The sequence below is a fragment of the Malania oleifera genome, chromosome 4 (genome assembly GCF_029873635.1).
Source record: "Malania oleifera isolate guangnan ecotype guangnan chromosome 4, ASM2987363v1, whole genome shotgun sequence".
NCBI classification, from domain to species: Eukaryota; Viridiplantae; Streptophyta; class Magnoliopsida; order Santalales; family Ximeniaceae; genus Malania; species Malania oleifera.
In genome coordinates this window covers 124590974-124735152 of record NC_080420.1, presented here as the reverse complement: position 1 = coordinate 124735152, position 144179 = coordinate 124590974, and the positions used below count along the sequence as shown (strand labels likewise).

At 36.2% G+C, this 144179-nt stretch overlaps 1 protein-coding gene across 7 annotated transcripts; it reads left to right on the top strand.

The window, feature by feature from the left end:
- The first annotated feature begins 55665 nt into the window (after positions 1-55665).
- On the top strand, positions 55666-115525 carry LOC131154049 (membrane-bound O-acyltransferase gup1). Of its 7 annotated transcripts, XM_058106536.1 has the most exons (19): positions 55681-55921; positions 56018-56073; positions 56875-57056; positions 57144-57192; positions 58412-58515; positions 58636-58700; positions 60087-60157; positions 70336-70395; positions 70511-70624; positions 71391-71515; positions 71615-71666; positions 103624-103686; positions 103870-103979; positions 104063-104155; positions 104241-104322; positions 113392-113469; positions 114703-114778; positions 114866-114915; positions 114998-115525. In XM_058106536.1, the coding sequence occupies exons 1-19, from the start codon at positions 55822-55824 to the stop codon at positions 115034-115036; spliced, it is 1569 nt and encodes a 522-aa protein (XP_057962519.1). In that variant the 5' UTR covers positions 55681-55821; the 3' UTR covers positions 115037-115525. The 7 variants fall into 7 exon arrangements, with proteins under 7 accessions (XP_057962515.1, XP_057962519.1, XP_057962521.1 ...); XM_058106538.1 differs by lacking the exon at positions 70511-70624; XM_058106533.1 differs by having other exon boundaries at positions 114866-115525.
- The last annotated feature ends 28654 nt before the right edge of the window (positions 115526-144179 follow it).

Sequence of the window (144179 nt, the reverse complement as noted above, 5' to 3'; positions counted from 1 at the left end):
CACCTTTACTTTACAAATTATCTTTTTAAGAAATCCTAGGGATTGGGTCTAGTAGGTTAGAGGAGTCGGGCTAGTAGTTTAAATTTATGTAGGTGGTGTGTATGTTCAAATATTTTATTTTTATATAGTTTTATGGGATGTAATTATGTGAAAATGGAGATATTTGTGTATAAAAATAGTTAGAACTCTGGTAATGTAATTTGAGGATTTTGTATTTTATTTCCATTGTGTATATGTATTTCATATATAATGAATAAGGTATCAGGTACATAGACGTCACTAAAGTAGTACCCCGGGCCCCACGTGGCTGGTCAGGGCGTTACAGTTGTTGTTTTGGATTATATGCTTCAAGCATTTTAAATCCTTTGAGGATTTTCATATATATGTCATTATCCAATAAGCCATACATGAAGTTGTTACTATGTTCATGAGGTGAATGTTAAGTCCTTTAGAAACCATTAAACTAATCAGAAATATGAAAGTAACTGCATCCATAACAGGGGAATAGGTCTCATTATAATCTATACCAGGCCTTGGGGAGAAACCTTGTGCTACAAGACGCGCCTTATATCTCACAATTTCATTTCATTTCATTTCTTTTACGCACAAAAACCCATTTATACCCAATAGGTTTGACATTCTTAGGTGCTTGGACTACTGGTCCAAATACCTTATGTTTGGCTAATAAGTCTAGCTCAGCTTGTATTGCTTCTTTCCATTTTGGCCAATCATTTTGATATCAACATTCTTCTACAGTTTGAGACTCGGGCTCACTATCATTAATAATTTCTTAAACAATCGTATATACAAACACATTGTCAACAACAACTTCATTTCTTCTCTGCATATTTCCAAATTTTAATGAGATATCATAACTTTTCGGTACCGGAAACACTTCTGGTATTGCTTCTGTGTAAATATGTGGAAATATGGGATTGTTGATCTATATTTCTTTTAACCTCTTCTTGAGTGTTAATGACCTCTTTTGGAGTGTCACTTTTATTCATTTCCTTTTTCTTTCAAGGAACGGTATCCTTTGCACCAATTGGTATACCACGCTTCTGGTGCACTTTAAATTCATTAGCTACTATTCTCATTGGGTGTTCTTCAAGAACAATCAATTTGAAAGGAATATTTGTAGCCGGAACATGTGATAGAGTGACCCTTTTGGTGTCTGTAAAAACATCTAGCAATTGATTTGCAGCATTCTGCAAATGAATTATTCTTTAAACTTCAAGTTCACATTGATTTGTGCTTGTATCAAGATTAGACAAAGTTGGTGTGTTCCAACAAATTTCTTATGTTTTTAATCCTTTACATTTTCCTTCTCCTAATGACGGGAAAACTGATTCATCAAATTGACAATCTAGAAATCTTACTCTAAAAAGATCACCTATTAGTGGTTCAAGATATCTAATGATAGAAGGAGAATCAAAACCAACATAAATACCAAGTTGACAATGTGGTCCCATCTTACTTCATTGTGCAGGTGCAATAGGAACATATACAGTGCAACCAAAAATTCTAAGATAAGATATATTAAGTTGGTGGTTAAACACAAGCTGTGAAGGTGAAAACTTGTGATATGCAGTTGGTCTAATTTTAATCAAAGACGCAGCATGCACTATAGCATGACCCCAAGCAGATGCAAAAAGCTTTGATCACATAAGCATAGGTCTAGCAATAAATTGTAAACGCTTAATGAAGGATTCCGCTAAACCATTTTGTGTATGAACATGTGCAATAGATCTTCAACACTTATTCCTATTGACATGCAATAGTCATAAAATTCTTTTGAAGAAAATTCACCTGCGTTATCTAAATGGACAGTCTGAATGTGATGATCAGGAAAACTTAATTTTAACTTTATTATTTGAGCAAGAAATTTAGCAAAAGCAACATTACGAGTTGAAAGTAGACAAACATGTGATCATCGAGTGGAAGCATTAATTAAAACCATAAAATATCGAAATGGTCCACAAGATGGATGGATTCGGTGACAAATATCTCCTTATATTCTTAGCAGAAAAGATAGAGACTCTAAAGATAATTTGGATGGAGAAGGTGCAACAAGTAGTTTTCTTTGAGCACAAGAAGTACAAAAATAATCACTAGGTAAAAGAACTTTCTGATCCTTTAATGGATGTCCATGTGTATTTTCAATGATTCGCCGCATCATAGTTGAACCAGGATGGCCACGACGATCATGCCAAAGTATAAAACTTCTAGGCTCGAAGCACTTCCGGTGCATAAAATTTGATTCAACTATCCTTATTTTTGTGAAATATAGACTAGATGAAAAACTTGAAATTTTTTCTAATATGATCATCTGGTTTAAAACTATAGATGTAATAAAAAGATATTCCATATCGTCTTCATTTTTTATATCCATTGCAACGAATATCTTTAAAACTTAGTAGATTTCTTCAGGATCTACTAGAATACAACGCATCATCAATATACAATTTTATCCCATTTGAAAACATAATATGAACTCTTCTAAAGCCCTTTATTACATTTACAGAGCCAAATACTGTATTAACATTAATTTCAGCTAATGTCAATTGCAAGAAATATTTTTTAACACAAAGAATTGTGTGAGTCGTGCCACTGTCTACCAAACACATGTCATCCTCCATTTTATCAAGTTTATTTTGTATGATCTAGTAAATGAAAGGTAAAATTTAAGAATTAGGAAAGATAACAAAATATTTCCAAACATATTATATATAAAATTTTAATTAAAAAAATTACATAAGTTAATTTTTTTCAAAATAACATAAACATGAAAATAATTTAATAGTAGACATTTTCATCCCTAATCAAATGATCAATTTTGCCACTAGGATGCTAAAAAAAAATCAGAAACATCAAAATCAACATCCAAAGGAGACTCATACTTAGCATCAATGGTTTCATACAAATTCACTTCAACATTTTTCTCTTTTCCTTTTAATGATGCCTTGTAAAGATCAACTAGGTGTTCAGGAGTGCGACATATTCAAGACCAATGACCTTTTGTTCTACACCTATAGCAAATATTGTCATTATTTTGCACTTTGTTATTTTGCTCAGAGCGTTCTTTATTATTTTCTCATTTCCTTGGAGTCTTTTCAACATCTTTGCTTTCAAACTTTGAAGGATGATCATCACAGGTCCAACAATTTTTTCTACTACGACCCCTTTTACCACCACGATCTCATTCATGACCTTGAGAAAAAATCACATTCACTTCAAGGAATGGTGTTGAGCCAGTTGGACGAGATTGATGATTTTTCAACAAAAGCTCATTCTTTTGTTCAGCCACTAGTAAATAAGAAATTAGCTCAGAATATTTTGTAAATCTACGCTCTCGATATTGCTGTTGCAGGAGCACATTCGAGACATGAAAAGTAGAATATGTTTTTTCTAACATATCATTATCAATAATTGTTTCTCTACATAACTTCAATTCAGAGCTAATTTTAAATAAGGCTAAATTATATTTACGTATAGTTTTAAAATCTTGCAGTCGCAAGTGTATCCAATCATATTGAGCTTTTAGAAGAATTACCATTTTTTTTTTTTTTTTTTTTTTGTGTTCAGATCTGTCCTTTAAGCTGTTCTAAAGGACTAATGGATCCTTATTAGTAAGGTACTCAATTTTCAATTTTTCATGTAAATGGTGTCAAAGGAAAATCATTGCATTTGCGTGATCCTGCAGAGATACTTGATTTCCTTCTTCAATTATACTTCTAAGATTCATAGCATTAAGGCGAATCTCAGCATCAAGTACCCATGACAGATAATTTCTTCCAGAAATATCAAGAGTAACAAATTCAAGCTTTGTGAGGTTTGACATCATAAAGTCACTTTGAAAACAAATAAAAATTCAAAGTTAGGTAAATATTAAATGGAAATGTTATTCTCACATATATCCCAACATAAAAATATTTAAGAACACGTACTTAAGATAAGAGATCTAGTTAACATATAAATATAGTTAGACGAAAAACTAAAGTTATATAGATAACAAATGTTAAAGGAAACAAGATTCTCACCTTAGAATAATAACAACGAAACTTGCTATACCATTAGAGACTTAATCGTGTTGATAACGTGCTGTAAATGAAATAAAAAGAGAAAAAAAATTTTAGAGTTATAGAAATTCAACAGTCTAATTCTTCAGGAACTAGATATTGCTAATCATCTTATTATGTCATTTTGTTGTAAAATATATCCTTATATAAGCAAATACATTGGCATCTCAAAGGTTAACCACATAATGAACCATTATGTGAGCATACCAAATGTTGTAACCTATTATCTAGATAGTCATCCACATAAATATACATGTTTTACAACATATATATATATATATATTGTAACGACCTAGGAATTTAAATAATTAGAAAATATAATAAATAAAATGGATTAATGAATAATGAAGGAAAAAGGAAATAAATTAGAAGGAAAAGCAGGCCTCGTCGACAAATGTCCTGTATTCGTCGACGAGTGTCCTTCTAAGCACGTCAACGAAGTCTACTTCTCGTCGACAAAGAAATCCTGAAAGAGAATTTTGGAAACCCTAAATTTCATCGACGAAGGTATCTTCTCGTCGACGAAGCCTCTATAGTGCCTCATCGACGAAGCCCTGCCTATAAATAGGTTGTTCTTCGTTTTTAGCGTGAAATCTCACGAACTCTCTCTCTCTCTAAAACGAAGCTCCAACCTTCTCTCTTCGATTTTGGGCCGATTTTGACCTAATTTGACGATCCGGAACCGCACGAGGTTCTTGGGATCATTTTCTTCAAGGCTGTGGGAGCTGATCGTTGGGTTGTGAGGTTTGGGAAACATCTCAAAATCAAGATAAGTTAGTTATTTTGGGATTTTCTTAAGGAATGTTGTTATATGGAGCCTAGGAAGTAGTAAATAAGTATTTTCTTAAGATTTAAGTTAATTAGAATTTATTTTAATTAAGTTAGGATTTTTGGATTCAGGGTCCAGGTGAACGCCGTGTGGGTATCTGTTCAGGGATCCTACAGGGGTAGTTGAAAGTCAGGTAAGGGGGAAATTATATATTAAATCAAGTTTTTCATGAATTCAAATGGATTATGTATTATTTATGTATATATGTTTATATGTGGGTTTAAAATGCCAGCCACAAAATTTATGTTTTCTGAGCCTAGAATTGTTTATATAGTTATGTATATATGAAAATAAATGAATGAAAGTGAAAAGGTATTTTTCTAAGGAAGTAAGTAAGGAATGAAATGTATTTTCAGTATATCAATGTTAATTATGGGTTGGCTTATTTTGTAAGAAATGTATATGAAATTTTACTGCTAAAACTGTGTGGCATGAGATTCTGTACAAATATATGTTAGATATATGAGATGTAGGCTAAGTAAGTAAAATTTTATAAATAAAATATGATATGGACAATGTTGCTTGTGTATGTTAAATGCAACCATGTAAACGTAAGACAGCTGAAAGACAGTCATGTTAGCAGATCTAGCACACTTCTGTGTAGACTAACTGATGACAGCTAAAAGGAGTTGTAGACTAACTAATGATGGCTAAAGACCAGTTGTAGTATGAAGGAATAAAATGAAAATGTTATGCAATGGAATGACAATGCAATGAAATAAAATGTGAAATGTGAAACATAAACGATATGAATGGGAAAGAGTCACTTAAAGTGAAACGAAATGCAAAGTTAAGCTATGAACATAAATGAATATGTATGAATGTATAATGACAGAAAGAAATGATGTATTGCGATATTAGAAGTATGTATGTATGTAGAACATGTTACAATTGGGCAAGGCGAACTTTTCGCCTGAGGGCTTTCTGAGAAAGGCGAGTGCACTAATAACTTCAGATGTGGCAGTAGATGCATAACGTACTAGGGCAGAGGGAACCTATTTGTATGGGAGGGTAGATTTCCCTATCCTTAAGGTCTTTGATAGTAAACTATTGTTGAATGTGTGAGTACGAGATCAAGTTAACACTTGAGGGCTTACTGAGTAAGATAAGTGTCCTGGTATGCTTTAGTTATGACCTTAGGGTTACCTATGTATCAGAGCAGAGGGATGCTACTTGTATGAGCGGGTAATCACCCTTATTCTTGAGTAATCTCATGAGTTAAATTTTTTCATGTGATTGTTTAGGTTCAGAAAATGATTTCAATGTTACCTAATGATTTGCAAATGAAATTAAAATGATGTCTATTTACCTCATGTTAGTCACACGCTGTTTTAATATGTATGTTTCTTTCCTTACTGAGATGTGTCTTACCCGAATATGAATATTTCTTTTTCAGGACATCCTCGAGGTCAAACTTAGGAGCTCGAGGGTATTTTTAGCATTTTTGAGGACAATATAAGAAATGGGGTATATGTTGATACTATTTTGGAGATGTAAATATTTATGTTCTATGTTATAAGTCTTTATGTTTTAAGTCTGTGGAGAAAAGAATGTTTGTGGATATACTAAAATGTTTTAGGGGATATGTATATATAAATACAAGTATTGGATGGTTTTTTTGGATTTATAGATAGGTTATAGCAAACTCTGCTATTATGGGATGTTGGTATTGTAGAACTATATTTATGGAGATTATGGTTATATTTTCCGCTGTGTATGTATATTATGGATTAACAGGATAATATCAGATATAACGCACCGGACCCAGGTTTATGGGTTCGGGGCATTACATATATAAAAATAAATTACTTTTTCATATAAATATGTGTGTGTGTGTGTGTGCGTGTGTGTGTGTGTATGCTTTTTAAAAAAAAACCAATGGTGTTCGAGATCAAAATTTTTCTTCCTATATTTCTTTCCTTTCTTTTCCCCTATCAAAATTTTTAGTCCCTTAAAATGAAGGAAAATTACATCAAGCTAGCTAATTAACATTGAAATGGAGACATGCGGACGAAGTCATTTATGAAATGCATATGTTGTAGTAATTTTAATTAGTAGTTGTGGTTGTGGAGTGGCAGGGGCCCAACTTCACAGAGGAATTTTGCTACCAGCTTGCAGTTAGAAGATTGGGACCAACCAACCAATTTGTGTTATATAACTAATAAGTCTCCATTCTGGTCTCTATGTACATATACAGTATACATGCATGATCAGGGCCGGCTCTTCACAATATAGGGCCCTAGGCGAATAGTTTAATCAAGAACCCTTAATATTTTGTTTAATTTTTATTTTTATTTAAAATTAATTTTTCTAACTTTTTGAGATGCAAAATCACTAATTAAAGTTTTATATTCAAGATTTTCAAGTATTTATTTTTCTATTCATAACATAGCCAATCCATTTAATCTTTCTTGTGACATAGTTGATCGCAAATAATTTTTTATAAGTTTAAGTTTTGAAAAACTTCTTTTTGCAGAAGCTACTGTCACAGGTATCGTTAATAAAATTCTATAAGTAATAAATGTATTTGGAAAACAATCTATCTTTTTTATAAAATTCAATGTTTCAATTGGTGTACTCGTTTCTTCCAAACTTTCTTTTAAAATTCTCAATTCTAAAAATAATCAAAACCATTAATATCTGAATGTGTTCCACATTTTAAAATATTCTCAAGTGTCAAACATTTTTGTTTCAAATTATTCTCATCTAATGATTTTAATATTTTTAAATCATATAAAAAACCAAAAATATTCTCATATGTTTGAAATTATTCAAATCTACTCTCAAATGAAATAATAGCTTGATCTATTATGTATAAGAAAAAATTAATCCTAAAAGATTCTTCAGCTGAATGTGTTGTATCATCATTAGCATTCTCATCAAATTATTTTTTCCTATTAATTACACGTTTTTTAGGAAATATAGGTTCAATATTCATTTCAAGTGCAATCACTTTTGCTGAAATCATAGAAGATATAAATTCATTCTCCCTATCTTTTGGAAAAACAATAAGACCTTTTAATTGATTAATGGCGACATCAATACACATATCTTTTTATTGTAAATTTTTACTAACACAATTAACAACAAATAGTATGTCATACCAAATAATCATTCCTAGTAAGAATTCAAAATTTTCCATTTCATAAGTTGCTATACAATATGATTCACTCTTTGTTTTTAGATCATCACTAGTTTTTTCTAATTGAAGTAAAACATCTCTAATTTGAGAAGCTTGAAACCTTATTGCCTTAACACTCTCTATTCGACTTTCCCAACGTGTTTGTGATAATGATTTTACAATTAAATTTGGTACATATTTGGTTAAAATTTTCCATCGTTTCGTAGAAGAAGAAAATATTGTATATATTCGTTGTACTACTCCAAAAAAAGTTATAACTTTAGAACAACAATTAACCATATCACAAAGTATTAGATTAAGACTATGACAACCACACGGAATATAAAATGCTCTAAGATTTATATCTAATAGTTTCTTTTGTATACCTTGTTGTTTTCCTTTCATATTAGATCCATTATCATATCCTTGCCCTCTTTTTTTTTTTAATACCAAGTTCAAATTTTTGTATGACATTTATTAATTCATTAAATAGTCCTTCTCCTGACGTATCATCTACTTTTAGAAATTTTATAAAATGTTCTTCTATTTTAATTGGACTTGTAGAAAGATTCAAATATCGTATTACTAAAGACATTTGTTCTTGATAACTTACATCCGGAGTGCAATCGAGTATGATTGAATAATATTTTGTTTAATTGATTTGCTTTATAATTTTCTTTTTAATATTAAGAGTTAATAAATTTATCAATTTATTTTGCATATTATGACCAAGATAATGATTATGAATTTCACCATGTTGAAAACGTCGAATATGTTCTTTCATTATTGGATCAAATTCTGCTATCATTTCAATTAAACTTAAAAAAAATTTCATTATTCTCTTGATAAATTCGTTCATTTTTCCCACGAAATGCCAAATTATTTTTAGCAAGAGTTTTCACAACAGAAATAATTCTCAATAATACTTTTTTCCAGTGTTCTTTTTCTTTGTTAATTTGTTCTTCTATATTTTTATCAATTGTTGTATTTTTTAACAATCTTAATACTAAATCAGCCCATTTACTCATATTGAAAATATGTTCTTCACAAATTTCGTGACTTTTAAGCTTAGTACTAAGATTTTTCCAATCTTTACACCCTTCATTAGTTAGTTGTTAGTTGTTTACTTTTTGACCAAATAACTTACAACAAAAACAAAATACTCTATCTAAATCTTTAGAATATATAAGCCATTTTCTATCATGTTTCTCTCCATTTGATAATTTTCGAATATAATATATATTTGAAAAATGTCTTGAATTTTCATCTTTTGGAAAAATTAAATCATTATCCCTAATAGGACCTTTTTCAACTAGTAAATTTCGTAATTTGGTATCTATATTTTCCCAATATTTTGGATCATAAATATTATCATCATTATTTATTTAAATTTCATCTATATTGTTAAAATGTCTTTCCAAAGAAATATCATTAGTGAACATTTCTTATATATCAATGTTATCTTTATTATTATTATTATTATTATTATTATTATTATTATTATTATCTATATATATATATTAGATTCTAATTCCATCTTTGGAAATTATTGCTTGTTTCTTGAAGGATTTTCATCTTGCTCATTTATATTTTGCTTAGAACTAAAAAAAAATTTATCAAGAGCTCCCTTTTGAGATGACACTAATTCTTCTATTTTTTTTTCTTTATTCGTTTTTCATATTCGGATTCATATTTTCTCGTAAACATAATTAAATTTCAAAATTAATACTATAAATTGACAAATTAGGTAAACAAATAAAAATAAATTTAATAAATCTATAGAAATAATAGATTGAAACAATATAACCTGATTATTATTATTATTGCAAATCGATTGGCGAGCGAGACTTAGAGATATTGGATTCTTTCCGAATACAACTCGGGGTGGCAAAACGGGCCGGGGGGGCCGGGTCCGGGCGGGTCACCAACGGGCCGGGGGGGCCGGGTCCGGGCGGGTCACCAACGGGCCGGGTCATAAACGGGCCGGGTTATAAACGGGTTGATGTTAAATGGGTCACACACATGCCAACCCTAACCCGCCCGTCTAATAAACGGGCGGGTAACGGGTCACCCGTTTAAAAAATATAATTTATTTATTTTAAAATTTTTCAAAAAAATCCATATAAAATGACTTTTTTTATTAAAAAAAAAATGCTGCATTATATTTATTAATGCAGGACTGTGGAAGTTGGAGGTGTGGACTCGAGACTGTGGAAGCTGGAGGTGTGGACTGTGGAGGCTGGAGGTGTGGCTTGATCCGGGACCATGAGGGGATCGTTCGCGGCACCGGAACCACAACACGTAGCAGGGCACCAAAGGAAAGCCGGAGAGGAGAGGGTTGAGAGAGTGAGAGCTGAGAGGAGAGTCGTGGGTCGTAGCGTAGCAGCGCACCAAAGATCCAGAAGCTAGACCCCTATACAAAAACCCTAAAAAAAAACCACGTTGTAGCAGCTAAATCCTACGAAAAAGTGGCCATGTTGCCTTCTTCTCCAGGAATCAGATTGCCATTAAGAACATCAGAAAGAACTCCAGAACACACAGAAACAGAGCTCAAATTGGAAGCACACTGTTTCTCCCTCTAACCAAAAGCCCTAGAAAAACCCAGATGAAATCCCCAGGAAATGGACGCACAAAACCCAAAAATCCAATGTTTTAGGAGATGAGTTTTGCTCCAACGGAATAAAAAAGAAATTATCTCAGAAAGAAAAGTTACCCAATAAGGGCATCAAGGACGCGAAGTGGAGATAGAGAATCCAACAGTAGGAGCAGATATGAAAGAGGAAGGGATTGTTTATAGTGCGTGGCGAGGCGGTCACGAGGAGCAGAAGATAAAAGGGAAAGATCCATCAAGAGCTCTCCTCAGAAGTAGCAGTGACCCTCTCTGCCTCTCACCCCTCTACGCTCTCTCTGGAACGGGGTAAGAAACTGAACAAGTGTGACTGTGCGAGTGAATGACAGTAGAACGGAGGATGAGACAAGGCTGGTTTCAGCAGTTCAGGCTGTGGACCACTGTGGAATCGCCAAGAGTCTTCTATTTGAAGAGTGAAGAGAGGAATCCAGCAGTAGGAGCAGATATGAAAGAGGAAGGGATTGTTTATGGTGCATGGCGAGGCGGTCACGAGGAGCAGAAGATAAAAGGGAAAGATCCATCAAGAGCTCTCCTCAGAAATAGCAGTGACCCTCTCTGCCTCTCACCCCTCTACGCTCTCTCTGGAACGGGGTAAGAAACTGAACAAGTGTGACCGTGCGAGTGAATGACAGTAGAACGGAGGATGAGACAAGGCTGGTTTCAGCAGTTCAGGCTGTGGACCACTGTGGAATCGCCGAGAGTCTTCTATTTGAAGAGTGAAGAGGGGCTGAACTAAAAAAAAATATATATATATATATATATATATATATATATATAAAGGATCCAAATTAACGGGTCAACCCGTGACCCCCCCCCCCCCAAATTATTAAACGGGCTAACTTCTTTAAACCCAAACCCGTTTTAAACGGGCGGGTCCAGATAACCCGACAGGTCATGACCCGTTTTGCCAGGCCTAGATACAACGCTCTAACCTCAAAAACTTCCAAAATCTAAGAAAAAATAGAAAAAAAAAATTTCGGAGTGAAAATAATAGAAAAATAATATACAAACATTGAAATCAAAATTAGAGTTGATGAAAATTATAGGGAATTGGAGGCCCGAAGATGATGAACACAATAATTGGAATAAAAATCATAGAGAGACCAAGAGATGAGAGTGAGAGAGTGTGAGAGATGAAAAAAAAATTTTAGAGAGACTAAGAGGGAGAGATGGGAGTAATAGATAATTTAGAATACAATAAAGGTGTTAGTTGGGAAGTATAAAATTTGAAAAAAAAAAAGAATTAAATTGTATTTATTTTATATTTTAAAATATAATTTAATTTATTTATTAGTTGGGAAGTCAATTATGGGAATAGAACATAATAAATAATATTAATATTATTTAATTAAAAAAATTTGTGGGATCCAAAAATTATATTATTATATTAAGAAAATATTAAGCAGCCCCAAAAATTTGGGCCCTAGGCGGGTGCCTCAATTGCCTAAAGGCAGAGCCGCCCCTGTGCATAATCCACCATTCTTTATGGGATATCAAGCTTAATGTTAATTTGCTAATAATAGAAATTAGTAATCTCAGGGTGTCCCTAAGAATGCCCAAGAAACCTAATTTCATCTAATTAATCGAAAATGTAAATCATGTAAGAATTTAATCTAATATTCTGCTATAATTTATTAAAATAAGGGGATGTTTAATTATCATGATCTTCACACAAACACACACACACACATATATCCTTTATATATTACCTTTCATGCGGAAAAACGAAAAAAATAAAGAAACCATAATTTCACATACCGGGATTGTTCATGATATATACATATCAATCGAGAATAGCACCCGAAGAAATCGTTTTTCTGGCTACACCCCCGATCTCTTTCTATACTTCACCAGATTTTATGGGAGTAGGGCTGATGATAAGAGAGCTAAGGTTGAGAGAGGACAATTCCTATATTCCTTACTTCCATTGCCATTTAGATTACTATTCAGCTACTCCCCATAACAGTAGCTATATAGAAAAACCTTTCAACTTCCAGTTATTAAATCTCATATTATTTTTAAAGCTAATATCTTTAGTTAATCCATAGATATGACCTTTCATTACCCTTATCAAATGTCATTAGCCTTATCATATTAGACATATGTCATTCATGTGGGCCATATACTTACATTCTCCCACTTGGCCCATATGAATGACATTAATTTGGATTAACAAGATAACCATAATATGAGCATAACATTAGCTTATTCATACTTTTAGTGAGATTACCATAATATCATAATTAAATAACTCACTAATACAAGTCATGGCGGTAAATATCAATAAAACGACATCTTTCTTTCCATCTACTACAATAATAGCAAATCACTTAACTATAACCCATAATAGGAAGTTGTAATGACCCCAAAAATTTTATACATGGAAATGTAAAAAAATAAAAAATAAAATAAAATTTAAATTTAAATTTAAATTTAAATTTAAATTTAAATTAATTAATTAAATTATTATTAATATTAATTATATAATATAATATATTAATAAAATATAATATAATATTATAATATATATGTTATAACTTCTTGAAGCTTACCTTTAGGAAAAAGAAATCAAATTCAACAGAGAGGCCGCCCACCTTGTATGTTGGCCGTCCGTCTCCCTCATCGTCTTCTCTCTCACTCTCCTCAATCTCTTCTTCAATATTCGGCCGATTGGAAATCCAAAAATACTGTTGGGTTCTTATCTCCACCACCAACAATCCTACTGGAACGGATTTGTCGTGGAAGCAGCGTAAGCATATCTCCTAGGGTAAGGTTAATTCTCACACTTATCTCAATTTTTCTTAAATCTTAAGCCCAATTAACAAACGAAGATTGCCAAGATATTTTTGGGGAGATTCTCTACAATCTAATTGAAGCGGATTTTCGAGTTGGAGCTCTGGGGCACCAACCCTAAATCAAGGGTAAGTTTAATAATTTAGGCTTTTATAGGCTATTTAGGGTATTCAGAACCTAAGAAGATTTTAGGAAAAGTTACTCTGGGTATTATGATGAATAATGTGGTAAAGTTTGAATTTCAGGGTTTCAGGAGTTTTGAACGTCGTGAGCGTAGGTCGGTGTTTTCCTGGGCTTTTTAGGAATCAAGTAAGGGGATTAAGTTAAGTCAGCAATTTTATGGAAATTGAATCAATTTAATTGTTATGTTTAAATACATTTATTTATTTATTTATTTATTTAAAGATTTAAAGGTTATTTTGAAAATCAACCGTTCGAAATTGATTTTACAAACTTAGGATATATGGTATGGTATTTTTGAATAAAATGAACGCTGGAAAGTTTGTTTGTGTATATGATTATGTTAAAATGTGGAAATCATGTGGCAGATGATTTAATTAGTATGGATTATTGTATATCTGGATTTGGGATTTTGAAATACTGAACTGTTTGTGAAATACTGAAATTGTTCGTGAAATAATGCAGGGATTTGATATGACGGCCGAGGGCCGGGGTTTTGTTTAAATGGTTGTGAGCCGGATTGTATTTGTGGCTAGGAGCTAGGTTTTTGGAATAACAGGAAATATATGTGAATTGATGTTTTAAATGGTGATTTCTATTATCTAAATTCCATAATATGCTTTAGGAACCCTGGGGACCAGTGTATTGTGAGCACGATACCGTTGTTAGGGATTTGTTATGTGGTCGTGTGCGCCCACACCTGTGCTGAGAGGTGTAGGGTGGCCTTGTTCGATTGCCTACATGAGGTGAATGTAACCCCCTTGGGTGAGGGCAATTGAAACAGAAGTTGGAGCTGCATAGACCCACGGAGTATGTTAGCAGAGAGTATAGATGACTATTGTTTGGGTGGATCCCCCAGGACAATAGTCCAACGTTCGGGTCGCACAACCCGTGCCATGGGGGAAGTAAATGGCGTGTTTGTCATAGGGAGTGTCTTGTATGCATATCTATGAATTTATGTGAATGCGGATAATTAATAAGATAACTTCGAAAGCTTGCTGAGAAAGGTGAGTGTCCTAGTAACAGTAATGGTATTAGAGCAGAGGGAAGCTACTTGTATGGGCAGGTAATCTTCCCTATCCTCGGCTAATTGTGTGTGTGAGTGTAAAGTAAGAATGATTTCATAAATGTATTTATCTACTTAGTGGACTGGTTATTTTCTGTACACTAAATGCATGCTGGCCATACACTGACATTAGCTTAGTCTTTCCCTTACTGAGCTATGCCTCACCCCTACTTTACAAACTATCTTTTTAGGAAATCCTAAGAATCGAGTCTAACAGGCTAAAGGAGCCGGGCTAGTGGTTTAAATTTATATGGGTGGTATGTATGGACAGAGATTTTATTTTTGTATTGTTTTATGGGGTGTAATTATGTGAAAATGGATATATTTGTGTATAAAGATAGTTAGAACTCTAGTAATATAATTTGAGAATTTTGTATTTTATTTTCGCTGTGTATATGTGTTTCTTATATGAGGAATAAGATATTAGGTACACAGACGTCACTAAAGTAGCACCCCGGACCCAGGTGGCGAGTATGGGCATTACAGGTGGTATCAGAGCCTAGGTTTGCTAGGTTCTGCAAACTTTGATGGTTGATAATTACCAGAATATGGGTTAAGATAGGATAAGGATAAGAGTGGGTAGATTAGCTTGGGTTTGGTCTGGAAGCATAAAGGCGGAGTTCCTTTGACGATTTTCTGTGTTTTTCCTGCAATGACGATTTCACGAAAATCATGATAAATCCATCGATATTTTTGTTTCTGGGTTGAAATACTGGAGCTCGGAAATTTAGGTTGGGACGTTAGGGCAGTCGAGTACGTGTGTGGAGTCAGTGTTATGTTGGAGATTGATATTGTAAAGCCCCGACCCCCTACGTGGGCCTGGAGTGCTATGAATCCCTTCATTTACCTGGTAATCCACATTCTAACATCATGTACGCAGCGGAAAATATAAATATAATCTCCCAAAAATATAATACCAGAGTTTTCTAAATCTATCTACCAACCATAATAAATTAATCACCCACCTGTATTCAAATATATATATATATATCTCTGAAAACATAACCTACACTTCCAGTATTCAAAATACCAGTATGCTTCACAATAATTCATAAAATCTAGAAGACTTAAAACATAAAACATAAAATATTTGCATTCCCAAAAACATCATTAAAATGTTTATACCCTTTTTTTTTTCTTATATGTCCCAAAAATTCTATAAAACCTCGAGTTCTCTAAGCTCGATCTCAAGGAGGTCCTGAAAAAAAAAATACATTTATATTCGAGTGAGACACATCTCAGTAAGGGAAGAAACAATATATTAAAACAGCGTGTGGCTGATATGAGGTATATAAATATCATTTTAATAACATTTTTCAAATCATTAACATAACACTAAAATCATTCTCTGAACCTAATCAATCACATGCAGAAATTTAACCCACGAGATTACCTAAGGATAGGGGTAATTACCCGCCCATACAAGTAGCACCCCTCTACTCTGATATTTAGGTAACCCTAAGGTCACTACTAAAGCATACCAGGGCACTCACCTTACTCAGTAACCATCAAGTGATAAATTGATCTCGTACTTACATAGTTCATACAAAAGTTTATCGACGAAAGCTTCCAAAAATAAGGAAATCTACCCTCCCATACAAGTAGTTTCCCTCTGCCCTAGCACGTTATGCAGCCTACTGCTACACCTGATATAACCAGGGCACTCGCCTTTCTCAGCAAGCTCTCAAACGAAGAGTTTGTCTTGCCCAAACGTAATATGTTCTATTAGCATAAATACGGCTAATATCATAATACATTATTCTTTCTGTCATTATTCAACCATTCACATATGTTCATATTCATAGCTTTAACATTTCAATTCATTTCACTTTACATGACTCTTTCCCATTTTACATTGTTCACATTTTACACTTCATTTTCATTTCATTCATTTTCATTTTCATTTCATTTCATTACATACCCAGCATCTTTCAGCTGTTTTACCCAGCATCTTTTAGTTGTTTTACCTAACATTTTTCAGTTGTTATACATTTACCCAACATCTTTCAGCTATTTTAGCTAGCATCTTTCAGTTGTTTTACCAGCATTTTCAGTTGTTTTACCCAACATCTTTCAGTTATCATACATTTACTCAGTATCTTTCAGTTGGTTACATAGTTGCATTAACACACACAAGCAGCATAATTCATATCATATTTCATTCTCAATCTATTTCTTACTTAACCTGCATTTCATACATTTAACATATATTTGTATAGAATCTTATGTTACACAGTTTAGCAATAAAATTCATACATTATCTGTAAAATAAGCTAACCAACATTTAACGTTTATATACCGAAAATACCTTTCATTCCTTACATAATTACCCTAAAAATATTTTTCCATTTTCATCAATTCATTTTCGCATATATATATCTAATAAACAGTCCTAAACTTGAAAAAATATAATTTAAATAGTTGGCATTTTACCCATACCGAAACATATACACGTACATATAACATAATTTATTTTCCATTAAATTCATAAAAATTCTGATTTAATATATATTTTTTCCCTTACCTGATTTCTTAAATTACACCGATAGGGACTCTGAAAAAATACCTGTGGTGCTTACTTGAACCATGAATCAAAAATTCTAGTTCCATGTAATTAATCCTGAATAAAATATTATTTTAATATTTCCTAAACCCATAAATTCTAAATAAATAGATATACCCTTAAATATAGTCAAATTACCAAATTTTTCAAATCTCACTCTCACTTTGGAGTGAGGCCTAGAAAATCCCAATTAAAAAATTACCTATGCCAAAATGACGACAATCGTGACTAGGACCACGTGATGGTGCCTGATCGTCGATTTAACAGCAAATTTAACGAAAAATTGAGAAATTATGAGAAAGTTGTCTTACCCTAGGAATGGTACCTACACTGCTCCCACGACAAATCCGCTCCAGTTGAAATATCGGTGGTGGAGTTAGAAATTGAACGGTACCTTCTGTTTCCCAATCGGTTGAATATCCATTGAAAAATGAGAGAAGAGAGAGAGGTGGAGACGGAGAAGCGACGGAGAGCGCAGAGCTCTCTTACTTTCTCTGCGTAGGAAGCTCAGCTTCCTTATCTTTTTTCTTTTTTTTTTTCCTTTACTTACTTTATATATATTATAACATATCATATTATATTATATACTTATATATATATATATATATATATATATGTATATATAATCACCATTTTACCTAACTAAAAAAAATTCAATTTAATAATATTTAATTAATCAATTAATTAATTACTAATTACTCTTAACTCTTTTTTTTATACTATTTCTTTTTACTTGTTTATTTAATACATTAATTTAATAATATTTAACTAATTAATTAATTAAATTTTTAATTAATTATTTTTTAAAAAAAATTCGGGTTATTACATTCTTCCCTCCTTTAAAGAATTTTGTCCTCAAAATTTTGCTAGCTAATCAATCATTTCCTCATTCGGAGGATTCATAACTCAACACATCTCCCGATAGGATAACCTCTGAAATCAACTAGCGAACCTCATATTACACATTTCTATATACTCCAATTTAAATATCAAACACCCAACTTGACCCCAAACCATTAAACCACATCGTTTAAATTATTCTCCTTCAAAGATTTTTCTCCCTAAATCAACCAACCTAACCTTCGAGTTCAAATCCCAAGTTCGAATTTCTCTACTCGGAACCATCACCATCAATGGATTTACCATGATTTTTTGAAACTAACTACTTCTTCAGAAAAACACAGAAGACCATCAAGGGATTTTTGCCCCCAAACTTAGGAAACACGACTCAGAATTCCTATCGGTATCTTAATCTACCAATTCCTATCCTTATTGCAACTCAATCCTATACTCTGGTATAAATCATTTTGAACCTAATACTCTAACATTTCCATATTCAGGTGATGTGAAATTAATCACACTTCTGATTGGACATTGCTCTGATACCATCTGTAACGCCCTGACCCCCTACGTGGGCCCAGAGTGCTACTAATCCTTTCATTTACTTGGTAATCCACATTCTAACATCATGTATACAGCGGAAAATATAAATATAATCTCCTAAAAAATATAATACCAGAGTTTTTTAAATCTATCTACCAATCATAATAAATTAATTATCCACCTGTATTCAAATATATACATATCTTCAAAAACATAACCTACACTTCTAGTATTCACAACACCAGTATGTTTCACAACCATTCACAAAATCTAGAAGATTTAAAACATATTTTACCACGAACCCTTAAACCCAGGTCTTGTGCGTTATACCTAATAAAATCCCTTATAATCCATAATCAACATATACACAGCGGAAACATAAATATAATCTCCATACATATAATACCATAATACCAGAGTCTACTAATTCCTATCTATAATCCATAGTAATCATCCATCACCTACATTTCCATAAATCTACATAACTCTCAAAATATTTCAGTATTTTCACAATCATTCCTTACTCAACAACCTTAAAACATAAAGACACAAAACATAAATTTTATACATCCCAAAATTAAAATAGAAATATACCTTTTTTCTTTTTTTGTTTCCTAATAATGCTATAAAAACCTCGAGCTCTCTAAGCTCGATCTCAAGGAGGTCCTGAAAAAAAAATACATTTATATTCTGGTGAGACACATTTCAGTAAGGGAAGAAACAATATATTAAAACAACGTGTGGCTAATATGAGGTATATAAATATCATTTTAATAACATTTTTCAAATCATTAACATAACACTGAAATCATTCTCTGAACCTAATCAATCACATGTAAAAATTTAACCCACGAGATTACCCAAGGATAGGGGTGATTACCCGCCTATACAAGTAGCACCCCTCTACTCTGATATTTAGGTAACCCTAAGGTCACTACTAAAACATACCAGGGCACTCACCTTACTCAGTAAGCCCTCAAGTGATAAATTGATCTCGTACTCACATAGTTCATATAAAAGTTTACCGGCGAAGGCTCCCAAGAATAGGGAAATCTACCCGTCCATATAAGTAGTTTCCCTCTGCCCTAGCACGTTATGCAGCCTACTGCTACACCTGATACAACCACGGACTCGCCTTTCTCAGCAAGCCCCCGGACGAAGAGTTTGCCTCGCCCAAACGTAACATGTTCTACTAGCATAAATACTTCAAATATCATAATACATTATTCTTTCTGTCATTATTCAACCATTCACATATGTTCATGTTCATAGTTTTAACATTTCATTTCATTTCATTTTACGTGACTCTTTCCCATTTTACATTGTTCACATTTCACACTTCATTTTCGTTTCGTTCATTTCCATTTTCATTTCATTTCATTACATACCCAACATCTTTCAGCTGTTTTACCCAGCATCTTTCAGCTGTTTTACCCAACATTTTTTAATTGTCATACATTTACCCAGTATCTTTCAGTTGTTTTACCCAACATCTTTCAACTGTTTTATCCAACATCTATCAGCTATCATACATTTACCCAACATCTTTCAGTTATTTACATGGTTGCATTAACACACACAAGCAACATAATTCATATCATATTTCATTCTCAATGTATTTCTTACTTAACCTGCATCTCATACATTTAACATATATTTGCACAAAATCTCATGCCACATAGTTTAGCAATAAAATTCATACATTGCCTATAAAATAAGTCAACCAACATTTAACGTTTATATACCGAAAATACCTTTCATTCCTTACATAATTACCCTAAAAATATTTTTCCACTTTCATCGGTTCATTTTTGCATATACATATCTAATAAATAGCCTTAAACTCGAAAAAATATAATTTAAACAGTTGGCATTTTACCCATACCGAAACATATACACGTACATATAATACAATTTATTTTTCATTAAATTCTTAAAAATTCTGATTTAATATATATTTTTCCTGTCACGCCCTGAACCTTGAAATGGGACCCAAGGGTGAAAATGTAACCAAACATGTCCTTGTATCATACAAATCATCCACAAATACAGTACAAAGGATGAGGGTCCGACCCCGTGGGGTTCCCATGCACCCTAAACACATCCAAACACAATCATATACGTAGCGGAAAAGGTCATTCTATATATACATATGCAGTACCATACCAGAGTCTATACAAGAGCAAAGACAGACTCTATCATACAACGTACAACTGGGTGCCAAACACATCCCAAAATGGCAACCCCCATCAAAACACAGTCTTAGCACTTACCCAAGCGCTAACCGCTGTACATTGGCCACTTCGCTCCCTACACCAGGACGCTAGTTTCGATTACTTGAAGGACTTGTAAAAATGTACGTACAGTAGGGGTGAGACACCTCTCAGTATGGAAGAACACAGGTTATATCGGTGTGTGGCATTTAAGTGTTATCATGACATACTAACATGCATAGTTCAATAATCAAAACAATCAAAACTAGTTCCAATATTTTCACAAAACAAGCAATACAAATCTGGTGTTGTCACACCCTTCGGCTTGAAGCCGGACTGTCTGGTGGTATTTCACACCCTTCTGTAAAAACCAGCAATCTGGTGATATTTCAAACCCTTTGGCCAACGCCGGCAGTCTGGTGATATTTCACACCCTTCGGAAAACGCCAGTGCCCTGGGTAACCTGGCATAGCATCAGCATTGAACCAGTGTAGATCTAGTGTTCGCACACCCTTCGGCTCGAAAGCCACCCAATCTAGTGGTATTGTGCACTCTTTGGCAAAAGCTGAATTTTCAAACATGGAACACTTCGGAACCCCGTTCCTATTTCACCAAGATACAACATATGCATGCTCATATAATCAAACAACCCACACCCATTTGGTAATCTAAAATCACGGTTTTCCAAACACATACAGTTTAAACAAGTCAAGGCACGGCCATCCCTTTAACATAGTATAAATCAACCTATACGTTTGGTTTTCAACAAAACCAGGAATGTAGCCCGTCGCCCCCTTTTTCCCAAAACTATAATCATTAAAAACCGATAGTTTTCCCCATTAGATCCCCCGAAATGAGTAGCCAAAACACACATAGGACTGTGAACCACAGTTCTACCGAGTCTGATTTAAAAAATAACCGATATAAACACAATTCCCTTACCTTTTCCCCGAATAGCCAATCCCGAACTCTAAGGTCCCTAAACAGTGAACTAAGTTCCAAAACCTACAATCAACTAGTATAGAATATACTCACAACATTGTTCCCTAAAAAACTACCGGATCAGAATTGAAAACTGAGCCTTACCTCGATTTTATGCCAAAACTTGAAAATCTCTGAAACGGGATTCTAATTCGTAGAACTTGTAGAGAATCCTTCCACGATCCTTATGGTAACTTCAGATTCACGATCCTTGCTACGATCAGTGAAGAAATCTAGAGAGAGGAAGTGTAGGGAGAGTTCTAGAGAGAGAGAGAGAGATATTTAGGTTTTCTTAGTTGAGAAGTAAAGAAATTCCTATTTATAGCCCCTTTTACCTGGGCAAACTCGTCGACGAGATGGTTTCCTCATCAACGAGGCTCTATAGTCCTCTCGTCGACAAGACGGAAGATTCGTCGACGAATCCTGATATTACCAATTCTCAAAACTCCTCGGCTTCTCCTCGTCAACGAGCCTCTAAACTTCGTCGATAAGAGATGCATGGTCTTCGTCGACGAATTATGGCTTCGTCGACGAAGCCTGTTCAAATACCAATTTTACCCCTCTCTTAAGTATTTAAACCTATCTATCATGGTTCGGGTTCTTACAATCTCCCCTCCTTACAAAAATTTCGTCCTCAAAATTTGCCATCTCTCATTTACGAATTCATACCACTGAATACACGTACAACATTCTAGGAAGAAAACTGGCGACTACTACAGCGTAGGCCCCCCCCCCCCAATACACATACACATATATACTCTCACTTATGGCGGAAGAATACCGTGGTTACATACACAACTATTTCAGGAGTTCACAATACACACACTCCCGACGACTAACCACCTATCCCAACCCAAAGTAGGATAACATACAAATACTCAAAACAACTGTGGACACTTCCAGCGCATTTCCGTTTCCAGTTCCCAAGAAGCTTCCTCGACCTCGTGGTTCCACCACAATACCTTCACTAACAGTATTTCCTTAGTACGAAGCTTCTGAACTTTACGATCCAGAATCTGAACAGGTATCTCCTCATACGCGAAAGTATCCCCAATTTCCAACTCCTCATAACTGATAACATGTGAGGGATCCAGGACGTATCTCCTCAACATGGATACGTGAAACATATCGTGGACCCTCGAAAGTGTTAGAGGTAATGCAATCCTGTAGGCTACTGGACCCACTCGCTCGATAACCTCGAATGGTTTGATATACCTCGAGCTCAACTTGCCCTTCCTCCCAAATCTCATCACCCCTTTCATTGGAGCAATACAAAAAAATACCTTACCCCCCACCTCGAACTCTAAATCACGGTGATGAACATCTGCATAACTCTTCAGCCGGCTCTGAGCTGATTTAATCCTCTCCCAGATCAAACCCACCTTCTTAGACACCTGCTGCACGAGTTCAGGTCCTAACACCTGACATTCACCAACCTCATCCCAACACAAAGGAGATCGACACCTTCGACCATACAAAGCCTCGAACGGTGTCATCTCGATAGTAGTTTGGAAGCTATTATTATAAGTGAACTCTACAAGTGGCATAAACTGTATCCAGCTACCACCGAAGTCTAACACACAAGCTCGCAACATATCTTCCAAGATCTGTATCGTCCTCTCCGACTGTCCATCAGTCTGGGGGTGGAACGTTGTACTGAAAGTAAGCTTCATCCCCAGTGCCTCCTGCAAGCCCATCCAAAATCGAGAAGTAAACCTCGGGTCTCGATCTGACACAATACCCCGTGCATTCTCACAATCTCATACACATACAACTTCGCCAGCCTACTTAAAGGATAGCCAACTTTCATCGGAATAAAATGGGCAGATTTCGCCAATCTATCCATGATCACCCAAATAGCATTCTACCCATGAAGTGTTGGCGGCAATCCGGTCACAAAATCCATTGAAATATGCTCCCATTTCCACACTAGAATAGGAAAAGGCTACAATGGCCCTACCAGCCTCTGATGTTCAACTTTCACCTGCTGACACGTCAAACACTGTTTTACGAACTGAGCAATCTACCTCTTCATACCAGACCACTAGAAGATCTCGTGCAAGTCCCGATACATCTTTGTACTACCAGGATGTACCATATACAAAGAGCGATGCGCTTCCTCCAGAATCGTCCTTCTGATCTCATCATCGTTCAGAACACATAACCTGGTCCCAAACCTGAGCATACCTCCCTCAGAGATGTCAAACTCTGTAGCCACTCCCTGCTGTACCTTTTCCATAACCTCTGCCAACTCTGTATCACTAGCCTGTGCGACCCTTATACGTTCAAACAAAGTCGGTTGGATCACCAAGCTAGCAAAGAAAGCCTGATGATCACCAATCACTAACTCCACACCAAGGCTTCCCAGGTTTCGTCTGATATGATGCTGAGCTACAACCGTAGATACAACCGCAGGTCCCGACTTCCGACTCAACTCATCAGCCACCACATTAGCCTTCCCCGGGTGATAACTGATCGTGCAATTGTAGTCCTTAATCAACTCTAGCCACCGCCTCTGCCTTATGTTCAACTCCTTCTTTGTGAAGAAATACCTGAGACTCTTATGGTCAGTGAAGATCTCACACTACACCCCGTATAGATAGTGTTCCCAGATCTTCAGTGCATATACAACAGCAGCCAATTGGAGATCATGCATAGGGTAATTCTTCTCGTACTCTTTCAATTGCCGAAAAGCATAAGCTACTACCTTACCCTACTGCATAAGCACACATCACAAGCCTTTCAAAGACGCGTCGCTATAAATCACAAACCCACCATCCCCTGAAGGAATGGTCAACACTGGAGTAGTAACCAGGCGGTGCTTTAACTCCTGAAAACACTGCTTGTAATCACTAGTCCACTCAAACTAGACTCCCTTCCTGGTCAATCGAGTCAGAGGTCCAGATAGTTTAGAGAACCCCTCCACGAACTGACGATAATAACCCGCCAGTCCTAGAAAACTCTGAACGTCCTGCACATTCTTCGGCCTCACCTAGTCGACCACTGCTTCAATCTTGCTAGGATCAACTGATATACCATCACCAGTTACCACATAGCCTACCACATAGCCTAAGAATGCAATCTGACTCAACCAGAATTCACATTTTTTTAGCTTAGCATACAGCTTCTTCTTCTGCAGAATTTGTAATACTAACCTTAAATGATCCTCATGCTCTTCCGAACTCCTCGAGTATACCAGAATGTCATTAATGAACACAACAATGAACCAATCCAGGTACTCATGGAAAACCCTGTTCATCAAATCCATAAACACAACCGGAGCATTCGTTAACCCAAAAAGCATGACCAAAAACTCGTAGTGGCCATATCTGATTCGGAAAGCCTTCTTCGCTACATCCTCAGTTTTAACCCTCACCTGATGATATCCTGACCGCAAGTCAATCTTCGAAAAGACCTGCGTTCCCTGCAATTGGTCAAAGAGATCATCTATATGAGGTAAAGGATAGCGATTTTTCACAGTCACCTTGTTAATCTCACGGTAATCAATGCACATCTGCATTGACCCATCCTTCTTCTTCACAAAGAATACTGGAGCTCCCTAGGGTGAAACACTAGGTCGAATGAATCCCCTATCCAGTAATTCCTGCAACTGCTCCTTCAACTCTCGAAGTTCTGCTAGAGCCATCCAGTACGGAGCTTTAGAGATCGATGCCTTACCAGGCAGCAACTCTATCGCAAACTCCACCTCACGATCTGGAGGTAAACCGGGTAAATCATCCGGAAACACATCCAGAAACTCGCTGATTACCCAAATATCCTCAAGTCTCAACTCATCCCGCGGTGGTTCCTCCACACAAGCTAGGTACCCTTGACACCCGTCCAAAAGTAACCTCCTCACTTGTAGTGCCGACAGAATGTGTGGCGCTGGACACACACACGATCCCATAAATTCATACCCCTGCTCCCCAGGAGGTTCGAAAACTACCACCTTCCTACGACAGTCGATCACAGCATAACTGGAGAACAACCAATCCATCCCCAGTATGACATCGAACCCTCACATGTCGTATACCACAAGATTTACCGGTAGCAGCTTCCCCTGAATTTCCACCGGGTAGTCTACCAACATCTTCCTATAGAAAGATACACTCTCAGATGGTGTAGTAACAAATAACACCTCATTCATGTCTCGAGTCTCAACCCCACATTGTCCCACAAAATTCACAGATACGTAGGAATGGGTTGCACCCAAATCAAACAAAACAGAAGCTTTATTTGAAAGTAACAATAAGGTACATGTCACCATGTTCCCTGCATATTCAGCTTCCGCTAGAGTAAGAGAGTATACTCTGGCCGGAGATGTATTCGTCTGAACGATTCCCCGAGGTATCTGATTGCTCCCTCGATTCACACTAGATGTAGGCATGTCTCACCTCAATGCATGACAATCACGAAACATGTTACCTGACTGGCCACAGTTGTAGGAGTTACCTCCAAACGACCGACACTCACCCTCGTACCATTTGTGGCATCTAGTACAACGTCAACAAGTCTGGCCCATAAAAGAATCCTAGCGCTTGGTATTCTGATGGTAACCCGAGCCCTTGTCCCTCTTCTTCCATGATCCCTAATGAGACCCTGTTTGAGAACCAAAAGGTACTGTCCTCTTCCTCGATTCCTGATCCACCTCGTCCTCTCGGATACCTGTCTCAATCACCGTGGCTTTATCCACCAACACCGAGAACTCATGGATCTGAAGCATACTTACCAATCTGTGGATATCCTTCCTTAGGCCCTTCTCAAACCTTTGAGCCTTCTCATACTCGTTTGAGATCAAACATGGTGCAAAGCAGGACAGCTCTATGTACCGAGCTGCATACCCCTGCACCGTCAAACTCCCCTGAGTCAAAGCAAAAAACTCATCCACCTTCGCATCACATACTGAAGCTGGTAAGTATCTATCAAAGAACACTTCCTTGAAACGAATCCATGTCATCTCCTCAGGACCACCCCTCTGCTTCTCCAGCAGATTCACTGCAGTCCACCATCGACCCGCCTCCCCAAATAGCTGGAAGGTGGCATAGAGGACTCACTGCCTATCCGTGCAATGCAGAACTTCCAGAATCCTCTCAGTCTTCTCCACCCAATCTTCTGCTACCATCGGGTCAGGTCCTCTAGAGAACGTCAGAGGATGCATGCGTGTGAAACTCTCAATGGTACATCCCGCAGTAGTAGGAGAGCACTCGCGTCTCCTTACACTCCTCCCCATCTCCTGTAACACCTGCCTCATCAAACCTCGAGGCACAGAAGGAGACTCATCACTCATAGTCTCCTCGGAGCCACTTCCCAAGTCATTATCCTTGGGCTCCATTATGTAACACAATATAAATCTATCAGTATCCCTACAACTCGTACAGTTAACACAACGATCTACACTAATCGTGTTAACTATTCCCTGCTAGGTTTGAGTCTTTCCTATCATACCGACATGAAAGTCATCAATGATCTGCCCTGCTTTTACTAGAATCGTCATTTCAGGAAAAACATGGAATACCGTCGACAAATCCCGATCTAGCAACTGAATAACCCTCAACCAACTCTACTCATATCCAACATCCTATACTCTAGTATGTACTCACAGGTAAGCCTAACCAAGTCTACAAGACCTAACAACCTGGTCAGCTCTGATACCAAACTGTCACACCCCGAACCTTGAAATGGGACCCAGGAGTGAAAATGTAACCTAACCTGTCCCTATATCATACAAATCATCCACAGATACAGTACAAAGGATGAGGGTCCAACCCCATGGGATACCCAGGAACCCTAAACACATCCAAACACAATCATATACGCAGCGAAAAAGGTCATTCTATATATACTTATGCAGTACCATACCAAAGTCTATACAAGAGCAAAGACAGGCTCTATGATACAACGTACAACTGGGTGCCAAACACATCCCAAAATGGCAACCCATCAAAACACAGTCCTAGCACTTACCCAAGCGCTAACTGCAGTACACTGACCACTATGCTCCCTACACCAGGATGCTAGTTCTGGTTACTCAAAGGACCTGTAAAAATGTACGTACAATAGGGGTGATACACCTCTCAGTAAGGAAGAATACAGGTTATATCGGTGTGTGACATTTAAGTGTTATCATGACATACTAACATGCATAGTTCAATAATCAAAACAATCAAAACCAGTTCCAGTATTTTCACAAAACAAGCAATACAAATCTGGTGTTGTCACACCCTTTGACTCGAAGCCGGACTATCTAGTGGTATTTCACCCCCTTTGGTAAAAATTGGCAATATGGTGATATTTCACACCCTTCAGCCAACGCTGGCAGTCTGGTGATATTTCACACCCTTCGACAAACGCTGGTGCCCCGGTAACCTGGCATGCCATCAGCATTGAACCGGTGCAGATCTGGTGTTCACACACCCTTCGGTTCGAAAGCTGGCCAATCTAGTGGTATTGCGCACTCTTTGGCAAAAGTCAGATTTTCAAACGTGGAACAATTCGGAACCCCGTTCCTATTTCACCAAGATACAACATATGCATGCTCATATAACCAAACAAACCAAACCCATTTGGTAATCTAAAATCACGATTTTCCCAACACATATAGTTTAAACAAGTCAAGGCACGACCATCACTATAACACAGTACAAATCAACATATACGTTTGGTTTTCAACAAAACCAGGGATGCAACCCGTCGCCCCATTTTTCCCAAAACTGTAATCATGAAAAACCCATAGTTTTCCCCGTTAGATCCCCCCAAATGAGTAGCCAAAACACACATAGGACCGTGAACCATAGTTCTACCTAGTTTGATTTCAAAAATAACCAATATAAACACAATTCCCCTTACCTTTTCCCAGAATAGCCAATCCCGAACTCAAATTTCCCTAAACAGTGAACTAAGTTCCAAAACCTACAATCAACAGTACAGAATATACTCACAACACTGTTCCCTACAAAACTACCGGATCAGAATTGAAAACCAAGCCTTACCTCGACTTTATGCCAAAACTCAAAAATCTCCAAAACGGGATTCCAATCCATAGAACTTGTAGAGAATATTTCCACAATCCTCCTGGTAACTTCAGATTCACGATCCTCGCGACGATTGGCAAAGAAATCTAGAGAGAGGAAGTGTAGGAAGAGTTCTAGAGAGAGAGAGAGAGAGAGAGAGATATTTGAGTTTTCTTAGTTGAGAAGTAAAGAAATTCCTATTTATAGCCCCTTTTACCCGGGCAAACTCATCGAACAAATGGTGTGCTCGTCGACGAAGCTCTATAGTCCTCTCGTCGACGAGACGGAGGATTCGTCGATGAATCCTGATATCACCAGTTCCCGAAACTCCTTGGCTTCTCCTCGTCGATGAGCCTCTGAACTTCACCGACGAGAGATGCATGGCCTTCGTCAACGAATTATGGCTTCTTCGACGAAGCCTGTTCAAATACCAATTTTACCCCTCTCTTAATTATTTAAATCTATCTATCACGGTTCAGGTTTTTACATTTCCCCTTACTTGATTTCTTGAACTACACCGACAGGGACTCTGAAAAAATACCTGCGGCGCTCACCCGAACCTTGAATAAAAAATTCTAGTTTCTTGTAATTAATCCTGAATAAAATATTATTTTAATATTTCCTAAACTCATAAATTCTAAATAAATAAATATACCCTTAAATATAGCCAAATTACCAAATTTCCTAAATCTCACTCTCGCTTTGGAGTAGGGCCTAGAAAACCCCAATTGAAAAATTACCTACGCCAAAATGACGACAATCGCGACTAGGACCACGTGTGGTGGTGGCTGATCATCGATTTAACAGCAGATTTAATGAGAAATTGAGAAATTAGGAAAATTTTGTCTAACCCCAGGAATGGTGCCTACGCTACTCCCACAACAAATTTGCTCCAATAGAAATATCGGTGGCGGAGTTAGAAATCCAACGACACCTTCTGTTTCCCGATCGATTGAATATCCGTCAAAAAATGAGGGAAGAGAGAGAGGTGGAGACGGAGAGGCGACGAAAAGCGCAGAGCTCTCTTTCTTTCTCAGTGCAGGAAGCTCAGCTTCCTTATCTTTTTTTTTTTCTCCTTTACTTACTTTATATATATTATAAGATATCATATTATATTATATACTTATATATATATATATATATATATATATATATATATATATATATATATATAACCACCATTTTACCTAACTAAAAAAAATCAATTTAATAATAATTAATTAATTAATTACTAATTACTCTTAACTTTTTTTTTTATACTATTTCTTTTTACTTGTTTATTTAATACATTAATTTAATAATATTTAACTAATTAATTAATTAATTGTTTTTTAAAAAAAAAAATTTCGGGTTATTGCAGATATCTTGTCGATTTTGTGAGTGAACTAGGGGAATGAATCTTTAAACTGAGAATTCATACGTATTAGTAGTTTATTCATTTCATACTTGCTTCAATTATGATAAATAAGGAGTTTCCAAGTCAGTTTCTATCCTATCTTCGGGATGGATTCTAGGGGAAATGACATCATTGCTGGAGGGGATAATCACGTGGATATTTCAAGTGAGGATGATGTTGATGCTTCGGTAGTGCTGTGGAGTATAGTGCGACAGGCTAGAAAGGAGAACCGAAGGGACTCTAAAGTGCAGGATCAGCCACCGGTTGGTCGAGGCTGTACTTTTCAGTAGTCTACTTGGAAGAATCTATCGATTTTTGTAGGAGGGGTGAACACGGTCGCAGCTGAAGATTGGATTCAGGAAATAGAGGAACTTATGGGTGTGCTAGAATGCACAGAGGAGCAGAAGGTGCGGTTTGCCACCTTTAAATTGGTAAGGAAAGCAAAGAGGTGGTGGAGATCGGCGAAGATGGTTGAGAAACAGCGTCCAGGGCATACATCTATCACCTAGAACCATTTCAAGGAGGTCTTCTTCAACAAATACTTCCCTACTGCCACTCGAGAGGTGAAGGCTCAGAAGTTTTTGCATCCGACTAGGGACCCATGATTGTACAGCAGTATGCGGCCAGGTTTGTGGAGCTATCTCATTTCGCTCCTCATATGGTCCCAGATGAGCCGAGGAAAGTTCGAATGTTTGAAGAGGTTTGAGGCAGGAAATACACGCACAGGTGGTGGCGTTGTTAATTCAAAGTTTCTCTGAGTTGGTGGATAGGGTCATGGTAGTTGATGCCAGTATTCAGGAAGAGGAGAGAGCCGCAAACTAGAAGAAGAGGCCATTGTCTCAGGGGTTTCAGACCGGCACTAGTTAGGGCTTATGGAGGCGGCCTTGTAATTTCTTGGGCCAGTGATAGGATACAGGATCTCAAGGCCGTTAGGGGAGTTCGCAGCATCCTATATGTTCAAGATGTCATTAGAGGCATTGGGGCGAGTGTAGGAGAGGACCAGCGGTCTGCTATCGGTGCGGTGGGGCTGAACATATGGCGTGGGACTGTTGCACGACATTGAACTATCCACCTCCATAGCATTAGTTCCAAAGAGGTAATCAAGCACCCCGAGGGGGTCACTAGAAGGGGAGTTGAGATTAGAGGATATCCCAGTAGTGAGAGATTTTCCCGATATATTCCTCAAGGATTTGCCAAGACCATCTCCTGATCAAGAGGTAGATGTTACTATTGATCTAGTTTCAGGGACAACGCCGATTTCTAAAGCGTCGTATAGAATGGTACCGGTAGAATTAATAGAGTTAAAGAAATAGTTACACGAATTATTAGATAAGGGTTTATTAAACCCAGCGTGTAACCCTGAGAAGCACCGATATTGTTTATGAAAAATAAAGATGGGTCGATGAGAATGTGCATTGACTACATATTTTCATATTTTCATAAGTCAACCAAAATAGTGGAGACGGTTTAATCCTAAAATTAAGATGCCCATAAGAATGTAAGATACTAAGTGGGCAACAAATGGACTCCTATGTTTTGGGGGAATTCTTTATTTCCTGGAAAGTGATGTTATCACCATAATCTGGAAACAAACATGAGAATAAGATGTCATGGGCATCACATGGCCAAGTATTTCAAAGGATCCTGTGAACCAAATAACACCTAACAGAATCATCTTTAGTAACTTACCTATAAGAAAAATCATAATGATACTTGGACCTTTAGCAAACTACTATCCAAAAGGAAAACCATACATACTAGGACCTGGAGCTTTATCTTTTTGCTCTATCCTGTGCGAATCCTACTTGACAATGAGACACTAATTTAACCGCTTAGGTATCGGCTCAGTTGGGATTTGATTCGTATACAACTTAATGTGAAATCTTTTGTGGTGATTTGCAGTTGATTGTAGCTTTTGAAGCCATCTTTAGAATCTAACTCTAGCTTTGTAATGAATTTTTTCATTCTACCGTTAGCAACTCTCTAGTACAAATAAATGTCACCCTTTCCTTCCTAGTCCATTTTATACAAGATTTATGTAATGACCTACTAATAAAATTAAAATCTTCTATACTATTTTAAAATTTAAAACAATTTCCTACACAGCGGAAAGCAAATAACCTAAAACACATCCTTATATATATACAATATCAGAGTGTCTAGACATTCCACAAGTATTACATATTATATTGTATTCTCAAGAACTGCTCTTACTAATACCAAGGCTAACAAAATTGAACCCCAAGACACTCACCCTCAAAAGGGCATACTAACAGATCCTCTATCTACGAGCCTGCTCCGCTCGCCCAACTGGCTCACCTGAAAAATAATTCAACACTGGGATGAGCCAAAGCTCAGTAAGACGAAACATGTTATCACTAGTGTGTGGCTACAGAGATAAGGGTATGTAAAAATTAATCTGAGTTAAGATTAGTACAAATAACTAAAACTGAAAATGTTGATACTGCATAACATATTATAAAACCTTTAACTATATAATTTAACATGTCAAATTGTATGAAATTACTTTTCATAATAATACTACTATTTCGAAAAATCTGATAATACTATAATATCTAAGAATATTTCCCCGGATGGCTACATGTCATGATTTAACCCCTCATGACAGGGTTGTGTGGCCCGAAGGCTGGATCTATCCTGGCTGGCCAACCAAGGTAAACCACTCTACTCCTCGGTCAGATCGGCCCTCCTCAACCCATATATGATGGGGAGCCTGTCCACAACTAAGCATGATCGACCTCATACCACTTACTATCTGAGTTAAGTGGTTGCACTCTGAACTGAATGTCTGTAGCTACAATACCGTGCTCTGCTGTCTGATCCATCAGGGTCTGATACTATATAATACATTTCTATAACTAACCATTTTACCATGATTCTGTAACAACTATATAAACCATAACACTGTAATAATCTGTAACTATATCAACTGTATTTTTCTGAGATAAACTGTAAATCTTCCTGTTATGGTGCTGTAAAACTGTAAAACCATGGTATTCTGAAAGATATTGTAAACGCATTTCACTATCTATATATTCCGTAAAGCATATTCCTGAAAATACTGTAAAAACATATTTCTATACTGTATTCATACTCTCATACCACACAATAATTTAAAATATTTTAACATCAATAATAAATTGCATAAATTTATGCTCTGAATAATAATCTGGTAAAAACATAAATTTCATACTGAAATCATACTAGGTTTTCCTAGCATAGCATGTTTCCTTTACCAAACTGTCGAAAAGCCCCTATCGTCTAATGATCATACCCCCGTAGGGCTTCCTATTCCACACCCTGAAAATCACATTTTCCATAACAGAATATCAATATTTCTTTGCCTACATCATTTCCTACAACTGTCATAAAGTCAAAAATTGAATAAAAGGCCTTACCCTGATTCTGGGGAGAAATCCAACTCAATTCCACTGACGATCCGCCCTAGCAGGCTTGAAGAGAACTCCACTAGGAGCGTCGTGGTGGCCTCAGATCATGGATCCGGCGACTGACGGGGACGGAATCGAAGAGATATGGAGGAATGGCCGTAGGAGAGAGAGAGAGAGAGAGAGAGAGAGAGAGAGGAAAGAGAACGACGCTGAATTTCTACGTTTAATTGAGGTTTTGCACTATTTATACTGCAGGATTCGTCGACAAGCCACATCACCTCGTTGACGAGTCCTGTAGAAAGTTCGTCGACGAACCTACCCCCTCATCGACGAATTTCAGACTTCCCAAAAATCCTCTCTCGGTATCTTCTCGTCGACGAAACCCCTGTCTTCGTCAACGAGTGTTTGGAAAATTTCTTGGGTTTTTATATCCAAAATGCAATGTCGTCAACGAAGTCTGCTGCCTCCTTCTATTACTGCTTCCATTTCTCTCCCTCTTTATTATTTAAATAATATTATTCTTCAGGTCACTACAATTTAAACTACCAGATAATGTCCGATCACTGATCATAATTGACTAAACAACTTCATTAGTATTGTATTTTATACCAAGAACCAAGACGCGGGTTATTGCATATTTGTCCAGTCACTGGAGCAAGATCAGGGTTTGCTCGAGTCAGTATATCAAGGCTTAGACTTGCCATAATTGCAATCCATGTTTTTCATTGAGGATATTTTTTCCAACTATATTTTGATATTCAACGTTTGTCGACATAGGTTAGAAGTTGAGTCTTAAAAACTATTTGAAGCGAGGAAAAAATTTTAAAAAAAAATCTAGAAACCAATTTGGTAGGAAAATGATACTTTACCCTGATTTAAAAGGGTAGCCCTATGCATTAGTCTGGCATTGAAAATGAGTTGGATTATTAGAATTTTAGGGAATGTTTAAAAGCTTATATAATTTTTACTCAAACAAATTACAAAGTTATAATGAGAGTGTGAAGTGCCTTTTATACATTTGATCTAACAGGCTAATAATTACACATCCTGGTCTGAGATGTCACAGCAGGTATGGTACTTGATTAGTATGAGTCAACAATGCAAGTTTTCTGTCTAAAGATGAGGCTAACCAATGGAATGGTTATCTATTTATCATACACTTAGTTTTTTATTTCCAAAAGAAAGTAGTGCTTGGAGATCCAAATGGAGTGCTTGTGAAAGGAAAGAATTTGGGCACATGTCTGGGGTTTGTAGCAGCAATGAAAGAAATATACGAGTTAATGAATCCCAAACTTTTTTACCCATAGGTGATGAATTTTTAGATATTCCTCTCAGATGATTTATCAGGGCTATCTCCAAGAGAAGATTGAGTTTAATATTGATTTTGTGCTAGGAACAAAGCCTATGTCAACTGCTTCATATAGAATGACATTAACTAAACTAAGGCAACCTAGGGTGCAACTAGAAGATTCTCTCGACGAAGAATTTGTTCGACTTAGTATATCATCATAGGTTGCACTTGTGTTATTCACTAAGAAACATAATGGGACCTCGAGGCTATGCATTAATCATTGGAAGTTGAATCATGTTACATTAAGAATTGGTATCGACTTCCAGAGATTGGTGGATTATTTGATTAATTGGTAAAATCCCAAAAAATTTTAAGATTGATTTGCAATCTAATTTTCACCAATTAAGATTTGGAAATTACACATCCCAGAGACAGAATTGAATACACAAAAATGTTGTTATAAGTTTCTGGTGTTACCAATTGGTGGTTATCAATGCACCTTGCATTTTCATAGATATAATGAATTAAGTCAATCAACCATACTTGGATCAATTCATTATAATTTTTATGGATGATTTTGGGGTATTCAAAGACTCAAGAAGAGCATAAACAACATTTGTGATTAATTTTACAAACATTAAGAGAGCATTAGTTATATACTAAATGGGGAATGCGGGTTCTGGACAACTAATATGATTTTTTTTGGGTCATGTCATAAACAAAGGATAATTATCAATTCATTCTTCTAGGATTATATCGATGTAAGATTTTGGAAGACCAGAGATGGAAATTGAAGTTCTTAAGTGAGGGTGCTGAAGTAAGGTGTACCAAGACAAAATGTTAGTGTCAATGAGACACTGCTATTTACCTGTGTATGAATATGTTTTGTGTACCTTGGGTTGTATAGGTGATTTTGGGAGAGAGATACTTTTGTATTATGATGGTATTAGTACTCTGGTATTGTATATGGGATTTATGTATATTATGCTTCCACTGTGTTTTAGTTTAGCTTATGGACAGTTATACCCGGTAACCCACTCGGGCGTTGGGTGGTTTATATATGGTATCAGAGTTTTATGCATTTTAAAAAAATAAATAAATAAATAAAATAATAATAATAATATAGTAGAATTTTTTAGGTCGTCGCACATAACATTGCCACCATTATCAATTTACTATTATAAAATATGTGAGTGTCTCATACTTAATCAAACAATAAAATGGTTTGCATGCATTTCATTTAATGGCTTAATTCAGTATTACTGTCCTAGGGAAAATTGTCAACGGTTTCAAAAAAATCGTTGACGATTTTGTTCGGGTAGTGAGGTCACGACTTCAAAACCATGATATTCCAAACCAAAAAAAAAAAATCCAATAAATCCAGCAAATATCATATAAATTTTTCGTTTGATTCCAGAAAACCATCATGAACACAAACTTTACATATGAAACTATAACAAGATCTTAAGGGGTTAATGGAAACGATTTTATATTGAAGGGAAGATCACGATAATTTCAACCTTAACTCTAATACCACATGTAAAATTTAATTTAATATTCTGCTGTAATTTATTGAAATAAGAGGATGTTTAATTATCATGATATTTACACATATATATATATATATATATATATTTCCATTATATATTACCTTTCATGCGGAAAAATAAAAAAAATAAAGAAACCATAAATTCACATACCGGGATCGTTCATGATATATATCAATTGAGAAGAGCACCCGAAGAAATCATTTCTCTCGCTTCACCCCGATATCTTTCTGTACTTCACCAGATTTTATGGGAGTAGGGCTGATGATAAGAGAGCTAAGGTAAAGAGAGGACAATTCTTATATTCCTTACTTCCATTGTCATACAGATTACTATTCAGCTACTTCCCATAACAGTAGCTATATAGGAAAACCTTTCATCTTCCAGCTATTATTAAATCTCATATTATTTTCAAAACTAATCTCTTTAGTTAATCCACAGATATGACCTTTCATTACCCTTATCAAATGTCATTACCCTTATCATATGGGCCATATATAATTCATGTGGGACATATACTTACAAATCATCAACCAACTCATTCATAATTAAGCTTCTCATTTAGATTCTCTTTTTTCCTAAAAAAAAATTGATTTATTTAACTACAAGTACATGAGTTGTACTAGAAGTTAGTCATAACCCCGTGCAAATGAAGGGTGCTACACCTACTAATATACCCTCTATTGTCGATTAACAAAATGTTGGATTTTTATGTGTGATTGTATGATTTTGTGATTTTAATTTCATGATCACATTATAGGGATATATGAATTTACAAAAAAATAATTAATTACAACAATAATTTAAATCTTAATTCATGAATGTATAAAGGTGAATTGACCAAAGTCAAGTACCATATTTATTAGTATGTGGGATATAATAATCGAAGTCATGTATCTTTAATGGTTAATGAACAATCTCCCACTGTATATTGGAATATTTGAGATACATTGGTCAAAGTCATGAATCTCATTAAACAATATATCATTAAAGAACATATCATATTAAATCAAGATATATTCATTCTTTGGAGGAAAAGATAGGTCATGTATATATATTTATGACTCTTTAATAGATTGAGTCACTTATTGAATGATATATAGAAGATTTTGTGTACCTCTCACCACTCAACTAAATTTGGTGGAATTTTCATCGCTAAACCAACATAAAAGTGAGTAAGGGAAAAGATAAAGTCATTTTTTGCACAATAAAGACTTGATAAACAAAAATAAAAGGAAAGAAGAGCTAATTGTGTCAAAGCTTGGTTGTGTCGATGGAATTTTCAAACAGTATATTTTGAATTACTTTCCTTATTCTTACCTGATTATGGTTCATAAGAAATAAAATTTTTAGTTTCTTATACAAAATTGTTGTCAACAACTCAAAAACCATTGCTATTGTTGTAGTAATTCGAAAAAAAATATTAAATTAAATTAAATTAAATAAGTAATTTAATTAATTAAGAATAATTAATGATATACTGTAATGTAATATAATAATATATTAATATAACATAATATTATAGTATAATGTTATCAGGTTATAATATATATATACATAAATATATATATTTATATATTCCTTCGGGCTAAAGGAATCCAAAGAGGTTTCCCACTCTCTCTCTCTCTCTCTCTCTCTCTCTCTCCTCGATCTTCTTGGCCAAACGCGCGTCAATCGAAGAACGAAAAATACCCTTGGATTCCATTCTCAGTCATCGACATTTTAACCAGAGTGGATTTGTCGTAGGCACCACTCCTGGGATAATATAAACTCACTCTCTCTTTTCAATTTCTACCCAACCTTTAGCCAAACAGACGATTAGAAACCACCACGATCGATGATCTAGGAGCATTTCTCTACAAGTCTAGCGGAGTAGATTTTTTAATTAGACTTTCCAGGCACCACTCCGAGATTAAGGTGAGGAGAACAAATTATGTAATTTGTTTTAAAATTTTAACCGATTAAATTGTAGTATTTAATTATATCAGATTTTTGGGAGTGTTTGGGAATAAGTTAAATTGTAGGGAATGAATTATATTGAATTTTTGGAGATATTCCTGGAATTAAATTAAACCATAAAAATTTGATTAAATAGAATTTTTGAGGAACATTTTGGAATTTAGTTAAATTGCAGGGATTGGATTAAATTAGAATTCTGGAAATATTTTAGAATTAGATTAAACTGTGGGAATTTGATCATATTGGTATTTTTTTTAATATGTTAGAGATTAAATTTAAATATGGGAAGTGGATCATACCCCATTTTTAGAATTTAATTGGTTAACGGGAGTGTGTGAGCCTAGGGATATTAAAATAATTATTATTTGAGGACTTAACTGATTATACTGAAATATGTGGTTACAAGGTTTGTACTCTGAATGTCGTAGGCATCGGTTTTAGGAATCTTACAGGCACAATATCTGTAAATAAGGTAGGGGGAATAGATTAAGCCAACTGTTTTGTAAATTCTAGCGCTTAAAATGGAAATTTTATGTGTATGTATATGATTATCATGCAAGTTTTGTAAGTCAACTGTTTGAATTGAGGATTTTGAGCTTAAGGTTGTGTTAATAGTTATTATTATTGAAAATGAACCGATTAAAGTAAAGAAAAATGTTACGAGATTTAAGTAATGGATTTTCTGGATAATTTGACTAGTTAAAATGATTGATTGGAATTGTTTTACATTTTCTAAAATTGGTCAAGGTGAGTAGGGTTAATTATCTCCGTTTTTCTTACTAACGCTTATTTTGAGTATTAGATAAATTGTGGAGCTAATATAATCTATATTTTTAGTAAAGCAGATAATAAACATGGATTGACTTATTATTTCAATAGTTATATAAATCTGTGTATTATTCAAATCGTGTTGCATGAGGAAAAATGAAAATAATGTGTTGAGTTATGAAATATGTATAATATGTTGAAATACTGAAATGCATTGAGATTATATTGTATTTAGAATTGTTTAATCAAAGTCGAATATTAATGTTAAATTACAATGTATGGTTTGAGAACTTCGGTGGACTATAGTACGCACAGTACCATTACGAGAGTTATGGAGAGCTTAGTGTAACCACACGTCTTAGAGAGAGTATTGGTATTGAATAGTCGATTGAGTTGTGAAGGGTAGAGTTCTCCCTGGAGTCTAGACTAGTATGAGAAAGTCAATCGAACTAGCAAACTGAAGAGTTGGGAATTGATTTAACTTTGGTGGGTTGACCAAGGTTAAGTCTAGCCTACGGGCCGCACAACCCGTCATGAGGGGAAGCATGTCGGTTTTTATCTATTTGACTGTGAGTTCTAAATTCATATCTGTAGATTTAATCATAGTATGACAGAATAGTGCATGTAAATACATAACAATGTATTGGAATACAGAATATATGAAGATAGAGGATGTGAAATGTGATAACAGAGTATAAACAGAACAGTGCATGTAAATACAGAACAGTGTATATAAATACAGAATATATGACGACGGAGGATGTAAAATGTGATAACAGAGTATGTGATAGGAGAACAGAGCATGTGAAAACAGAGATTATGAAGAGTTGGGTTTTACAGAGATAACAACATACAGAGTAAAGTAACAAAATATTAAATATGTTAAATATAGTTGTATTATATGTATTTGGGGTGAAATAAACTCTCCGCCCAAGGGCTTACTGAGAAAGACGAGTGTCCTGATAGGTATTAGTTGTAGTCATACTAGGTTGCATAACGTATTAGAGTAAAGGGGAGCTACATGTATGGATGTGTAATCTCCCTTATTCTCGAGAACTTTCGCTTATAAATAATTGTGTGTGTGTGTGTATAGTAGTATTATATGCATTTTGGGCGAAATAAACTTTTCGCCCGAGGGCTTACTGAGAAAGGTCTATATTATCTTCTTATTAAATCTTAAAAAATGTCTATATTCTTCGTTCCTATTTTTAACATATTGGCTGGAAGCTTAAGTTCAAAGCTTTTGTAGCCAAGCTCCCTTGCGTGGCCTGCCTTGTTGGTAGTTGGGTGGAATGCTCCCCAAGTGAAGACAAAGACAAAGACAAAGACAAAATAAAAAATAAAAAATAAAACGTAGGGGCATTCCCAAATCATATCCTACATAATTCCCAAACAATTAACCCCCAATTTATTCATTTTATTTTTCTATTCTTGGTTAAATTCTAAATCAAACCCGGCTACTTACCAACAAAGAAGCAAATACAATGTATATCTGTATTTATATTTTTGCTTTATGTATATTTTATATATATACAAAAAGAAATTCATCTTTTTCATATTTGATTATCAAGAAAAGTAATAAAAAAAAACAAAAAAAAATTATATCAAATCAATAAATGAAAATTTAATTTTAGGCAACATTAATATTTAATTTTTCTTAATTTTTTATTATATTAGGATAAATTTTTATTTTTAATATTATTTAGTATAGAAAGAAAATATAATGAAAAATAAGTTTTCTTCCTATATTTCTTGGTTTTCCTTTTTTTGGCACCCAAATTTGCTATCCAAACGAACCCTTAAAATGAATAGAAATTACACCAAATTACCTAATTAATATTGACATGGAGACATGCGGACTAAGTTATGTTATGGTAATTTTAATTAGTAGTTGTGGTTGTGGAGCGGCAGGTGCTCCAACCTCAATCAGGAATTTTGCCACCAGCTAGCTAGCAGTTAGAAGGCAGGGACCAGCCAACCAACGTGTATACACGCATGACCAACACAGCCCACCATTCTTGAATCTTGATGGATATCAAGCTAGTAATGGAAATTAGTAATCTCAGGGGATCCTTAAGAATGCCCAAGAAAGCTAATTTCATCTAATTAATAGAAAATGTAAATCAACAACCAACTCATAACTATGGGTCTATTGGGTATCATAATTATTTTCTACTTTCTATTTTTCATTTCTATTTCTTCATAATGAAGAAATATATTATAAAAACGTATTTATTTACATCATAGTATTTTGTTTCTACTGCTGGTTTTCAGTTGTTTGCCAAAAAATTGAAACTCGAATTTTATGATTTTCACTTGTTTTGCCAACCTATTGCTAGAAATTTTAATATATAGAAATATTTTTTTTTTTGACTAAATTATTCATTTTATACACTTTTAAATTAAAATCAAAATTAAATGATCATATGAATTTAAAATAAAATAAAAATAAAAATATACATATATTTTTTAAAATAATAATAAAGTCAATTAAAAATACTTTTACTATTTTTAAATTTTCATGCCCGATAAAATTTTTATTGTAAAGTAAAATTTGAAAGTAGAACAATTAAGTAAAATAATTATAATAAATTTGATGTTTATTATAGTAATTTTTTAATGTGTATTGTTTAAATTTTATTATTTTAATCATATTCTTATAATATTATTTGATTTAAAGAAAAAAATGAGTATTTTTTAATTAAGTTTGAAATTTGTATTAATTTTATAAATATTAACTAAGCAAGTTACTGGTTTCTAGTTTTTAGGTTTTGGTTTCCGTTTTTTATTTTCGTTTCTCTAATTTTTAATAGTGATAGCAAACTATTAGCTTCTCATTTAGATTCTTTTTTTTTTTTCCCCTAAAAAGTTAATTTCTTTAACTATAAGGTATATGGGCTTTACTATTTCGTTTCCACAACTACATGCAAATTAAGGGCACTAAACCTACTGATATACCTTTTCTCATTGATTAACAAAATTTTGAATTTTTATTTGTGTGAATGATATAATTGGTGTAATCTCAAGAAATGGGTGAATTGGGTATTAAAAATTTCTCTTATGTTAAAGTCAGTTTTAAACCGCAAACAATATTTCTCAATCTAGGGTCCTTCTAAGCAGTTACAAATTCTCACAAATAAACAAGTATGCAAATATTTATAACAGATATATCATTTATGACAAAATAAATATTAGCATACAAATGCGGAAAGTAAAAAAGCGTAGGTGATTACGCGCTTAAATTGTATAATTAGGTGTTTTAACTCATACATTAAAGCTTATATTTTTAATTAAATGCCTAATTATTTTTAATATTTTAACATTGTATTTTATTTATAATATTTGGGTTTTATTGAGTAATTTATGAATTTTTTGTATTTTTTATTACAAGACAACTATTGAAAGCTAAAACTGACACTACTTTGTAATCTGGGCATAACTTTCTCTTCTAAGCTCTGATCGAGGCGATTCAAAATTCTGTAAAAAGCCGAGAGAGTGCTCTACAATTTTTGTGTTTTGAGTTTTGAGATATTCAGGTTGTAAGAAAATCATAATCGGGTTTGAAGTATGGAACCGACTATGTGTTAACAAAAGGAAGAAAGAAAAGAAAAAAAAAAAGAGGTTGATGTGACCACATGAGGGCCATATGCAGTGTGCTGGGAGTGAGGTGCTAGAGAGAGTTCTTTGAAAAGGCAGAAGAGGCAGGTGAGAAAGAAAGAAAAGAAAAGGAGAAAAAAGTAAAGAAAAAAAGAGGAAGAAAAGTCAAAAATGAGGGCTAGAGTATAGGATTTTTAGCTAGGGGTTTAGGGGAGCTCCTTGGGGGGCTGTGCGCTGCTACAAAAAGAATACACAACAGCCATAGCTGTTGTGTGAGAGGTACCCTACAACCACTCCACTCTCCTCATTCTCTCTCTCTCTCTCTCTCTCTCTCTCTCTCTCTCTCTCTCTCTCTCTCTCTCTCTCTTTTCTTGTTTAGTTATTTTAAATGTTTATTTTAATGGATCGTGGGAAGAAGTTCATGTATTTTAATGGTAGTTTTTAATACTTTATTAAAGTGCTTTAATACTAAATTTCTTTGTTTTATTGTTTTAATATGGTCATTAGATTAATTAATTGTTTATCTTTTACTTTGTTATTTTGAATGCTTTCAAGGTTGAGTTAATTTGTTGTTTTAGTTTTGTATACATTTAGTATAATGATTGGAATGAATTTATGTTAGATTAATTAGTTCTTTAGTTTTAGCATACATCTAGTTTATTGTTCTTTTAAGTTGTTGTTTTTTTTTATTTTATTATTGCAATGATTTATTGTGGAATTCGTTTGACCCAAAATTTGCGGATTGCAAGCATAAGTGGCTAGGTTTTATAACTTGGGTTGTGTGTGTAAGAACCCGAACCGTGATATGTGGAATAAATAAATAACAGAAGTATAAAACGGTAATTGAGCAGGCTTCGTCGACAATGCTAAAATTCGTCGACGAGGGCTCTTCTGTTGTTCGATGACGAGATGCAAGTTACTTAATTAGCTTTGGCCTGTATGGGTTTGACCCCTTCTGAGCAGTTGTCCTTAAGTGATAGTGGCCCTGATTGCTGCTGCCCCTTAATGCTCCTTTATGGCAGACGGACTATTTTGACCCTGATATATATTTAGGGTATATCAACAATATGTGATGATCACAAGCAATTACGAAAAAGATGAAGACTTGGGAGACCTTCATGGTTTCCAAGGTCCTTCTCCAACACTCAAGTCGATATTGGAGTCATGGATACATAATTAATGTAATCATTAATTCAATACCTTGCCTCCCCCTAACCTCTCCCAAAAGCTATCCTTTTATAGAGAAGATCCATTGTGATATTCAATAACATGTGTTTTTTAAATTTTGCAGAGGTTATATGATAACAAAGGGTTATGCCTCTTTATTTTCACTTATTAGTTAGGAGTTACCTCCTTTGTTTCTTGTGCTTAATTAATAGTTTTTAGGTAGCATCCTTTAATATCGAAAATACATTAGATACATTGGGTGTATACATAGAATTTGACATGATTTTGTCATATGTAGAAAAAACAGCATAAATTAGTTAAATATATACATATGATGAAATCATAATAATTTTGGTGTACACATTCGATGTATCTAAGAATATCTCTTTAATATCTAGGTGTCTCTTGGACTTCCTTGCTTTGAATATTGTTTATCCTCCACCCGGTGCTCTCCCCTCCTAAGTCTAGAAATTAGTTTTAGATTGAGAAGTATTTTAAAATCATTAATTTCCTCCATATAAAATTGAGCAATTACAAGTTGAACAACAAAAGAAAAGAAATTCAAAATGTCTACACTATTGTTGATGCGTCCTAGCACAACGACCTAGATGGCGATTGCGTGATGACCTGCTATTTAATTGAGTTTTTTTTTCTATATATATATATATATATATATATATTATGAAATTTATAATGCTCTGATACCAAACTGAATTAAACCCAACCATCCACCTAAGCAGCGAGAAGCATAAATCAAATGAACATAACCATATGTAATTGTATACAATACCAGAGTGCTAAAATATTTCCTAAAATATACATATATGATTGTTCCCCAAAATACCCTCAATTGGCTAGGGCTATACAAAAATACTCCCAAAAATACTCACTCAACTGTCAGGGCAATACTGAGGCCCCTCTATCTGCGAGTCTGGTCTGCTCTCCTACCTAGATCACCTGAAAAATGTTAAAGTAATGGGATGAGCCAATGCTCAGTAAGACGAAATATGCTATTGCTAGTGTGTGGCAAATGAGTTACTATATTATTAAAATCTATTACTATATAATCATGTATCACTAAATCTGTAAAATACAATACCAATAATATAAAACATCACCTTTTCTCTGTTGCTTAATATATCTGTACTTTAAGTTTCTACTCAAAATACTTATAATACATATAAGTATATTTTCTGTCTCTGTAAGTTTGTATATATATATAATAATAACTGAAAACTTCCCTGTGGATAACTGTATGTCATGATTTAACCCCTTATGATAGAGTTGTGCGGCCTGTAGGCGGGATCTACCCTAGCTTGCTGACTAGGGTAAATCCCTATACTCCCTCAGTCAGATCGGCCACTCCTCAACCCATATTTGATAGGGAGCCTATCCACGTTTGGGCATGATCGACCTACTACCACGTATTATATGAATAGGTGGTTGCACTCTGAACTGAATATATGTAGCTATGATACCGTGTTCTGTAAATTGTAATGGTCCAAAAAGGTCTGATACTATATAATACATCTTTATATACAACTAACTATTTTACCATGATTCCGTAATAACTGTATTAACCATGACACTGAAATAAAATGTAACTGTGTCAACTGTATTTATGAACTGAACTGTAATCTGTAAGTCATGGTATTGAAAACTGTATAATCATGGTACTGAAAATTGTATAATCATGGTATTCTGTAATTACTATATAAAACATATCCACTGGCTGTATTTTCTGTAAAACGTACCCTGAAAATACTATAAAACATGCTTCTGTACTATATTTATATTCTCAACCATACAGTAATTTAATACATAATATTCATAATTAATAAACTGTATAAAGTCCTGCTGTGAAAAATAACCTAGTAAAAATATACATTTCATACTGGAAATTATTTTAGAACTACTTAGCATAGCATATTTCCTTTACCCGATTTCTGCTAAAATCCCCCTACTGTAGCGGGTCCTACACCTGCAGGGTTCTCCACTCAACACCCTAAAAATCACATTCTCCAAAACAGAATATCCTTATTTCTTTGCCTACATCATTTCCTACAATTGCCAGGAGGCCAAAAATTGACTAAAAGGACTTACCTTGAATCTGGGAAGAAATTTGACTCAATCCCACCGACGATGCACCCCAGCAGACTTGAAGAGAACTCCGCCAGGAGCATCGTGGTGGCCTCAGATCGTCAATTCGGCGACTGACGGTGCCGAAATTGAAGAAAGAAGGGTAAGGGACCGTAGGAGAGAGAAAGAGGGTTTTTCAGCTGAAATTTCTACGTAAAAAATGAGTTTAAGCACTATTTATACTACGGGATTTGTTGACGAGCCACGTCACCTCGTCGACGAGTCTTGTAGAAAGTTCATCGACAAACCTGCATCCTTGTCAATGAATTTTAGACTTCCTAAAAATCCTCTCTCTGTATCTTCTCGTCGACAAGACGGGACCTCATCGACGAGATCTTAAAGAACCCTGTCGACAAAACCCCAGTGTTCGTCGACTAGGCCTGGGAAATTTCTTGAAAATTTTGACCTCCAAAATGCAATGTCGTCGATGAACGTGACGCGTTCGTTGATGAAGTCGGCTGCCTCCTTTTGTTACTATTTCTATTTTCCTTATTCTTTATTATTTAAATACCATTATTGTTCGAGTCGTTACAGATTGAGCATGTGGTTTAAAAATGGTGTGTGAGATTTTGGCCTTCCAAAAAAGTTAAAGTAGTTGCCACTAACCTGTTATTTTTCCAATGTAATTAGTTCACTTAAACATATAACAGTTTTGATCTCTAAATTAAACCTAAGTCTAGAAACTAGCAATCTTGATTTGTATAATCAAAGTAGGGTTTAGTTGTAGAGACCCAAACCCGTAATAAGCTGGGTTCGTTGACGAAGTCCTTTAGAGCCTCGTCAACGAAATTCAGAGCCTTGTCGACGAGCAAATATAGAGCAGGTCAGAGAAATATCTGGAATTGGGCTCAGTGAAGAAGGGATGGCTTCGTTGACGAGCTGTGTGGCGGATTCGTCGATGAAGACGCTGCCTCGTTGACGAGTTTGACTTGGTCAAAGGCCCTATAAATATCCATTTTGGTTGCTTAGAAGTTAAGTTTCTCCCAAAGCTCTCTCTCTCTCTCTCTTTAAACCAGCGAAAATCCTCTCTCTCTCTCTCTCTAAGACTCTTCACCGTTTGACGTCTGTTTCTAAAAACGGAGGTTTGTGCATGGATCCGAGGAGGAAGTTCTACAACTTTAGCGAATCGGATCGTTATTTTGAAGATTTTCAGGGTTTTCTCAAAAATCAAGGTAAGGATCTCATTTCAATTTCAATTGAATATTTGGATAGTAGTCGAAATTATAGTAAGGTTATGTTATGTGGTTTTAGGTTTTGAGGATCCTGGGTTGTCAGTTTGGATCGTTTTCATACATAGTTTCATTTCAAATTTAAGGTAAGGGGAATTTAATTACAACAGCATTTTTGGAAAACTTAAACAGGACACTAAAATAAACCATAATTGTGTCAACTGTATTTCTGAACTGAATTGTAATTTGTGAGTCATGGTACTAAAAACTGTATAATCATGGTATTATGTAATTACTATAAAATATATCCACTAACTGTATATTTTGTAAAACATACCTTGAAAATACTGTAAAACATGCTTTTGTACTATATTTATATTCTCAAGCCACACAGTAATTTAATACATAATATTCATAATTAATAAACTGTATAAAGTCCTGCTGTGAATAATAATCTCGTCAAAATATACATTTCAGACTGGAAATCATTTTAGAACTACCTAGTATAACATATTTCCCTTACCTGATTTCTGTTAAAATCTCCCTAGTAAGACGGGTCTTACACCCGCAGGGTTCTCCACTCAACACCCTGAAAACCATATATCCCATAACAAAACATCACTATTTTTACATCTACAACATTTCCTACAACTGTTGGAAAGTCAAATTTTGAATAAAAGATCTTACCCTGGATTTGGGGTGAATTCCAACTTCGTTCCACTGACGATTCGCTCCAGCAAACTTGTAGAGAACTCCGCCAGGAGCATCGTGGTGGCCTCAGATCGTCGATCCGACAACTGCCAGAGCCAAATCAAAGAAAGAAGAGGAAGGAAACGTAGGGTAAAGGAGAGAGAGAGACAGCAACCAAATTTCTGCGATTAAAATCAGTTTAGGGCTATTTATACTGTGGGATTCGTCGACGAGCCATGTCACCTTGTCGACGAGTCCTGTAGAAAGTTTGTCGACGAACCTGCACCCACGTCGATGAATTTCAGACTTCCAAAAATTCTCTCTCGGCATCTTCTCGTCGACAAAACTTGCCCTCGTTGACGAGACCCTCTTGTACCCTCGTCGACGAATCCCCTGTGTTCGTCGATGAGGCCATGAGAAAATCTCCTGAGTTATTATATTCAAAATGCAATGTCATCGATTGCCTCCTTCTACTACTATTTCCATTTCTCTCCCTCTTTATTATTTGAATACTATTATTCTTTGGGTTACTACACAGCTACTCTCTGAATAGGTTGGCAAAACTTTATGTGCAGGAGGTGGTACGACTCCATGGTGTCCCTATTTCTATTGTTTCAGATCGGGATCTGCATTTTACATCTTGTTTCTGGAAGAGTTTACAGGATGCCTTGGGATCACGATTGACGTTCAGTACATTTTTTCACCTGCAGAAGGATGGACAGTCTGAGAGGACTATTCAGATGTTAGAGGATATGTAGCGGGCTTGTGTACTGGATTTCAGTGATAGTTGGATACAATATTTACTGCTTGTTGAGTTTGCATATAATAATAGTTACTAGGCTAGTATAGAGATGGCACCTTATGAGGCTTTGTATGGTCGTCGGTGTCGATCTCCGTTATACTAGGATCACGTAGGTGAGCGACAAATATTGGGTCTAGAACTTGTTTAGTAGACCTCTGCCAAGGTCAAGTTGATAAGGGAAAGAATCAAGACAGCTCAGAATCTACAGAAGAGTTATGTCGATACTCGTCGATGAGAGTTGGAATTTGAGGTAGGAGATATGGTATTCCTGAGAATCGCTCCAATGAAAGGGGTGATGAGGCTTGGGAAGAAGGAGAAGTTAAGTCCTCGATATATTGGGCCTTTTGAGATCCTTAAAATGATAGGTTCAGTTGCTTATTGAGTGACTCTACCTCCAGCACTATCAAGAGTCCATGATGTGTTTCATGTGTCTGTACTAAGGAAGTATGTACCAGATCCATCACACGTACTGAGTTACAAACCTCTATTGATCAGTGATGCCTTATCGTATGAGGAAGTACTAGTGTATATATTGGATCGGAAGGTGCAGCAGTTACGGACTAAGAAAATACCTCTCGTGAAGGTATTATGGCGTAACCATGCAGTGGAAGAAGCTTCATGGGTATTAGAGTTTGAAATATGCTGGAAGTACCCATATTTATTTGAAAGTACATAGGTATATAGTAGTGTAGATGATATAGATTAAATGGTATGATCTTCAGGAGAGTTTTGTATGTGTATGTAATCTTCCGATGTATCTTTTTGTAACCACAGTATTCCTCTGCCATATGTGAGGGTATGTAATGAATTTGGGCCAAAGTCGCTTTGTAGGTGATTGTCGACTCTTTTGTAGAATGGAATTATAAGAAAAAGATTATGTTTAGCAACGGTTAGTAAATTTCAAGGACGAAATTCTTATAAGGAGGGGAGATTGTAGAGACCCAAACCCGTAATAAGTTGGGTTTGTCGACGAAGGAGTCACATTCGTCGATGAAGTCCTTAAGAGCCTTGTCGACGAAATTCAGAGCCTCGTCGATGAGCAAATACCGAGCGGGTCAGAGAAATATTCGAAATTGGGCTCGCCAAAGAAGGGATGGCTTCATCAACGAGTTGTGTGGCGGATTTGTCGACAAAGACATCGCCTCGTTGATGAGTTTGACTCGGTTAAAGGCCCTATAAATATCCATTTTGGTTGCTTAAAAGCAAATTTTCTCCCAAAGCTCTCTCTCTCTCTCTAAACCAGTGAAAATCCTCTCTCTCTTTGAGATTCTTCATCATTTGATGTCCGTTTCTAAAAACGGAGGTTCTTGCGTGGATCAGAGGAGGAAGTTCTACAACTTTAGCGGATCAAATTGTTGTTTTGAAGATTTTCGGGGTTTTCCCAAAAATCGAGATAAGGATCTGATTTCAATTTCGATTGAATATTTGGATAGTAGTCAAAATTATAGTAAGATTATGTTCTGTGGTTTTAGGTTTTGAGGATCCCGGATTGTCGGTTTGGATCGTTTTTGTACTTAGTTTCGTTTCAAGTTTAAGGTAATGTAATAACTCGAAAATTTTTTTTTTTAAAAATTAATTAATTAAAAAATTAAAATAAATAAATAAATAAATAAAATTTAAAATTAAAATTAAAAAAAATTAATTAAATTATTATTATTAATTAAATAACATGATATACTATAATAATATAATATATTATATTATAATATAAGATTATATATATATATATATATATATATATAGTTTAAGTTAAAGTAAGTTAAAAAAAGAAAAAAAAAAAAAAAAAGGAAGTCAGCCTCTCTACGTCTCTCTCTCAATCTTTCTCTCTACAATTCTCTTCGTCCGTCGCCTCTCCTCCGTTCTTCTCTCTTTCTCCTCTTATTTCTCGTCAAATATTCGACCGATTAGGAAACGAAAGGTGTCGTTGGGTTCATAACTCCGCCACCGACATTTCTACTAAAACAGATTTGTCGTGGGAGCGACATAGACACCATTCTTGGGAAAAAGGTATATTTTCCCTAATCTTTCAATTTCTCCTTAAATTTGTAGTCAAATCGACAATCAGAACTATCATGGGGTCCTACTTGTGATCATCGTCATTTTGATATAAGTAAATTTCCAATCGGGATTTTTTAGGTCCTACTCCAAAGCAAAAGTGAGATTTGAGAAATTTGGTAATTTGACTATATTTAAGGATATATTTATTTATTTAGAATTTATGGGTTTATGGAATTTTAAAATAATATTTTATTTAGGATTAATTACATGGAACTAGAATTTTTAATTTCAGGGTCCGGGTGAGCGCCACAGGTATTTTTCGGAGTCCTTGTTGGCGTAGTTCAAGAAACCAAGTAAGGGAAAAATATATATTAAATCAGAATTTTTATAAATTTAATGAAAATAAATTGTGTTATATATACGTGTATATGTTTCGGTATGAGTTTAAATTGCCAACTGTTTAAATTATAATTTTTTAAGCTTAGGGTTGTTTATTAGATACGTATATGCGAAAATGAACCGATGAAAGTGGAAAAATATTTTCAGGATAATTATGTAAGAAATGAAAGATATTTTCAGTATATAAACATTAAATGTTGGTTGACTTATTTTATAGGGAGTGTATGAATTTTATTATTAAATTGTGTGGCATGAGTAAATAGGAATGCTATGTGCAAATATATGTTAAATGTATGAGATGCAGGTTAAGTAAGTCTACTGCCTCCTTCTGTTCCTGTTTCCATTTTCCTCTCTCTTTAATATTTAAATATCAGTATTTTTCGGGTCGTTACAAGTAATCACCTTTATCCTCGAGTAATCTTATGGGTTAAATCTTTTGCATGTGATTGATTAGGTTCAAAAAATGATTTCAAAAATTATGTTAATGATTTTCAAATGTTAAATATTATGTTGTTATATAAACTCATGTGAGTCACACACTGTTTTAATATATTGTTTATTTCCTTACTGAAATGTGTCTCACCCGTATATAAATGTATTTTTTTTTTCAGGATTTCCTCAAGATCGAGCTTAGAGAGCTCGAGGGTTTTTTAGACATTTTGAGAAGTATTAAAATAAAAGGGTATATTTCTATGTTAATTTTGGGATGTATAAATATTTATGTCTTTATGTTTTAAAGCCATTGAGTAAGGAATGATTGTGAAAATACTAAAATGTTTTGAGAGTTATGTAGATTTATGGAAATGCAGGTGATGGATGATTACTATGGATTATAGATAGGAATTAGTAAACTCCGGTATTATATTTGTTGGAAGACCAAATGTTTCAAAACTTCTTTATTTGTATTATTATGTATGTAGGAGATGCCTGAATCCCTTATTTTTATTTAAATGGTGTTTATTACATTATATACTATATAGCGGATTTTTGTTTAAATTAGTGTGACGTATGGATGAAAATGAACTTGTGAATATTTAATATTTTGATATGGATTATGGGAACGGGGTTCCAACTTGTTATACTAAAAATGTGTAAAATAGAGGCCGGTTATACACCGAGCTGTAGATGTGAAAAGGGTAAACCAAGAGGATGTGTTCCGGTTTATACCCGAAGTGATTATATGAATTTGTGAAAATACTAGAATTGCACAGGTTACTATATTTTGCTATAAATTGTATATATGATACTGGAACTACAACTTGCTACCAAAAGAAGTTGAAAAAAAACTTCAGTGACGGGGTTGAAAATACTCTAAATTATTATAAGAACGATTCCGATGCTGGCAATATAGTGCAACCACACATGAGGGATCAGTGTGGGTACTTTAGATAATCGACCTACGTGGAGTTAGTAAACTTCTGGTAAAGATAAACCAGGGGGTGGTCGGATTATAGAAGATGCTCGACATTGTCTGTACGAACAGGACATTGTTAGAGGTATCAGTGTACAACCCGTGCCGCGGGGGTAAATAGGCAAATTGTCATACCAAACTAGTAGTTGTTCTAATATTCATATGTATGATTTAAATACTTGAATGTGCAGAAAAATCCTATATGTTACAGTATTGTATACAAATGTTCCATATGTATGAGTTTTTATGAAGATATGCATATATGCAGTCACACACTGTTGTAACACCTTCTTCCTTACTAAGAAGTGTTTTACCCTATTATACAACCTTTGTTTTCAAATCCATTAGTACGTCGGTCCTAGTAGCTAAAGGGACTGGGGAGATTGTTTTTGATTTAGCTTACGTAAGCGTTCAAATCATGTATTAAACTTAAATGAAGTTCCCTTTTTGGAAGGTTGTAATAACATGTTATATTCTATGTCTGGATTTATGTACTTGAGAATGTAATAGTAAACTCTGGTATAAGTCTAGCAGAAATCCCAAGGAATGATTATGTTTTTCCGCAACACTTACATTGTAATTATGTATGGTTTGCACCCATATGTCCCTGTTTAGGGCGAGTTGTCTATGTATCTTGAATAGGTATAGGTATTTTGTATTTGGGTTAACGATGCTGGTCTGTATAAAGGGCTGGGTCGTTACATTAGTAGTACAATTATGTGAGGAGAAGACATAAATGGCTTTTATGCATCCGTACAAATGAATATACCTGATTAAATTATGGTTACCCATTTTGAACTTAATTACTCTGTCTGATTTATTTGATTTACTATCCATTAAATATTGAATAACCCCTACTATTACAAAGGCTATTCTCACATCTAGAATCTTGAAAGGATGTCATTACCCTACCTTCGATTCCATCTCGGATACATTTTTATTGTTTGAAAACAAAATCATGCATAAATAAGATACACAATAATGCATGGTGTGCTAGAATATCTAGACACCCTCCCTTCAAATCTTTAGGAGAGGTGACATTTTTTGATCTCTTGTCTATGTTTTCCAATCACAAAGGTTTGCACATATGCAAGCAAAAGACAATAACGTTATGTAAAGAAACACAATTTTTTTTTTGAACTTTTCAGTTAAGCACTAAAGAAAGTGGAAACACATTTTTTTTTGGGTTAAAAATACATTAAAGTAATAAGGAGAATGGAAATATATATTTTTTTAAAAAAATTGTAAAGACAATCTTGACCAAGAACATGTTATTTTTTCCAAAATTCAAATATTTCAGTTAGGTTATTATGATTTTCATTAAAAAAAAAAAACTACTGACCCTCCCAAAGGAAGACATATATGCATAGGGATATTCTAAATTACCATCCTTACCAAAGTCTTGAACCAATATATAAAGCTAGTTAAAAACCAATAAACTGATGAATTTATCTAGTGAGTGAATGGAGTCACCTATTCATTTATTATATTTCTTTATCTTGACGAAAAAATAAATAAATAGAGTCACTTGTTGTATGAGTTATGAATACAATGACGCAATGTTTGGGAGCATGAATTTCATACTTTGGATTTGTATTTGGATAGATTTGGACAAATTTCAATATAATTTTATATTACATCTTATTGAAATCCAATGCAAATCCAAATTCAATGTCTCTCCAAACATAAGGTGAATAGGTGAATAGGTAACTTTTTTTTCAGTGTATGTGCAAATAGAGTAATTGGACAATAAGAGATAAGATAAAGGCAAACACTTTGTAGAATAAGATTACTAACTCTATTAAAATGAAAACAAAAAAGATTTTAGGTGAACCTATATAAAGATATGAATCTATAAAACGATATTCGGATAGAAAAGAAATTGGTGGTGGGATTAAGATGTACAAAATGCAGTAAAAACAAAAAGAAACTAATATAAACATGGTAAAATTTTGGAAATATAGAAAACCTTGAAAGGTAAGAAGAGACAAGAAAAAATGCAAAAAAAAATAAAAAAATAAAATTAGCTAAGCTAAATATAGAACTTATTATACTTTGTATACTAAATTAAATACAAAAGAAGGAGACATAGAAATTTGCTAGAACTAAAGAATGAAAATGCAAAGATTTCGGTAGTATAAAATATATAAATGACGAGAATGATAATATATTGACTGAAAAAGAATAGAATGCTAATATATTGACTAAAGAAGAGTACCTAATGAGAGGTGGTAGAAATACTTTAACAAGTTGTTTAAAAAAAACTATATTAAAAGTATAAATTTGGTACCATAAAATGAAGAAAATATTAAAAATAAGAGGTTTATTTTCAAAATTAGAGTCATTAGAGTTAAGATGACCTTAAAAGATGAAGAGTGGGAAATCTATAGGATCCGATAACATTGCAATTGAAGTTTGGAAATGTTTAGAGGATAAAGGAAGACATGGTCAACTAATTTATTCAACATTACTATAAAAACAAGAAAAATGCAAGAGGAATGGAGGAAAAAATGTGTTAATATTTGTATACAAAAAATAAATGCCATATTTACAATTATAGTAAATATGCAAAATTAAGATTTAGAGTTATATGATAAAACTATAAAAAAGGTAATTGAACAAATAACAAACAAGGGCTTCAGATAATCAATTTGATTTTATATCTAAAAAATTGACAACATAATTTATATATATTTTAAGAAGATCAATTGAAAAGTTTAGAAAGGACTTATATATATTTTTGAACTTAGAAAAAACCTATGATAAAGTATTTAGGGAAAGTCCTGCAACAAATATACTAAAATCATTAAGAATACGTTAGATAGAATGATGACTAGTATTGGAGTTCTAAGCCTAGGGTTTGAAAAATTTTCAATTATAATTGGTATGTGTCAAAATTTTACTTTTCTAATAATTAATAAATTCACTAATACTATATTTAAAAATATAAATTTTAAATCTTAGATTTAAATTTAAATAAATTTAAATATTTTTATATTATAATTTATTCAAATTCAATATAAATTTAAATTCAATCCAAGTTATCTTACCCAACCCTGGCTAGAGGTACAAAACAGAAAAGTGCTTGTCAAAATTTTTAGAAACTTTGGAGTCCGGTGCCCCGGCCAAAGTTCTATCTGAACCAGACCAGGCTCAGAGTCAGGGTGAAGGTAGGGGTGGTTAAAAAGCAAGTGTAACCGACTGGCTCCGCCGGGTCGGGCAGCTGCAGTCATGAATCCTTCATGGGAGAGGCGAGAACTCGCAGTTCTCCTTCTCTACGCTCTCGCCTTCTACGTTTTCATCCTCAGTCGCTCCCTTCAACTTTCTCGCGGTACTCTCAAGTGCAACCATTTTGTGCCCATTCTCGCACTTTTTCTTTCTTAATTTATTGTCTCGTTTGATTCATATTGGGTTCCCACTGCTGCAGACCATTACCGCCGTCTCTTTGGTTTGCGACCTGGCTGGCTCCTTCACCGTCTCAATGTATGATTGCTTTTCCCTTTTGCTTTAATTTTCGATTGTTTTTTCCCCCCCTTATTTTATTGATCGCGATGTACAAATTATCGCAGAACAGAGATTTTGTGCACAATCATTATTATCTCCACCCGAAACTGATATGTGCTGACTCGAATGCAAGTTCACAGAATCCTTTCTGCATTCCTCCCCGTTGGGTACTTGAAAAGTTCTTGGCCGGGGGGTGGGTGTTGAATTTTCTGCAGCAAGAAAAATACCCTTCTAATTTTCATTTTTGAAATGAATTCCATCCCTTCATCCACCCCCCCAACCTGCGCTGGGAGTTGTTGGCACTATTTTTCAGCCTTCTAACAAAACACTTACCTTGTAGTTAGGGGCTTGGACTTTGAACTTTTGATTTAACTTGTGTTGATTTGAACAAAAAATAGTAAAAATTGTGTTGAGTTTGATGCATTTAATCTTTTGATTACATGCATTCCTATTTCCCAACAGTTCCCTAAGCTTAAGACCATTTGTCGAATCCTTTGAATACATATCGTAGAAGTTCATTGATAACTTTTTTTATAGAGCGATTTGACCTGACACTTGCTACCTTATTGTTATGGAGCTGTTGTGAATCATTTCGCCAGCTTGTCTTCCCCAACCCCTTTCATTTTATGATATAGTTAATGAACCTATTCTTCACGCAGCTGTTGTTTATGTGAGTTTTGATTTGTCTTTAAATGTGCTGGTATGTGTGACCTAATATGCTTCAATTGAATAAATAATTGTGTATGGGCCTGATTATTCCCTTTCTGTTCTCTTTTATAGGATGTCTCAGATGCCCAGTGGAGAAATTTTCGTGGAAACTTGCCCATCCTTACTGTTGTTTTTGGAATATTTACACTGTTGGCAAATACATTGAGGACATTGTTCCGATTGAAAGCAAGGGGGATGTCCATTGTTTGGCTTTTGCTTTCTTTGACTTACCTGTCATATCTTCATGGGGTTTGGTGTGTTGTACTGGAAGAATTTAATCATTACTTCATTTATGGATTTAATGATGTCTCATTAATAGTCCACCTCTCCTCATTTTGCAGCATCATATTTATCATTTCAATTGCCTCTGTTAATTTTCTTCTAGTAAAGGTGTGTATTTTATTTGTTGTTTTGACACTATTAAGCTAGAAAATTGAATTTTTACATAATTATTTTTAAAAAATGGCATTTAAAGGCAGCATGGTAAAATTTAGAGGGTCATCATTCCAACAAAATATATTCTTCAGGAGAGATGTTATATTTTGGTTTGGTATTTAGTGCATTAATGTTGTTGTTAGTGTTTGTGTTATTATTATGATTACTTGTGATTGAATTGTTGAAACTTTGCATGTTTTCTTAACCAAAAATGAAGAAGAACAAAAAACTGCAGAGAGGTGATTGTAGTGTTATTGAATTCAATTATGTCTAGTTAATACAAATGCTCCATTGATGAAAATAAGCTTTTTTTCCAAGCCTATGAGGTACATGACCTATTTAGAATATGCGTAACTCTCTGGCGGAGCCTGAAGCTCTCTTAGACTTACAAGTCATATGTTGCTGACTTATTGTATCCATTTTGTTATTTTGTTGCTCTAGTTGTTTTAGCTGGGTTTTTCTATTGTTGTGTTCTATGATAAATGCATTATTAAAAACTTATTGGTGAATTTACTGTCTAAGGGTTTGAGGTGCTATTTGTTTTCTTTTATGGAATGTGAGCATAGTGATCTGCGTTTTCATTTTTTTAGCATGCATGAGAATGAAATACCATCTGCATTTAATATTCTCCTTTGGGTGTAGCTTCCAGATCATTTTTCCTCTTGAAGTTGGGTCACTCATTCGCACAATGTGATGATATGCCAGATTGTTATGGTTGTAGAATTTTGTACATGTGCACTAATTGAAATCTCTGACAGTTATATGCTATATCCCATTGAAATCTCTGATATGAAAATCACATTTCAATGGGTTATGTATTGTTTGATGGTATCTAAAAAGGTGAAACGATACTCCTGCATGGACTGATTTTTTTTTTTTTCTTGTTGTTCATATTGTGTTATTGATATTGTAGATGATGTGTGTCTGTTTAGGGTGATTACATGCATGTGTGTTGCATTTGGTTTTTCTAACTTTGTCAACTATGTGAAATTTCACTTATGGACATGCAAACATCTATTTTGAGCATCTTTATACTGTACTAGTTTCATTGTTATTTGTGGTTTCAAAAAGCAACTAATGTTGTTCAGATTAAACATGTGCAACATTCATTGCTATATGCAACAAATAATGTTTCTAATACTTGTCATATTTTACTAGATTTATGTTTCTGCAGATTCTTGTAGAAACAAAATATTTCTCAACTGTACTTTGGATTTTCAATATAGCTGTTCTCATATGTAATCGTGTTTATGATGGATATTCATTCTCCTTTATTGGGTGAGTTTTATAAGCTTGTCAATTGATCTTCACTTCACATGCATTTTTGATAGATTTTTTTGATGCAAACCGATGTGCTTTTTATATTCACCCATGATTATTTTTACTTTTTGTTTGTAGTCAACGTTGGTCTTATTTAGACAACTTCCGTGGGACCTTTAGATGGCATATCTGCTTTAACTTTGGTATTTCTCTTTCCTTTTTAATATTTTGAAATCTTTGTTCTAATCTAACTCCTTTTTTTGGAAGTTTTGTTTGCTCAAATGTGTTAAAAGTACTTGGCCCATTTGTGTCTAACCTTCAGCCAGATAGCAGTGTGTGTAACTATATCTTTTTCTATAAGTAACAGCATGTAACTACCCTTCCATCGTCAAGCCAATTTTATGAACTATGAGTATCCTCTGTTTTCTCTAGTTCCCATCCTTTCTTTGCATCTGTCTATTGCTTATTGCCATTTTTGTTATCGGAGGTTTTATCAATGTATATTTCTAAACTCATTTCATTTGCAACATGATGAACCTTGTGTATATCCTTTTGGATGTAGTGATCTGATAATCTTTGTGTGGATGGAAAAAAGGCTATGTTGCAAGAATTAGGAGAGTTATAACATAACATACAGTTGAAATGGAAAGTATGTTTGCAGAGAAATTATTGGGTGTCAGCCCTTGAAATTATGGCTGGCGAAGATCTGACCAACCAGGAAAGAGTATGCCTGTGAGTTATGTTTGACTTGCAGCTGCTCATGGAGGGAATCTGTTCTTCAGGAAATGGATGACTACTAATCATCTTGCTGTGTCTTTTTTTCTTTAATATAAATCTGAGAATTATATATGCCCTTTGGCTATCTTGTGCACATGACACCTGGGTGTGCTAGTGTTTGTGTGTCACTGTATGCTGCTTCGCGTGTTTGCTGTGGGCACTTAAGGAATGAGCTTCGCAGATATTCAACGGAATTGGCTTTACTTGCTGGCATGACTTTTTCTCTTGTTCAGTTTTGCTTTGTGTTCTGTTTACTTGTTCTGTTTTCCTTTCTGGTTTTTTCCAGATTATTTCTAGGAGGATGTCTTATTCTCCACCCTGTACATTCCTGATCTTTTAATGAAATTTCTTCTTTTACTAAAAAAAAACACTATTTAGAGATTTGACCATTAACTATGATGCCTACAATTTTTTAGAATAAGGTAGAAAACATCAGTAGTTTTAGAACAAAGGCAGAAACAGCCCTTTAGCCCAGATGGCCAATTGTGGGGTGAGGTTTAGGCTGACAATGGGGCACAGCTTAACCTGTTAAAATTCTTGGGGATAGATGTTTAAGCCCTAAGCCTTGATTGATGAGATTGACACTATGCACTATCTATTGCTGATTAAAATGTGTCTCATAATTCCTTTAAGATATTCACTCTGTTTATGAAGAACCTTTTTGTGGCTGATTTTAAATTGATTTCCTATGAATAATGGGAAAGTACGCTGATTTTAGAGAAAACAAAAGCAGATATTACATTTCTTCATTTGTTTTCCCTTTATTTTTCAATTTTTTCAATGTTTGGTTTTTGGTTTATTTTGTTTGACAGTTATTTTGCGCATGATAAGCTTTGGATATGATTACGCTTGGTCTCATCAAGATTCTCAGTTTGATCAAAAGGTATCTATTTGGCTGTAATTGGCATTCTCTGTGTATCTTTGCACCTACTTTGTATGGGGTCTTTTAGGGATCTGAAATTGCAGAACTTTGTTGGGAATTTGTGATATCTTGGTCGAATTTTCTGCAGAGAGCTGTTTGATTAGGAAGAATGAGCATTCATAAGGGTGCTAAACATTTTCCATGGTGCTTTGGTGCATGTGGGGGTGGGTGATAATTTCAGATTGGCGGAGTTAGTAGATAAAGTTTTCTCCATCAAGGATTTTTATAATAGGATTTTAAGTAGGCAAGATAAACTAGTCAGGAATTCTTCCCAACCCTTGGAAAGATATTTAGAAGTTTACAGGTTTTAAAGCTCTTTCCTTGTTTGGGACACAAACCTAGAGATAGTTTTAACCGTTGAAAAAGTTGTAAAGAAGGGTTTTGTTTTATTTTATATTTTTTAAATGTTTACTCTGCAAGCTTCAAGGGAACTATAGAAAAGAGGGATTTCTAGTTTTGCACTGTAATTGAATTTGAACAAACTTTTGAAAATGCTTAGGTGATAACGGAATTATATGGTCAACTAATTTATTTAATACAATTGTAAAAACTAAGAAAATGCCAGATGAATGGAGGAAAAACACTTTAATACCTATATACAAAAATAAAGGAGATATTCAAAATTGTAATAACTATTGTGGAATTAAACTTATGAGTCATACGATGAAACTATGGGAAAGGGTAGTTGAACAAAGATTAATGTTAGAAACGAAGGTCTCAGAAAATTAATTTGGTTTTATGCCCGGGAGATCTACCACAGAAGCTATTTATCTTTTAAGAAGATTAATGGAAAAGTTTAGGGAAAAGAAGAGAGACTTGCATATGATATTTATTGAACTTGAGAAAGCATATGATAGAATACCTAGGGAAGTTCTATGGTGGGTTTTAGAAGAAAATGGTGTATGTAGTAGGTATACCGATGTCATTAAAGATATGACTAGTGTAAGGACTATAGATGGAGAAATTAGAGAATTTCCAATCACCATAGGTGTACTTCAAGGATCTGCTTTGAGTCATTATCTTTTTGCTTTAGTGATGGACCAATTAACTAAGAGTATTCAAAAAAAGGTTCCATGGTATATGTTGTTTGCAGATGATATTGTATTAATTTACGAAACTAGGGACGGAGTAGAGGCTGAGTTAGAATTATGGAGAGAAGCTTTGGAATCTAGAGGCTTTAGGATAAGTAGAAATAAGACAGAATATATAAAATATAATTTTAGTAATGATAGGAGGAATATTAGAGACAAAGTTAAACTTGATGATGAAGAAATAAATAGCACTTGTAGATTTCGATACTTTGGATCTATTGTGCATGCTGAAGGAGAAATTGAAGATGATGTAATGCATGGAGTTAAAGCAGGTTGGATAAAATGGAGAAGTATTTCAAGTGTGCTCTGTGATTGTAGAATACCATTAAAATTAAAAGGGAAATTTTATAGGACAACTATAAGACCTGCTATGCTATATAAATCGGAATGTCGGGCGACGAATCCGAAAAGTAAAAGTTGCCGAGATGAGAATGCTTAGATGGATAAGTGGTATAACATTGAAAGATAAATTAAGGAATGAACATATTCGTGGTAAGTTAGGTGTAACTCCTATAAAAGATAAGATAAGGGAGAGACAACTCAGATGGTATGGACACTTGAAACATAGGCTACATAGTGCACCTGTGAGGAAGAGTGACTTAGTTATTGTGGGGGGCAGTAGAAGGGATAGGGGTAGACCTAAAATAACTTGGGAGGAGATAGTGAGTAAGGATTTAATATTCTTGAATCTATCGAAGAAATGGTCCATGATCGCATAAGTTGGCGGAAAAGGATTCATATAGCCGACCCCACCTAGTGGGACTAAGGCTTGGTTTTGTTGTTGTTGTCTTTTTGCTTTCGGTCATCTGGAGTGTGAGGAACCCAGCTTGAAGAACAAGGATGTGTGGAATGCAATTCTAAGTATCCATGGGGTGATTTTGGATGTATGGAAAATAAACTAATTATTTGAGGGGTTCCCAATGTGGAGAAAAAAACAAGGACACATGGAATACCTCCTATAGCATTGTGATGGATATCTTTGGGGTGCAGAGAAGGAACCTGAGGGCTTTTGAGAGGTTGAGGCATATTTGGAAGAGGTAAAGAGAAGTGATTTTTTATTCTACACATTGTTCTAACTTGGATTGTAGTAAAGGACATGTTTTTTCTCTTGTAAATTTTGGTGATAGTATTTTCTTTGGAAATTTTCTACCATGCACATCTTGGGTAAAGTCCCCCCTTTTACGAAAATTTCTACCATACTTGACATTGACAATTTAATTTTTTATTTTTGGGTGGAGGCAGGGGACTAACTAGTGATTACGTTGACAAGGTTATGTAGATTTGTCTTAAAACTCAAGAATTTCTTCTATATTTCATCCTTGCCAAAATAAATATTGTCATTTTGTGGCTTCTATGTATTTTTTACTTCTATCATCATCATCATTTTTTTTTTTAAATAGAAAAAGAAGTTCATTAATAGATTAAGAATGAACAAACATGAGAATAAGACATCTCCTTAACAAACTTGGCGATGCCCTAGAAAAAACAGAAAGAAAAAATCAGAAGGCATGAAGAAAAATCCAGAAAAATCAGCATGCCCTAACAAATCAACAAGGAATGCCAATTGACGCTGAATATCTGAAAACACACCCCTTTGAAGTTCCCATTACTCACAGACCAAAGAGAAGCCAAATAATGAATCTTCTTCCAAATCAGCAGAAACGACAACTTCTTCCCTGAGAAAATACATGCGTTATGTTCCTTCCATGGACCCCAAAATACTGCAAAGAAAGCACATAGTGATATCGCTGTTCCTTCCTTTTTCCTACCAACACCAACAAAAGAAATTGCCAAAAACTCTTGTATTGTCTCTATTTAAATCCGACATTCTTCAAAATAATTGAATAACTTGTGTGCTTGGAAAAATGTAACAAGTTATTGGTCTTGATCCTATTAAGCACAATCAACTGGAGAAAAGCTTTGATTTTAAAGAAAAGGGTGGGGGGGGGGGGTTTAGCCTTCCAGATAGTTTTGTAGAGGGGAAAGGAAAAAATGATGTTAAAGCTAGATATACATTATTAGCCCAAAACTTAATGACTTAAGCTTTTCGGCAAAGTGGTAATCTAACATGGTATCAGAGCTGATTACTAGGAGGTGCTGGGTTCTAATCTTGTTGCCTGCGTTTAGTGTGTCGTGTTTAAAAAAATTATTGTATTCCTTGTAATGGGTGTTATCTATCGTGTGTTTATCCCTCCATGTGCTGTTAGATTCCATGTGCGGGGGAGTGTTAAAGCTTGATATACATTGTTGGCCCACAACCTAACAGCTTAAGCTTTTAGGTAAAGTGGTAATCTAACAATTAGTATTGGTCAAGAACTCACAAAAAATCTGCTAGAATAAAACCTTGAGGGATCTAAAGACTAGGATCGACTATCAACTTCCAAAGAGACTTTACAATTATTCAACAAGATTAACAAAGAGGATAACTCTTTTTTGTCCCCCTCCCATTCAAGGATATACAAAAGTGAAAATCTTAAGAAGGAAAAGGACTACCTAGATCTACAATAAAAGAAGAGATGGACCATTCTATCCAGGTTCTTGAGCTCAGATGAAAGATGAGAGGTAAAGAGATGGGAAAAACAACATTTTTGATTCCCCAACCAAGGGTCTTTCCAAAAATGGATATTACAATCCCTACCTAGCAAAAATTTAGTATGGGTCATAAAGAGGGGATAAATATGAGAAATAGCTTTCTATGGACTTTCCGAAAAACATCTCGAACACAAATTGGTATCCAACCCATTCTCATCAAGTCCAAACTTGTTTTAAACATCTCTATGCCACAAGGAAGAATCCTCTATTGGGCACTGCCAAAGCCGTTTGGCCAAACGAGTCATGCTTTTAGACACCAAATTTCAAGACCCAAACTGCCCTTCCATTTAGACCTACAAGACACTTCCCACCTCACCAAATGGTCCCTAAATCCCCTACCCTTAGTCCTAGGAAATCTCTCATAATTCTCTTAATCTTGCATCAACCTTTTTAGGAATTTTGAAAATAGAAAGAAAATACACAGAGATACTAGAAAGACAATCCTGAATGAAAATAATCCCACCTTTGAGAGAAAAAAGAGCACCCTTCGACCCATCTAAACGCTTAGACACTCTCTCAGCAACCGGATTCCAAAAACTAGCAGATTTAGGGCTACCCCCAAAGGACCCCCTAAATAGGATGACCACCTATCCAATACAACACATTCTATCACTGAAGGTAGCTCATTGATGCACTCACTAGGCACATAAATGGCTGCGATCTGCTCTTCTCCATATTAGTCTTAAGCCCTAATACCCTTTCAAAAATATGGAGAAGCCCCAAAATATTAAAAAATTAAGGCCTTTGATCCTCAAGAAAAAAATAGTATCGTCAGCGAGCTGAAGGGGAAAACTGTAACCTCCTCCCTCCTCACTTCCAATCCTTTCAGTAAATCTCTAACCATAGCCCTATCAACCATCCTACTTAGGACATCAACCACTAAAATGAACAAAAATGAGGAGAGAGGGTCCCTTTATCTAATCCCCTTAAATCAAAATTTAGGCTCACCATTGATGAACATTGAATAATTTATATTTGGCATGCAACCCTTCGCCCGACTATACCATCTCTCTCCAATTCCCTTCCTGATAAAAATCTTATCCAAAAGGTTCCAACTCACTCTATCATAAGCTTTTTTGAAATCCAGCTTAAAAAAGATCCCCTTCTTCTTTCTTCTCTAAATATCTCCAACTACTCTCTTTGCTATCATAATGGCATCCACGATTTGTCTCCCCCCCATAAATGCACTTTGGGCCTTAGTAAGTCTTATCAAGCACCACACTTAACCTTTTAGTTACTACTTCAGTGATTATTTTATAAATGCTGGATCCTAGACTCATAGGTCTATAATCAGATATCTTGATAACCCTACTTTTCCTTAGCACCAAATTTATAAAGGTAGAATCTTAATACTCTTTCTTAAAATCCCATTCTAGTAAAATTCATTAAAACCTTCAACAAATCATCCTTAACCACAATTGAAAGAAAGCCACATTGAAACCAACCGGCATTGGAGCTTTATCCTTCCAAAGATGGTGGACCTAACTTCCTCTTCCTTGAAAAGTCTCTCTAACCAAGTTATCATCTGACGAAGGGTCCCACTCTGAACCTTCCGCCATTGGTCTGCTATCATCCTCAGGAAACAAATTATAATAAAAATCAGTGATCTCTGAAGCAATCCTATTAGTATCTTGGTTTCCCCCCTACCCACCTCCAACTCCCTGATCAAATTCTTCATCATTTTCCCATTTGTTATCCTATGAAAAACTATAATTACAATCATCATCTCTTATCCATTTAAACTTCATTTTCTACCTCCAAATTCTCATTTCCTCAAAAATCACTACTTCCAACTCGTTCTTTAATGAAACTGTTTTCATCTCCTCCCTAGAGAGAGTTGAAACTTCTGCCTTTCTATCTAACTCATCTAACTCCCCTAAAATACTAGTCTTTCTAAACCTAGTATCTCCAAACACCTTCCTATTCCACTCTTACAATTTTTCTTTCAACCTCTTCAATTTCTTCATAAATCTAAACCCTTCCCTCTTCCTCACTCCAAGAATCCCTGCATCATCGTTCTTTCTTTGAGTAACATTGACCATGTCTGTTTTGAGAGCTTGCTGATGCAGGACAGAACAGACAGGAGAAATAGAGAAAAAGGATGGGGAAATAGGGGAAGAAAGGAAGGAAGAAGAAAAGAAAGCTTGAGTGTGTTTGCTCTTGACACCGGTTTATGATTGGATGAGGTCTGGGAATAATATGGTATGAATAATGTATGCTTCAGATCCGTCCGATTTAGGTGGTGATATCTCCTATGTGCCACCAATGCCCCTTGAAGATCTGGAAGGTATTCCTACTTTTATGGAAGATGTTATGTGTGAAGAACATGATGACCAGCAAGAAATTGTTCAGAGTAGATACTGTATTTTGCGTACACCTATTTCACTGTTGGTAGAGATTAATGAAAAGGAAATTGAAGATCAAATAATGGTGGATCAGATGGAACAGTGATCGTCTGACGGACGGGCCAAATTGTTCATTTGGATGGAGGCAAGTGTAAGGTGAGTAGAAGTCACCCGGAGCTAGCTAAATTGATGTGCTCAATTAATTATGATGGAAAATGTTTAAAGAGGGGTTGGGCTATTAGAGTTAGTTTCTTTATCTTGTTTTTTTTTCCCTTTTTCTGTTTTCTTTTTGTAGGGATTCTTGATTCTCTGACTACATTGTAATTTTTTTTCTCTCTCTGAGTCTAATTCTTTAGTTATCTAAGAAAAAAAGAGTCAAACGTAGAGAAAGAGACTGCCATAAGAGAGAGGTTGCGTAAATGTGAGATTCAACTTTTAGTCATCCAAAATTCAACAGTCCTTTTCATCATAAGCCTATATTCATTAGTAACCAAGAAAACTTCAAGATAAAACTATCGAGAGTTACAAAATAATTCCAAAGAAATAAAAAATTACAAAATATCCCAAAGTAATTAAAAATCCATGAAATAAGCTAACATTCCGTAAATAGTATAAAATGCCTAATTTTTGAAGCCTACTCCTTTTATAGAACATTTTAAAAGGCTCAAAATTGATCATCCACCATACTCCCTCTGCTGAAAAGAACTCATCTATGGAGAGTTTTCCTACAAGTACCACTCTTAAGAGAGTAGATCAAATGACAAAGATTATCCTTGGGCACTTGAAGTAGGGCGATGCCTCAAGCAAACTATGTACTGAAAAAAAACCTCCATTGGAAGAAGTCAAAACTCCTCATCTAATGGAGCCTCAATAATTGTAGAACCTGCTTGACTACTTGAAGTAAAAGCAGGATGCTCAAAGGTGTCTACATACGGTGTCAAATCCTCCACATTGAGAACAGAAATAATATTCATATGAGCCAGCAAATCAAGTTAATAAGCTTTAGATTCAAATTTTCTAACAATCAGCCAATGGCATGAGCATGTAATTGCTTAAATGAATGCTGGGATAGCATTCAGGATGTATGCAAATTATGACATATCACCTACTTAAAATCTCTAGCACTACAATGCACATCAGCAGCAAGTTTATAATCTATACTGCTCATGGCTAGTTTGCACCTAACCTCGACATGCAAATCATGTATATGCCATGCAAAAAACTCCAGACTTAGAAATGTGGGCATCTGGTGGTGAAGGAACAAGATCAAAGGAGTGCGGGGTTTGTATTTAAAGTCGCACTCAAATGAAATTTTTCCTGTGACTTATTTTTGGAATTATTATATGAGCAAACTCAATAGGCAATACCAAGTTCCAAGTGCCCTGTTTTTCTCCTACCATACACCTAAGAAAATCAGATGAACTGCGATTAACAACCTAAGTTTGACCATCTGGTGGTGAAAGGCGGAATAGAACATCAATTTAATGCCGCAGAACCATTTGAAACTATGGAGCTAGGCAAACCAAGTAGTTTGACAACTTTCGTAAGGAATAGCTTTGCGATATGTGAAGCATCAGAATTATTATTGCGAGGACTAAAATGTGCCATCTTATTGCAAGGAATAAAACATTTCCTTCTTTTTTTGGGAGTTTGGGAGTCAAGAAAATGCTATGCAAATTTATTTGATTTATCTAATCAAATAAATACAAATCAAGCTTCAAAATGAAATAGTTCTACCTTAGAAAGGGCCTGATTGCTTGCTATAAATCTTAGATTGGCCTATCCTGTAAGTTCCTGGAAATCCACCAATCTTCTTGCAGCAAATTTGTAGTTCTCATAGGTTAAAATACTTTTTGAGAAACATGAAAGGGTTCTAGCAGGAACAATGTCTCTTATGAATTCTGAAAATTTCATGTAAAATAGTAGCTTGCTTGCAGTATTAGCAGTACGAATGCTGTTTTGCCTTCAGTTTCTTCAAAATCTGACTGCAACAGTAAATTTTATACACCTGATTTTAGTCTCTAGAGTGTACAGTTAATATCTTCTCACTTGGTCAAAATTGACTCAATTCTAGTGGTTATGGCTACCGGGTAAGGGTGATTGGGTCTCATAGGTCTGGAATAAATGAAGGACTTTGGGCTGTGATAGAAGACTTCAGGTGACGGTCAAAAGGCTGTGAGGATGGGAGATTCTGGAGGGAGATGTGAAGGGAATTGACAACTGGTAGAAGACTAAACAGGCTCGAGTGCTTGTATATTCCAGGAATGTGAAGGAAAATTGGTGGTTGGGGCAGTGTTGGTTTCCTCTGCTTCTTCTATGCCAGAACAAGACTGCTGTGATGTGTTAAGGTGTTCAGTAATGGGTTGTTGACTAATATGATGGTGGCTCTGGGGCAGTGTCTGGTTTCCTCTGCTTCTTCTCTGCCAGAACAAGACTAAGGTGATGCGAAGGGTGGTTTGGTCATGGGTTGTTGAGTTCCAGCAGAGATTCTGATGAAGAATAGACTCCTTTTTGGTGATGAACTTTTTTCCTGTGCCTTAGTGTGCAATTTGAAGCCGTTGCAGCAGCAGTAAGTCTTTTTTTAAAATTGTCAGAAGTTCAGAACTGCCAGCAATTTTGTTTTTTGATTCTGTCTCCAATCACTTTTCTCGCCTTTACAGCAGCAACAGTTTTTTTTTTAATAAATAATTTTTATATAATCAAAGTGCTCAGCTGATTTAGAGTTTTTGTTGAAGTGGGGAAAAAGGTGTTTTTCCCCCTGGGTTCTGAAGAGGAAAAGGGTTACAATTTTGTTAAAGGGCAGCTGGTTGAAGTGAGGCTTGAACTGGTTGATGAGATGGTCTGGGATGGGGATGGGCTGCACAGTAATGGGGCTTCTGTAGCGGTGGCAAAAAAGGAATTTTTGGCTGGAACAGATTATGTTCTGATACCAATTGATGTAGAACAAACAGACAGGAGAAACAGAGAAAGAAGAGAGGGAAATAGGGGAAGGAAAGAAAGTAGAAGAGAGAAGGAAAGGAAGAAGAAAAGAAGTTGTCATGAGGGACAGGAAGAAAGAGTCCGACATGAAAGCGAGAATGTAAACTAGAGATGCAACTTGTTTTCTTGATAGAAGAAGAAAGAGAATGTACAATGTAAGAGGATAAGGAATCCTCAAACCAAAAAGAAAAACAAAAACAATCAATTCAATTAATCCTTCCTATCCCACTTAAACATCCTCAAAACAAATCCCTTTAAACAGCCTGCACTAGAAGCACCAAGTGATTCAACTTTTTATCATCCAAAATTCAGTAATCCCTTCCGTCATAAGCCTATATTTATTGGGAACCAAGTGTTAAAGCTTTGATATACATTGTTGGCTGACAACCTAAAAGCTTAAAGTTGTATTCTAACATGGTATTAGAGCTGGTTACTAGGAGGTTCTGGGTTCTAGTTTTGTTGTCTGCATTTATGGAGTGGTGTTTGAAAAAAATATTGTATTCCCTATCATGTGTGTTATTTATCGTGTGTGTATCTCTTCATGTGCTGTTTGGGTACATCCGCAGGGGAGTTTTAAAGCTTGATATACATTGATGGCTCACAACCTAATAGCTTAAGCTTTTAGGTAAAGTGGTATCCAAACACCAAGAAACCCTAAAGATAAAACTCTCAAAAATGACAAAGTAAGCCCATATAAAATACCCAAATGGAATTAAAAATCCCTGAAATAAGCTGGTATTCTCAAACTAATATAAAATCCTTAATTTATATAATCAACACCTTTTTATAAGAACTGTTTAAAAGGTGGCGAAAGCGCATTGCTTGTATTGTCATTCTACACTTCTGGTCAAAATTTGGTCTAGAATCAGAATCTTATCACCTATTAATTGCTTTGATGTTTATATTTTTGCAAGTGTCATGGGCTTGTCGATGGGCAGCACATAGGATCAAACTCTAATGTTGTGTACCCGAGGATAATAGTTGCAATTATGGAGAGTTTTTATTATTGCCTTTAATTTAGTTCATTTGACCAATAAGCAACAGTCATTCTTTGTGCTTTGTATATGTTTCAGTATTATTCATTTAACACATATTTTGTTTTTCTGATGACTTTCTGCTGTGGCTGTTGTAGAAGCATATTCAACGTTGCCATTTTTGTAAATCGGGCAAAACATGCTACCAGCTTCTCCAGGTTAGTTGCCATTCCATGATTCTCACTGATACTCTGATAGCAATGTCATTCCAGTGGCTAATATCTGAAGGAAATATATATTTTTTTGCTTATGCCTTTGTTTATATTTTGGTAGGAGGGAAGCACTCGTAATGGCAGGTTCTCTTTTAGTATATACCTGTGTTATCTGGTATATGCACCCCTTTACATTGCAGGACCAATTATTAGTTTCAATGCATTTGCCATCCAGGTCTGTCTGAGTGGCTTGGTATTTTTAATTTCATCTTTGGTAAATATTAATATTGGATGTGTGTAGATGGCATGTTGTTTACGTGAAGATTATCCTAGAATGGCTGAATCTAATAAAAATAGATTTTAAAATTTAAAAGCCATGCTATTGTTGGAGTGCTGCAACATCTACATGGTTACTGGCTCACAATTTTACTTGGCTAGTTTTTAATCTTTTAGTTATTATTTTTAAATTTTTTTAATTTTTTTTGAAATTTAAATTAAATTAAATTATTTTTAAACACAAAGAACTGGCAGTGGTTGGTATTTTGAAAGCAGGGCAACCTGGGCAGCTACTGTACTTAATTGGCACACCTGCATTCATCGCACTGAAACAAGGATGAACAATTCAAGTTACACATCTGCTGTTCAATAAAAAATTCATGTTTAAAGTGCCCATTGGAATTCTGTATTTTACATTCATGACCCTCAAAAATTACTATTTGAAACTTGAGTTCTACTTAACACAATTCTGCATGGTTGGCAAAATTTGTCATAATCAATAAAATATATTTGAAATTTGGCTTGATTTTCTCATTATTGAATTATTTCTGAACAGTATTGAGCTATTCAATAGTGTTCTTGAATGTCATTGTTGTTGCCGCATTTAATAAAATTGAGATCATGACTTATTACTCTCGTCATGGTTTTTTTAGCCACAGAGCCTGTTAGTCATTGTTGGTATGATCCGGAAGAATCTAACAAGTTGCCTTGATTATGTTTTCCAGTTAGATATGCGTCAGAATAGTTATTCAATAAGAGAAGTTGCTTTCTATGGGTTACGTTGGATGTTCAGTCTTTTCTTAATGGAGCTAATGACACACTTCTTATATTACAATGCCTTTGCAATCAGGTGACTTCCTGACAAGTTAAGGATATACCGCTTACTATGAAAATAATTTTGTCATCTCTTATCATCCATTGATTGAATTTTTTTTACTGCACTTTTTAGTGGGACTTGGAAGCAGTTATCTCCTATGGATGTCTTCATCATCGGCTATGGGGTAAGTGAGACTATAAATCTAATTATTTTAGATTAGATATTGATGGTAATATGTCACCCCCTGCCCCAGGTACCCTGGCCAAGGTAGAAGTGCGGCCGCCTGTGACTCCCTTCAAAAGAAAAAATGACATTAAGCCAAAATTTTTTTTTCCAAATAAATGCACTAGTGATGAGAGCACAAAAAAAATCTAATAAAACAGGTCAAAATGGTCAAACAAGTCTCTAAGTCAAACATTGGAGCCATAGACCCTGTAAGCCAGACCTACCTAAGCCAGACCTACCTAAGCTAGACTAGCTCTCAGGGATCTCAGATGGCTGAGTCAATAGTGTTCCTTGGGTGGGTTGACCCCCTGAACTAAATCAGCTCTTGGAATCTCCGTTTTAGGCTTTAGCAGGCAGTCAACTACCATCTACAGTAACTGAACTGCCTCGAGATCGTACAGCCCACTCAATACCAAGGATTTATGTTAGGTTTGGAAATTTTTTTGAAACTTCAAAAGCTGGCTTTTGATGTGGGATATTGTGGCTGGGCCACGTGGACCACCATAACCAAATGCCATGCTGAGAAAGCCTGCTACTAGAAGGATCCACTTCTCTCACTCCAAGTCATGGTCTTAAATTTCCACAAAATTGTTCAAATTTCTGTAAAAAATTCTGTTTTCTATCACCCTCAAAATTGAAATGGCAGTGGCTTTCTGTCTTGCATAATTTTCACAAGAATTTCAACGAATCATTCGAAATTTAGTAAATTCTTGAAATTTTATTGGAATTTGTTGAAATTTTAAAGATATAATGAAATTTCCTTAGAATTCAAATGTGAGATTTATATGAAATTTCTCCCTTAGTTTATCTTGTTCTTTATTGAAACAAAAGATTATTACTTAGGCTTTTGAAATTATACGAAAAATTAAACTTATAACAACATTTTATTTAACCACTCAAGTCTAAATTATCTTTATTGTATGATGAATATTATTTATTTGATTTATAAATATCATTTATATTAATCGAATATGTTTAATACATGTATTATATTACAAGTATTACACCTTATTTTATTTATAATATATTACTCCTAAAACTTGTTGTATGTCTATTAACCGTTTCTAATGTTTTATCAAAGAATTCCTTGCTTTACTACTAATTTCCATGGTTTTTTGCAAATTGAAGTAGAAATTTCCATAGAAATTTGCGTGCTTTTGGACTTTTGAAATTTTAGTTGAAATCAAAATTTAAGACCTTGCTCCAAGTAACCAGAAAAAACCACCCATAACTTCCATAAAAGTGCGTCTATTTAAAGGGGACCTCAAGATAAGGCAAACACAAGTCCATTTTCTCCCACTCATTCCATTTCTTGAGCCTGTGCAAATTTTTTACTAACTTACCCATTGTGGTTTTTTTAGAGAACGAAGCTTTGTGTGTTCAATGTTCTTTGTTTGCGAGGGCTCTCCATGGACACCATTCCACCTTGGGGAAAATCTTCAAACAATTTGACATTGTTCGCAGAGACTAGAACGAATTTTCATGGCTTGCTTTCATTCTAGTCGTAACACTTACCCTATGTTTTGGGAAGGCCTTAGATTTGGATTTGTGTGGATTTGGACAAAATGTATTACAAAATTGTATTGAGTTTTGTCCAAATCTACTCAAATCCAAATCCAAAGCTTGATATCCATGCACCCAAACGCTACGTTAGAATGATCAAGCTCTTGAAGACAGGGTAACCAAATCCATGCTCCTAAATCCAAAGCTTGAAATCCCTGCTCCCAAACCCTACATTGGAATGATCAAGCTCTTGAAGATGGGGTGACCCTTTGGACTTTTCTTGCCTTGGGTTCTGCAAGTTAGCTTGATCGAACACGTATTCAAATCCCTCCAAGGCAAGGCATGCCATGCTCCCTTCAAAGCAGTTCTTAACTATACAAGAGCAAATTAGGGTCTTAGCTCGAAACACACACACTCTCTTAGCCCTAAGTAGCTCACACCAAATAGAGCCTCAGCCTTGGCCAACCTGGCCCAGAGAAAAGATCTTGGTAGTTCCAAATGTGGACCTTATCCTAAAGAAGTCATCAACATGTCGAATTGTAGCTGAGCTGGCAGGCTTAGAGCAAAGTGGGATGGTCCTGCAAGGTTGCGAAAGTAGTCTAATGACCACAAGCTCCAGGGCCCAAGGCCAGAAGGCTGAAGAAAATTCCCTTCGGTAATGGCCCTCGATCTGTAGTAGATGTGCATATTTTCCAGTATTTTCAATGCAATTTTCAGTTCAACTTTCTGAACTTGCTCCCCCAACCTCTAAACATATTCCGAAAATGCTAAAGAATGAGGGTATTGGTCTTGGATTGGATATGATGAAAAGCCTTAAGCTCAGTACAAACCTAAAAGGCTAAAGAAAGTTTCCTCTACCCTGAGGTTGGCATAAGCCCAAAAGGATAAAGAAAATTCCCTTAGGTACTGGGCCTTGATTTGTAGAAGGGCTTTGAGTTTGGTCATAAGCCTAAAGGGTTGAAGAAAGTTTCTTAAGGAAGGCCAATGGGATATAGGGCTTTGATTTCGGCATAAAGCCTAAAAGGCAAAAAATGTTTCTTAAGCCTGAATAGGATGGAGGGCCTTGTTAAGTATAAGCTTAAAAGGTGAGAGAAAATTTCCTGAGAGTATTGAGCTTAGAATAGGGTTCAGGGTATCATGCTCAGTATAAGTGTAAAAGGCTAAAGATAGTTTTTTGAAATGGTTAAAGAAAGTTCCTAAGTGCACTGAGCCTGAATAGGGTAGAGCATCTTGAGCCCTGACAAATATCGAAAGCAAATACAAGAAATGATAAATGGAAACTCATAAAATGGTTTTCAGTCTAGTAAACATTTTTTCTTTAATATTAAAGGGCTGTGGGATGGGAATTATTGTAGAAAAAGAAGAATAAAAGTAAAAGACCACTAGATTGGTGGGTCCTTGAGTGGGGGATGTAACTCCCTTGCGAACTGTGTAGTGTGCCAATGTGTTCTCTCTTTGAACATTTTCTTGCATGTACATGTTGAAGGGACTTGAATCAGTAATCCTAGACTCCTGCAGCATCTCTTTTTGATAACAAAAGATGATGAATTCATTAGATTAGGAAGAATGGACAAAAAGGAGAGTAAGAAATTTAGCCATGTGTGGGGCCCACATGGGCCTTGAACTCGGACTTGCTTCGGCATCTCTACTTGGGTCTTTCTCACACGGAAAAATCTTCAAATAATCCATTCAAAATCTACAAACAATTATGAACTGATGTGGACATCAGAAGGTCGTCCACGTGTCATCATGTCGGCAAAGGAAATGTGGACATCAGGAGGCCTTCCACATGTCACAACATTTGAAAATGACATAGGTAGGTGTCATGGTCCGACTATTTTCACACCGTTGTGAAGGGCCGTGCGGCGCTAGCTAAAGCACTTTTGTTTAACTAGCTAGCCTATCGTTTACCAACATTCATCCACGAAACACTTTCATTAGCATTCCATCAAATGGCAATGAAAACAGTAAGTATTCATGAAAGCAGTGGCAAGCAAGCAGTAAACATTGAATCTACGAAATTCATTAACACCTCCGTTGACATTGTGTGTTTAGCGAGGGAGGCAAGTAGGCTAAACACATTGACAATAGCTAGTGAGTTTTACAATGATTGATGAACACTCACCCTCCCCTAAAGAGGTTTTTATGTAATTATCATCCTGGCACTAGGAAACATCAAAGTGACCAAGGAGTCATACTGCCTTATTTGGCATACAAATAAACTACTAGCAGAAAATAACCCTACACTAGTATTTACATGATGGAAACCCATCCCAAGCACATGAGACAAGCGGTCACAGGCAAGCATTAAGCCCTGAACAAGCTTAGCTCGTGACATTCTCCCCCACTTATGCTGTCGACGTCCTTGTAGACTTTGGCGCTAGGTACACTTTAACTTTGTCCACGAACGGCTTCAAATCTTATGTAGAATTCCAGCTGATTTCTTTGTCATCAAGGCATTTCCACTTCACTAGGAACTTCTGCCGTTTCTTCCTTAAGGATATGAACTTTTGGGCTGCAAGGATCTTATCAACTTCATGTTTGTCAAGTGGCACTGTCTTCAAATCTGCTCTATTTGATCGACTTCTGCTCAGATCGTCAGTGTTGGCATTGAATGGCTTGAGGCAGCGGACATGAAACACATGATGCACTTTCATTCGGTTCAAGTGTTGTGGTCTTCTTCTCCCTTGATCTTCCCACTTCTTCATCTACTTAGAAGCTTTCTCCAGATAGACTCGAGCAAACTCTGCATTTTGTCTCCATTCTCTAGTGAAGATGTACGCCCTGGGACTCTTTCTTCTGTATGGTTCGCCCACTGTGTGAGGTAACAACGACAGTTGGCCTGTAACAAGCTCAAAAGGGCTCTTGAACTTCTTTGGGCATTGCCACAGAACAGAGCCATATCAAGTAGTTGCACGCCATTCTTCTGGTTGTCGTTGACAAAATGGCGCAAATACTCTTCTAGTAGCTCTCTGAATCTCTTCATCTGTCCGTCTGTCTGTCGGTGAGAACTCGAAAAGATGTGTCAATATGTGACCTGAATATCTTGAAAAGTTCTGTCAAGAAGTTGTCAGTGAACATTAAGTCTCGGTCACAAATAATAACTTGGGGAACACCCCAATGTTTCACAACAGTCACAAGGAACAATTGTGTCGTCTCCTTTGCCAAACAGTACTTTGGTGCGGCTATGAAAGTATCATACTTCTTCCGCTCCCTCTTGTCTTGTTGGCAAGTGAGACAAGTTCTGGTATAATCAACCACATCATCCCGCTGGTGCGACCAATAATACCTCCCCAGTAGTCCTGTCATTGGAGTCATTCTCTGCGAATACCCATCAACAAACTTCCTGCAATATCTAGTAAGGCCAAGAAAGGAACGCAACTCCTTCACTGTTGTGGGGATCTTCCATTCTTGAATCATCCTTACCTTCTCCATTCCCCTCCGGATACGACCTTGTTCAACCACATGACCAAGGAATTTGTTGCTCCACTGAGCGAAAGAGCACTTCTCTTTCTTCATATACACACTGCTTCCCTTTAGCCTGTCGAACACCTTTCGTAGATGCTCTTCATGTTTCCTCTGAAACAACACCGATGCTCCCAACGGTGCTTTGGAAGGGCGAACACATCTTGCTTCCAATTCATCAAGCTGTTTTCCCAACTCTACTATCTCTGGAGGCGCCATTCGACATAACCCTTTACTAGGTGGTTTCACTCCTGATAACAACTCGATCTCATGCTCCACAATCCGTCGTGAAAGCAAATTGTGAGGCAGCTTATCCGGTAACACCTCCTTGTACTCATCCAACACCGCTTGGATGGTCGTAGGCTCCAGTTCTTGGCCTACTTCTTTGTCTACCACCACCGTGGCTAGACGTGTCTGCTTACCCTGACCCAATCCCTCATTGAGTTGTATGGCTGAAAGAGACTTCCCATCGTCTCCTTTCGTTGCAACGACTTGCACCATGCACGAGTGATCTCCCATCAGACACAGGGAACCAGCCGAAGGCATCAGCATTGCTTTTGTCCCCCTTAGGAACTCCATTCCTAGAATGACTGGAAAGTCATCCAATGGCACCGCTGTGAAATTCGCATGACTTTCCCACTGCCCAAGCTTTACAGCCACTTGCTTGCCTACTCCCAGAGTAGGTTGGGCTATAGAGTTAACTGTTTTCATGCATCCTGTATCCTTCTCTAAGGATAAGTTGAGTCTCCATGCTTCCAACTGCGAAACAAAATTGTGAGTAGCCCCTGTATCCGCCATAGCGCGGGTGCTCTTCCCATTGATCCTCAAGTCCACAAACATTAACCGTTTTGCTTGTGTAACTTTTGGTGCTTTTGCCTGCTTTTCCAATGTGCTCACCAGCCGCACTGAACCTACCATCGGGGCATCATCATCTTCTTCCTCGCTTTCCACCACTTTTCTCGAAGTGGAAGCTTGTAAGGCAATGAGTAATCCCTTATGTCGACACTCACTCTGTGAGATCCACCACACAAGTAACACAAAATTTTACTCTTCCCCTTTTCATTGGGTGTGTTGAACCCTTGAGACAACGAAGCTTCCTTTGAGGTTGATGATTTAGAGTCGGCTTTCCCACTCTTAGGTTTGCCTTTTTTGAAAGACTTTCCACTGTTTCCCTCTCTGCCAAACCGTTTGGACGAAGCGGTATCATCACCAGCGTAGTTAGTCAAGCGTTCTGCAGCAGCTTGTGCAGTTGACAAGTTTTGAATCCTTTGCTTATGAAGTTCTATTCTTGCCCACGGTTTCATCCCCTCTAGAAAATAGAACAATTTGTCCTTCTCCGACATATCCCGAATATCCAACATCAAAGCAGAAAATTGTTTCACATATTCCCTAATTGACCCCGTATGCTTGAGATCTCTCAGCTTTCTCCTTGCATTATACTCAACATTCTTAGGAAAGAATTGGGCTTTGAGCTCTTTCTTTAAGTCTGCCTAACTATTGATTACACAACGTCCAGTTTCAATCTCTTGGTACTTGGTACGACACTACAGTTCGGCATCACCAACCAAGTACATGGTTGTAGCATCCACCTTTGCCTGTTCCGCCTCACAGCGCGAAAGTATTGCTTTACATCAAACAAGAAGTTCTCTAACTCCTTGGCATCTCGGGCACCCCCATACATCCTGGGTTCTAGTACCTTGGTCTTGCTAACTTCTTGAGTGTTGGAGTTTCCCATAGCAAGAACCATCAGATTCACCTTTGCATCCAGATCAGCTATCCGCGACTGCATAGTTTCAACTGTATAGCGAAAGTCCTCTGACATGTCGCCTATCAAACCTGCTTGATGCTTTAGTGATCCCATCACTTCAACAAGTTCTCTCATCTAGGCCACCTCCGCGGCCACAGTATTAGTTGTTGCCTCAACCTGTGCTTCCAGCACGCTGATCCTCTCAACAATGTTTGGTGCCATGGTTACTTACCAAAGCTTTCCAAATCCAACAACGAAGGTAACTAAGCCTTGGCTCTAATACCAAGTGTCACGGTCCGACTATTTTCACACCGTTGTGAAGGGCCGTGCGGCGCTAGTTAAAGCACTCTTGTTTAACTAGCCAGCTTATCGTTTACCAACATTCATCCACGAAATACTTTCATTAGCATTCAATCAAATGACAGCGGAAACAGTAAGCATTCATGAAAGCAGTGGCAAGCAAGCAGTAAACATTGAATCTACGAAATTCATTAACCACACCTCCGTTGACATCGTGTGTTTAGCGAGGGAGGCAAGTAGGCTAAACACGTTGACAATAGCTAGTGAGTTTTACAATGACCGATGAACACTCACCCTCCCTTAAAGAGGTTTTTATGTAATTATCATCCTGACACTAGGAAACATCAAAGTGACTGAGGAGTCATACTGCCTTATTTGGCATACAAATAAACTATTAGCAGAAAATAACCCTACACTAGTATTTACATGATGGAAACCCATCCCAAGCACACTAGACAAGCGGTCACAGGCAAGCTAAGGCCATGAACAAGCTTAGCTTGTGATAGTAGGGCATGCTGATCCCCATCAGAAATCCTCTTTAAAAAAAAGAAGAAAAAAAAGAGGTAAATCATCAATCAAACTAACGAAGCTAACTAATCCCATTGGATGTCGAAGAACCTCACTCCTTTAAAACAACCAGCACCAGCTCACCAATGCGATGCTAAATAATGCATCTTATCCCACAAGGCCATAACAATGAGGGCTTCAAAATTTTCCCTGTATACATATGTTTTGTTCCAGCCATAATCTCCACAGCACTGCGAAAACCGCACATCTCCACAAAGCAACTGCATCCTCGCTTTTACCAAAACCAGAAAAAGAAATGACCAACAAATCCTCCACCAATTATTCTAGACAAACCCAATTTTCTTCCAATAGATCTAAAAATTTATTCCACATTCTCCAAGCAAAACCGTAGTGCAAAAAACAGAAGAGAAACTGTTTCTAAACTGTCAAGACATAATGAGCATGTATCAGGAGAAAGTGCCTTTGAATGTCTCTCACTCTGCATCAGATTGTTGGTGTTAACTAATAAAGAGCAACCAACTGGATAAAACCCTTGACTTTTGAAGGAGCTTTGGCCTTCCAAATACTTTTATGGAGCTGAAAAGAGATATTAGCACTAGTAAATGGATCTAAAAAGAAAGATTTGCAGGAGTATACCCCCGAAGAATCTTAGGACCAAGAGCAAATGTTCGCGCCACCAAAGGAAGGACAGCAATTCTCCAACAACATCAACAAAGAAGAATGCTCCTCCACCTTCCTATCATTTAGAGATCTACGAAAGGGAAAGTCCCAAGAATGCGTACGGCTATTAGAAACCAGAAAAGAAGAAAAGACATTATTATACATTGAATTCAAGTGGTAAAGACGAGGAAAAGAAATGGATGAAGTAGTATTACCCACTCAGATATTTTCCCTAAAACAAATATGAGAACCATTACTCAGCACAAAATTAGCGTGGGGAAGGTGAGGGTTAATCTGAGAGATAAACCTGCAGCATCTTAAGACTATTTTCTTGCACAAGTTGAAGCTCTCAACCAAGAGGAGGTTCTTATGCTCGTCCTGCTCCTTCTGGAGTTACTCTGTTGCTTGAAATTGGTGCTAGCACATAAGGGTGTAATAGCTTCGGTTCTGAACTATACCAAAAACTGAACCGAATTTCTTGGTTTTTAAAAGTAGCGAACCGATACCAAACTGAAACTCACCGTTCACTGACCAAAAGAGATGACGGTTTAGGGGTTTGGTTTGGTCTTTAAACTGAATATAGAACTTAAAGAACAAACCCTTTATAGAGTAGACAGAAAAGTCAACGAAATTGCTGTCATTATTTAATATCTGTGCCCATTTACAGAAAAGCATGCAGGCTGCAATTTATTTGACCTGCCCACTCAAAGAAGCATGCAGGTCAAGCTGAACAATAACGTTCTTTCTAGAGGGCAAACAAAATTCGTGAAGTGAAGAATGCCTCCATCTTTTACTCATTTCCTATGTGGGACTACTTGTAATTCTGGGGGCTGGGGAGCGTGCAAGCAAGCAGCAGTTTCGTATCTTCTCATCCCACATCTAATATTTGGAGGGGAGAGAGCCTACGCACCTTTATAAAATCTGTCCCTAGCCTCACCCTTTTCATTCCTCAACTTGGTACTGAATCAAATTTAAAATTTTCAAAAGGATTCGATATATGAAATTTAAATTTTCATTTCAATATGATTTAAAACTATAAGGATTAAAGATTCAAAATATATAAATATAAAAGTAAAACCAGTTTTATACGGCATTTTGTATTTCAAGATATACATTTATAAATATAAATATTAATTAATTGGTTTTTGGTTTGGTTATGGGTTAGAAACCAAAACTGAAACTAAAATCCGAAAATTTTCATTTTGAAGGACTGAAATTGATAACTGAAAAACTGCACCGAAACTCATTTCAAACTGATTTTGGGTTGGTTTTTGGTTTTTTGATAATTTTTGTGCACCCTTACTAGCACACTTTTACCTCATCTCTCATCCTTGAACTAGCAACCTCGTCTTTGACAGTCTTTCCTCAGGCCTTGACTCTGCCATGCACTTCCTGGTGTTTATCTTTACTGAAACGGTTAGTTTTGTGGCCCTTCGGGAAGGCTTTAACTTTCCTTCTCAACATCATCTTGGAAGTGTGACATTTGATCTTTGGAGGTAGGTCAATCTTAGATGAAGCTATTGGAACAACAATGGCCAGCTACCAAAGAACAACTAAGGAGTTAGAGATAGTTTGAGATAACAAGTATAGAAAGAAGGCTAATATGAAGAGCTTCTACAGGTAGAGCATCAAAAGCATCTTGATGGAGAAGGTTGAGGGGATGGTGACACTAGTGACCTAGGTTTAGCAGCAGGCTGAAGCCCCTTGTTGACGACATTAAAGACTGGATAATCATCCTCCATCCTTGCTCTTTTTGGATGTAGAAGGTCATCATTCACTTGGGCTCTCTCTTGGACCAAAGATCCTTTGCCACCCTTTGTGTCCCACCTTGTAGGTTAGAACTTGCCGAGTTCTCCCTCTTGGATTTGTCTAGAGCCATTTCTTCTTTACTTTCTCCCCCCATCTTCCTCCCGTTGAAATGGAATTTGGAGCTTCAAAAGGAGAAGGCTTTGGGTTGAACCCTTGCAAATTATGCTACAAGTCAGCAACGACGACAACGACGGTGACGACAACACCAGCCTTAAGTCCCATTAGGTGGGGTCGGCTACATGAATCATTTCCTGCCAATTCATTTGATCTAAGGTGTCATGGACTGAGTATTTCACACCTTTGTGAAAGGCCATGCGACATTAGCTAAAGCACTCTTGTTTAAATATCCAACCAAAAGTTTACTACAGTTTACCAACATAACACATTCATCATCATTGAGTGAAATGTAAATAGAAGTAGTAAGCAATTCATGAAAGTAATGACAAGCAAGTGGTAAACATTGAAGCAATGTAATTCATTAAAACAACACCTCTGTTAACCATGTGTGTCTAGCGAGCGATGCAAGCAGGCTAAACAAGTTTACAATGACTAGTGAGTTTTACAGATTGATGAACACTCACTCTTCCCTAACGAGCTTTATATGCAAATCTAGTTTTGACACTATGAAACATCAAATTGTCCAAGGAGTGATACTCCCATATTTTCCTTGGGACAAAAATACCCTTGGATAATAATCCTACACTAGTATATACATGATTGTTAGCCATCCCATGCACACGAGATAAGCGGTCACAGGCAAGCGTAACAGGCAAGCATAATGCCCTAAACAAGCTTGGCTCGTGATGCTTCTCCACTTATGCAGTTGACATCCTCGTATACTTTGACGTTAGGTACTCTTCAACTTTTTCCACAAATGGTTGCATATCTTTCGTAGAAGTCCAGCAAATTTCTTCGTCATGAAGGCCTCTTTACTTTACTAAGAACTCCCGCCGCTTCTTCCTTGAGGATTTGAACTTTTGGTCTGCAAGGATGTTTTCAACTTCTCGTTTATTGGGTCGTATTGTTTTCACTGATGCTCGGGTTAATTGACGTCTTCTTGGATCTTCGATGTTGGCATTTAATGGCTTGAGGCAGCTAATGTGGAACAAGGGATGCACTTTCATCCAAGCCGTAGGGTCAATCGTGTAGGAGGCCTTCTCAAATTTTGCCAAGTTGGGGATTAGTCCTTGATATTTGCGAAGTAATCTCCTATCTCAACCTTGTAGTGACCTGATCTGTTTAGGATTGAGCTTAACAAGCACTAAGTCACCTTCATTGAAGTGCAATGGTCTTCTTCCTTGATCTACTCACTTTTTCATCTGCGTTGAAGCTTTCTCTAGGTAGGCTCAAATATCTGCGTTTTTGTCTCCATTCGTTGGTGAAGATGTATGCTCTGGGACTCTTTCCTTTGCACGACTCACCAACCGTGTGAGGTAACAGTAGTTGCTGGGCTGTCTAGCTCTTTTGGGCATTGGAACAGAATTAAGCCATGTCAAGTAGTTGCACCCAATCCTTTTGATTGGCGTTGACAAAATGGAGCAATTACTTTTCTAGTAGCTTGTTGAATCTCTTCGTCTGTCCATCTATCTGTGGGTGATAACTCAAAGAGATGCCAAGTTGTGAATTGAGAATTTTGAAAGTCTTGTCCATAAGTTGCTAGTGAATCTTGAGTCTTGTTCATCAATGATGTCTTGGGGAACACCCCAATATTTCATAATATGTTTAAAAAACAATCGTGTTGTCTCCTCTGCCGAATAGTATTTCAATGCGGGTATGTACTGTACTTTGAAAACCTATCTATAAAAAGAAGTATAGATCCTACATCCCCTATTTTGGGCATTCTTGGTGATGAAGACCAGTGAGACTCTCCCACGATCTAGTTGGTACTACTAGGGGCTTTAGTAGCCTTGCAATCTTCTTTCGCTCGACCTTGTTTTGTTGGTAGGTGAGTTAAGTTCGGGTATAATCGACCACATAATCATGCATATGTGGCCAATAATACCCCTGCCTCAGTAATGCCAAAGCACAATGCCATCTTGGATGTCTGACCCATGGCACTCTCTCAACAGTGTCTTTCTCAGGTCCCCAACTCATGGGGCAAAGAGCCGGCTACCATGGGTCATCAATAATCCTTCTTCCATCCAGAACTACCGTGCTTTGCCCTCTTCCATCAACTTCATGAGGTTTTGGGCAACTGGATCTTTGGCCAAGTTCTCCTTGATGCGCTCTCGCGTTGTCATGGTAACTATACTCAGCGTCAAATGTGTTACCATTTGTAATGCCGCCAGCTCAACCTTTCTGCTTAGTGCATCTGCAACTTGGTTCATCCGACTCGCCTTGTGCTCAAATGAGAAATCAAATTCTGCCAAGAGTTATTGCCATTGGCCTTGCTTGGGTGATAACTCCGGTTGTGTAAAGAAGTGGTTAACAGCAAAGTTATCCATTTTCACCACGAATCTTGAACCAAGTAGGTTATGTTGCCACATGTGAAGACAATGGATCACCGTTAGCATTTCTTGCTCTTGAGTTTTGTACTTATGTTCAACTTCACTAAGCTTACGACTCTCGTACGCAACATGATGCCTCTCATATAACAAGACTCCTCCAAGGGTGTAGCCCGATGCATCTATCTGTACCTCAAAGAGTTTCATGATGTCCGAAAGAGTAAGTACCAAATCTCTCATCATGACATCCTTCAAGTCATCAAAGGCTCCCTGACACTTCTCTGTCCAATTCCACCCTGACCCTTCTTCAGCAGTTTGGTTAAAGGAGTAGTTCTCCTCGAGTACCCATTTACGAACGTTCTGTAATAATTGGAAAGACCAAGAAAGGAACGTAGCTCCTTCACTATCGTTGGGATCTTCCATTCTTGAACGACTCTTACTTTCTCCATATCCATTCTAATATGACCTTGTTTAATCACACGACGAAAGAGTTTTATGATCCGTTGAACAAAAGAGCACTTCTCTTTCTTCACACACAGACTGTTCTTCTTTATCTTGTCAAACACATTCCATAGATGCTCTTGTTCCTCCAAAGTGGAATTGTAGACAATTATGTCATTTAGGTTTACCATGACAAACTTGTTGAAGTACTCATGAAATACTTGGTTCATTAAGGTACAAAATTTTGCAGACACATTCGTTTGCTTGAATGGCATCACCAAGAACTCATATGCCCCATACCCTATGTCACACAAGTCATGTTCGATGCATCCTTGTCAGCTATGCTCACTTAATAGTAGCCTGACCTCAAGTCAAGTTTGATGAAATACTTTGCATGACTCAACTGATCAAACAAATCGGCAATTAATGGATTAGGGCACTTGGGCACTGTCAACTTGTTGAGCGCACTGTACTCTACACACGTTCGCATGCTTCCATCATGTTTCCTCTGAAACAATGTCGGTGCTCTGAACGGTTTGGAAGGATGTATAAATACCACTTCCTATAGTTCATCTAGTTTCTTTCTTAGCTTTTCTAGCTCCAGAGACACCATCCGATATGACCACTTAGCAAGTGGCTTCACTTCTATGAACAACTTGATCTCATGCTCCGCACGCCATTGTGGAGGTAAGTTGTGAGGTAGCTTCTTCGACATCAAAACTTGATACTTATCCTTGGATGTTCATAGACACCAACTTTTGGCCTACTTCTTCATCTACCAGTAGCGTGGCTAGATATGTCTAATCACCCCTCCTCATTCCTTTCTTGAGTTGCATGGCAAAAAGGAACTTCTCATCATCACTTTTCTTTGCAATGACTTGCACCATGTAAGGGTGGTCTCCCATCTGACAAAGGGAACCAACAAAAGGCATTGACACTACCTTTTTCTCCCTCAGGAATTCCATTCCAAGAATGACTTGGAAGTCATCCAGCAACATAGCTGTGAAATTTGCATATACTGCCCATTGCCCAAGCTTCACAGTGATTTGCTTGGCCACTCCCAGAGTAGGCTAGGCTGCAGAGTTAACCGTTTGTATGCATCTTGAGTCCTTCGCCAATGATAAGTTAAGTCTCCTCCCTTCTATTACAAAACAAAGTTGTGGGTAGCCTTGGTATCCACTATAACACCGATGTTCTTCCTGTTGATCCTCAAGTCAACCAACATCAACCCTTTTGTCTATGTAACTTTTGCTTCTTTCGTCTGCCTTTCCAATGTGTTCATTGGTTGCATTGCACCTATCATCGAGATATCCTACTTATCCTCATCATTATCTAGTTCCTCCTCTGCAATGGAAGTTTGTAAGACATTAAGTGATGACTTGTGAGGACACTCAACAACTATGTGAGGGTCTCGACATAAGAATTATGTAATCTTACCTTTACCATTGAATGTGTTGGATGCTCAAGATGACGAAGCTCCCTTTGAAGTTGACACTTCATTGTCAGCTCCCTCACTTTTGGTTTTGCTCTATTGAAAAACATTCTGTTGTTTCCACCCATGCCACTTTCTTTGGACAAGGTGGGATTCTCTTCAGCATAGTCAGTTAAACGTTTTGAGACAGCTTGTGGGGTAGACAAGTCTTGAAATCTTTGTCTTATGAATTTTTGTTCTTGCCCACAATTTCAACCCCTTTTGAAAATAGAACAACTTGTCCTTCTCCAACATGTCCCAGATATCCATCATCAAAGCAAAAAATTGTTTCACGTATTCCTTGATTGACCCATTGTGTTTCAGGTCTCTCAGCTTTCTTCAAGCATTATACTCAACATTTTCACGAAAGAACTAGACCTTGAGTTCGCTCTTCAAGTCTTCTCGACAATCAATGACACAAGGTCCATTCTTAATCTCATTGTACTTGGTATGCCACCACAATTTAGCGTTACCAACCAAGTAGATAGTTGCAGTATTCACTTTCACCTGTTCTGAGTCTATCCTCATAGTGAGAAAGTACTGCTCTATATCAAACAAAAAATCCTCCAACTCCTTGGCATCACAGGCACCCCAAAATGTTCTAGGTTTTGGTACCTTGGTCATGCTAAATTTTGGAATGTTAGAGTTTCCCATAGCAAGAATCATGATGTTCACCTTTGCAGTCAGATAAGCTATTTTAGCCTGCAAGGTCTCTACAGTATGGTGAAGGTCCTTTGACAATTCCACCATCAAACTCTGCTAATGTTTTTGTGATCCCTCCAATTCATCAACACGTTCAACAAGTCGGGCCATCTCTATTGCCATATTATTAATTGTCTCAGCCTTTGCTTCTAGCACCCCAATTCTTTTCGTATTGGTTGGCATGGTCTCTTAATAAAGATTCCGAATCCCACAATGAAGGCAATTGAATTCATGTAGCAATTAACTAAGCTCTGATACTAGGCGTCACGGATAGAGTATTTGACACCTTTGTAAAGGGTCGTACGACGCTAGCTAAAACACTCTTGTGGTGTGGCATCATCGTTTAGGCCATCCCAATACTCAGATCTTATCTCATGTATTGAACTCTGGTTTACTTGTTAATAAAGAACGTTGTTCTTTATCTCTTAAAATGTGCCTTTTGCACACTTGGTAAAAGCAAAACTCTTCCCTTCTGTAGAAATCCCGAGGATTATTAGAAATCCCAAGAATAATGGGTTGATGATACTAGAGATTGTATAGGGATTTCTAGACTAATAATTGGGCAGATTTCATGCTCCTATTTTAGGCAATTCTTTCCTTCTTGATATATGGTTTGTATTATTTATAGAGAGTTGTGATTGTACAAAATTAATTCAAGAAATAGAGAAATCATTTATTTCGATTTCATGGTATCAAAGCTAGGAGATTAAACCTAGCTATCAATGGCGAAAACCGCCGGCCAAAGCAGAGGTTTGATGACCTCTGAATCTCATGAGGGTGAGAACGAAGCTATCTTCACCATGGGCTCAACAGGACTCGACAACTCGTCCTTCTAGCTCATGGTGGAGAAGATGAATGGCAAGAATTTCCGAGAATGGGCACAATCGATCAAACTTGTGATCGATGGCAAGGGAAAGTTGGGATTTATTACTGGCGAGGCAGGGAGACCTGCCCCAACTGAAGCTGCCACCCTTCAAAAATGAAAATCGGAGAACTCCATGGTCACGACATGGTTGGTGAACTCTATGAAGCTGTCGATCAGGAGGACTTATCTTTTCCTGCTGTCGGTGAAGGAAGTTTGGGATGCCGTCCATGAGACCTACTCCGACGCTGAGAACTCCTCCCAAATCTTCGAGCTTAATACGCGACTATGGCAGATGAAGTAGGGAGAAAGGGATGTTACAAATTACTATATGGAGATGACTGCTCTTTGGTAGGAACTTGATCTGAGTTTCGAAGAAGAGTGGGAATGCTCAGGATATAGTGTCCGATATAAAAAACGCCTCGAAAATGAATGGATGTTTGAGTTTCTTGCTAGTTTAAATTGGGTCCTTGATGATGTCCGTGGAAGAATTTTGGGTCTTCGTCCCTTACCATCAACACGCGAAGTTTTCTCAGAAGTGAGACGAGAAGAAAGTAGGCGTAAGGTGATGCTAAAGGAGACAACCTCTACTGACCATACTGGACCAGAAATGTTTGCCTTGGTGTCTCAAGGGACTCTTCCACGATCTAGTTCAAGACAACAGAAGGGACGCCCCTAGTGTGAACACTATCGAAAAATTGGCCACACTAAGGAGACGTGCTGGGAGATACATAGGAAACCAGCTGACTAGAGGTCACGAAAAGGCAACAAAAATCGGGGCTACCAAGCCACGTTTGATAATCAAGCTGAGAGACCTCAAGGGGAGAAAAGCAGTAGTAGTTCCAATTCAAGCGGTGCATTAAACTCTGAGCAGTTGGAACAACTCTACATGATGTTCTCTACCTTTTAGACTTTAGGCCAGTCTTCCACAAATATTTCTTTGGGTTCTTTAGCCCAAAGAGGTAATATTTTGCAAGCCTTGAGTATAACCTCTAGATCCAAAACTCCTTGGATTATTGATTCTGGTGCCTCTGACCACATGACCGATGCCTATCATCTTTTCTCATCATATTCACCTTGTGCTGGAAATTTGAAAGTTAAAATTACAGATGGGTCACTCTTGTCTGTCGCAGGCAAAAGGAATATCCGACTCTCTGACTCCATCACACTGGAGTCCGTTCTTCATGTTCCTAATTTATCCTGCAACTTACGATCCATTAGCCAGTTAACTAAGAATTCCAATTTTTCAGCTAAATTTCTTCTCTATCATTGTGTTTTTCAAGGCCTATCATCGGGGAAGACGATTGGCAGTGCTAAGGAGTGTGAGGGACTCTACTACTTTGAGGAGGCTAATGTGAGTGAACAATGTCAAATTGCTATCTGTGATTTTGCATCTGTTCCTAAGGATAGTGATATTTTGTTATGACATTTTAGAATGTGTCATCCCAATTTCCAGTATTTGAGACAGTTATTTCCTTCCATTTGTTCAAATAAAACATCATTTGATTTTCAATGTGAGATTTGTGAAATTGCAAAACACTGACGTACTTCTTTCCCAAAGTCCAAATACAAACCGACCTCACCGTTTACTATGATTCACAGTGATGTATAGGGCCCGTCTAGCATTCTCAATCGTACCCACACAAAATGGTTTGTTACTTTTATTGTTGACCAATCTCGTATTTGTTGGGCATACTTGTTGAAAGACAAAATTGAAGTGCGTTCTGTGTTTAGAATTTTCATTCCATTATTTAAAAACAATTTCACACGAAAATTCAAATTATGCGTACAGATATTGGCACAAAATATTTTAATTGTATTATGGGAAATTATATCCAAGAACATGGAATAATTCATCAAAGTTCCTGTGTCGACACCCCCCAACGAAATGGGGTTGCCGAACGAAAAAACAGACATATCCTTGAAGTAGCTCTTGCATTGGTGTTTACTACCAATGTGCCAAAAATGTTTTGGGGTGATGCCATTCTCACAGCTACATATGTCATTAATAGAATGCCTAGTTGAGTTCTCTTTTTTGCCTCACCTCTTCAAAAATTCTAGGCATTTTTCCCAAACTCTCGTCTCAGCTCAAATCTCTTAAAGTGTTTGGTTGTACTGCTTTTGTCCATATACATCATCGACATAAACTGGATCCACACGCCCTCAAGTGTGTCTTTCTTGGCTATTCTCCTACCCAAAAGGGGTACAAATGTTATGATCTTGCAACAAAAAGGGTATTTGTTAGTCTTGGCGTTACATTCTTTGAAACTACTCCTTACTTCTAAAAGCCCTCGCTTTAGGGGGAGACTTCGAGTAGTAAATAAGCTCAAGTTTTGGACTTAAATACCTTTATTACTGAACCTGAGCATGTCCCAAACACTGAACTTGTCCCAAACATTGAGCCTGTCTTGAAAAGTGCTTCTAATATGCCAAATACAGAAGAAAACTTGAATTTAGGGGGAGATGCAGGAAAACAATATAACAAGGAGATACTTGTCTGCTCAAGAAAGCCAAAATTAAAGGACATAGGGAATCTTATACCTGAGGCACCAAAAGAGTCGGAACCAATGATAGATCCAAGCCACCATGAGTCTTCATCCACTCCTGATCAGGTAATGTCTTCAAGTAATCTTGAGGCCTCCTTTGATAAATCTGCACAGGCTGATCCCAATTTACCCATTGCTCTCAGAAAACAAACACGGTCATGTACTCTCCATCCCATTTCCAAATTCATGTCTTACAAGACTTTGTCTACAGGGTGTCGTGCTTTTACTTGTAATCTTGATAGGATAAAAATTCCAAAGAATATTCAGGATGCCCTTAAGATCCCTGAACGGAGAGAGGCAGTTATGAAGGAAATGCGGGCCTTGGAATAAAATGGAACGTGGGATGTGATGAATCTACCAAGAGGGAAGAAACCAGTGGGCTGCAAATGGATGTTTACTGTGAAATACAAAGCTGATGAGATAGTGGAAAGGTACAAAGCCCGCCTTGTTGCAAAAGGGTTTACTTAAACATATGGTGTTGACTACATAGAGACTTTTGTTCTTGTGGCAAAATTGAATACCGTCTGTGTTCTCCTAGCCAGCCAACTTAATTTGGCCACTCCAGCAACTTGACATCAAGAATGCTTTTCTAAATGGCAAACTAGAAGAAGAAGTCTTTATGACGATACCAACAGGCTTTTGTAAAAAGGGTGAAAAAAACAGAGTATGCAAATTCAAAAAGTCCCTGTATGGACTTAAACAGTCTCCAAGAGCCTGGTTCGATAGATTTACGAAGGTGATTAGGAGCCAAGGATATCGGCAAGGACAATCAGACCATACTATGTTCTTTTGGCAGTCTAAAGATGGGAAGAATACAATTTTGATTGTATATGTCGATGACATCATCCTAGCTGGAGACAACATAGCAAAGATGGACAGGTTGAAGAAAGTCTTGGCCACTGAGTTTGAGGTAAAAGATTTGGGACAAGTGCTGTATTTTTTGGGGATGGAAGTTGCTAGATCAAAGAAGGGAATCAGTGTTTCTCAGCGAAAGTATGTCTTAGACCTCCTAACTGAAACCGGCATGCTTGGGGTGCAAACCAAGCGATACCCCCAAATGAAGCAGGAAAAAGAAGAGAAGACATTGGAAAACCTGTTGAACGAGAAAGGTATCTAAGATTAGTTGGCAAACTAATTTACTTATCACACACTAGTCCCGACATCGCATTTGCAGTAAGTGTGGTGAGTCAACACATGCATTCACCAAGGGGAAGTCACCTAGAAGCATTGTACAAGATTCTTAGATATCTCAACGGATCTCTGGGAAAAGGACTATTCTTCAAAAAATGTGAAAGCAAAGAAATAGAAGTCTTAACAAATGCTGATTGGGCAGGATCAGAAGAAGATAGAAGGTCCACTTTGGGGTACTGCACCTTTGTATGGGGAAACTTGGTGACTTGGAGAAGCAAAAAACAGAACGTTGTGGCCAGAAGTAGTGCTGAAGCAGAGTTTAGAGCAGTGGCGCAAGGGATATGTGAAGGACTGTGGTTACGGAAACTCTTGGAGGAGTTGCATGTCACGGAAAAGTTCTCTATCAAACTCTACTGTGATAACAAAGCAGCCATTAACATCTCTCTCAATCCAATCTAGCATGACAGGACCAAACATGTAGAAGTGGACAGACACTTTATCAAGGAAAAGGTTGAAGAAGGAACCATTTGCATGGCTTATGTTCCTACCAAAGAACAAACAACCGACATCTTCACCAACGGACTACCTCGACAAAGTTTTGATGATTTCACATACAAGTTGGATATGGTCAACATTTATGATCCAACTTGAGGGGGAGTGTAGAAATCCCGAGGATTATTAGAAATCCCGAGAACAATGGGTCAATGATACTAGAGATTGTATAGGGATTTCTAGCCTAATACTTGGGCAGATTTCATGCTCCTATTTTAGGCAATTCTTTCCTTGTTGATATATGGTTATTTATAGAGAGTTGTGATTGTACAGAATTAATTCAAGAAATACAGAAATCAATCATTCTGATTTCACCTTCCCTTTGCATGCTAGTAGAGCTCCTCATTGTTTTGAGCTTATCCAAAGTGATGTTTGGGGACCTTCTCGGGTTAGTTCACATGGAAAATTTAAATACTATGTGACTTTCATTGATGATCATAGCAGATTTACTTGGATCTACTTTTTTCGCTCTAAATTTGAGGTTTTTCATACTTTCATCGAGTTTTTTAGCATATTTTGACAATCAATTTTATGCTTCTATAATGACATTACGCACAGATTCTGGTGATGAATATGTCTACTGAGTTTCAGGCATTTTGGGCTTTTAAAGGCATTATTCATCGATGTTCATGTCCAGCTACTCCCCAATAGAACGAAGTAGTCGAGCGAAAAAATCGTCATCTCCTAGATATGGCCCATACTCTCTTGCTGGAATTCGCTATTCCATCCTTATTTTGGGTTGAGGCTCTGAAAACTGCTACTTGATTAATCGTTTACCTTCTCAAGTCCTACTAATGGAGTCTCCCTATTTTCATTTATTTTCTAAGCAACCTAGTTACGATAACCTCTGTACCTTTGGTTGTGTATGGTTTGTTCATTCACCTCCTAATGAGCGACATAAATTATTTGCTCAATCTGTTCGACATGCATTCTTGGGATACAATGTGTGTCAAAAGAGAATTGTTTGCTATGATCCTACATTACATTGTATACGCATTTCTAGGAATGTTATTTTCTTTGAAAATCAACATTTCTTTCCTGTTTCCTCTATACCCTCCTCTTCTACTGTGATTCTTCCCTCCTTTGAGAAGCAGTTCTCGGATCTTCATCCAATTAGTTCTCATTTTGAACTAAGTATTGCGTATACATAGCGCTTGTGCCCATAGTCTCTTGTGGTAGTTCATTCGATATTTGATCCTACCATGCTCCAGATTGAGTCAGTTGCAGCACCTCCAGAGCCTTTGGTACGTCGCTCTTCTCAAGTGTCAGTACCCATGGGCTGGTATGGGTTTACCTCTTCAAGTTCTGGTAACTTTGTTTCAGCTCTTACTGCTGCATTGCCCAATTTAGATATTCCCACTTCCTACTCACAAGCGGCCAAGGATGATTTTTGGCGACAAGCTATATATGTAGGAAGAAATTTCCGCTCTAAAGGCCAATCACACCTGGGACATTGAGCCTTGTCCTCCCACCATTGTTCCTCTGGGTTGCAAATGGGTTTACTCAGTCAAGGTCCGATCTGATGGAAGTTTGGATTGTTACAAAGCTCGCCTTGTTGCACTTGGGAATAATCAGGAATATGGTGTCAATTATGAAGAGGCCTTTGCTCCTATGGCTAAAATGACTACTTGTTCGTACGATTCTGGCTATTGCTACTTCCAGTGAGTGGCCACTACATCAGATGGATGTCAAGAATGCTTTTCTTCACAGCCACCCCGAGCTTGTTTCCCTCTCCGACTTCACATGTGTGTAAGTTTCGTCGTTCTCTTTATGGTCTCAAACAAGCTCCAAGGGCCTACTTTGATAAATTCTGCACCACTTTATTACAATTTTCATTCTAGCAGAGCAAGTATGACACTTCATTGTTTCTTCGGAAATCAGACATATATTGTGATTACTGGTTCTAATTTTGCCTTACTTGCTCAGCTCAAGACTCATCTCTCAGAGCCCTTTTCATATGAAAATCTTGGGTCTCTCACATATTTTCTTGGTCTTGAGGTGAATCATAGTCCCTCAGGTATTTCACTCAATCAACATAAGTATGCTAGTGACTTAGTGGCCACAACTGGCCTTCAGAAGGGTACTTCTGTTGATACTCCCATGGAATTAAATGTCAAGCTTCACAAAGAGAAGGGTGATTTACTTGTTGACCCCAGTTTTTACCAGAAGTTGGTGGGTAGTCTTGTCTATCTCACCATTACTAAACCAGACATTTCTTTTGCTATATAGCAAGTCAACCAGTTTCTTTAGACTCCTCGTCATCTTCATTTGGCTGCTGTCCGTAGGATCATATGCTATGTTTAGGGCACTTCTGCCCGTGGTTTATTCGTCCCTGTAGGCAATTCTACTCGTCTTGCTGCTTATAGACATGCTGATTGGGCTGGTTGTGCGGATACACGTCGCTCCATCACTGGTTGGTGTGTGTTCTTAGGTGATACATTGATCTCTTGGAAGAGTAAGAAGCAAGACAGGGTTTCTAAGTCATCGACGGAATCTGAATACCGTGCGATGTCTCTTGCTTGTTCTGAAATTATTTGGCTTCGAGGCTTACTTGCTGAGCTAGATTTTTCTGAGACCGATACTACACCTCTACATGCTGATAATACGAGTGCTATCTAGATCATGGCCAATCCAGTCTATTTTGAGCGCACGAAGCATTTTGAAGTCGATTGTCACTCTATCCGCGAAGCATTTGAAGCTTGTGTTATCACTCTTACAAATTGAGGATATCTTTATCAAGGTTCTCACTCGTCATCGACATTGCTTCCTAAGTAGTAAATTGATGCTTGTTGATCAACTCGCATCAATTTGAGGCGGGCTGTCAACGGAACAAAAAAACAGCAAAGCAAAAGATTTCTTTCCTTACTTCAGCCCACATTTATTTCCTTATATTTCAATTCATTATTTTGTACAGTTAGCATATATTTAGCTTACATGTATGGGGCTTGATAGATTATAGTTAACTTGTATAGGGCTAGAATCATGCTAGACCTTATTTACTTTCCATATATAGCATTCTTGTAAAGTCTATATATAATGTACATAACTCAAGGACAATTCATTCGGCCATTCACAAAATATTTGACATGAATCTCTCAAAATAAAACTATTCTCAACAACCTAAACAATCTCAATGAATCCCTGAACAACTTCAAAATCATATGAATGTGAATCTCTCTAATAAGTTGTAATGCTTTCATTTGTGACGTCAGAGTTTCCATCTTCTTCTCCTCGTGTGCCTATCGTGAAAGAATTCAAAACATAATTTAAGTTATGGATCAAATAATAAAAATAGAACTTATTAATTAGCATCTCGAAAGTTACAAGTTATTATTTACAAATAATTTATTCAACATTACAAGTTAAAACAACAAATAAACAACAATTTATTGACTACATAATTTTCAAAGATAAATAGAAATGCTAGTGTAGTAGTGTTTAAATAAAATCAAACAGAGCAAGACGATACACTGGATGCACTACAACCTGCTCTTTCAGCTTGAGCAATATCTTTGCCAAATTCTTCCTTATTTACAAAATCTTCAACTTCATTCAAAATTCAAAAGATAAATAAATGAATATTGCATAATACATAGTAATTACAATAACATAGAAATATAGTTAAATAAGCATCATTCCTTGACCATACAGCCAATCACGAGTTAAAATGATAGTTTCAGCATTATCGGGCGTAAGAGAACTTCGTGACATGTTTATCACTTTTTCTCTAATACTAAATGTTGATTTTGATCCAACACTTGATATTGGATTTGATAAGATATCTCTTGCCATTCGAGAAAAAATTGGATTACCTATATTCATGACTTCCAAATGTCCAAAAATCCAATTCTTTATCACAATCTACCGTCCGCTCTCTTAAAAATATTTCTAATTCTGACATTGGAGCTTCTTCTTCTTCCTTTTCAAAAGATTTAAAACCCTAAAAAAAAGTATATAAGAATAGAAATATAAAAAGTTTACAGATGTATAATAAAAGTAAAATAAAACTTGTACTTAAAAAGCATCTTACTTTTAGTGTCACATCAACGCATGTTGTAATATGTGCCATATGACCAGGATCATGACCAGCAATTGCTTCAAAGGAAGGAATTTTCTTAGAAGTCGAAGGGGAGTGGGCTTCACATATTCATCAAAAAGAGATTGCATCTCATGTTTGATGTTGTTTACTCGCTCTTTCCAAGACATTGATTGCACTTATTTTAAACAATAAGATACAAATTGCATCTTGAAACGAGACTAGTGTGTAGTTAGTGTGTGGAGGAGGCATGTTTGAAAAACTTAACACTTTCTTCTAAAGCTTCCAATTTTCATTTCACAAAGTGTGCAGTTAAGCATAAATAGCCATAAGTGTTTTAAGGAAGTCCATAAGTCTGAAGTTAGAGAAATTCTACTAGAATTATTTAACAGGAGTACATGGATATACTCTTTTTCCTAAGGGAAAACCCTCATAACATCAGCTTTTGCAGTATTTCTCGTCACAAATTTTGTCTCTGGATTTAATTCTAAAGCCCATTCCCGAATTCCTTCGTACTCAACAAAGAAAAGGGCAAATTGTGTCTCACAATTGCCATTGCCAACTTTTTATGCCGTACAACTTGATCAAGTTTTCTTAGGAGCATATTGCTTATCTCCAAAGTTTAAGAAATGTCTCTACCATAGTAAGAACTTTGTGACCTCAAACTTACATTGCCAAATAAAAAAAAAAATGCATGGGTAAGAAAAACAATGATCTGAAGCAAATGTTGATGAGTCTTGATGGTCAATTTTTTTTGCATGTAAAAAAACTTGATCAAGCTGTACAACGTAGGAAGTTGGCAATGGCAATTGTGATACACAATTTGCTTTTTTTCTTTTGTTGAGTATGAAATAATTCATTAATGGGCTTTAGGATTAAATCCAGAGATAAAATTTGTGATGAGAAATACTGCAAAAGCTGATGTTATGAGGGTTTTTTCCAAGGAAAAAGAGTATATCCATGTACTTCTGTATATTGTTGTAGAATTTCTTTAACTTCAGACTTACAGACTTCCTTAAACACTGATGGCTATTTATGCCTAACTGCACACTTTTTGGATAAAAATTGGAAGCTTTAGAAGAAAGTGTTGAGTTTTTCAAACATGCCTCCTCGACACACTGGTCTAGCACTTAGTAACAAGGTGATGGACTTATTGGTGAATTAAAGTATAGACAAAAAGATATTTTCCATAGCATTGGGCAATACTACATCCAATGACTGCGTTGTAGAGTTTTTGAAGTCTAATCCTAAGCTGAAAAATGCTTTGGTAGGGTAGGGAAAGTTTTTTCATGTTCGTTGTTGCACTTACATATTAGATCTCATTGTCCAAGATGACCTAAAATTATCTTATTTGGCCGCAGACAAAATACGAGATTATGTCAAATATGTGAAGCATTTACAACATCAGAAGTTTAAATTTCATGAATGTTGTGAAAAGGTGAGGGTGCCACGTATGAGAGGATTTCGCCAAGATTGTCCAACTAGGTGGAATTCTACTTATATGATGCTTGAAAGTGCTTTGTACTATAAAGATGCTATTTGCCAATTCAAGTTTAGTGAGGAGAATTTCAAGTTTTGCCCAAATGATGATGAATGAAAGGAAATTGAGAAAATTGATGGTTTCTTGAAGGTTTTCTATGATATTACAAATCTTTTTTTTGGGACATCTTATTCGACTGCAAATTTGTACTTTCAAGGATTATGGAAGGTACAAGTAACTTTGCTTAATGTGACATTGGATAATGATGAATTTTTAAGGGTTTTGGCTAATGAAATGCAAGAGAAAATCGACAAATATTAGTTTGATTATAGTAAAAATTTTTGGCAATGGCTGTTATTTGGATCCTCTTTTCAAGATGCAATTTGTATCTTATTGTTTAAAAGAAGTGCAGTCAATGTCTTGGAAAGAGTGAGTAAACAACATCAAACGTGAGATGAAATCTCTTTTTGATGAATATGTGAAGCCCACTCCCCTTCGACTTCTAAGAAAATTCCTTCCTTTGAAGCAACTGCTGATCATGATCCTAGTCATATGGCACCTATTACAACATGTGTAGATGTGACACTAAAAGTAAGACGCTTTTTAATTACAAGTTTTATTTTACTTTTATTATACATCTGTAAACTTTTTATATTTCTATTCTTATATACTTTTTTTTAGGGTTTTAAATCTTTTGCTAATGAAGAAGAAGAAGCTCCAATGTCAGAATTAGAAATATTTTTTAGAGAGCGGATGGTAGATTGTGATAAAGAATTGGATATTTTGGACATTTGGAAGAGTCATGAATATAGGTATCCAATTCTTTCTCGAATGGCAAGAGATATCTTATCATTTCTATTATCAACTGTTGCATCAGAATCGACATTTAGTATTTGGAGGAAAAGTGATAAATATGTCACGTAGTTCTCTTATGCTCGATAATGCTGAAACTGTCATTTTAACTTGTGATTGGCTGTATGGTTGAGGAGGTATGCTTATTTAACTATGTTTCTATGTTTTGTAATTACTATGTATTATGCAATATTCATTTTTTTATCTTTTGAATTTTGAATGAAGTTGAAGATTTTGTAGATAAGGAAGAATTTGGCGAAGATATTGCTCAAGCTTAAAGAGTAGGTCGTAGCTCATCTAGTGTATCGTCTTGCTTTTTTTTATTTTTTTTTATTTAAACACTACTGCACTAGCATTTCTATTTATCTTTGAAAATTATGTAGTCAATAAATTGTTGTTTTAACTTGTAGTGTTGAATAAATTATTTGTAAACATTTTTCCCAGTTTGATAATTTGTAACTTTCGAGATGCTAATTAATAAGTTCTATTTATATTATTTGATCCATAACTTAAATTATGTTTTGAATTCTTTCACGATAGGCACACGAGGAGAAGAAGATGGAAGCTCTGATGTCACAAATGAAAGCATTACAATTGATTAGAGAGATTCACATTCATATGATTTTGAAGTTGTTGAGGGATTTGTTGAGATTGTTTAGTTTGTTGAGAATAGTTTTATTTTGAGAGATTCACACGATTTGAAAATAGCTATGTTTAAAGAAACTCACATAGTTTAAGAATAGTAATGATGATTAGATTTTAAAGAGACTCATACGGTCTATTTTAATTTGGATTGGGACTAATTTCTTATATTTTAATGCCTACAATTTTACTTACATGAATAAGAAGTTGTTAATTCGTAGAAACGGTTGATATAGTTACTTGAAAATCTATTACACAAGCTAATTGCAAATTATCATACACAACTTCAATTATTATGTCATAAAATATATTATTAATAAAATAATAATAAAATTATGTTTGAAAATGGCGGGTTATCCGCCATCCGTCATGAATTATCCAACTCAAACCGCCATCAATCCGCCACTTAAACGAGTTGAATATGGATTATGGTTTTTTCACCCGTTAATGCGCCTCATTCACCACGGATCATATGACCTGATCCGCTTTGTTAGGTCGAGGGAAAGGATTCATATAGCCAACCTCACTCGATGTGACTTAAGGCTTGTATTTTTTGTTCGTTGTTTTTTTATTTTTATTCATAGTTGAATGAATTTTCGTTCTTGATTGTATTTGGGATAAAGAGAAAAAACATTGGAAATTGGTTTCCATTAATTTTCTTATAACCAAGGCCAACATTTTAGGTTTCACAATGTACATTCGTTGACGTGGGGGTCAAATACCAGAAATCAAGAGCGTATCCTTCTTTCAATGCTAAAACCTGCATACTTCCTGGTATTTTGTCGTAGACATCCATTTTCATTGTGTTTGCCAAACAATGTAGCATCAACATGCTTTTGTTCTTGTACGTCATCAACAAACTCATAAGTGGCTGCACCATGGTTTCCAACTAGTAGGAAACAGTGAGCGTCATTTCCTGATATTGTAGTCCAATAGCAGCCCATCACTTTGCATCTACCTTCGCTTCTGCACCAGCAAAATAATAGGAGTGAATGCACTTTCCCAACAGATTCACTTATAATACTCATTTTTATTTATGGTTTTCACAATTTCTTTGAAAACAAATATTTGAACCTCCAACTTATGTAACCCTTAAAAACCATCATTTCGTTTTCCCAAAAAACTCATGGTTAAACCAACCTCAATTTTGGAATGCATTTGCAAAAGAATGGTTTTGGGTAAACCATTTAATATTAGGACATCAAAGCCATTTGGCTTGAAAACATCTTTTCTCAAAACAACCATAAAAAATCGAAGTCTAACTCAAACACAGTGGAGTTCATATGAAAAATGACCAGTTTTCCAACCAGTTACAACACCCTCTTTGGCCCACAATTGGGATGATAATTCAAGTCCACTTTGGGGCTTTTTGGCCAAAGGTACCAAACCCTGCTTTATTCTCATTACACGAGTCACAAAATCATTTTGAAATCCCTTTTCAATCCAAATTAAGGTTTTTGAGACTTTCCAGATCATTTAATTTAAAATATGAGAAGAAAAATCCATTTTTCCATTTCAAACCATTCAGGTTCATTCTGTCTTCATCAAAAGGTTTATTTAAAAACTAGTACAATGTCCCCAACATTTTCTCCTTCGTTCAATATTTTCATTTTCTTCATAATTAGAATTTCTAGAAAAAAAAAAAAACAGAAACAATCATTATTTACTTGAACAATCATTCAGGATTTAAAACACATGGCTCATTCAAAAAGATCACTAGCTATTTGTAAAAATCATGCTTTATCTTAGAAGAATAATTGTTCTCATTCCTCAAAAATTTTCTCAAACATATTATTTGAATAAACTCATCTCAAATCACTCAACTTTCAGCACACTTCCAATTGAAACTAAACAACTCCTAAAACTTTATATTTTCCATCTTCACAACACAATTCAACAAGTATTCAGCTTGCTTCTGGAGAGTTTACTACACATAAATAAAAACCAAGCTTCTAAGCTAATCTACGTCTGATTTGAGAAAAGGAAACCAATTATAGGGAAGACCCTTGGGCCTTGAATGTAAACGAGACTCTTGGGAGGCTGATGTGTGATTTCCTTTGGTAGGTGTGTAGGTTGTGTAAAAAGGGGCCTTCTAGTCAGGTGGGAGGTTGTTAGAAGACCCAAATTAGAAGGTTGGCTGGGGCTTGGCAACGTGGTATCCAAAAACTTCTCCCTAATTGGTATATGGTTGCAGGGGTTCCCTTTGGGAGGTAGCTCCCTATGGCACAAGGTGATTATGGGTAAATATGGGCTCCATGAAATGGGTGGTGACTAGAGGTAGTGTCATTATTTCTGACACATGCCCTTGGAAGTTTGTTTCCTAGGAGGTGTGTCAATTCTTTCCTCTCACGCTTCAAAGTTGGTAATGGTAATAATTCAGCTTTGGGAGGATGTTTGGGCAGGTGAGGAGGTGCCTCAGTTGTTTAAGCTTTCTTCTCTTCACAATGCACCTTGTTCTTTTCTTTTGAGGGGGGTTTTTTTTCGTGGGATTTTTTACTTCTTTAGGAAACTCAATGAAAGTGAGGTCAACATGCTTACAACCTTGCTTACTGTGTTGGATTGTTTTGCTCCTTCCCATAGGGATGATGAGAAGGTTTGGGTTTGTGATTCTTTAGGTTTTTTTTTCTTCAAAATCTTTTTGATTTTTTGGGCACCTTTTAAAATCTCTTATCCCGATTTTTCTTCTTTGGAGCTACATCATTTGGAAGGCTAAGGTTCCTTTAAAGATACAGACCTTCATATGGATTGTGACTTGGAAGTTGGAATAGGATTAATATGCATGATTTGTTACAGACAAGAAGGCCCACATGTCTCTTGGTCTTGACATGCGATTCATGTGCTTCAAGTCCAATGAATTGAATGCCTCATATTTTCCTCCAATGTTAGGTAGCAAATCATGTTTGGAATGCTCTATTCTCTTGCTTTGGTGAAGCTTGGCGGGCACCTTAGAATGAGGGAGATCTTTTGCTCTTAGTCATTGAGGTTTTGGTTCGAGCAGAAAGGGTTCTGTTTTATGGAGTAGAGCATTTTGCACTATCTTTTGGGCTGTTTGGGCTGAGAAGGAATGCAAGAACATTCTAGGGTTGTATTACTCCTCCAGGTTTGCAATTGGCAGGGTGGTGTTCTACTGTTGGCTTCCTTTTGGGCTCATTCATTTGGATTCAATCACTGCCTGACCTTCAAAGGGTCTGGAAGGCAGCTTTTTGTAATCTTCTTGGTTGTTGTTCTTTGTTATTTGAGGACTCCTTGTCCTCTGATGTCGTACCTTGTTTCGGTTATTAATAAAATCTCTTCTATCCAAAAACAAAAAAAAAAATTTACAGGGAAGACTCATGAAAAGACCCTTGATTTTCCTTCGCCAAAAAATAACCCTTGATCTTCTGTACCATCTCAGAAACAATGCATTGTAATTTAGAAGGTCAGAATTGGGCTCCCCGCTCCTGGAAGCTCCCCATTGTCCTATGGTCATCTGCAAGTTTCCTTTTTGGTTTTCTAGTGACAAAAATTGATTTCTTTTTGCTGAAATTCCAGCATACACTTGGACCCCCTTCCACATCAAATATGAGGGTCCCACTGAGCACTAAGGATGTGGCTGGGGGTGAACCGCACATTCTTAAAACAAACTGTCACAAAGCTTTTGATATTGACGCATTAACCCCATCATTAAGTCCTACAATTTAAGTTCACATATTCTTGATCAAATGGCAGGCTCCATGTGTCCTTGTTACATGTGTGGTTCTAGAATAGTTCCAATGAAAATGTTTTAAAGTGAGGAATTTTCATGTGACCATTTTGGGACTGTTTTAATCATTTTAAGCTCCTTTGAGCCCCGAATAATAATATTAACACTCCAGGATTGGTTTTCTTAAATACTATGTTGGTCCCAGAAGACTAATCAAAGCTTGAAAACAATAAGAAAATAAGTATGCTAATCATGTGTGATGAATTCTTTTAATTTTCTTTGTATTTGTTTATTTGATCAAACAATATCCAACAAAGGGTAAAAGAAACCACTGGTACAGTTATGATGAAGGTGAAATCATTGAGCATGGTCAATTAAACTCCACGAATTGGAAATTTCTGTAAATAGAGAACTTATTCCATTTAAGATCCTCTGGTTCCTCTCTTCCAAAGGAACCTTAAAATGGAAAAAATTGCTACTCTGCACAAAATATGGCCTAAGAAACACAAAGTGAGCAAAAATGTGAGACTGATGACACATTTAGTCACAACCCTGTCCATATGGAATCTGGGAAGAAATAAGGCCCACATACCATATTCTTCTCATCAGCAAGTTGAAAGGTGATGCATATCATCTGCATTTGATTGACGAAGCACATTGGTTTGAGAGCATCATTGCCTAAAAAATTAATGCCTTAATTGTAGGATCTATTATAAGTGATGCTATTCAGCCCAAAAAAAGAGGCCATGTGGAAGGGAAGTGGGTGTGGGGGGGGGGGGGGGGGGGGGGGGGGGGGGGGGGGGGGCGCTTGCAAATTATTTAAGGAACAACTATTAATTTGTCAAGGGGTAAGAATCCAGAAAATGCTATAGAGGACCTATACATAAAAATGAAGCAAATGACTACTTTTCTCACACCTCAGAAACTTGACTGTTGATAAATCATTCAAATTTACAGTATTTGAAGACTATAACTCCCTCTGTTGCAATTTCCTTGCAAGTTGGTTCCACAAATTTCTCTGCCACGTCATACCATGATATTTTGCAATCGCTTGCTGCTGCAGGTCCTAAATTTCATGTGGCTCAAGTTTTTACTCATTTGGCGCTACTTCCGATTCTGGTCACTGGTATGTTTGTCATTAGAGTTCCACATTTATTAAGCTACAGACATCCTTCAGCTATTTCTGGAATACACAAAAATTCTTGATCATGTCTTCCTTTAGTTTTAGTTGAGCATGTCTTATGCTTATAGCATTGGTGTCTGCCTCACATAGGAAGGAGTTTATTTATTTACAAGGATGATATTGCAGATTAGTGGTGTTGAGGCTTCTGAAAATATGCCAAAGTGTATCAATAATTGCTACAACTTGGAAGGATTTTGGAAAAATTGGCATGCTTCCTTCAACAGATGGCTTGTCAGGTGCAACTTTCAAGGTTCAACTTGGCTTTTGTCTTGAGACAATGAGTCGATGACACATGTTTAGACAATAACTATAATTACAGGTACATGTACATTCCTCTTGGGGGTTCTCAGAGAAAGCTGCTAAATGTATGGGTCATATTCTCGTTTGTTGCCATATGGCATGATTTAGAGTGGTACGGTTGGTTCCCTTGAATTTTCTCTATAATGTATAGCCTTCAATCCATTTTTTATCTGATATACTGTTGCTTTTGGCCTCAGGAAACTTCTTTCATGGGCATGGTTAACATGTATATTTTTCATCCCAGAAATGATACTGAAATCAGTGATGAACGCATTTCAGGTCATGTCTATTTTCCTGCTCTACTACTTTCATATGAAACTTATTTATTTCCCCATGATGGTATGATGCACTTGCAAAATTTTGACATGCTATCAAGAATGCAAGGTTCTGACACAACGATGGCCACTTGTTGTAAAACAGTATCTAGAGAACATATTCGCTGAAAATAGATCCACATGATTGTAAATCATGGTGATTTTAGCCACTCTGTGAGGACCCAAAATACTACCAAACGAATTCACTGTCACCTTTAATATAGTTGCAAAAGTATAGGTGAAAAGTTTATGTAAGGTCAAATGCTTACTTCAGTTTCTCAGGTTTCTTGAGGTTATTACTCAAGGACCCTTCAACGTTAGTCTGAGTTGTCGTTGTTCCCCATTTCCTTTCTGCACTCTTTTTTTATTTTTCTTGCTTAGCAAAAAAAGATTTCTTTACAAGGAGGCTTCCCCCATGGCCTTTGCTAATTTGTCAGGTTGACAGTTGACCAAGTGTGAGGTATTGTTATATCTTCCTTGTGGCACTCTTTTGGGGATTTTTTTTTTTTTTTGGGGGGGGGGGGGGGGGGGGGTGTGTTTATATCAATGTCCAATCTTCAAAGTGATTGGAATACTGCGTTATTGTAACTTCTTCTGTGGAGGATGCGTTATCCTCTATCTCTTGTACTTTTTTTAGTATTTAATGGAATTTTTGTTATCTAAAAAAGAAACGTATGCCAGAAAAATTATGCTTTAAAATTAACAACTTTTGGCAGAATAAGACAACAATTAAATATTAAGAAGAAACGAGAAATAAAAATAAAGTTATGAATATCAGATTTCTTATCATTTCATAATATGTATAGTAATAGCAGAAGTTCAAGATATAGTAACCTGCTCAGGATAAGATTAGAAGTCATCTGGTAACTTTCATGAGATGCCTCATGCTGCTGTTCATGAGACATCTCATCTTGCTTTTCATGACAATGAGAATTAATTCACAAGAATAATTACTGTACAGTAAGCATAATTTACCCAGAGTTTTCTAATCATCAAAATCATCTTGAAAGGAAACTTCCTCAATATTCTTCCCCTTTTTAACAATGACAAAATATTGGAACAAACGTCAAATCATTACTCAAGAATTAGAAAGCAATGCGATAACAAGCTAGCTTCCCAAAAATGCATCCATTCTCACAATATCATAAACCAACAGCTACTAATACATCATAACCTTCAATAATACATGGCAATCAGAATCATATGTCAACCTCTGATTCAAATAGAGCAACCAGTTCAACAACCAATAAGCAGTATAATGCATCATAACCTGAATAGTGAATATCTACCAATGTGTCAACAACCTGTTCAAATACAACAACCAATCCAATTAAAAAAATAAATAAAGGGGTACCAAGCAAAGTGTAGAAGCAATAAAAGAAATTATAGTGTAAGTTAGTTACAGAGAATATAAAAGTAAAATGTTTATGAAACTGAAAAATAAATCAAGGTTGTCAATCAGGGATTGAAGTTGCAGAAGAGTGATAATTTCCCTTTGTTGTCATAAAAGTAATAGAACTACCTCCCTGTTTTAGCAACTCTCTAGTTAGCTCTTGACAATAGTTTTTTCTAACCAGCTTTTACGTAAGATATCTGAGATGACAATGAGCTTGTGTCTTGCAAAATTTGATCTCGAATCTACCCAATGTGGCGGTAAACATGAGGTACAATGGCAAGGGATGTGGGTAGTAGAGATAGTGGCAGGAGGTAAGGGTGTAGGTGCTGCAACTGATGTGGTTTGCCCCCCTGAGGTTGAGTTGCCTTCACTCATCCGTGCATCCTCAGCCATCTTGAACCTCATGGAGATCAAACTTCTTTTGCAAAGATGAGTGTCCTAATTAAAAGCAGTAGTCACATTCCCTTCGAAAGATAGACACTGAAATGCTTAAAAATCAAGGTCAGGAACCAAAAAGGAGGAGGTGGCGCTTCCTCAAAGGTGCCTCAATCAAATGGGTTACAATGAATTGGGGTAGGTTAACAAGTCTGCCCTTCACAAGTGATATTATCAACTGGAGATCAGAGTATCCAGGCAACCATGATGGAGAATTATATCATGAACAGAAAGAGCTTGGGCCAGCTCAGGCCTTGGGGTTATCAGATGATCTTTTTAAGCACAGTGTCACGGATCCCCAATTTAGAATCAGCTAAGGGGTCGCGCGGCACTCGTCGAGGTTCTCACCTAATAGATTCAACCAAAAATCACCCGTTCAGGCCTGCAAACGTGAGCATCACATAAGTTTCGACAGCCACTCATAATCTTGAAATATTAATATAGACACCGATGGATTCCTCAAGAGATATTCATGCTCAATGATAAAATAAGACTACTTATTTTATTCAAGTAAGAGAACACTATATAAGCCATAACACAAGTCATTTGATATTTGTTTACAAATCCCTGGAGAAAACATGTAAAGCCATCTCTCTCCCCCATTAAATCCCCATTATATTGTCACCCCCTAACATTATCCCCCACTCATTCTATTGACAACCTCGTCGATTTATTGTAAAGAGTCTTCAATCTTCAGGTTCTGCTATTGTTTTCTTGAAGTTCATGAATTCTTGGATCTTCTATGTGAGATGCTGGAAGTCTTTTGTCTTATCACCACCGTTCTTCTCCTAATAAAATGTTGTTGTTGATGACCTTCATCATTGCTGAATCTATCTACAAGATTCTTCAATACGTCTCTGACTACTATCTTCATTTACGGAAGGATCTTCATTTCTATTTGTACTAATCTTCGTCGTTGACATGGGGTTCTCCAAGAACTAGGTCTCCAGCTCCAAACTGTCATGGTCATGTAGGCTTTGTGAGTTTGTAGGCTTTCAAGCAAATGTCCCTCCTCACAAATTTGGCTGTTTATTTGTCACCATCTCAACAAGACATGATTAGTTGCAACATATTTCACAAAAATTACTGCAAAAGTAATACATCTAATGGGAAACATAATTTCACAAAAAGTTGCAAGTATTTTTCCCCCATTCCACTCGCTATTTGGGCTCTTGAGGACTCCCCAAAAGCCTTACGACGCCCACCATACACTTCTTCTCTCCCAAATTAGTGTTCAAGACTTCTATTCCCTCTTGGAATGTTTTCAAGGCATTCAAGGCCTTCCGCTTAGGGCATTCTACTATGAGATGGGGCCCCATGCACAGAAAAAAAGCAAGTGTCGGTTGAGGCACCCCATTCCTTGCATCCTTGTCATTCCACTCTCTTGCTATTTGGGGTCCCTTATCGCTCAAGAAGCTATTAGATCCCTTGTCGCTTCCCTTGCCTAAGGATTTGTACACTTAGGAAGATCTCTGTTCATGATTGTCAGGTATTTCCTTTTCTAAGAACCATTTGAGTGGTCGTTTAATTGTCCACCTGTTGCAAGGGTCCAGCTTGAGAAATCCTCCAATCGTTCAGCTGCTGCGAGATTCGAGGGAAGTTCACGAATCCCTTGCCTTCACAGCTCATTCTTCGGCCATGATTTGAGTCCTCGAAGGAAATGGAAGACTCTATCAAAATCCGCCATATCCTTAATGTCGAGCATTAGGGCCTGAAATTCCCATACATAACTCCCTATTGAGCCTGTCTGTTGTAATTCATATGCCTTGCACCGCGCCATGTACTCTGCATTTCCTGGGTAAAATTGCTCTTTCAAGGCATGTTTCAACTCTTCCCAAGTATTGATGGTAGACCGGTTGTTTTGCATGTCTTCACATTTGGTTCTCCACCATAACTTCGCATCCTCAGTAAGATATACTGTTGCGATGTTAACTCGTTCCTCCTCTAGGTCATCCCTTGAGCACTTGAAGTAGTGTTCCAGATCGAAGACAAAGTTGTCTAACTCCTTTGCATCTCGTGCGCCCGCAAAACATTTAGGTTCTGGCACCTTAATCCGAGTTCCCCCACAAGTATTGATTATTGGCCTTTGAGACATCTGGGCCATTGCATTTAACTTAGTACTCACCTCTTGTAAGTCATTCTCAAATTGATCCGTTAAGTTCTGAAGCTTACCCACCTCCTTCAAATCCTCTTTCATGGTGCTTGTTGGCCTAACAAGGCTTAATCTCGTTTTGATGATAACAAATTAAGGTTACTTAACATGTCTATGCAAGTTTGAGTTTTAGGACTTTAGTGATCTTAAGGTTTCAAGTAGATATGCTTGAAGAGTTTGAATGGATAATCACACTTAAGGCTATGAGACATGATAAACATGAAAGTTCAAGTCATTTGAGACATGAAGCTCGTTGAAGCAATGCACAAAGCTCATAAGACATATTAGAAGCTTCACAACATGAAAACTTAAGCACTTAGATAGAATAGTGAAATGGAAGTCTCATGTAAGTACTTCAAAACTCAATATTGATTGATTGAAGCTCCTAGGATATGTCATTGGACTTAGATACCTGATTTTATTCATGGAAAATGGTTTATCAAAGTCCAAATTAAGTTTTCCAATATATGAACTAAGTTTGGAACCAAAAATATTGAAAAACAAGTTTTGCTGAAAGGAAAAGCGACTGATATTGAGTCATTAGGCGACTGTGGTGCTTCTGTGTTTGAAAATATACAAACAGAATAGGCACGGGCGACTGACCTATCGGGCACAATCGACTGACCCCATTTTGACTTTCATAATGCGCTAATTTTAAAAGAGTACAGGCGACTGACCCCTCAAGGACATGTGACTGATACTTATGTTTAAACATTTGACAACGCTGATCTTGTTTCCAAATCTTGCACGATTGGTTTCCAAATTGAGAGAAAATTCAAAGGAAAGTTTTTGAAACCCTAGTGCACTATTTAAACGTATTATTCTCGCACATTTGGGTATGAGAATACATGAACGGAACGCAAAAAACTCTGAAAATTCTTTTGGTTATACTCTTCTGAAAAGCTGTTGTGTTCTTGCTGAGTTCTCTCAGAAAACTGATCTAATTTTCAAATCTCACACGTTTGAATCAATTCTGGTGATATACTTTCGAGCTTCAAATTTCATATTGTTTATTTGAAGTATTATTTTTGGATCTAACGTGTATTATTTGAGGAGTTTTTCATTGTACAAGCAATTCTTTGCTGTTTGTTGTATTATTTGATGGTTTAAGTATTGAATCGTTGCCTAACGAGAGGGAATTCTCGTTAGAGAGGCGAACTCCACCTTTGAGGGAGAGAGGTTGTAACTTCACCTAGTAATGAAGTTGGTAAAGGAAATCCTCACAGCGGGTTGCTTGGGGGAAGGATGTAGGCTACGGCCGAACCTTGTAAAAACAACAATGTTCAGCTTTCTCTTCCCTACTCTTTTTATTTTTGCAAGATATAATCTGCGTGCTTGAATTTATTTTTTCATTATCATCTTGGTAAATATGGAATCTTACTAAGTATTGGAACTTGCTGAATATCTAATCTTGTTGAATATCGTAACGTGCTGAAAATCTAGACTTGCTGTATATCAAATAGTGTTGAATGCTAAGTGATAGTTATTGAGTATATATCAGCTGCATGATTGAGTTGTTAAATCAAAAGTTCAGATAAATATATAACTTTGATTTTGTAAGTAAAGGAAGAAGTAGTTGTTAATCGATTTTCAGATTAAAGTATAAGAGCTGGAGTTAAACAAATGATTTACAAAAATCTGTTTTGAAAGAAAATATTCGTTGTTGCTGAAAATCAGTTCTTAATATCGATTGAGGTTGAAATTGAATCACTGTATTTATTCTTGAATATGTTGTTGGTTCCCGCTGAAAATCATATTCTTAATAAAGGTCTAACTGAATGTATTAATGCTTTTTTTCATATTGTAAATTCAGATTGTGTATTGATTTTTACATTTATATCTATAGATTCCTTATTGACCTTATTGATATAGTTTGAGTGCTGCAAATATATTTATTGGTTGAGAATATTATTTGAGTGTAAACTACTCAAGGGTTAAAATTAAAAAGAATTCCGCAAATTAATTTTTAAATAACCCAATTCACCCCCCCCCCCCCCCCCCCCCCCCCCCCCCCCGCCCCCCCCCCCCCCCCCCCCCCCCCCCCCCCCCCCCCCCCCCCCCCCCCCGCGCTCTTGGGAATACATTCTAATTTCAATGCTAATAGATTCTTTGACATTATCTGCAAGCACATAAAAATCATCAGTTAATTCCCGTAGGGAGGCCTCAAGCTCTATTGGCTCTCCCCCTTGGGATGTTAGGAATGGCATTATGCGCTCAATGTGTTTCAACCTATTCTCGAAGGCTTCCAATTGCTCAATGTTCCTCTGGAAGACCTCAAGCTCTATTGGTCTTTTCTCCAGGGATTTTATACATGGAATGAGTTTCTCAAGTTCCACAATTCTCATCTCAAGCTTAGATACACTATAGTGGTTTCCTTGAGTGTTCTCTTGGGTGGCCTCAAGCTCTATTGGCACGCCTCTCTCTTTTGACAATTCTGTGACGAACGCTTGGAGTTCGAAGAACTGCGTCTCCAAGGTTTCAAGATTTGTCACTCTTGCCTCCAGTGCCTCAACACACTCTGTCTTTGCAGACTTCACAATTTTCATCTTGCCGTTTATGGTGCTCGCACACACCGTGCTCTGATACCAACTGTCACGAACCCCCAATTTAGACTCAGCTAAGGGGCCGTGCGGCACTTGTCGAGGCTCTCCCCCAACAGAGTTAGCCAATAATCACCCGTTCAAGCCTGCAAACGTGGGCATCACCATAAGTCTCGACAACCACTCATAATCATGAAATATTAATATAGACACTGATGGATCAGAAAGGCAAGAGATATTCATGCTCAATGATAAAATAAAGACTACTTATTTTATTCAAGTAAGAGAACACTATACAAGCCATAACACAAGTCATTTGATATTCATTTACAAATCCCTGGAGAATACATGTAAAGCCATCTCCCTCCCCCATTAAATCCCCATTACATTGTCACTCCCTAACACACAGCCATAAAATGTATTAAGGGCTTTCATCCTTTTGAATTCCTGCATGGAAGGCTCATTGCTCAGGTTTAACAAGTTGCTCCGCAGGAGTAAGAAAATGAACACCTTTTGTAGTATTCATGGAATAGTTGTGTGAGTTGTGAGATACTGCATGTGAGATTGGAATAGAAATGCCTCACAAGTAGGGGCTACTGTGGTTCACTAAGTTGAGCAACCTAATGTAGTGACCTGCACTATGCGCGGATTTGTTGCACACATGATACACATATTCATATCTCTCAATTATCATTTACAAAACGAAAATGAATGAGGAATGATTTATGTACTTTTTTTTTTGGAAACTTTGATTCAACAAGATGTATAACAAACGTCTTATGGAGAGCTAAGAAAAATCACACTCAGATTGAGTCAACTCTGCTTTTCAAAATTCAGGCAACTATTGGTGTCTCTTTTGTCTTCCATCTTATATATTTTTACTTATCTCTTTCTTGTTCAGTCTACTGTATATGATGCACAAAATCTCATTTAATATAGACAAACTATATTTAGTCATTTGGGCAATTAGGTTAAGAATAAAGTAAATCGCATACCACATTCTATTCTTCCTCAAGTGTGCAGAGTATTAACAAGGATAAATCTCCATAACAGTTCGAAAGCTTCCATCATTGCAAGTTAGTCTAGTTAGATTTCATAAAACATGGGATATTGTTTCCTCAAAGTTCAAAACAAATGTAGCCGCATAGGAATTATATGTGCTTCCTTGTTCAAGAGTCCAATTTCCAGAAAAATAGGGAATTTAAAATAAACATATGCTGGATGAATAACTCTTAAAAAATTGACAACTCTGTCACAGTAACAAACAATTAAATATTCAATAATTATGAATATTATATTCTTTTCAATTTCATAAGATGCCTAACATTTTAGTTAATAGAGGAAGTTCAAAATATAGCAATATGCACATGATAAGCTTAGAATGAGTCCTCCCATTAGTTTCACTGGATCTCTCATGCTCTACTAGTCTGACATCTCATTCTGATTCTCTTGATAGAATAATAATTTTCAAGAATAAGTCCAGCACAGTAGTTATGAGTGTTTTTATCATTAAAATCATATTAGAGAAGCTTTTTCAACAAAACCAATTTGGAATCCTTCTTGAGGAGAGCTTCAAAATTGCCTTTTAACATTGGAGATGAACCTTCTTCACTTTGCATCTACTACTTATTCTGCAACTGATTGCAGAAGCAATTTTTTCAGGCATGCTTTCATCTGAACCCATGTGGAGAAGGGTTGAGTTGAGATTTATTGACTCAAGAGTCAAGAGTGAAAACCTTTCCCCTATTTTAGAAGATATATTGATAAATTTCTCCTGCATCTTAACGAAACTGGGCTTTAGCTAATGGTAACATCTAATAGCCTTTCTTGATTGGTTTTGATAAAAAATGGTGAGTAAGCATGCAGGGATTTGAAAATATGGATGCTATGAAAATGGAGAAGTGGAAAGATTATTATTTGGCTATTTCTTTTTCAAATGTGCCTTTTTTCAAGAAGTTTCTTTTCAAATCTGAATGATGGAACATTAGCAGTAGGGCCCAAGCAACCTGTCAAGGGATAAAATGCTGACAGATCAAGTTTAAGGAATGATAATAGTGCTCGTGTTGTGGAGTTTTCCAATAATTTTTTGAATGAAGCGGTTAGTAATCTGGGAATTGGCAGTTTTGGAAGCTTGGTAGGTCAGAAGGATCAGAGTTTGTATCAAGAAGTTGAATATTCAAAATACTCTTGGTTATAATGGTGGGAACTATGACAAATGGTCATTACTCACTTCTTTAATTGTGGATCTGAGTAGATTTTGTAGAAAGAACTTTTGTGTTTTGCATCTTTAGATGGATAACATTAATGCTTATTGGATGCTTGCAAAGCTTGGTTCGCTTCAAAAAGTGCTTTTGGCTTCTTATATAGTTGCTGTGCTAATTTTAAACTCTTACCTTATTTATTTGTGACGGGCTTGAAACAGGTTAACTTTGTACTATCATTCCTTTTCTTGAATTACTAACACAACTTTTTCCCTTCCTAATGCCAATATTTTTTATTCGTTTGTTTCAGGCTGAGAGTGCTTTTGGGCAATTTGTTTTTCGTGAACTTAGTGCAGCTGCTGGTGCTATCACAATCACTTGTCTCATGGTATGTCAACTTCTACATTTTTATCAGCTGTACTTCAATTTTAGATTTCTAAATTTTCTTTTTGTAATGTTTTGTGCTAATACTAGTTCATCCATTTAAAATACACCTTGGTTTCATGCTTTCTGTGGTACAATCATGGCATTTTTTTTTTTTTTTTCAATTATACTGCCTTATGAAGAAATTATTAGCATAATTTTTTTGGTAAATAAGTATAAAATATAAAATTGTTGAAATAAAATTTTTATTTAAAATTCTACACTGGAAAAAAAAAATACAAGTATAAAATTATTGATAGGCACCAAGGGGTCTGGGCCCAAGTGCAAAAAAGGGTTCATCTGCAAGCCAACAGGTCCACTAGGTCCAGAATAGAACAAAAATTCACATCATTTCCGAGTATATCCATAAGTTTAAACTCTTTAACCATGTATCTTTGAGCCTTGCTAGGGATATTTCCTCTCCCTTAGAAGCTTTTTGATTCCTTCATCACACAACCCAGAAAAGGTGAGAGGCTTTAACAAATAATTTCATAGTTTAAAAATTATCCAAAACAGCTCCTCAATACTTCTCAGTTTGCTTCCTCATTTTAAGAATTTATAACATATAGTTTTTAACCTAAAAAGTCAAACAGGTGTATCAGACAGTTCCTCCAGATAGTTGCTAGAAAGCTAATTTGTTCATATTGTGTATCATTTAATCAAAGAAACCCCCCACCCACTGTATTTGTGAAAGAATGACCACCTTTCCCTCCCTGAGAAAATCATGCATGCCAGTAAATTGAGTTGCATTGTTGTGCATTGTGTGCTGGATGCATAAGCGGAAAGAGGACATGATGGATGATTAAGGTGTTGGGACTAAACTACCAGACTAGTGTACATGCCATGGAGAAATAGATAGCTCATCAAAAGGTTCATGACAAAGCCATATTTTAATGATTGATTTTCTTATGGAACTCCAAATTCCCTGACCTGTCTAGACAACTAGACTGATCTACTTATATTGAAGTGATAGATTAGTCGTTCTAAATGTAATGTCAACCATATTATGTTAATTCACATTCCCAATGGTGTTCCAAGTGCCTCAACCTGTCTGCCTTCATTTGCTAACAAAAAAATATAAGTGACTCTAACCATGTAGACATGCTCGTGAAATTCTTTTATTAGTAGGGGAATGGACTTAAAAGTCACCCCATTGGAATCAGCTAACACCACCTTCTAAGCTTTTCTTTTTATTCAGGTTGCTAATCTTATTGGCTATGTTATTGGGCCATCGGGCATTAATTGGTTGATTTCTCGATTCCTTCATAAAGAAGGTACTTCAAAATTCATTTGGTACTCCAATTTCAAGTTCTCTTTGACACAAACAGCAGTGGAGTTGACACAGCCTTCATTCTTTACAGGACTGCCAACTCTTGCATTCATGATTATGTCATTTTATGTTGGAACAAAGGTAAATGATAATAAAATATTTAAACATGCATCTATATTTGAAGTTTCAGTGAGTTTCTATCAGGGGCCTGGTTATTTTGCAGATCATGTTCCAAATTCGAGATGCCAAGCAGAGAAAATAAATTCAGGTGCATTGTAAGGTTATCAATTGTTTTGCAGATCAATTGATGTCAAAGTTTGAGAAGAAATTCAAGCTGGGATCACCAAGGCTAGGTTAGATTCACCAGAGTTGAGGATCTGGATCCTACTTCTTGAATGTAGGAATAGAGTTGGCAGTGATTGTTTTCATGGCATAGGCTTTGATAGGCCACAACACGTAAAGGCTGAGGGATGGTGTTGGAGGCTATTGGTGATGAGATGAGCACAAATAATCTGAAGCTTCCTCATGTTGCTGCATTTTTGCAAGATGGAAACAATGTTTATTTTTTTATTTTTCCCAACTTAATTTTCCTTCTCAATGCTAGCACTTTTTTCTTTTTTAATTGGATTTCATTCATGCCTGTTATCTCTTCAGGGAATTATGTAGGACCCAATAACTCCATTGGCAGATTTTCACTAGTTACAAGTATGTCTAAGAAAACCTCGCAATCTTTGAGGAGTTTTTGTTAAAATCCCAATCCCAAGTATCATTGTAAATAATACACAAATTAGGAAAGTGGATAAATATGGGGGATTTGATATTATTCAGTAAGGGAATTGTTTCCTTGTTTAGAATAGGCAATCGTATTATATATTTGGATGTACATATGAACAAATTAATGTAGAAGAGATTTATAGCTTTTGCTTACATGGTATCAGAGTTGGGGCTTCTCAACCTTAGCTAAACTATGGCCAGCAGCACCGTGAACAGCAGAGGGTCTACCTCCTGCAAATATCGACGGTGACTCAGAGGCCACATCTGTTGGGCGTTCGAATGGGTTAGATAACATAGCCTTTCCACTCTCATTGGGAAAATTAAACGAAAAAAATTTCCATGAGTGGACTCAATCCATAAAATTGGTGATTGAGGGAAAAGGGAAGCTAAGTTATCTTATCAGTGAACGGAGGAAACTAGACCCTACCGACGTTGTAGCCTTACAAAAATGGTGGTTTGAAAACTCCATGGTCACAGCTTGACTCGTCAACTCAATGCAGCCGTCAATTGGAAAAGTCTACTTGTTCTTGCCAACGGCGAAGGATGTCTGGGAAGCCGTATGTGAGACATACTCTGATGTCGAGAGTTACTCGCAAATCTTCGAAATCAAGACCCGATTGTGGTAGATGAGGCAAGGTAAGAGAGGCGTTACCAAGTATTTCATGGAGATGACCCATCTCTGGCAGGAGCTTGACCTGAGCATTGACGAGGAGTGGGAGTGCTCCGGCGACAGTACATGATACCGAAGGAGGCTCGAAAACGAAAGGGTCTTTCGAGTTCCTTGTCGTCCTGAACCGAGAGCTTGACGATGTGAGGGGACGGATCCTGGGCTGGCGACCTCTTCCTTCAACCTACGAGGTCTTCGCAGAGGTTAGGAGGGAGGAGAATAGGAGGCGTGTGATGCTGAGGCCCCAAAATGATCGTGTTGGGCTGGACCTCCCCGTACCCGTATCCGCCCAAAAATTAGATGGGCATGCTGGGCCAGATGTTTTGGCCCTTGTATCAAAAGGCCCAGGGGGACTTAGTCAATGACCACAAAAAGGTAAATTATGGTGCGAACGTTGCCGAAAAACAAGTCATTTAAAAAATACCTGCTGGGAGATTCAGGGAAAACCGGTAGATTGGAAGCCGAGACAATACCAAAAAAATCGTGGATACCAGGCCAGCACTGACGGGTCAACTGAAAGATTACAAGGAGAAAACACCAATACCTCTTCAAGTGGTGCATTCAGTCCTAAACAGTTGGATCATTTGTATAAAATGATTTCGGCAATTCAAACATCGGGTTAGTCTTCCTCTAGTTCCTTGGCTCACCGAGGTAATTATCTGTCAGCTTTAAATGCTACATCCTGTTACAAATCTCCATGGATAATTGATTCGAGTGCATCTGATTATATGATTGGGTCTTATCAATGTTTTTGATCCTACTCACCATATGTCAAGATTTTGAGGGTAAAAATTGCAGATGACTCTCTCTCACCAGTTGCTGGAAAAGGAAGTATTCACATATCTGTTTCTATAACTTTACAATTTGGCCTACATGTTCCCAAGTTATCTTGTAACCTGTTATCTATCAGTCAGGTAACAAAAGACTCAAATTGTGCTGCTAAATTTGTTTCCTCTCATTGTGTTTTTCAGGACCTATCATCGGGAAAGACGATTGACACTGCTAAAGCGTACGAGGGACTCTACTACTTTGAGGAGGCAAGCTTGAGTGAACTATGTAATACTGCAATTTGCGATTCTATATCTACTTCTACAAATAGTGAACTTTTGTTATTGCATTCAAGGATGGGTCATCTCAATTTCCAATATTTAAAACGTTTGTTTCCTTCTATTTGTTCAAATAAAATGTCTTCTGAGTTTTAATGTGAAGTGTGTGAGCTTGCAAAACATCGTCGTACTTCTTTCCCATCATCCATATACAAACCATCTCGTCCATTTACTATGTTTCACAGTGATGTATGAGGTCCCTCACGTTCCCTCAATCGCACCAATACAAAATGGTTCGTTGCCTTTATTGATGACCATACTCGTCTTTGTTGGGTCTACTTATTGAAAGACAAAACTGAAGTTCGCTCCATTTTCATTAGTTTTCATTCCATGATTCATACACAGTTCTAGACTCATATTCAAATTTTACGTACTGATAATGGTACCGAATATTTTAATACTATTTTGGGAACTTATCTTTAAGAAAATGGAATTGTTCATCAAAGTTCTTGTGTGGATACCCCTCAACAAAATGGGGCTGCTGAACGAAAAAATAGACATATACTTGAAGTAGCCCAGGCATTAATGTTTACTACCAATATAAAATATTATTTTTGGGGCGATGCCATCTTAACAGCCACATATCTCATTAATCGAATGCCGAGTTGAGCACTTCCCTTTGTCACCCCTTTTTAGAAATTCCAGGAACACTTTCCTACCTCTTGACTCCCCTCCAGTCTCCCACTGAAAATCTTTGGTTGTACTAATTTTGTTTATGTTCATACACCATCGCGATAAATTGGATCCTCGTGCCATTAAATGTGTTTTCCTTGGTTATTCGCCTACCCAGAAAGGCTACAAATGTTATGATCCGGTCTCAAAATGACTGTTTGTTAGTCTTGATGTCACTTTCTTTGAAACCACTCTTTATTTCCCAAAGCCCTCTCTTCAGGGGGAGAAATGGAGTGAAGATCGGTTCTTTGACCTCTTTACTACTGAGTTTGCGTCATCTAAACCACCTATTGAGCCTTCTGTCCTGTCATTCCCTCCTATTGCTTCATTTCCAAACCCATCTATCGAGTCTTCCATTGCATTACCTCCTGACTTGCCAAACACAACAGAGCACTTAACCTCAGGGGGAGATACAGGAGAGCAAAACAATGCAGACATACTTGTTTACTCAAGAAAGCCGAAAATAAAGGATAGGGAGAATCTCATACCTGAAGCACCAAGAGCGTTGGAACCGGTGATGACTCTGAATAACCATAAGCCCATGCCCAATCTTGATATGGTAATTGAGTCTTCTTCTGATAATCCTGTACCTGATGATATCAATTTACTTATTGCAATCAGAAAACAAACCAGGTCATGTACTCAATACCCTTGGTCTAAATACATGTCTTATAAAAGCTTGTCTACAAGATATCGTGCGTTTGTCTCTAACCTTGACAGGATGAAAATGTCAAAGAACATTCAGGAAGCTCTAGAAATACCTAAATGGAGAGAGGCAGTCATGGAAGCAATGCGAGCCCTAGAAAAAAAATGGAACTTGAGAGTTGACAAATCTACTGAAAGGGAAGAAGCCAGTGGGTTGTAAATGGGTCTTCACAGTGAAATATAAATCTGATGGAACAGTTGAAAAATATAAAGCCAGACTTGTTGCAAAAGGTTTTATACAGACTTACGGCATTGACTATACGGAAACATTTGCACCAGTGGTAAACTTAAATACAATTTGGGTTCTCTTGTCCTTGGCAGCCAATTTAGATTGACCACTACGACAACTTAATATTAAAAATGCTTTTTTAAATGGAGAATTAGAAAAGGAAGTATACATGACTATACCACTAGGATTCAGTGAAATAGGTGAAGAAAACAGAGTGTGTAAACTCAAGAAATCCTTGTATGGCCTCAAACAATCTCCCTGAGAATGATTTGACAGATTCGCAAAAGTACTAAATAATCAAGGTTATCGACAAGGGTAATCAGACCATACACTGTTCTTCCAACAGTTTGAGAGAGGTAAAAGAACCATTCTAATAGTGTATGTTAATGATATAATCCTTACTGGTGATGATACTGTAGAGATGGGGAGATTGAAGAAAGTTCTGACTGCCGAATTTGAAGTTAAAGACTTGGGATAGATGCGGTATTTTTTGGGCATGAAAGTGGCGAGAACGAAAAAGGGAATTAGTGTTTCTCAGCAAAAGTATGTTATTGACCTCCTAATTGAAACTGGCATGCTGGGATACAAACCCAGCGAAACCCCGATGGAAGCAGTAAAGAGGGTTGAAAACTGTGGAAAACCAGTAGTAAATGAGAGGAATCAGAGATTGGTTGGCAAGTTAATCTATCTATCACATACTAGACCAGATATTGCATTTGTAGTCAGTGTAGTAAGTCAACACTTGCATTCACTAAAAGAAGCCCACTTAGATGTTGTGTACAAGATCCTTAGATATCTCAAGGGATCCCCGGGAAGAAGACTTTTCTTTAAGAAATGTGCAAGCAAGAAAGTAGAGATCTTTACAGATGCAGATTGGGTAGGATTAGTGGAAGATAGAAGGTTCACCACAGGTTATTTGTACATTCGTTTGGAGAAATCTAGTAACTTGGAGAAGCAAAAAACAGAATGTGGTGGCTCATAGTAGTGCTGAGGCTAAATTCATGGTAGTCGCTCAAGGGATATGTGAAGGATTGTGGTTACGGAAACTCTTTGAAGAATTACAGGTCCCGGTAAACTTTCCTATCAAACTCTATAGTGACAATAAGACAGCTATCAGCATCTCTCTCAATCCAATTCAACATGACAGGACTAAACATGTGGAAGTAGACAGACACTTCATTAAAGAGAAAATTGAAGAAGGAATTATCTATATGATTTATGTACCTACCAAGGAATAAACTGTAGATATTTTCACTAAAAGGTTGGGACGACATAATTTTGATGATCTTATTAGCAAGTTGGAGATGATTAATATTTATGATCCAACTTGAGGGGGAGTGTTAAAATCTCAATCCATCATTGTAAAATACACAAATTAGGAAAGTGGGTAAATATGGGGGTTTTGATATTATTCAGTAAGGGAATTGTTTCCTTGTTTAAAATATGTAATCGTATTATATATTGGGATGTACATATGAACAAATTAATGAAGACATTCATAGCTTCTGCTTACAGTTTTGGTTCCATGAATTAAACTTGGCGGCATCTGCTAGATTCTCATCTATGATTTTTGTTAAGTTCCTAGGTTTTAGCTTGCCCTATATTTGGGAACATGTTATTTCATTTGTTTGCACTAAGGCCCATGGTGAATAATCTATCAATCCTAACAATAATTCTTTTATTAAGAACTCACCTCCTTTTCATAAGTCGGTTTCTCAGCCTCTTGACTTTTCAGAAGTCTGCTTATTCTACTTGCTTACATGAATTTTTATTTAAATTTATCAAAGGCTCGCCGACTTTTTAGTATGTTTATTAACAACTTCCACCTTTCATGCATGGAATTTACCTAAAGGTCCATCGACTTTTGAAAAGTATATTTATTAACAAATTTCCACCTTGCATGCATGGAATTTACATAAGTTTATTAAAGGCTTATGGACTTTGGGGAAGTATGTTTATTAACAAAATTTCCTTCCATGCATGGCTTTCAAGTACATATGCATTTTGATATTTTAAGAGGCAGACTTTGGAAACTCCGTTTGTTAACTAATAGATGTTTTTCTTTCTTGTGAATGTATCATTACAAATCTATGGATTGCAGTACATGCAACAAATTCATGGCATTTTACGCATCTGCATAGAAAGCTAATATCGTTTTATAATTTATGCGCATGCATGCATGGATGTATTATACGTAGTTTACATGCATGCATAGATTTTAGGCTCAATCACTACCTATGTATCATTTTATATGTATTATTTTGTATGTTCAATCATTAGCATGTTTTACATACATACATCGAAAGCTGGGCTTACCATGCATTTACATGGTTTATTTGCATCATAGCATGTAGCCAACAAATGCAAAATATTTCATGTGCATGCAGTCATTAGCTTTTGAAAGCATGCAAAGCCAACAACATATGATGGTTGCACGTGAGAAGATGGAAGGCCTGTCTCTACAGGATTCCACTGTTCATTATTTTTCATGATTAAGTGTTAGTCAAGTGTAACAAACTTGGTCTGATATAGACTATTCTATCTATCCCTTTATTCCACAAGAGAAGGTTGTGATCGGCTCCCTGCAATTGTCCAACCCTTGATAGTATTTAAATACATGCAATGAGTAGAATTTTTTCGTCAGTTGCACAAGAAGGGAAGATCATGGCTAGTGAAATTTGGATATAGGAATATTGACAGTCAAGTTTATATTAATGCCCATGATAAGTTTTGAGTCATGGTAAAAATCTTAGGACTTGGAAAATAAGTTCATTCTTGGTCGGAGATGGAGTGGAACACCATACTTTGGAGATGAACACTATACCTACAAATGGTTGACATGACTTTCGAGTTGCAAATGGCTTGAAGAGTGGAGATGGTCACTTTGAGCTTATTAAGAGAGGACCCAAATCCATTGTTAATGTCCATGTTAAGTACATAGAATGAGAGAAGTGTGCATAATGGTAAGAATGTTGAAGCGGAACACCTTACTCTGGATATGGTTGGCATGGGTTTCAAGTTGCAAACGGTCTAAAGAGTATAAACACAGTTACATTCGAGCTCATTATGAAAGGACCTAAGCGCATTTTTAAAGTCCACACTAAGCATGTACAAATGTGAGGGAAAAGTTTTGAGTCGTGGTAAGAATGTTGAAACTTGAAAAAATAAACTCATTTTCGGTTAGAGAAAGAAGATGAAATCTTGAGACTTGAAAAACAAGCTCATTTATAGAGGAGACATGAGATTTGAGGTAATTAAAAAAAATAGCCAAGCCCATTATTAGTGTCCACGGTAAGTGTATGCAAATATGAGGAAATAGTTTGAGTAATTGAGTTAAAGTAACGATCTTGATATTTGGAAAACATTATATGTTATTACTAATAATTTCAAAGAAAGAATAATGTGAGCAAAAAATAATTGTTTGTCTTGCTTTGAAAACTAGCAAGTTCAATTTTGTTGGCATGGTTACATAAGAGAGATACCGGTATCTTAAAAAATTAGCTAGGAAAAATGGCTCAAATTTTATATAGATACAAGTGTGTACACAAGCGCTTACAAAAACGAGCGCTTATTACCCCAAGTCCTCATCCTCATTGCTAGGCTTGTTAGACATATTTGAGGTATGTTGGATGAAGAAGTGTCCTCTCAACCTTTGGATGCTCAGGTATATTCCCATTGTTGTCAAGCGTGTATTCTATAACCAACTAATAGAAAAAGTGTTGTGCTTGCACGACAACATTCTATTATTTTCACAATGCAAATGTCGCACCACTTTTTTGAGCTAACAAAAATTTTCTAAAGCCCCCTTGCCACGTATATCGTGTGCGGAGTTTTAGTATTGGGGTCATTGATGTTTGGAATTGTTGCACTAGCAAAGCTTGCAAAGCAATTCCATCGTCTCATTGCCTTTTGTAGAACCAACAACAAATGATCGTACCCAAGTTCAAAATTCTTATCCAAATTTCCATCATTATGGAGAATCTAGTGTCATATAGCCATATCCCCGCAATATATAACCTTATGTAATGGGAAATGAACTTCATTTATAATGTTAGAATTGTCACATTTAATCGATGTAGAGTTCAATATTTTGTCGTGTTGTAAAGTGATATGAATTGATTTTTCTTGTTTCAGTAATGTATTTGTGTGATACCTATATGTCCATGATGGGTGAACAAATTGGGACATAAATTTAATGTGTTAATATCATGTCTGCTCTCTATGTACGGGTAAAGTGAAATGAAGTTGTCCTACAAAGCTTCACCTATATATTCGTGTTCTACTTGTATTTGTTTTTGTGTCAAGTGAATGAATTGTCACGCCAAATATCTCTTCATGTGGTACTTGTGTGCTTGTATTGCTAAGGCAAACATACTATTATGTCTACTTGTGCATCCCTTATGGGCTACCTAAGATTTTGTTTAAGTTCTCCTCATTATTAGGGTTCTTTCCACTATATGTGCATCATAAGTTTTTTATGTTGATGCTTTTTGAATTGTCATCATCATTTAACAATTTTATACACTCGCAATGAACTATTTTCTATGTGGAGAGATATCGCATCTGGAGGTCATTTTCATTGTTCATTAAACCCTCATGACTCTTAATCAATGGATACACTGTTAACCATGGATGTAGAGTATGAATATCTACTACAAGAGACAAACAATTTGGTAGAGCAGTTTTGTCTATTGAATGCTACTATTTCGAAATGTAAAGCATGTTGTATTAGACGAGAAAAATGTTTGTCGGAGGGATGATCCCTAAATATGATAGGAGAGGAAAACAATAATATGCATGTTCATATCAATCGTTTCAAAAGGATATTGTTTATTATGACTTGTTCCAATCACAATAGCTGAGAGGAAGCTATTATTTATGTTTCTAATGATTCGTCATATGAATCAGACACATTAATGTTCAATCAAGACTAATGTTAGACGTTTTCGATGAATTGGTTATGACATTTATTGCAATGTTTTGTTTTATCATATGTTTTTGTCTCTTTAATAAGGCAATGTGTTGCTTTCTCTATTGTATTTTGTTCCATTAAACAAATGAAGAAACTATTGTTGTCTAAATATGTAAATTCTAGTGATGATACTATGTAGAGAAAGGAAAGAAACATCTTGCATTAATTGAAAACAAATGTAAAATACAAATGATCCATTTCATTAACCTTAAACATTAAAATACGGAAGATTGAACTCAATTCTCATTAGAACATAAAGTATGGATCCTCTTCATCGGAGATAAGACTATTAGACATGCATTTTGAAGCCATCGTGAGCAAGCTTGGACTCTCTTGTCAATTCCTAGTTGTCCCTTCATATGACACCCTTAACCAATTTGAACGCATAGCTCGAATCTGTATGTGGTTGTTTTCCTCCTTTATATCATCCAAATCTTTTGAGGATCTCTCTTGGCATGGTGATCGCTGGTTTTTTTGGTGTTGGCATATTGGTAACTCTCAAACATCACCTAAGGATTGACTGCTGATTAAGTCTATGCACAGTTTTCTTCCGTTTTCTGCAACCGTGAAAAAGAAAATCGCTCTGTTGGGTTTAGTTGGTTTTCGAAGCCTTCTTCCAATGTCTACTACCGATGCATGAATCGGAATAAATTTGCAACACTTATGGACATCTAAATGTCGTTGTTGAGAAGAAAGAATTAAAGCTATCAACATACATGGTAATTATATTAGACCAGCATGATTAGATAATTTAATTGAATATTTTTTCTAAAATATATAGAAACATAAGGATCGGTTTGATTAAGGTTTTGGGACTAAGGCTTGATTTTGTTGTTGTATATATATTAATAAAAAAATATACAAATTTTGTTTCAATGAGCAACTCACCTAATCAAATGTCACAATCCATTATTATTATTTTCAAACAATTAACAATAAATTTGATTTTTTTTACATCCTTAATTAATAAATTTTCACTTGCCTATTTTATGATCAATCAACTTGAGAGAGAGAGAGAGAGAGAGAGAGAGAGAGAGAGAGAGAATCCTAATATAATGACTTCAAATAAATTGTAGTTTGTACTACTCTCCTTAAGTTTAAATGACTTAGCAGTTCATAATGAAGTCTTCAAGTTTCAATGAAATAAGTTATTGGTAGCAAACAACACAAGTAATGTCACACTAGGCCTAGGTTGCATAGTCCGAGGCACATTGCACGAGGCCCCTTGCGTGCCACACAATTACATGGATGCATGGGGTACGAGACATACATAGAGTGTATTGAACGAATATAAGAAGATGTGATGATGCTTTGACGTAAGGACTTATGAGATGTCTATTCTTCAACCTCTCTCCTATTAAAAAATGAAGTGCATATATGGAATTGGTACTTAATGCACTCCTTGATGCTATATTCTTCGTCAAGCTAAAACTTTCTCACACTACATTACACTTTCCATATTACAACACTGCATGAGTATGTGGTTTGAAAATAATTTTAAGTTGAGAATGTCAATAATGCTTAGACGATGGATCCAAATTATACCGAAGTGGAGTTTAATAATCAACCTTGATTTTTTAGGAGATTAATGAGAGAATGGGAAAATTTTATAGATGAATCGAACGAAGTCCGTTAATAATGCATGTGTAGGTGCTCCACTTGATCATCGTCAATATGTAGAAACAACTTGTGTTATGGTGCGTCAGTGTGAGGAAACCATTCAAAGAATTATAGAGGACAATTGTTGCATGCTTCTATGATGCTATTTATATTCCTTGCTACAAAACACGCAAGCTAGTGCTCGTAATGAGAAGGTGGCTAATTGAAACTAAATCATGCAATTGCTTAAGGATAGGCACTATTCATCGGACTATGAAATGTTCAACGAGGATTAGTCGATTATGAGATGTAGTTCATCCTCTAGTTATCAATGTTTCATTAGTTAGTATGTACACATTAGATGTTAAATGTTTTTTTTTTTTTTTTACCCATCTTTTGTACTTTGTACTATTTTTTTTCTATTTTTAGTTTATTATTTTATTTGTTAATCCTAGTTCTCATTTGAGCGTGTATCAAAAATCAACAGTTAAAGTAATCTCTTGGGAGTTGGGAGTGTGAGTTATGACACAAGCTATTCATTCTATAGCTTAATCTTATTCGAGGTAAAATGAAAATCGAGTTGAATTTGAGTTACTTAAATAACTTGAGTTTAGTTTAATTTTTGTAGGACTACTTAAAAGTTCAATTGTGATTTTTTTTATTTAAATATTGTTTATATCATACATTAATCAAGTCAAGCCTAGGTTTAATCATTATAATTCTAACGACCTGCTTAATAAATTGGGTTTGTTTTATTTTATTTTATATTATGACATTCTACATGCTCTGATACCAAACTAGGGTAAACCCAACCATAAACCTAAGCAGTAAGAAACAGAAATCGAATAAACATATCCATATATAAATATATAGAATCCAATACCATACAATACTAGAGTGCTACATGTTTCCTAAAAATATACACATATCACTGTTTCCCAAAATACCCTCAACGATCCTAGGATATACAAAAACACTCCCAAAACATACTCACTCTCTAACAGGGCACTACTGAAGTCCCTCTATCTGCGAGCCTGATCAACTTGCCTACCTGGATCACCTGAAAAAAAAAAAAATGATTCAACGCTGGGATGAGTCAACGCTCAGTAAAACGAAATATGTTATTACTAGTGTGTGGCAAATGAGCTACTATATCATGAAAATCTATTCCAAATAAACATGTATAACTGAATATATAAATAAAGTATAAGTGATAAAATCCACCACTCCTGTCCTTATTGCTTAACATGACAGTATTGGAGATTATTATTCAAAATACTTATAGTGTAAGTAAGTATGTTCCCTGTTTCTACAAATCTATACATACGTAATAATAACTAAAAATGTTCCTTGTGGATATCTGTGTGTCATGACTTACCCCCTCATGACAGGGTTGTGCGGCCCGTAGGCGGGATTTACCCTGGCTAGCCAACCAGGAATAAATCACTATACTCTATCAGTCTGATCTGCCCACCTCAACCCATATTTGATGAGGAGTCTGTCCTCGTAAAGGGCCTAGGTGATCGACCTATTATCACGTATTATCTAAATAGGTGATTGCACTCATAATGTAACATAATATTTGTAGCAACGGTACCGTGCTCTGTAACTGCATAGTTCAATAGGGTCTGATACTATATAATGTATTTCTATATACAACTATCTGATTTACCATGATTCTGAAATAATCGTAATAACCATGATACTGCATAAACTGTACTATAATTCATACGTTGTAATACTGAGAACTGTATAATCATAACACTGAAACTGCATAATCATAATACTAATATTCGTATAGTCATGGTACTGAGATTCATAAAATCATGGTACTGAAACATCGTAAAATCAGAATATTGAAATATCGTAAAACATATCTTCGTACTATATTCATATTCACAAGCCACACGATACTTTAATACACAATTTTCATCATTTAATAAACTATATAATATTTGAAAAATACCTAACATAGCATATTTCCCTTACCTGACTACTGGAAAGCCCCTAAAATATTCTGGCCTAATCCCCGTAGGATTTCCTGATCAATACCCTGAAACTGGAAACTCACAGTACTAAACTTCAGTATTTCTACGTGTACATCATTTCTTGTAACTACGATAAGGCCAAAAATGGACTAAAAGGCCTTACCCTGAATTTGGGATGAAATCCTACTTCGTTTCCCCCACGATCCACTCCTGCAGACTTGTAGAGGACTTTGCCAGGAGCGTCGTGGTAGCCTCAAATCTTCGATCCGGCGAGAAACAGGCCCGGAAACGAAGAGATAAGTGAAAGAGAGACGTAAAGAGAGAGAGGAGCGTTGAAATGTCATAAAAATTGGATTTTTAGCCATTTATAGGGCCAGATTCGTTGACGAGACAAGTCACCTCGTCGACGAGTCTTTCATTAAATTCGTCGACGAAATCCTGTATTCGTCGACGAAATGCAGAGGAGCCCATTCTTCGCTCAGTATTTTCTTGTCGACGAATCCCTGTATTCGTCGACGAATTTTCTTATGCACTCGTCGACGAACCCTTCTATTCGTCGACGAATCCAAGCAATTCCTTAAAATTATTATTATCCCCCAAAATACAATGTCATCGACGAACACGGAGTGTACGTCGACGAAGTCTATGACTTCCTTCTGTTTCTATTTCTCTCTCTCTTATTATTTAAATACTATTATTTTTCGGGTCACTTCAATAATATTAATTATGTCTCAAGTTTAAAATTTTCAAGTTGGAGTATAGTTGAACTTGAGTAAATGTTGACATGATCCAAATACACTTCTAGTACTCATTCTAATCAACTAAACAAGAAAGAGTCAAGTGCTTAGTTATTCAATAATTTTATTGAAAAGTTTAATTCATTATTATGCAATTCAATAGTTGTACTAAATTTGAATGTAAATGACAAGAATGAACTTGTTCAAAAACTACAATGATCAACATAGAATATTTTAGAAAATGTAGTGAACAGTTAAGTATTTAATTCTAGTATGGGCATCTAGAAATACTCACTATTTAAGGGGTTTGTAATGGTATTTAGTCATATGTCGAGATCTTGGCTCAAAAGAATATATCAATAATTCACAAGCCTTTCTAGCAAACCTTATCGTAATAGAGCAAAACAATTTCCATTTTCAAATTTAGTTATCCAAAAGAAGAATAAGAAAAAATATCAACTAGTTTTTCTTTTTTACAACATTTGTATAAAATAAATGTCGAGTAAATATATGAATTGAAATAATAAGTGATTATAATGAAGTGAAAATAAACAAATAAAAGTATGAGATGATGTTTATATCTATTTGATTACAAACTAAAATTATGTGTTCTTTTAATTACTAGTACATATATACAAATACTAAAAAAATAATAGAACAAGAACAATCACATCTTGGGTGTCTCCTCCCTTGATGTAGCCACTTGCACAGATGTTGCTTGACATTGTTCTTATCATGTGTTGCTCCTTCGACCCCATTGTGCATGCTTTATCGCCCTCTATCCGTGCCACCTTGCCCCGCATAGTGCACGAAATGAGATGTCTCTAAGAGGTCCTTTTGCAAGAATGTGCATCCACTAGCATTAGCTTCGGATTGGGCTAAAGGGCTAATATGGAAGGAAAGGGAAATGATATGGGGAAGTGTTGGTGTTGAATATGTGTTGGGTAGATTAGAGGGGCAAATGGGGATATGGGTTGTGGTGGGTCTAGTATGGAGGGGGTTTTGTTAGAAGCGACATATAGGTGGTGCAACGCACACGTTAAAAGTCTCTAATTACTATTTGTGAAAAGAACGAGCCCCGCCATGCAAGGGGGACTATGTATATGGAATCGAATATGGCACCAATGGTGGGTCATCCTCCTGAATGTATGGTGGCAACTCCACCGCTCCTTTAGTGGGTTTGCATCATCAGGACGCCCCTTTGATGTAGGGATATTCAGACCAAAGGCCCAATGGCCCTTGCCATGCACGAGCTATATAGCTAAAGCCACGACAGGTCTCACTAAGCGACAATCAGATGGTTAGATGCCATCCACCACCGTAATCTACAAAGAAGATATATAATTGATTGTACATTGAGAAAGCAATTATATAACTTATTTATTGACCAACATCATACGCAACCCTACTAATCTGCTGATGAATTGCGCGTCGATAGACCGGTACCAATGACAGTATTCAACCATCAACTCTACATGTGTAGGACTCGATGCTAGGATCTTCGCAAATCTGTGTATAATGTGGCCCAACCGATGGTTCTACATCTCGATGACATGGCCATAGAAGTTTTTCCAATTCGTCTAGAGGTGGCTGCATTGATTGAGGGAGTGGAGATATCTCACCTCACCTCACAGGTCATGCCTTGCGTTAGGTGCACAAGGGATCGACTTCCTTAATCCAAACTATTGTATGAGTCTATATGACAAATGACGCTTCGCTATCGAAAAATATATTTGTGGAGTGCAAACAATCAAGACCTGCATCCCATCAACGCGTATGAGGGGAAGCTGTGTGTAGTAATCGGGAAAAAAATAAAATTAAATAATAATAATAATAATAAAATAATAAAATAAATTAAATTAATTAAATTAACAAGTAAAATGAGTAATATGATAAGGAACAGATATATATATATATATATATATATATATAAAGTGTGAAAGTTTCTTCAAGAAACTTTACTTTAATTAATGTTTATATATATATATATATATATATATATATATATATATATATATATAATAATACAAGCTTCTTCAAGAAACTTTGAAAGTCAAAATCCAAATTGAATTAGATTTTGGGTGTGTGTGAGTGCACACACACACTCCCTCTCTCTCTCTCTCTCCTACGACTCTCTCTCTTTCTATTCCGGGCTAATTTTACGTCGGATCGACAAACCGAAACCACCACGACGCTCCTGGCGAAATTCTCTACAAGTCCGCCGGAGCGGATCGTCAGGAAAACGAAATTGGATTTCATCCCAAATCCAAGGTAAGGCTTTATATTCAATATTTGGATTTTTGACAGTTGAAGAAAGTGATATACGCGTAAAAATATTGAACTTTAATACTGGAAATTTTCAGTTCCAGGGTGTTGATTGGGAACGTTGGGAATCATCCCTAAGTTGAGGTAAGACTTTTTAAGTCGAATTTGACTTAGTGGTAGTTATAGAAAATGTTGTACGTACGAAAATACTAAATTTTAATTCTACCAGTTTTCATTTTCAGGGTATTGAGTTGAGAACCTTGTGGGTACGGGGAAGATTTTCTTAGGGGTTTTTCAAGAATCAGGTAAGGGAATAAACTAAACTAGTTTTGTTTTCAGAAAATGTATGTATATATATGTAGCATTTGGTTTCAGAAAAAATAAATATATTTATATATATGATTTATATTTAGAAAATACTGTTTAAATGATGATATGTTGAATATGTGGAAAATTTGTTTAGTGTGGCATGAGTATAAAAATGTTGTGAAATACTGTTTTCTGGGAATGGGGATGATATGGATTTCTGTGATGGAAAACCGGCGTACGGGCTGAGATATATATATATATGTGATTTGCCGGCGTACGGGCCGTACTATGTGGATGAGATTTGCCAGTGTACGGGCTGTGCTACGTGATTTGCCGGCGTACGGGCCGAGCTATGTGATTTGCCAGCATACGGGCTGTGTTATGTGATTTGTCGGCGTACGGGCCGAGCTATGATAAAATGTGAAATACCGGCGTACGAGCCGATGATTTTCATGATATATGTATATGTGAAAAATAATATGAATGATTTGATAATTAATGATATGAGTTATCCATGTATCACAATTTTAGTATATGTATATGATATTAGAACCTGATTGGCTTGGTCTAGGCTAACACTTGCACGGTACCGTTGCTATGTGTCCATGGTCCTCGTGATCATGATATCTGTGTTAACGCCGTTGTACGGAGTGGTGTGAGATTGGATGGTCGATGTGGTTATTTTCAAGAAGTGTGCTGTTATCGCCCCTGGTGTACAGACCAATCTGGGTAGACCCATCAGACCTACAGACTACTGTTTGACTTGGCAGTGGTCGGCCAACCATTGTCAGGTCCCGCCTTCGAGCCACACAACCCAGTCATGTGGGGGTAATACATGACAACAGCCAGCTAACCTACCAGAATTGTTTTATGTTATTATTAGTGTATGAGATGAGATATGTTTATGAAAATGCAGTATATTCTGCTATGTGTTGATATATGTGTATGTTTTCCCAGATTTGATAAACAGTATTAAATATGTTATGTATGGTATATGTAGAACACATAATACTCATGTTGCCACACACTGGTATTAGTTTATTTCCCTTACTGAGAGGTGTCTCACCCCTAAATCTTATTAACTTTTCAGAAGCCCCGAATAGGAGAGCGGGAAAAGCCCCGCTGATATAGTATGGTCTATCTACCCTTTTTGAAGGGTAAGTTTTGTAGGGACAGTTGGATTTTGTGGGAAATGTCCCTAGGTTTTATCTTTGGGATGTATATATGAAAATACAGTAATTGTAGTAACTCTAGATATTGTGGTATATGGTATTGAGATATACATGTTTGTATATTTTCTGCTGTTAGGGCTTCTGCTTTATGCTTTGATATATCCCTAGTGCCCAAGGGCCTAGGTGGATTGTGACCTGCTGAATTGGAATGTATAATGTGATGATAATTTATTTATTAAAAAAAATATATGTGAAAAAGGAGCAGGTCGTTACACTGTGTGCACTGGAAAAGAAAATCATAAGAATGGAGTAGACATTATTATAGACAAAAACTTAAAAGATAGCATTGTGGATGTAATTAAAGTAAGGGATAGAATTATAAAAATCAAAATGATATTAGGACAAGAGATAATAAATATCATTAGTGCTTATACTCCTCAAGTCGGGTTAGCATAAAATTTTAAGAGACAATTTTGCGAAAGATATGGATAGTATTATACAAGGCATACTAGGGACTGAGAAAATATTTATAGGAGGAGATCTGAATGGACACTGTTGACTCTATGAGTTCAATCCTATTTTGATAATGACAAATCACTTGGTATTTGATCTGTGCATTGAGATTGTGAACATGAACAATGTTTAGCATGCACGGAAGGATAACAAGTCATGGAAGCCATGAAAATTAAAGCATACATATCTTGACACAATCCATGGAACCAAAAAATGATAAGAATGAAGATGCAAGCGGCAAGTTCTAGATCGTCATGGGAATGAGTATTTAGAACTGAATGTATTTACATTTCATATGATTTAATTTAAGGCTTAACATATACCCTAGAATGACCTTAGGACTTATGCATCTCATGAACATCATTAGAGGATATTTATGGACTTAAATATACTTTTAAAACTCCGAAAAATATTTGTATAAAAAGGCAAAGAAAGAAAGCAAAACATATTTTTGAGAATCAAAATAAAAAATTCATGAAAAGTCTACTTCAAAAGACCGAACTTCAGGTTCAGTCGCCTAAAGATTGAACTTTAGAAAACCAAAGTTAACCTTAGTCGTCTGAAGATTAAACGTCAGAAGACCGAAGTTAACCTCAGTCGTCTAAAAAATTAATGGTAAAACACAGAACCTGACAGAAGCACCTCAAAAAAATGAACTCGGACTTCAGTCGTCTGAACCCGACACTTCAGAAGACTAAACCCCAAATGTAATGCCCCGAATCCTAAAACCCAGGTCTGGTGCATTATACTTGATAATATCCTGATAATCCATAATTCATAATAAACATACGCAGCGGAAAACATAAACGTAATCTCCATAAACATAGTTCTACAATACCAACATTTCATAATACCAGAGTTTACTATATCCTAACTAGAAATCCATAAAATCCAACCATCACCTGCATTTCCATAAATACACAAATTCCATAACATTCCAGTATCTCCACAAACATTCTTTTCTCCACAGACTTAAAACATAAAGACTTATAACATAACATATACATCCCCAAAATATTATCAACATATACCTTATTTTTAAATATTCCTCAAGACTAAGTACCCTCGAGCTCCCTCAGACTGACCTCGAGGATGCCCTGAAAAAGAAACATTCATATTCAAGTAAGACACATCTCAGTAAGGGAAGAAGTATACATATTAAAACAACGTGTAACCAACATGAGGTAAATAGATATCATTTTTAATTACATTTGCAAACCATCACATAACTTTGAAATCGTTTTTTGAACCTACCAATCATATGCAGAGATTTAACCCACGAGATTACCCAAGGATAGGGGTGATTACCTGCCTATATGAGTAGCACCTCTCTGCTATGATACTTAGGTAACCTTAAGGTCACAACTAAAGCATACCAGAGCACTTACCTTACTCAGTAAGCCCTCAAATGTTAGATTAATCTTGTACTCACGCATTCAACAATAGTTTACCGGCAAAGGCCCTAAGGATAGGGAAATCTACCCACCCATACAAGTAGGTTCCCTCTGCCCTAGTACGTTATGCAACTACTGCCACACCTGAAGCTACTAGTGCACTCGCCTTTCTCAGCAAGTCCTCAGGCGAAGAGTACGCCTTGCCCAATCGTAACATGTTCTACGTACATACATACTTCTAATATCATAATACATTATTTTTTTCTATCATTATACATTCATACACATTCATTCATATTTATGACTTAACTTTGCATTTTGTTTCACTTTAAGTGACTCTTTTCCATTTATATCATTTACATTTCAAATTTCATTTTATTGCATCGTCATTGCATTGTCATTTCATTGCATAACATTTTCATTTCATTCTTTCGTACTACAGTTGGTCTTTAGCCATCATTTGTTAGTTTCCACATAGAAATGCGCTAGAATCTGCTACAGTTAGTTTCCACATGGAAATGCGCTAGAATCTGCTAACATGGCTGTTTTTGAGCTGTCTTACATTTACATAGTTGCATTTAACATACACAAGCAACATTGTCCATATCATTTTTATTCATAAAGCTTTACTTATTTAGTCTGCATCTCATACACTTAACATACATTTGTACAGAATCTCATGCCACACAGTTTAACAATAAAATTCATATACGTTCCTTACAAAATAAGTCAACCCACAATTAACATTTATATGTTGAAAATACATTTCATTCCTTACTTAAATTATTTAGAAAATTCCTTTTCACTTTCATTCGTTTACTTTCACATATACATAACTATATAAACATCCCTAGGCTCAAAAACATACATTTCATGGTTGGCATTTTAAACCCACATATAAACATATATACATAAATAACACATATTTCATTTTAATTCATGAAAAACCTGATTTAATATATAAATTTCCCCCTTACCTGACTTTCAAACTACGTCTGTTGGATCCCCGAACTGATACCCACAACGTTTACCTGGACCCTGAATCCAAAAATCCTAACTTAATTAAAATAAATTCTAATTAACTTAACTCTTAAGGAAAATATTATTTACTACTTCCTAAACTCCAAATAACAATATTCTTTAAGAAAATCCCAAAATAAATCACGTACCCTGATTTTGGGATGTTTCCTAAACCTCACAACCCAACAATCAGCTCCTACGACCTTGAAGAGAATGATCCCACGAACCTCGTGGCGGTTCCGGATCGTCAAACCGGGTCAAAACCAGCCCAAAACTGAAGAGAGAAGGCTAGGGAATCGTTTTTAAAGAGAGAGAAAGGAGAGAGAGTTCGAGAATTCACTCTGAAAATGAAGAAAAACCCTTTTTATACGGGCTTTGTCGACAAGACACGTCGATTCGTCGACGAGGCGCTATATAGACTTCGTCGATGAGAAGATACCTTCGTCGACAAAATTCAGAGTTCCAAAAATACTCTCTCGGGATTCCTTCGTCAATGAGAAACAAACTTCATCGATGAGATTAGAAGGACACTCATCGACGAACACAGGACATTCGTCGATGACACCTGTTATTTTCTTAAAAATTCTTCCTTTCTTCCCCTTATTTTCCTTTATTCCATTTTATTCATTATATTTTCTAATTATTTTAATTTCAAGTCATTACACCAAACTTCAGTCGTCTGACCCTGTGTCCAGATTATTTTTTCAAAGTTCTAAGGAACTTCAGTCATCTAGGCTCTAACCCTCAGTCGTTTGAACTTGCGGAAAAGTTAAAAATTTGATCTTTTAATGAGAGAACACGCAAGGTAATTTTTCATCCAACGATTAGGATTCATTCTAAGGGCAATGTAACTTATATAATCAACATCACAACCCTAGTGCCCCCAAGAATGAACAAGAAAAAAAAAAAAAAAAAAGAAGAGAAAAGAAAGAACGAACCTTCGGCATACGATTGAGCGTATTAGCACAGCTTGGGAGATCACACTACTGAGTTTGTGATTGGGATTTCAAATCTTATACTTCAAATCTGAGTTAAAGCTACTTTGATCCTCAAAAGGTTTTCTTGTGATTATTGTGCAATCATTTTGGTATTGAGGTTTGGTAAATTAATCTACTTGTTAATATTTATTCTCATAGAGTTCTTCATCTAAACTGAGTTGCTTGTTGATATTTAGTTTTCAAAGAACTTTTCATTTTAAAATCCATTATTGAATATAAGTTGAGTGATTGATCTTGAGTGTGCTTACATATAGATTATTTTGATAAGATCACTACTTGACTAAATTTTTTCGCCATTGGTTAAACGGTTTTGATTCAAGTGTGTATTCAGTTAAAGGCTCAATATTTTTGATATCACAAAACCACTTGATTAAATATCCTTAGTGTTCATAACTATATTATTGGGGGGATATTTTCTGAAAAACGTTATATAAGGTTTTTGGTCTTTGAAAATCGTTTTTAATATATATATATATATATATATATATATATATGTGTGTGTGTGTGTGTGTGTGTGTGTGTGTGTGTGCATATTACAAAGATCATATTGTGGTTGAATATTTGAAAGAAAGCTTATTGATTTTGATCGTTATAATATTCAAGACAAAGCTTTTAATAAGTTCACATTTGATATTTGTGCTTTTAGCAAGTTGAACTAGAACCCTAATTTTCTCCAAAGCTTTTACTTATATCATTACTTGGGAGATTTGATAAAAGGGAAATTGGTTGAAGTATATCATTCATATAACGATTGTAGCGTTTCATTCGTACTAAGCTTCAGGTTTGATCATATGATTATGTGTTAGGAATTTCAATTGTACTCACTAGTTTTGTTAGAAGTAACATTGAGTGTTTTTGTAGAGTTGATATTCCATATTGTAATCACGGTTCGGCTTGTGAACCGGGTAAGGAGAGAGATGTATCTATTGTAAGTAGCAGATTATGAGGAAGTTGTATCTCTTATAAGCAGGGGATGTAAGGGAAGCTCCATTCCGGTTAAAGGAGCAGGGATTTAGTAAAATCCTTGAGTGGGTTGCTCAAGGAGAGGACGTAGGCCGAGTTGGCTGAACCTCGTAAAAATTGTGTTTGCATTCTCTTTCCTTTCACTCCTTTAAATTCCGCAACGCATTTGATTACGTATATTGCATGTGTGTATATTAAATAACCTCACACGAACTTGATTAGTGAATTGTCAAATATAGAACTAGGGATTAAGTGGTAAATAAGTTTAAATAATTTTTAAAATACCCAATTCACCCCCTCCCCCTCTTGAGATTACACCTAAATCAATAGACACATTGGAAGAGATAATAAAAATTATGAGAGGATACATAGAAGATATGAATATGGATATGGAGACAAAAATGAGTCTTGGGAGATGATCTTAGACTTCGCTATGTCATATGATTTTAGTATAATGAATACTTGCTTTAAGAAGAGAGAAGAACACTTAATAACCTTTAAAAGTGGACAAAATAGAAGTCAAATAGATTTTTTTTTTTTTAACTAGGAGGATAGATCGTTTATCATGCAAGGATTGTAAAGTTATTCCAGGTGAAAGTCTAACCACACAACATAGAGTCTTAGTGTTAGATATATGTATTAAAAAATGAAAAAAAGAAAAGAAAAAATAAACCAGTATAAAAGAACTAGATGGTGGAACCTAAAAGGAGAAAATATAATAAAATTTAAAAATAAAATGATTAAATATGGGGATTGGACCATAGTGGATGGGATAGATACAAATACTCTTTGGAATAGATTGGCTAGCTCTATTAAAAAGATAGCGAAAGATATTTTAGGTGAATCAAAGGGAAGATTCTTGAATAGCAAAGAGAGTTGGTGGTGGGATAAAGATGTACAAAAAATCATAAAGACAAAAAAAATTTAGTATAAAGCGTGGCAAAAATGTGGAAACAAAGATAACTTTGAAAAATAAGGAGGCAAGAAAAGATGCAAAAAAATGTCGTTAGTGAAGCTAAATATAGATCATTTAATAGTTTGTATGATAGATTAGGTACAAAAGAAGGGGAAAGAGATATATTTAAACTTGCTAAAGTTAGAGAAAAGAAGAGTAAGGACTTAGGAAATGTAAAATGTATAAAAAGCGAGGATGATATTGTCTTGGTTAAGGACGAAGACATTAAAGAAAGATGGCGAAGTTACTTTAGTAAGTTGTTTAATGAAAACCAAATAGAAGGCTTAAACTTAGAATTGTCAAATAAAAAAAAGACTAAAAATATGAGATTTATTTGCAAAATTAGAGTTAACGAAGTTAAGTTTACACTAAAAAAGATGAAAAATGGGAAAGTTATGGGACCAGATAACATTTCAATTGAAGTTTGGAAATGCTTAGGTGATAACGGAATTATATGGTTAACTAATTTATTTAATACAATTGTAAAAACTAAGAAAATGTTAGATGAATGGAGGAAAAGCACTTTAATACCTATATACAAAAATAAAGGAGATATTCAAAATTGTAATAACTATCGTGGAATTAAACTTATGAGTCATATGATGAAACTATGGGAAAGGGTAGTTGAACAAAGATTAAGGTTAGAAACGAAGGTCTCAGAAAATGAATTTGGTTTTATGCTTGGGAGATCTACTATAGAAGTTATTTATCTTTTAAGAAGATTAATGGAAAAGTTTAGGGAAAAGAAGAGAGACTTGCATATGATTTTTATTGACTTTGGGAAAGCATATGATAGGATACCTAGAGAAGTTCTATTTTGGGTTTTAGAAAAAAAAAAATGTGTATATAGTAGGTATACCGATGTCATTAAGGATATGTACGATGAAGTAATGATTAGTGTAAGGGATTATAGATGGAGAAACTAGAGAATTTCCAATCACCATAGGTGTGCATCAAGGATCTGCTTTGAGTCTTTATCTTTTTCTTTAGTGATGGACCAATTGACTGAGAGTATTCAAAAAGAGGTTCCATGGTGTATGTTATTTGCAGATGATATTGTATTAATTAATAAAACTAGGGACGGTGTAGAGGTTGAGTTAGAATTATAGAGAGAAGCTTTGGATTCTAGAGGCTTCAGGATAAGTAGAAATAAGACATAATAAATGAAATGTAATTTTAGTAATGTTAGGAGGAACATTGGGGACAAAGTCAAATTTGATGATGAAGAAATAAATAGCACTTGTAGATTTCGATACCTTGGATCTATTATGCATGCTAAAGGAGAAATTGAAGATGATGTAATGCATAGAGTTAAAGCAGGCTAGGTAAAATGGAGAAGTACTTCAAGTGTGCTCTGTGATCGTAGAATACCCTTAAAAATTGAAAGGGAAGTTTTATAGGACAGCTATAAGACCAACAATGCTATATGGATCGGAATGTTGGTTGACGAAGAAACATAATATCCAAAAAGTAAAAGTTATCGAGATGAGAATGCTTAGATGGATGAGTGATATAACATTGAAAGATAAATTAAGGAATGAACATAGTCGTGGTAAGTTAGGTGTAGCTTCTATAGAAGATAAGATAAGGGAGGGACGACTCAGATGGTATGAACACTTGCAACATAGGCCACATAGTGCACTTGTAAGGAAGAGTGACTTAGTTACTGTGGGGGGCAATAGAAGGGGTGAGGTAGACCTAAAATAACTTGGAAAGAGATAGTGAGTAAGGATTTAATATCCTTGAATCTATCAAAAGAAATGGTCTATGATCGCATAAATTGGCGGAAAATGATTCATATAACTGACTCCACCTAGTGGGACTAAGGTTTGGTTTTGTTGTTGTTCTTTGTATATATATATCATATCTATATCTATATATATATGTAATGACCCTAAAAATTTTATGCATGGAAATGTAAAAAATATAAATTAAATTAAATGAAAAAAATAAAATAATTAATTTTTAATTTTAAATAATTATTATTAATTAAATAATATAATATAATATAATATAATAATATATTTTATATATATATATATATATATATATATATAAGGGAAGGAAATTCAATCTTGAGATTTCAGAAGAAGAAGTAGCCCCCCCTGCTGTGTGACTCTGCTTCTCGTTCCCTTTCTCCCACTTTCCTCAATTTCTTCTCCAATATTCAGCCAATCTGAAAATGGAAAGTATCGTTGGGTTCCTATCTCGGCCACCGACATTCTTACTGGAGCAGATTTGTTGTAGGAGCAACGTAGGAATATCTCCTGGGGTAAGGTAATTCTCACTCTTACCTCAAATTTTTTTTCTTAAATCTTAAGCTCAATTGACGAATGGAAACTGTCAAGAGATTTGTGGGGAGATTATCTACAATCTAGTCGAAGCGGGTTTTCGAATTTGAGCTCTGGGGCACCAACCCTAAATCGGGGTAAGTTTAATAATTTAGACTTTTATAGGCTATTTAGAGTATTCAGAACCTAAGGGGATTTTAGTAAAAGTTATTCTGAGGATTGTGATGAATAATATGGTAAAGTTTGGATTTCAGGGTTTCAGGAGTTTTGAACGCCATGGGGCGTAGGTCGAGGTGTTATCGGGCTTTTTAGGAATTAGGTAAGGGAATTAAGTTAAGTTAGTAATTTTATAGAAATTGAATCAATTTAATTGTTATGTTTATATATATATATATATATATATATATATATATATATATATATAAAAGAATTTAAAGGTTATTTTGAAAACCAACTATTCGAAATGAATTTTACAAACGTAGGATATATGGTATGGTATTTTTGAATAAAATGAACGGTGGAAAGCTTGTTTGTTTACATGGTTATGTTAAAATGTGGAAATTGTGTGGCAGATGAATTAATTGGTATGAATTATTGTATATCTGGATTTGGGATTTTGAAATACTGAACTGTTTGTGAAATACTGAAATTGTTTGCAAAATATTGGAAATGCTTGTGAATAATGCAGGGATTTGATATGATGACCGAGGGTCGAGGTTTTGTTTAAATGGCTAGGAGCTGGATTGTGTTTGTGGTCGGGGCCCAGGTTTTTGTAAAAATCGGAAATATATGTGAATTGGTGTTTTAAATGGTGATTTCAATTATCTAAATTGCATGATATGCTTTAGGAACCATGTGGACCAGTGTATTATGAGTACGGTACCGTTGCTAGGGATTTGTTATGTGGTTGTGTGCGCCCACACCTGTGCTGAGAGGTGTATAATGGCCTTGTCTGATTTGCCTACGTGAGGTGAATGTACCCCCCTGGGTAAGGGCAATCGGACCAGCAGCCGGAGCTGCATATACATGCGGAGTATGTTAGCAGAGAGTACAGATGACTATTGTCTGGGTGGATCCCCCAGGATAATAGTCTAGCCTTCAAGTCGCACAACCCATCCCATGATGGAAGTAAATGGCGTGTTTGTCACAGGGAGTGTCTGTCTTATATGCATATTTGTTAATTTATGTGAATACGAATAATTAATAAGATAATTTTAAGAGCTTGTTGAGAAAGGTGAGTGCCCTAACAGCAGTAATTGTAATGACCTGAAATTTTCATCCATTTTATTTTCCACATAATGGCATTCATAATAACCCTGATAACTAGCTAATAAATTGGACCAATCATGATCAACCTGGACCTGTGGGTACCGAGGAAAAACCTGTCATACAAATCTGATACCTAAGCAGCGGAAAACATAAATTACATACATACCATCCAACTAGCCACAATACCAGAGTTTTACTAAATCTTCCATATATGTACAAACATCCCAAAAGAACCAAAAAAAAAAAAAAAAAAAGTCAACCTAGGATCATAACCCAAAAACAATCTGACCCTAACTCATCTTCTTACCCTTCAGACAGGGTAGTTTAGTCAGTCTCTACTGCTATTGAGCTCGATTCACCTGCCTATCTGGATTTCCTGAAATATTTAATAATGTTTGGGTGAGACACCTCTCAGTAAGGAGAAACATGTTATTACCAGTGTGTGACATATGAGTTAGTTGTCAACATATGATTTAATTAATATTGTATACATTATACATCAAAAAAAAAAATTTGTATAATAACACATGTTTATGCCATTTAAAATATGAAAATTTCTGAGTTATCTATTAAAAAATACTTCTATCTATAATAAGTAATCTTTGCTTCCTGTGTGTACTATACATAACATAAATCTGTAACTTCTCCCTAGATAGCTATATGTCATGACTTACCCCCTCATTACTGGGTTGTGCGGCCCATTGGTGGGGCTAAACACTGGTTGGCCCTCTAGTGCTAATCTAACTGTATGCATATCTAGATGCTTATAACACGAAAGGCCCGCTCCACCTAGTCCGGACGCCAGGGAGCTAACAACTCTACTCTAGGGCACAATCGGTTGTTCCATACTCTATTTGAGACGTATGGTTGCACTATCTATACTGTATCGCAACGGTGTCGTGTTCTGTAAACTATTGTATTCCACCGAGGTCTGATACTGTATAATAATATTTTTATATAACTCTAGTTGTTTTACCATGATTCTATATTTCTGTATAACCATGATTATGTATCAACTGTATAGCCATGACACTAAAATGACTGTATATCTGTATATTCTGTAACTATAATTATGTATTCTATATGTCATGGCTCTATGCTCTGTAAAAATTGTATTTCTATATATCATGGTTCTATAAAATTCTGTATAATCATGGTTCCGTATATTTCTGTATAATCACAGTAATAAAAACTGTCACGCCCCGAACCCGAAAATGGGACCCAGGGGTGAAAATGTAATCTAACATGTCCCTGTATCCAATAAATCATCCAAAGATATAGTACAATGAATGAGGGTCCGATCCCGTAGGGTTCCCCGGCACCCTATACACAACCATACACCACAGAATATACGCAAAGGAAAAAGGTCATTCTATACATACATCGTACCATACCAAAGTCTATACACAAACAAAGTCAAGGCTCTATCATACAACATACAACCGAGTGCCCAACATATCTCGAAATGGCAACCCATGAAACAAAAGTCCTAGCACTTACCCAAGTGCTACCCGCAGTACACCGGCCACTACGCTCCCAACACAAGGACGCTAGTTCCGGTTACTCGATGGACCTGAAAAATATATACGTACAACAGGGTGAGACACCTCTCAGTAAGGAAGAATACAGGTTATATCGGTGTGTAGCATTTGAGTGTTATCATGAGCAACACATATACAGTTAAATGCAATTCCAATACTAATTTCACAATAGTGCATACACGCACACACACATGATCAAGCAATCCCGGTGTCGTCACACCCTTCGACCCAAAGCCGGCCGGCGACATACGTCGTTGGCAAGTAGCCAACCCGCGAAACACGGCGCCACCGGCACATGGCTAGTCCTAGACTTCCATGGCATCGTACCGGTGCTAAACTAGTGGATCCACACCCTTCGGTGACCAGTCGGTAAGGCTCATGCCCTTGGATATAGAGCCAGACACTCTTACCAAATATGGCCTAGCGATTTCATACACCCACGGACATAGAGCCCGACACTCTCAGTACCTTGAACAAATTCGGAACCACGTTCCTACTCGCATTTCAACTAATCACACACACATGCATGCTCATATAACCAAACAAACAACACCTATTTAGTAATCTAAAATCATGGCTTTCCAAACACATACAATTTAAACAAGTCAAGGCATAACCATCCCTATAACATAGTATAAATCAACATATACATTTAGTTTTCAACAAAACTAGGAATGCAGCTCGTCGCCCCTTTTTCCCAAAACTGTAATCATGAAAAAACTCATAGTTTTACCCATTAGATCCCCCCAAATGAGTAGCCAAAACACACATAGGACCATGAACCACAGTTCTACTGAGTCTGATTTTGAAACGAACCGACATAAACAAATTCCCCTTACCTTTCCCCCAAACGGCAAATCCCGAACTCCAAGGCCCCTAAACAGCGAATCGAGTTCCAAAACCTACAACGTACAGTATAGAATATACTCATGACACTATTCTCTATCAAACTACTGGATCAGAAATGAAAATTGAGCCTTACCTCGATTTTACGCCAAAACCCAAAAATAGTCAAACCGAAAATCTCAAACTGAAAATCTGATCCGTAGAACTTGTAGAGAATCCTTCCACGATCCTTGTGGTAACTTCGGATTAACGATTCTCGATACAAACAATGAAGAAATCTAGAGAGATGAAGAGTAGGAAGAGTTTCTAGAGAGATAGAGAGAGGAAATGAGATTTCTTAGCTGAGACATAATGAAAATGGATATTTATAGTACCTTTGACTCAGCAGTTCTCATTGACGAATTGCATCCTCGTCGACGA

Bases quoted from the DNA above. Each gene is read 5' to 3' on its own strand.
- LOC131154049 (XM_058106532.1), top strand. From the start codon at position 55,822: ATGAATCCTTCATGGGAGAGGCGAGAACTCGCAGTTCTCCTTCTCTAC. The intron at 71,667-103,623 runs GTAAGTGAGACT...TTGCTGCTGCAG, and splicing joins TCTTCATCATCGGCTATGGG to GTCCTAAATTTCATGTGGCT. The intron at 103,687-103,869 runs GTATGTTTGTCA...ATGATATTGCAG, and splicing joins ACTTCCGATTCTGGTCACTG to ATTAGTGGTGTTGAGGCTTC.